This window comes from Centropristis striata, chromosome 13 (genome assembly GCF_030273125.1).
Source record: "Centropristis striata isolate RG_2023a ecotype Rhode Island chromosome 13, C.striata_1.0, whole genome shotgun sequence".
NCBI lineage: Eukaryota > Metazoa > Chordata > Actinopteri > Perciformes > Serranidae > Centropristis > Centropristis striata.
This window is the reverse complement of record NC_081529.1, coordinates 13,588,415-13,732,593: the sequence shown is the minus strand read 5'-3', so window position 1 is coordinate 13,732,593 and position 144,179 is coordinate 13,588,415. Positions and strand designations below refer to the sequence as shown.

The 144,179-nt window shown below is 39.1% G+C and overlaps 8 protein-coding genes across 10 annotated transcripts; 6 read left to right on the top strand and 2 right to left on the bottom strand.

Annotated features, from left to right (window-relative positions):
* Nucleotides 1–1,128: 1,128 nt before the first annotated feature.
* Nucleotides 1,129–13,166, top strand: rras (RAS related). The gene is made up of 6 exons (XM_059347757.1): nucleotides 1,129–1,955; nucleotides 6,747–6,834; nucleotides 8,830–8,932; nucleotides 9,641–9,749; nucleotides 10,106–10,224; nucleotides 10,506–13,166. The coding sequence occupies exons 1-6, from the start codon at nucleotides 1,869–1,871 to the stop codon at nucleotides 10,591–10,593; spliced, it is 594 nt and encodes a 197-aa protein (XP_059203740.1). The 5' UTR covers nucleotides 1,129–1,868; the 3' UTR covers nucleotides 10,594–13,166.
* A 3,421-nt stretch (nucleotides 13,167–16,587) lies between these two features.
* On the top strand, nucleotides 16,588–25,049 carry prrg2 (proline rich Gla (G-carboxyglutamic acid) 2). Its single transcript, XM_059348079.1, has 7 exons — nucleotides 16,588–16,814; nucleotides 16,907–17,003; nucleotides 17,083–17,255; nucleotides 17,874–17,907; nucleotides 18,890–19,022; nucleotides 20,913–21,056; nucleotides 25,007–25,049. Exons 2-7 carry the CDS (start codon nucleotides 16,919–16,921, stop codon nucleotides 25,047–25,049), a joined length of 612 nt encoding a protein of 203 aa, XP_059204062.1. The 5' UTR covers nucleotides 16,588–16,814; nucleotides 16,907–16,918.
* A 13,342-nt stretch (nucleotides 25,050–38,391) lies between these two features.
* Nucleotides 38,392–45,421, bottom strand: LOC131983135 (uncharacterized). 2 transcript variants are annotated; one of them, XM_059347755.1, is made up of 5 exons: nucleotides 45,285–45,421; nucleotides 41,832–41,975; nucleotides 41,583–41,696; nucleotides 40,087–40,229; nucleotides 38,392–39,278 (listed from the first exon to the last, which is right to left on the bottom strand). In XM_059347755.1, the coding sequence occupies exons 3-5, from the start codon at nucleotides 41,624–41,626 to the stop codon at nucleotides 38,806–38,808; spliced, it is 660 nt and encodes a 219-aa protein (XP_059203738.1). In that variant the 5' UTR covers nucleotides 41,627–41,696; nucleotides 41,832–41,975; nucleotides 45,285–45,421; the 3' UTR covers nucleotides 38,392–38,805. The 2 variants fall into 2 exon arrangements, with proteins under 2 accessions (XP_059203738.1, XP_059203739.1); XM_059347756.1 differs by lacking the exons at nucleotides 40,087–40,229; nucleotides 41,583–41,696; nucleotides 41,832–41,975; nucleotides 45,285–45,421 and adding an exon at nucleotides 39,442–39,690.
* prr12b (proline rich 12b) lies at nucleotides 44,171–79,419 on the top strand. Of its 2 annotated transcripts, XM_059347710.1 has the most exons (16): nucleotides 44,171–44,379; nucleotides 53,952–54,109; nucleotides 57,485–57,646; nucleotides 59,350–63,887; nucleotides 64,608–64,808; nucleotides 66,635–66,709; nucleotides 69,186–70,011; nucleotides 71,286–71,890; nucleotides 71,980–72,096; nucleotides 72,939–73,072; nucleotides 73,350–74,380; nucleotides 74,495–74,614; nucleotides 75,634–75,731; nucleotides 75,944–76,075; nucleotides 76,725–76,820; nucleotides 78,479–79,419. In XM_059347710.1, exons 1-16 carry the CDS (start codon nucleotides 44,297–44,299, stop codon nucleotides 78,611–78,613), a joined length of 8,511 nt encoding a protein of 2,836 aa, XP_059203693.1. In that variant the 5' UTR covers nucleotides 44,171–44,296; the 3' UTR covers nucleotides 78,614–79,419. The 2 variants fall into 2 exon arrangements, with proteins under 2 accessions (XP_059203693.1, XP_059203694.1); XM_059347711.1 differs by lacking the exon at nucleotides 66,635–66,709.
* A 2,407-nt stretch (nucleotides 79,420–81,826) lies between these two features.
* Nucleotides 81,827–97,678, top strand: si:ch211-195b15.7 (synembryn-A). The gene is made up of 14 exons (XM_059348439.1): nucleotides 81,827–81,857; nucleotides 82,256–82,347; nucleotides 84,107–84,154; nucleotides 85,601–85,618; nucleotides 86,975–87,058; nucleotides 88,101–88,633; nucleotides 89,366–89,501; nucleotides 90,100–90,285; nucleotides 90,369–90,463; nucleotides 90,931–91,081; nucleotides 91,915–92,010; nucleotides 92,560–92,704; nucleotides 94,395–94,677; nucleotides 96,352–97,678. The coding sequence occupies exons 2-14, from the start codon at nucleotides 82,258–82,260 to the stop codon at nucleotides 96,479–96,481; spliced, it is 1,995 nt and encodes a 664-aa protein (XP_059204422.1). The 5' UTR covers nucleotides 81,827–81,857; nucleotides 82,256–82,257; the 3' UTR covers nucleotides 96,482–97,678.
* A 3,477-nt stretch (nucleotides 97,679–101,155) lies between these two features.
* On the top strand, nucleotides 101,156–106,284 carry unc119.2 (unc-119 lipid binding chaperone B homolog 2). Its single transcript, XM_059348078.1, has 5 exons — nucleotides 101,156–101,405; nucleotides 102,515–102,628; nucleotides 104,506–104,596; nucleotides 104,980–105,152; nucleotides 106,130–106,284. Exons 1-5 carry the CDS (start codon nucleotides 101,156–101,158, stop codon nucleotides 106,282–106,284), a joined length of 783 nt encoding a protein of 260 aa, XP_059204061.1.
* A 2,090-nt stretch (nucleotides 106,285–108,374) lies between these two features.
* On the top strand, nucleotides 108,375–122,795 carry tspan4b (tetraspanin 4b). Its single transcript, XM_059348688.1, has 8 exons — nucleotides 108,375–108,696; nucleotides 111,103–111,172; nucleotides 112,328–112,519; nucleotides 112,627–112,701; nucleotides 113,966–114,061; nucleotides 114,620–114,733; nucleotides 119,151–119,234; nucleotides 119,895–122,795. Exons 2-8 carry the CDS (start codon nucleotides 111,104–111,106, stop codon nucleotides 119,961–119,963), a joined length of 699 nt encoding a protein of 232 aa, XP_059204671.1. The 5' UTR covers nucleotides 108,375–108,696; nucleotide 111,103; the 3' UTR covers nucleotides 119,964–122,795.
* Nucleotides 122,796–124,007: 1,212 nt separating this feature from the next.
* On the bottom strand, nucleotides 124,008–136,481 carry bcl2l12 (BCL2 like 12). Its single transcript, XM_059348372.1, has 8 exons — nucleotides 136,347–136,481; nucleotides 132,360–132,537; nucleotides 130,877–131,078; nucleotides 128,715–128,943; nucleotides 128,333–128,440; nucleotides 127,201–127,277; nucleotides 126,269–126,532; nucleotides 124,008–125,608 (listed from the first exon to the last, which is right to left on the bottom strand). The coding sequence occupies exons 2-8, from the start codon at nucleotides 132,533–132,535 to the stop codon at nucleotides 125,567–125,569; spliced, it is 1,098 nt and encodes a 365-aa protein (XP_059204355.1). The 5' UTR covers nucleotides 132,536–132,537; nucleotides 136,347–136,481; the 3' UTR covers nucleotides 124,008–125,566.
* Between the last annotated feature and the right edge of the window lie 7,698 nt (nucleotides 136,482–144,179).

The window sequence follows — 144,179 nt, the reverse complement described above, 5'->3', positions numbered from 1 at the left end:
TGACAGTTGGATAAGATTCAGATAAAATATGGGATATAAGCTTTACAGGAACATTTTCTTTCTTGCAACCATCATGTTTTGCCCAAACAATGTATATATTTTGGGCATTTTATATACAAATGGCTTGGAATATAGATCATATAGCTAATAGGAGAAAATCTCCAGAGGTTTGGGCTAATCCCCGAATATTTACAACGTCTGGCTCTGCCCCTGCTGACAGTGACCCAACAACAGCTTAATGTGGCCACGAGGTCACGGACAAATTGCATATAAAATGAAAGGAAAATGTTGATGGGAAAATTTTGTAATACGTTCTATGAAGACAACAGTGTGTTATATTAATGTTCTTCTTAACACACACACACACACACACACACACACACACACCAGTGGTGGAATGTAACAAATATTGTACTTTTTACTCCACTACATTTAGCTGACAGCTTTAACATGAAGAAATATAGCCCATCAATTTAAAATTATTTATAAATTAAACCACATATCATTGTATTAAGTAGTTAAATGAACCCTACCTTGACATCATTAATAAATGCATCAATATGAATAATCTAATAATATATATGGAATATATAAAACAATCTGAGTGGGTCCATTCTGCATAGGGAATACTTTTACTTTTGATACTTTAAGTACATTTTGATGCTGATGCTTTTGTACTTTTACTTACTTTTACTAATTTCAAAGTGTGGTATTAGTACTTTTACTTACTTTTTTAGTATCTGAATACTTCTTCCATCACTGACACACACACACACACACACACACACACACACACAAAGGAGTATTGACATTGATAAAAATCCAAATTTTTATTAAATTTGCGTTCTGTAATCTAATAGTTATAGTCCTTTATGACTATTCATTGTAGGCAAGTGTAGGGTAGCAACTTCCTGGCATGTGTCCAGATAGAAAGGTGAGGTGTTGCCTTACAGCTTAGATTTCCAAAGCATTCACATGTGTATTCAAATAAAAATGGCGTGGTGCTCCAGGGGGATTGAAGATCATAGATAACATGAAACAGTTAACCCATTTTAAGTTTAACCATGAATACGTTCTTGTTGCAGCTAAAACAAGAGCCTCTAAGACAATGTATAAACTATTATTATAGATAATTATAATGACGGTGAAATTGTATCGGACCTCGTGCAGCTTTTCGGCTACATCCTGCGCGGGCCACTAGGTTGAAATGATGTCACGGATCCTGCAGATGACCAAATAAGGAAGCTGACACATGAAAGTGGAATTTGTTCTTCTGGCCAGTTTTTTTTTCTTTCAGTTTTAAATAAGAAGAAAAGCTGAAGTCCGTGGATGTAGTGCTCTGTCATGTCTTTTGTGACACAGCGAGACATCGACTTGTGTGTGAAAATGAATGTGTGATATGCTTCAGCCTGTTGAGGAAAGAGAAAAAAGAGGAAGCAGTTCCGCCCTCAGAATCTGCCTGGAGGCCTAGGAGAAAAGAGCAGAGAGAAGAAAAGGAGCAGGCGAGCGTCACAGCCCTCTTCAACCCGAAAAAAAGTAGCCTAAAGCAAAAACACGGTGCTGTTGGAGCTTTTTATTTGTTACTTTGGCGGATGGACAGAGGGACTCCCGCGGGACCTTGGTCGCCAGGTCCTGTTGTTGTGTGTTTGAAAACCTCGCTGCAGAAAATGAGCCTCAAGTGAAGAAGTTTCAGTTTGAAGCTCCATCGATAAAAGTCGTCCATGCTGGTGTCTTAACGCGTTAACAGGCGGATCTACTCGGCGAACTTTACTTTTGGATTCTGTCGTGGCTCTAGCTGCAGCTGGTGGACTGCGGGACTCGGGCCCTGAGAGGATTTTTATCAGGACAAATTCCAGTTCAAAACCAGTATGAGCGGAGAAGAGGAAAGATTTAAACTGGTGGTGGTGGGAGGAGGAGGGGTGGGGAAGAGCGCCCTGACCATCCAGTTCATCCAGGTATTCACTCTGCACAACATCTGGACCTACTTTATTACACACAACAGGTTAGAGAGGCTACATATATCACCTGGCATTACACATTATATTGTTGAGAAAAGGTATACACGGTTATAAATGGTTTACAAGTTGTAACAGTAGATCAGCTACTGGCTATTAATGAGCAAAAAAGTTGCCATGAAATCTCTCTGGCTGGTGAGTCATTAATAGTTAAGCCATTACTCACAGGTTTCTCCCTTTTCTTATGTTCCAAAGTTAATAAATCTTATTGTAAGAATGTTAATTTTGTGACAACAAGAACAATCAAGTTATAGGAAACGTGAATAAGTTATTATTAATAAATTATGCCATATTCTCTATAGCTCTTTCTTTCCCAGAGGGTAAGTGATCAAACCCTGTGTGAGGAGGCTTTTCATAACCAAACTACCCATTACTGATTATTACTTTTTACTGATCAGTGAGGGTTTTATAAAGCAGTTGGATGCAACCAGTGATGGAATGTAACCAAGTACTTTACTCAAGTACTGTACTTTAGCACATTTTTGAGGTACTTGTACTTTACTTGAGTATTTCCATTTTCTGTAACTTTATACTTCTACTCCACTACATTTTGAGGCAAATATTCTACTTTTTACTCCACTACATTCAGCTGCCAGCTTTAGTTACTTTTCTGGTCAACATTTAACATGAAAAACATGTGATCAATACAAAATGATTATGCATTTTTATTAATTAAAGCACATAACAGCATGAAGTAGTTAAAATGAACCCTACCTGTACAACAGTAAAATGCTGCTCACAAAAATGCATCAATACAAAATAGTATATTTGAATTATTTATAACAATCTGAGTGGGTCTATTCTGCATAATGAGTACTTTTACTTTAAGTACATTTTGATGCTGATACTTTTGTACTTTTACTACAGTAAGGTTTGAATGCATTACGTTTACCTAATTTTACTTAGTGGAGTAATTTCACAGTATAGTATTAGTTATTTTACTTAAGTAAGAGATCTGAATACCTTTTTATAACACGGTATACAACTTATAAACCTTTTATATAAAGTAATCACATAGGCCTATAGGCATACCTTTAATCTCAGCACATTAATGTGTTAGATGTTTAAATGATGCAGTCCGAGCTGCTGGGTTTACATTTCCATCCGAAACATGACAATCAGCTTGCTTACAGTAGGTCAAAGCGCCCAAGTTGTCATAGACTGATACTTGACTGTTAAAAGATATCATCCAGTTTTCCTTCATGTCTGACTGTGAATAGCTGTTCACATTGCGTAAACTCCACAAACATGAAAGAACAAGACACTGGTCTTATTTCCAGCTGTAAGCAATACAAGTCAAAGCACCAGAGATATAAAGTAGTAATGGGAATTCTGGCTTTTTTAATGAGCAGATTTCTTGACTCTTTTGGCTCCCAAATGGCTCTTATTTAATTTCTACTCACGGCTTTTATGATTCAGCAAAATTTGGCCATTTAAAAAAAACAAAAAACCTATTGCTATGTGTGCTCATGTACAACTGTGACCTTCAGCGGCCCAGTATAAAGTGACTTCCTGGTCACTGCCTAAGTTCATCATCTGGAATACAGTATAGTAATTGGTGTCATTCTGGTCATATTGATGATCAAAAAGTGGGATATGTTAAGAATATCTATCTTAGTTGTAGCACAAAAATAGCAAACGAGCCTACAAATGAAACAGGATGGTTACTTGATAAATTAAACATGACATGATATTATGAACTTAGGTTTAATTGGTGACTCTAAATTGACCTTAGGATTGAATGAGATCGTGAGCAGTTGTCTGTCTCTGTGTGTCAGCTCTGCGATATTCTGGCGACCCTGCCTCTCGCCCAATGTCAGCTGGGATCAGCTCCAAAGTTTGAATAAGTGGCAACCAGCGTTTCATAAATACAAAAGTATCAGAATGTGATCATTTGCTCATTCTTTTTTGGCATATATTTATGCAGTGCATTAAATGTGAACAGAGATAAAATATTTATGTTTCACATAATCAACTTAATGGATTTGGTAAATACAGTATATGGATATTCTGAATTTGATGCCAGCAACACATTTAAAAAAGTTGGTACAGGGTCAACAAAAGCCTGGAAAAGTTGGAAAACACAAAAAAACACTGGATTGTATCATTCCACATGTGATTGGGTATGGAAGGGGAATCCTCAAAAGGCTCAGTTGTTGGTACAAGCAAGAATGGGCCAATCTAACTCCTGGCAAATAATCCTAGAGTTTAAAACCATGTTTCACAACGCACAATTACAAGGAATTTAGGGATTTCACCATCACAACATCATTAAATGATTCAGAGTATCCAGATGCATCTCTGCAAGACTTCTCTGGGCATCTTCTCTGAGATTGACTGATGCAAAGTGGCAAGGTGTGCTGTCGTGTAGTCTAGGCGACCATCACCATTGTCACCAGTGCAAAGTTCAATAGCCAGCATCTGTGATGGTATGGGGTGTGTTAGTGCCCATGGCATCATGGGTAACACATCTGTGAAGGGTCCATTAATGCTGCCATCCACAATGCCAAGCCACATTCTGCATGTGTTACAGCAGCATGGCTTCAAAGGAAAAAAGTGCCTGTCTGCAGTCCAGACCTGTCTCCCAACTAAAGTGTGTGGTGCATTATACAACAATGGAGACACTAAATCGTCTATCAAGCAAGAATGGGAAAGAATTTTTACTTCAAAGTCAGTTCCTGAACGCTGACTGAGTGCTAAAAGAAAAAGTGATTTAACAGTTAGGAACTGTCCCCATGTTTTCGTAACATATTGCAAGCATTAAATTCAGAATGAGTGGGTGTTTACAATTAACTGTAAAGTTGATCAGTTTGACCATTACATCTTAGAATATACAGCTTTGTAAAGCTTTCATTTAAATATATATGCCAAAAAATGATTAGCAACTGATCCCATTTTGTTTCATTTATGTTTAAGAGAGAGTTCCAATTTTTCTAACAGGGTTGTAACAAATACACTATATGATTATCCTATTGTTCTGTCTTTTATAAATTAATAAATCCCTCTGTGCTATTTTTACATAATTACATCAACATTGCACTTGCTCAAGTTGCCTAGCTATCCAGCTAACCATGATTGGTCAGTTAAAAGACTTTTTAAATATTTAATTACGTTTTGGTAATTGGTTATTAATCTCATCTACTTTATGTTGCTACTGGCCACTTTTTGGCTGACCACAGCGATCAGCCCTACACAGTGATTTTGCTTACAAAAAGACAAATCAAAGTTATTCTGGTTCTCTCGGCAGCCCTTCCTGGCGCTCAGTGGCTGGGACAGAGGCACTATATGTGGCCCATGTTTTCAAAAATTGGGTTTTTTAAATCTTTGCGCAAGGTGTACTTCATAAATGGGTGAACAGCTTGAGTGGCCATGGTAGTCCAGAGGGCACCTCAAGCTTTTTTTTGAAAACTATACAACACTGTAATACCACACTGTGGGGCGAAATTCTCAAAGGCTGGTTTACGGTCGCTGATAGCACCATGAATCATTTGCAACCGCTATCAGACTCATTTCACAAAGGATATTGCACTAATGATATTGTAGCACAAACCAAGCAATAAAGTTTTGCAACTGACTGTACTTTTCCCCCTGGCTCTAGAGTCTAACGTGTCAGTTGTTGAGTTGAAGTCGATTCAGGTCGGGCTCGTCCGGTTCTTTTATAGACGGCGCTCGGCTTATTTACCCTCAGGAGTAACGATGAGTGAGTCTTCAGAGATAAGGGAGATGCTGTGTGTATTTACACACAACAGCCTAACTTGATTGATTATTTAAATCTCCAGAGTAAGACCTGCTGTTATGTCAGGATCTAATGTTAATTAATATGCTTACACACACACACACACACACACACACACACACACAAACAGTCTGTTTTCATACAGTGGACGTATGTGAGAAATTCATTCATTTACCTTATTCTCATTTCTTTCTTTCTTGTTTTCTCTCACGTATTCTCAAAAATTAGCTGAGAGGAGCATCTTGTCACTGAAATCCCTCATGTATATGCTGAGATAGCACAAACTCCCTGAAGACGTAAATAATTGTACTGTAACTGCGTGTGGCAAGTAGTGCTGGTCCTTTTGAATCAGATTGTTTTTGCAAAGAGTCTCATTCTGCATAGAAAGGGGGCCATTTAGCTCCAAATGTATGCACATTAAATATTTGCCTTTACACCTTTTTGCGGGTGCTTTGAGAATTCGACAGTTTCTTTAGGTCGTATAAGCTGCTAGTGTTTCTTTAGTGAATTCGGCCCTATGAACCTGAAAAGTCGCCCGTAATTACAGCTGTCAGATAAATGTAGCGGAGTAAAAGTACAATATTTTGCTGTGAGATGTAATGAAGTAAAAGTATAAAATGGGAAGCCTCAAGAAAAGTACAATTTGCTCAAAATAACTCTTAATTGCACATCCACTTCTCGATTAATAAGTGAGTAAGTAAGTAAGTAAGTTAGTAAGTTAGTAAGTAAGTAAGTAAGTAAAAGTACTTAGTTGTCTCCTCTCTGGTTACAGGAACATTTTAAGAAACAAATGTTACACAAAATTTGTAGCACTGCTGAATGCATGTAGTCATATTTAACCATTAGCAGTAACAAAAGGCCATATGTCAATAGACTTTTAGGATGGAGCCAGATATGTGCTGGGAGAATTATAAGAGAAGCCACTGTATTTAAGAGATATAGTCTATTGTTGACAGTATAAATAGTTTGTTATTAACACTGTATGTGTCCCACAGTCCTACTTTGTGTCGGACTACGACCCCACCATCGAAGACTCCTACACCAAGATCTGTACTGTGGATGGAAAGGAGACCCGGCTGGACAGTAAGCATTTGAATTCATACTTTCACAATGTTTGTCAGAGTGTCTGAAAGGCTTTGTTTGAAAGCAGAGGGTGTGTTGCACTGTAATGTGATATGACACAGGCAGTGTGTTTGCTCTTTGGATGTTTCATTCCCTTGTTAGGACTTGTACTTGGCCAGTGTTGCTGCTCAGAGCCAGGCTGGTGTGTTGGGTCACACTGCTGTTTCACCACACAGTAATATGTGAATCATCAGATGTATACAGATGAACTCTGCAGAGCTGCTGTTTGTCTGCTGGCTTTGTCTGGCTGCTCATTATGTTTCAGTTGGCTTCTGGTATTGCTGATTGCAGCTTTCTTGAGATCCAAACAACTTTGATCAACAGTGGGATGCTGAGCAATACACCTGCCATGAAATTGTTGTGTTCCTTCCATTCATTTACCAACAGTTAGCTAATTGGGACCAGGCTTTTTTCAGGAGCAAAAGCAAAAGAGCAAAAATTCACTCTGAATGTGAGTCTTGAAGTTGATACCCATACCCATACCCCATACTGGGGACAATGCATCATACTGATTCATAGACGTTTCATGTAACATCCGGCAAGCCCAGATTGTTCTGACACTGTTGGGAATACATAACATAGTTGACAGTCAGTTGCTTCATTCATCCTCCTCTTCAGCTAGTACTGTTTGGAGTTTTGTTGTATGGATTTTTTGACATTGCCAACTGGCCAGCAGGCAACCTCTGGAATGCCTCATCATCAACATTACCAACCATCAACTTACACTAGCTCTAAACACAACTATCCCTAAGCCTAGTTTCTACCAAAACTGCACCTTCAGCTTTGTATGGTAAAAGTAAGTAGAGGTGTGAATCACCAGAGGCCCCTAGATACGTGAGTCCAACCGTGAGACCCAATACTTGAGTCCTGATATGATATTATTGTGATTTTAAGCATTTTGGTGAGTATTGCGATACAATATATTGCGATGTGTCCACAAAATTAAATTCAATCAAGAATTGTTTAGTCAAATAAGAAAAAATTCTCAGTCTGTTCATCTCACTTCAGTCTTTTTATTTCTCCACAATGAGAGTCAAACCCACACACTGACCAACAAAGTATTCAGTCAAACTGAACTGAACTGATATCAAACATGTATGGACAACAACTGCAGTATTTTTTTTTTTTTGAAAAATATTTTTATTGCATTTTTCAGAACACAAAACACACAGAACTGCTCAGACATGACAAAAAAGAGGAGTAAAAAAAACAAAACAATGTGGGTACAGCATATAGAAAAATGTTATGGACAAAATAACAAATGACAGTGGGCACATTTTCAGACCAGTCCCTTCCCTATTAATCTCCTGCAGCAAGACACAACAGTATCCAGATGACAATAAATACAGAGCATACAAACACAACAAGGCCATAAGGTGCTTATTAGAAAGTGAGCACTTAGAACAAAGTTATGAAACAGGCTAGGCTGATTTGGGAAATCCACAAAGCAAGGAGGATGACAGTGTGGGCAACTGCAGCATTTTATCAAAGTTTCCTTACCTTCAAGCTTCACTGCTCTATAAAGCTATGATTCGGCTGTGTCCGTGAAATAACGTTGCGACGGAGTCACATACCAGGTTCCAGTGTCTTTAGCATGTAGCTAAAACCATTGCAACATTACAGCGTTATTTCGACAACTTTCAGACAACTTGCCTATAGATTCCTTAGATGTTCTAGTTTCATATGATGCCAGTATCTCCAGTATATTCCTAAAAGTGAGCCCGCTACGACAGAATAAAAAAGGCGAAAATACTGCCACTAAATAAAATGACACTAAATATTGATACTTGGTGGCCATGAATCGATACAATATCGGCACGCAAAATATCGCGATACTTGACTGTATTGATTATTTCCCCCACCTCTAAAGGTTAGTCCCATCAGTAAATGGAATGCCTTTGAATACAGTATGACAGTAAATGTGTGTGTCGTTGTCCCTGTCTGTGTGTATTTCAGTCTTGGATACAGCAGGTCAGGAGGAGTTTGGGGCGATGAGGGAGCAGTACATGCGCTCAGGAGAAGGCTTCTTATTGGTGTTTGCACTCAACGACCGGAGCAGGTAATGGAAAGTGTGTGTGTGTGTGTGAGGAGCTATAACCTTGAGATGAGTGCTTCTAGCATAAGTACCACATCATGTGATGCTGTCACTCACAGTGGCAGTCTGTCTACCTGCTAAAGAGATACAGCAGTGAGCTGTCGCTGGTGGTGAGACTGATGTGAGGGCTCACTGTCCAGCTATTAATTAGATTGATACAGGGGGTGGACCCAATATCATGGATTGTACACATTTCATGCAAACCAAACCACGCATTTTGATGAATTTCATACACACTCAACAAAACATATATGAGACAATATCGTAAATTTCACAAAACATTAAATGAGGGGTGGTTCAATCAGATGACATTCAATTCATTACAAAAAAAAGACAAATGAGTATCCATAAAAAATAAATGTCACTCAACAAAGAGATTTTAATGTAGTGTATTTGTGATGATGATGATGCTTTGGTTTTGAATTTCTTAAAAATACATGTTTTTGAATTTTAAGTAGGAGTGTTGAGATAGCTCTTCTCACAGTGTTTACAGTTGTAACTTTTGTAATTACTGTGCATGTGTAAATACCGTATACCCAGACACTATTACCTGAAAGAAGCCAGTGATAATGGAACTGATCATTATCTGTCACTGAAACTGCTGCCTTTAAAGAGGAATCCATAAATAATCTTACTGTGATTGCTAATTCTTTCCCCTCTGTCTCATGACAGCTACCACGAGGTCCAGAAATTCCACACTCAGATCTTAAGAGTAAAGGACCGTGACGACTTCCCCATGGTGCTGGTTGGAAATAAGGCTGACCTGGAACAGCAGAGAGTGGTAAGAAACACGCTCATGCATCTTTATGGGGACAACCATGGAGTGTCTTACCATTTGGACATAGCTTAGATCAGCTTTCAATGTGATTGATCACATCATTCTATTACATGCTTAGAAAGTTGTATTGGTCTCACTGACACTGTTCTCTATTTGTTGGACAACTATCCTTTATATTTGGAGTGAAAGCTTTTATCTCATAACTGGGCTAATCTCCTCACAGTTCTGTAATGTACAGGTGGATCGTCATTACTGAAGTGAATAGAGAGTATAACAACAGCACAACTGTACAGGATCTAAAGGATGAGTGGAGGATCTTACTGGAGGCTGGGCTTAGATATTGTTTGCTTCGTCTGCAGATCTCCAGGGAGGATGCTCAGGCGTTCGCTAGAGAGAACAGGATCCACTACATGGAGGCTTCAGCCAAGAATCGCTACAATGTGGATGAAGTCTTCTTGGAGCTGGTGCAAATAATTAGGTACAGTCCTTATTTTTATGACTTCATTTTTGGAATAATAGATAATGTGTTCAAAGGCTTCTCAAGTGTACAGAAGTTTGTAATGATCACAGGCAGGACTTTACATCAATGGAAAGTTATCAAAGCAACATGATCATCAGGTAAACGGTAGAAATAACCTGCATTAATCAATGTCTTGGTGATCAACAGTCAAATGAGGACACTGCACCAAATGTGACCAGAAGCAAAACTGTTTGATGATTAATTTCTCTGTTTCTGTTTCTGTTCCTCTTCATCCACAGACGGTTTCAGGAGATGGAGTGTCCTCCACCTCCAGCTCATCACACAGGGAAACAGAAGAGTCGTGGCTGTCCCTGCGTCCTTCTCTAAGCACTGTTACTATGGACACCAAAGCCTCAACCCTCTACAGCTTGTCCAAAAAGGAGTGTGTGTGTGTGTGTGTGTGTGTGTGTGTGCGTTTGTGTGTGTGTGAGATAGAGAGATAGAGAGAGAGAAAGTGCATCGTTTTCTTCCAAATGGTTTCATTTGCACTTTTGCCAAAAGTAACTTTAGTCAATTAGTTTGAATTAGTATCATCTTTTATTTTAATCATGGATGTATAAAGACAACTGGATACAGCAGGGGCCTGTTCATTTCTATGAAAGTTGCTCAGTGGTCCATGAAGCCAAAAAAGTTTGACTTTCGTGTATACAATTACGCAGATCTTCAATGGCTCTTCTGCAATCTATGATCCCCATAGAGCTCACTAGTCATTTCCACCAGCTGAGCTGGCTACTCATAGTTTGGTAACTTCAATGGGGACAAAATGATTTAATCGTAAAACTCTTAGAGACTTTCCAAATGTTTTAAAACCAATCATTTTGTAGGGTTGTGACAGTCTTTTTGGGCTCCATGGCATCATGTGGCAGACATGGAAGTTGTATTTCCACCATTTTGGCCAAAAGCCATGTGCTTTTCTTGAGGCTTGATTTTTTTAAGAAAGGATATAAAAGGGAGAGGTGTCACTAGCAGCTGAGTTAGTTTGGTGCAGAAACAGGAAGTCAGTCCTGTGGCCGGTGCACAGCTGACATGGAGTAATAATGATGTTACTGTATATAGTTAGTGTTCACAAATATAAATATCATCACACAATCTTGTGTTATAAAAATGACCAAACTGCTGTTAGAAAGGACGGCACTTCCTGCAGGTACTAATGTCAGTTTTGACATCATAACCACATAGCTGTACGTATTAGACTGTGTTAGGGAAATTATACAAGTAATTATTTCCAAGTCTTAAGTGTACAAAAATGGACATTTCAATGTATGACTTAAAATTGTTAATGAAATGTGGCAGCCCAAATAGGAGCCAAACATCCATGTACTGCCATCTCCCATGCCTTCCTGAAGGGGGCAGCAGAGCCTCACTGCAGAATTACAAAAGGAAAGGGAGGAAATGTAGCAGCAGTTCCAGGCTATAGTCATGTCTCTATCTGCTGTTTTTGTCTTTCCTCCCCATCTCCTCTCTGAAATAGCCATAACAAGACAGAATTCTGAAAACATTCATAAACACCAGATGCTAGTTCAGTTGCCTGATCGGACTTCACATTATCCAGATGCAGACTATTTCAGTATGGGAACTCCTGGTCCCTTGGCGATGCCTGCCTCTGCTTGCTGGATGAGGGAGAGTCTAATCCAAGGTTACATGCACTACACTCTTGCAGTGCAGCATTGGACAGTACAGTATCATGACAGCAGAATTTATTTCCGTGTTTGCACATTTCAACATTTCGACTGTTGGGTTGAAACACAATCTGGGTGTTAATCATTTTACTGATAGGTGGACTACATTCTGGTACTAATTTTTCTCCATTAATTTGCTTTATATATCTACATCACCACTGTCTTAAAATGTGTATGTATAATAATGTTTTTTTTTTACACAGAAATCAAGTGATTAATGCCCTTTTAACACCAAGAGATCAAGCCGGGTGAACCAGGGTTGACTGTGTGTTTGAAAGGTTTAACCTATGTTGATCGACCCAGGTCAAGAGGTGGGTTGGACGCGGATTGATTTCAATGTGAATAGCACACAACCAGGGTTACTAACAACTGGGGCGAGACAAAGTATTTGTCATTGGTTGCAACTGGGGGTGCACAGTCCTAGCCCATATTGTAAACAAATGGTGTGAAAGCAGCAGGAATGTCTGCTTTGGACTGACACAAATTCCTCAGTTGCATTTATACTTTTCCACTTGGATAATTGCAATTATTTGCGTGAAGGGAGCTGCAAAACTTTTTAGGTGTGTTTGTCCTCAAGATAGGGCAAATAGTGCAATATATGGTGAACCAGTCTTTTTCCTGCCTGTATTTGGTCAAATTTGGACTTTGAACTAGTCTTAACTCTTCAGAAGTGCTACCTTTGAGAGACCGACCCCCCCTGACTGTGCTGTAGCCACAACCCACCAGTAGAGGTCACTATTGCAGCAACAGGGATGAGCAGCCAGCAGTCCTGCCCAGCTTCCAAACACAGAAATGGCCAAGTGTTTTTTGGAGAGCACATTCAGGCGATTTAGCCTGTTGTGTGTTCCTTGCGCCCTGATGTGTGTTCTTGTATTGTTCGTGAGACAATCAACAACCACAGACATGTGTCCAACTCACATCTTCAAGGACCCTCCTCACTGATTTTTATTTGCAAAGAAAGATTAACTAACGATTATGCAAGACAAGAAAAGGCTTTATTAAGTTAAGAAAATAAATCTTTCACAGTGTAGCCAAATATTCACTTTCATATATATGATTTTTAATGCTTTGGGCAGTTTGGTTTTTTACTTTTCTTTTTCATTTTAATAAGAATTCATATGTATATGTACCTTACAACATGCAATTCACATTGTCAGTTTTGTATTGAAATAAATGTCAAATCTCTTTTATACATTATTAAAACATTTATCCGAACATTTATTTCTGTTGTGATTTGTGTGACTTCAAATGGACACAGTTTTGTGTAGTTATTTAGGTCTTCAGGGGAGACGTAATTCCTATTATTTGGATTTTGTTGTGTCAGATATTACTTTATTAATATGATTACATGTTTTACATTCAATCCACTCATGTTAGTTTAGTCATATGAAATGAATGTACTGTACTGCTGTACTCTGGTTGTTTGGAGCAAAAGATGGAACTAGTGCAAGTTCTAGTGAACATGTATCATTTGATATGATCAGGATCTTATTCACATACTGTATAAAACTCATGACACTACCCTTGCACTATCTTTTCCCACATGTGATATCACATAAGTCATACAATAAATCAGAATAATAATTATTAATGAAAATTCAACAACTAATAAATACGTTAGTGCTCAAGTAAAAAAAAAAAACACAGTATCAGTTTGCAGTCATGTAATTATCAAACTTTTATTTAATAAAAAAAAAGCACCATATGAGCTAGGGGTGTAATTCACATGTTTAATCATGATACGATATTTGTTAGATTCTTAAGGTACTTGCTGATATCACCAAGTTTGCCACAATACAATTAGAATGTAATTCCATCCAGGGCTCTGTGATGAATGTCACACAATAAACATACATTCATGTCAACTCTCAAAAAGTAAAATATGATTTGACAATTTCAGATCATCCAGACCTTTAAATGAAAACAACTGATTCTCATTCATAAAAATAATAAGTAAAAAGTGTCCTTTTCAAAATAAAGGCATATCCTAAAGATGAATATGTATTGATATTTTCACCTTGCATCAATGATATTGGATTGTTGATCAATTAATTGATATATTGATCCAGATCGATGTATTGTTACACCCCTAATATGATCACAACATCAACCAAAATAAGTTAAAAAGTTTGACAAGGTCCCCTTTAACAAGAAAGGGCTCTAAGAATAGGTAACCTTCAAGTATTTTAATGGTACAAATTTTGAAATTAATTAAATTGATTAATATGCAGTCAAAGGAATTAAATTACTTTATTACTTAAGTTGGCAGGGGTAGACAGTAACAAAGTACATCTTCATGATTTCTGTGCTTAAGTACATTTTTCAATGTTCTTTACTTGAGTATGTTTTTAGAAACTTACTTTTGACTCCACTAAATGTGGATGGTTTCCGTTACTTGTTACATTCAAAAGGGGACCCCCTTTTGAGAATACAGAGCAGAATACAGACACAGGAGGCACAGAGAGAGGTTGAACATAACCTCTTATACATGAGTGTTTTTTTGTTATTCTGCTCCTGAAAAATGCATTTTGTATAACTATTTTGTCCATGGTATCTCATTCATAATTTTAAAAAACTTCCTACATTTTCATCAGTTTCTCTCCATTTCTGGCAGGTATATTGCTCTTAAGCTGTTTTTGGGACCTCTGTCTTTGCATACTACTATTGTGTTTTTTCACCAATTCTACTCAACCATGACTCAGCACTTTTCCTATGACCTCAGGTTTATCTCACCCCTTTAAGCCACCATAGCAGTGTAGCATCAGCTCTTCAGTGAACTAAAAAAAATCCACATTCTGGATACAAAATTATTAGTATTCAATTTTTCATTACATTCATATTAACATCTTAACTTTTCAAACTATTCCAACTTCAAATTCGTCTGCCACATTCCCGCCAGCAGGGCAGTGTAGCGTCAGCTATTCAGCATCCAGCGTTCACACTTCAGTTCCTTCAGAAATTGCATTATCTAGTTGTAACTTGCAGTTGGTGGCAGGTGGGCGGAGACTCTGAAAGAGGGGGGCAACTGAGTTGGTGATACAAGTCAGGCGGAGTCTGGCAGGGGAAAGGAGAATAGGACTTAAGCTGAGGCAGAGATGAGTGGGGTGCAGACAGGCAGGAGATGGAAGGTGATCCTGAGTACAACAAGGAAAGGGGTATTAGCAGTTAGGCAACATGAGGAGTTTTAAAAAAAATGCTGACAAAGCAGCTGAGTATCTACCATTATAGTTGGTACAACAATCTTGCAAAGAGTTAGTGAAGATCAGGGGTGAGAGGCAGGTGAGTCAGCAGAGAGGAGTTGATGCTTATCACAACTGAGTGGAGCATGAACCAGAGAGCGGGAAGGAGGCCACGCCTCCACCCATACATACAAACACAAAAACACACAAACAGGGAAAGACAGACAGAACACTGGGAAACTGAAGCTTACCATAACAACGTGTTACTTGGAAGCATGGCTTGGAAGCAACTAATGATTTTTCTTGTCTTTTCTAAAGTGTGACAGGTAGGGATGGGTGCCAAAACTCTGTATGACATAACCAGTTCTTTGATCCCTGACTCAGTGAACAACAGAGCAGAGAGGCTGCAGTGGAGACGGTGAAGTATGAATAAACCCTGTCCCTAGTCCGAAACACTGCCATGCTGTTTTATTGGGGGTGTTAATTAAAAAAAAAAATCGAACATTGTGGCAACAACACAGCAATAGGTTGACATCAATAAGTAAACGTATCTTTGAATACCTGAGTTAAAGTACTGGCGGAGAGTACTTGCTTTAAAACATGATTGAGTAAAATTTGAATGACTGCAAGATGGACTATGATGACAAAGATGAGCAACATAATGAAGATTGCAAGACATGTTCATCTCTGGTCCAAGCTTCATTGTGTGAACTCAGTTGCAAGCTTGAAAATTAGTCAATAGACGTGTTTCCATTAGGTACTTTTCACCCTAGTGAGCCGCTATGGGTGTAGCTTGGGAGAGACGATCCGCCCAACTTCACTGGTTAGCGGCTCAGAAAGTACCTGCCTCAGTTAGGTACTTTCTAAGCTGCTACTGAGCGGCAATTTCGCGGATGCGTGATTCATTTGCAGACTGGTTCAAACTGGGCGCTGAGGGGTTAACATCTTCTATTCTGCTGACTGCAGCTGGGAGAAACTGCTTTGGGAGGCCTGGGCCGCTTGTGATTGCTTTGGGACGGTGCCTGCTATTCGTTAAGGAGAGTAGGAACGAGTCTCCAAAAGTCTCCAATAACACCAGAAAAAGTTGCTAGATTTGTTGCTTGTTTTTTTTTTAAAAAGAGTCACTAGAGGGGTCTTAATAGTCGCTAATTATAGCAACAGTCGCTAAGTTGGCAACGCTGCTTGGTGCGTCGGTCTGTTGTCACATTAGAACTCCGTTGGTTAGCCGCTACAAAAGTACCTGTATGGGAACAGAGGCCGAAGGGAACTAACTAGTGGGCGGAGCCAAAACCCTTGTGAGAATGTACTCAGTGGAAACATGCCTAATATCTCTTGGAAAACAATTTGAATACACAATGCCTCCCTCTCTCTCTCTCTCTCTCTGTCTGTGTCTCAGTGTGTAGTGAGCAGTAGTGAGATAGGCAAGCAGACAGACAGGTTTGTGGAGGTCCCTCCCTCCAGCAGGTATGCTGTTAAACAGGTTTATGATCTGCCATTGCTTTTGGGAAAACAGCACTACCTTTTGTGGCCTGACAGTTTGGAACACAAAACTCAGCATAGAGCAGTTTAGTTTGAAGTAAAAATTGGGGGCTCCATGTTTTTGATAATCTACAAGAATAAGTGCAGTTTTTCTTCTGGAAAGCTTTGACAGACTAAGCCAGACCAAGCAGGAGGTAACAGCGTTTGACAGGTGAGTGTCAGAAGCTTATCCTGTACTTACTCAGGCCTCTGGCCACAAGTGTCGGATTCATTTCCATAGAGGCTTGTTCTTTTTCTGTTTAGCTTTTTGCTTCGATGGCAGCCTTGTCAGCTGTGTGGATTCCCGTGCTGTTTCTGTTGCAGCTGGCCTACTGCTCAGTCATTTACAGACATGGTCCAGGTAAACCACACCTCTTCTCACTTAAAGATGGTCAGTTCATATGTATATTCTATGAGTGTACAAGACATGTGACCTGCAGGAGATCCAGTGTTGGTGGACGAGCAGTCAGCGAACTCCTTCCTATCCCGCTCACTGCTCTATAACAGCTGGGACTTTGAGGTGGTGGTGCGCGACAATCTGGAGAGGGAATGTAAGGAAGAGATGTGCAGCTATGAGGAGGCCAGAGAGGTGTTTGAGGACGATGCTCAGACGGTAATGCTGCTGCGAGTGACTGACACTACTGCTAACTCACTTTGATATACAATACAGCCTTTTATTTATTGTAACTAAATGGAAATTGAGAGACCTGACAATGTTGCTGCGGTTGGTGACGTTATTCTTGAGATAAGGGAAAAAAAAAGATTTTGATTTTACAAAAAAATATTTGGACAATATCCAAAATATATTAGTCAAGTCAAGTCAAGGTTTACTTATAGAGCACATTTAAAAACAACCTTAGTTGACCAAAGTGCTGTACAGTTATTAAAATACAATAAAAAAAATGTAAATGATCTTATCAGAAATATTTTCACTCATTAGTTTTCCAAGTTCTCCTCATAATGCACACAGGTCATGAAATCAATAAAGTAACATTTTTAAAGCCTCTTTTAAAGTCTCTGAGAAGGGTTATTTGCAGTTTTTGAGGGTTTTCCTAGAATTTTTACCTAAACATGCTATAGATAACATTTTTTTGAAAACCAAACAAACACTTAGGGCATGTTTACATTGGCTGAAATGTTCTGGTGGCTGCTTATTGTCCTGGTAGATGTTCATTTTAATTCTAATTTTATGAAGCTCCTTCACTAAATTGTCTTTTGCTTCCATTTTTAGGCTGCTTTTTGGACCGACTATGTCAACAGTCAAGGTAATGCTTTAAAAGATGAAAATGGTCCATTATTGTAGACTACAGGCCTCACATTGGGCTCATTTAGCAGAATTTTGTGTTAAACAGAAAACTCTGCTGCTAATACTGACTGTCTTGCACTATTACAACTTCTAACTTATACATAACTTTGCTGCTACTTCTTACATTTACACTGTGGACTCTTATTCTCTTATTGTTTATTTTTAAATGTCTTCATCTACTGTGCACTTCATTTATTGTCAATTTTACTGTTAAGATATGTTTGTCTTTATTTGTTGTGCCTGTGCACTTTACTGCTTACTTTAGTGTTTCTTTCTTGTCTTGTCTTCACCGTGGGGATAGCTAGAAACGTAATTTAGAATCCTTGCATGTCTGGTACATGTGAAGAATTGACAATCAAGCTGACTTTGACTTTTTTCTACAGCCTACAGCTCCAAATCTCTGAATGCCCCCTTGAATGTCAACAGAGGACATTCTGTAATTTTCTATTTGGGGGTGCTATTGAATACAACACAATCTGGGCATTCAGATTACCTCAATTCAATTCAAATTCAATTCAATATAGTTCAATTCAATTCAATTCAATTCCATTTAATTTTCTATTTGGGGGTGCTATTGAATACAACACAATCTGGGCATTAAGATGACCTAAATTAAATAAAATAAAATAAAATTAAATATAGTTCAATTAAATTCAATTCAAAGTTTATTGTCATATACACAATAGAAACACGTTTTCTTGCACAATAAAAATCTTACTTTGCTATCTGTCTGATGCCGGAGGAGACAGAAGTAAGAGAAATAGAATTTAAAAAAGGGATATTAATAGAACAATATGTGTGGTCCTTTCCAAGTAGGGTATAGTTCATAAGCAAATGCTAATAATCATTGCTGTAGTGACTAATTATCGACTAGATGACTGACTCATAAGAAAACTGTTTAAGAAGCAAAGGTTTGACAATATTGATATTTGTCTTTGAAGAACATGCACCCAAAGTGGACGTGTCCGGGCTGGTGGCAGGGATCATGGCTATCCTAGTGACTGCTGTTATCGCCACTGTGCTGGGAATCTACTGCTACAAGAACAAGAACAAAGGTGGACGCAGGTCAGGCCAGTAAGTTCTCATAATGTGAACATTTACAGAGAATTGTTTTTTGCTGAGATATAGAATACAATGGCAAGTTTGGTCCATCAAGCCTCCCATCAAGGGCTTGTAACAATGTGTTAGATGAAGGTTACTTGTCCTACAGAGGCCCATGAAAGCTTTGGCAGTATCTTTAAGATAACTAAGACAATAGTCAGTGGACAAGACGCCAAAGCAATTATCCTTAAGAGAAAAACTCCATGAAAAGAAATGAAAAGAAATGACCTAGTTATTCCTTGTAAGACCTTGTAAAGACAGCAAACAATAATAATTTCCTATCACACTATAACCTTTTTAATGAAAACTCATTAAAACGACGATGCACAACCAACAGCAGTGGTTGAATGTAACAAAGTACATTTATTCAAGTATTGTACTTAAGTACAATTTAAGGTACTTGTACTTACCTTGAGTATTTCCACATTTGTAACTTTATACTTCTACTCCACTACATTTTGTGGCAAATATTGAACTTTTTACTTCACTACATTTAGCTGACAGCTTTAGTTACTTTACAGGTTGAGATTTAACATGAAAAACATGATCAATTTAAAGTAAATAGACTTTTTTTTTTCTTTTTAAACCTCATAACAGAATAGTTAGTTGTTAAAATTAATCCTATCTAACATATTTGTAATATATAAAACAATCTGAGTGGGTCCATTCAAATCAAATCAAATCAAAATTACTTTATTCATCCCTGAGGGGAAATTCAGTCAGTCTGGTAACTCTGGAAGAATGAGACAGCTTGATGTCTGTAGGAGCGAAAGATCTTTTGTATCTCTCCGTCCTGCAACGGAGAGAGAGGAGCCGTCCACTGCTGTTTTTTGGTCCATAAAGGTTTTGTGTACCGGATGATCCGGGTATTTCAAGATGGAACATCTTGACAGTGCATCTCTTATAATGGATAACGAGTACTTTTACTTTTGATGCTTTGTACATCAAAGTACATTTTGATTCTGATACTTTTGTACTTTTAACTCAGTAAGTTTTGAATGCAGGGCTTTTAATGGTAGTGGAGTCATTTCACAGTGCAGTATTAGTACTTTTACTTAAGTAAGGGATCTGAATACTTTTTCCACCACTGACCAACAGTGACCTGACCGAGTAATGTTGGCTTGCTGGTATGGTCTATAGTCCTTTCAGAGCCTCATGAATCCTGATGTCTGACCCTGACCTTTTCTCTAACCATTTGACAAAAAAATTCTGCTTGTACATAACAGAAATCAAAATATGTAGGAAATTACACATATTTCCATCCATCCATTTTCAGCTGCTTATCCGGGGCCAGGTCGCAGGGACAGCAGGCTAAATAGTTGCAATTAAATTTATGTTGCACACTTTAGACTTGAATAGTTGTGTAAAGGTTTCAGGTTTGTAGATTGGAAGCCCAAGAATAAACACAACCGTAGAAAAAAGACGTTATGCAGCGCTGGACTCAGACTGACATCACTCTGCAGGATCCCAGTCAGAATGAACCCTGATCTCTGTAATTATTCACATTTTCATCCTCTACAGAAGTTGGATTTTCACGCAACCGAGTTCTATTGGCCAGTTACCAATGACGTGGAAAGACCAACAACTGTCCAAGTCTCGTTAGATGATTGTGATACACAAAGTGTGTGTGTTGTTCTTACAGGCGCGTATCTATGAGCTGCAAAGCCTTAACATGATAACATACTGTGAGAATACAAACCAAACAGCACTGTGTCAGGTCTGTCTGTGGGAAAGACGAAAGCTACATTGAAGAAAAAAACATTGGCTATCTGCCTTTTTATAATTATTCAAATATAACACTTGCAACTAAACGGATTTGTTGAATTGTACTGAGTTTAGTTTCTATGTGGTGTTCTCGTCCAGAGTCCCAGTGAGGCTGGCAGCAGATGGGCGTCCAGCCGCAGAAATGGTGCCCCTGGCAGGGATCCCAGCCCCAGCCCTACCCAGCTATAATGAGGCTCTGATCCGCAGTGGGCAACACGATGCCCCCCCACCACCTTATTCAGGGTAAGTGGCTGCTAATGGACATTACATTGATCCAGGCTAATGTCTATAGTGGTATATTAAAATATACATTTTATAACAATTAAATAAATGAAATTAATGAAATGGCAGACCAGTGGTGGAATGTAACTAAGTTTATTTACTTAAGTACTGTACGTAACTACAATTTTGAGGTACTTGTACTTAACTTGAGTATTTACATTTTATGTAACTTTATACTTATATTTCACTACATCTTAGGGCAAATATTGTATTTTTTACTCCACTACATTTAGCTGACAGCTTTAGTTACGCTTCACATGAAAATCATGATACATTTCAAGTGATTAGATGTTGTTGTTTTTAAAAAAACGAAACGTCATAACAGTATATTAAGTAGTAAAAATGAGTCCTATCTTGAGGAAATTAAAATGCTGCTTACATAAATGCATCAATACAAATAATCTAATAATATATTTAGAATATATAAAACAATCTGAGTGGTGCCATTTCTGCATAACAAGTACTTTACTTTTGATACTTTAAGTAAATTTTGATGCTGATACTTTTGAATTTTTACTTCAGTAAGTTTTGAACGCAGGACTTTTACTTGTAGTGGAGTAATTTCACAGTGATCTCATACTTAAGTACTAAATCTGAATACTTTTTCCACCACTGTGTTAGACACACTTGGACATTACGAAGTCAGGTGGGGAAGGTTGTCTCAGTACTCTGGGGTTTGGTTAACACCATGGTTCACTATATGGTTTAATCAATGAATTGAAATGGTAAAAAACGTATGTACGGGATTAGAGCATTATGATAAGCACATATGAACTCAATTTCCATGCTCAATTATGTCCAATAAGTTGTTGCTGCAATTTTTATTTTTAAATATTTGTTACACACATTTGTCCTAAATTTTGTCAATTTTTATTACTCGAGAATCAATAAAGATAGTCAAAACCCATCCAAAATAGCAAATCAAAACACCAATACCTTGAAGAACACCACAGACAAATCCATGTGGAAATTGCTCAATGAACGTGGGAATGCCATCCATCCTCTGAATGCCTTAGGCCTCTAGTTTTGGGTTGTAAAGTTTCATGACGCAACAGGTCCTTTTATACAGTGAGGTCATGTTTCAAGAAATGCTCTCAGTGCAATGAAATAGGAAAAAACATCCATCACACTTGAATAGAATTGGGCTCAAATACAATAGGCGAAAATATTACATTTAAATGCATGAGAAAAATGTGTTTTTGCTTTAAACTGCATGTTATCAACATAAAGCATAATGTATGTAAAGAGGAGACTTGTGGTAGCCATAGAGCCCATTTATATTCATATATCTTGAGATAAGAGGTCAGAGAGCTGCTTTGAATCTTCATACCAGTTTTTTTCTCCTTTCTAGAAAAGATCCCCACACCTCTTGTTAGTTAGCCAAGATAGCTGACATACAGTATATCCTACTCTTAGTTGTGTAAAGTAGATCTTGATTTGTATTGCCATGCAGGAAAATTTAGAGTCAAGTAGTACTGATGCCTAACGTTGCAGTAATTTCTCCGTTATTATTTTTACTCTAGCACTGGATATAGTGTATATTTATATAGAATTGCTTTAAATTTTATTTGATTATTGTGTATAACCCCTCTTCTGTTTACCTTTGACTACACAAAACTACAAACCTATGGCTTCAGACTCTGACTCAAAATTAAGTTAGGTGACCTCTTATTGGTGTAATTGGGTGTCATTACTGCTGGCATGAATATAAATCTTACTATATTTACACTCATTAGCTTAGCCAGCAGCTTTAAAATGATTCAATTTAATGGGTTAAACCATTTAGAAAGCGACAACTATTGAATGTCTCTCAGTCCTGGTAGAGATCCCTCCTCAGTTGCTCTCTCTGAGGTTTCTTCTATTTCCTTATGCTTTCCTCTGAGGCAAATTTTTGATTTTGAGTAATAATGATAAAATTGAATGAAAATGAATGCCAAAGCCTCATGGTGATTTAAAAAAATATTTACAAATCAAATTACATACACATTTGCATATTCCTTTAAGTACTCTCAAATCTCAGTATACACACTTAGAGATTATTTAACAGATTAACAAATCTGATTACACACACACACACACACACACACACACACACACACACACACACACACACACACAGATTGCGATACAGTTACACAACTCACCATCAGTGGTGGAAAGTATCTAAGTACATTTACTCAAGTAGCCAAATATTGTACTTTTTACTCCACTACATTTAGCTGCCAGCTTTAGCCACCTTACAGGTCGAGATTTAACATAAAATATATGATCAATTTAAAGAGATTAGACTTTTTTTTTTTAATTAAATCTTGTAAGAGTATATTAAGTAATTAAATGAGCCCTGTCTTTACAAAATTGATACACTGCTTACATAAAAACATTAATACAAATAATGTAATATATTTAGAATATATAAAACAATCTGAGTGGGTCCATTCTGCATAAAGAGTACTTTTACTTTTGATACTTTAAGTACATTTTGATGCTGATACTTTTTTAAAAACTTTTACTTCAGTACGTTTTGAATGCAGGACTTTTACTTGTAGTAGTGTAATTTCACAATGTTGTATTAATTCTTCCACCACTGCTCACCATACACATTTACAAATACTTCTGCTGCAACAATTTCCCCATAGTTGGACTTAATGGATTATGCTGCTGTGTATATAAGAACGCTCACAAAGATTTTTCCTCTCTTTGACCACAGGGGTGCTCCATCAGAACCTGCAGATCCTGCAGACAACGAATGAGAAGGCAGAGACTCTTCATTGTGGTTGATGGGTACTGGTGGTTTCAGTGAACCTTTGGATATTGCATGTTTTTTTTTATACTGTATTTATAAGCAGTGAAATGTGGTCCAGGGGCTGCAGATGCAGATGAACGATAACTCCTACAATTCCAATGTTAATCAAAAGTCTATTTTTCTGTTGGGTTGAGTGTGTGTATAAATTTTAGTTAGGAATCTGATAAAATGCTCTCACTTGCACTTGTGCCTGATTGTTCTTCAGGTAATATTCCGGCAATTAGGCCGTCAAAAAATACTGTTAATAATGGAAAATAACCATCTCATAACAGTACAGTAATGTTCCATTATAAGAATTGTTACTTTAATTTCATATGGGATCTTATGTACAGTTTTTGATGTTTGATGTTTAATGAAGAAATAATTCACCTATTAAATGTATGAAAGAACACCTGTTAATTTTAAATAATATCAAATGCATTTACATGGGCGCCTAAAGCAGGGGGGCCAAGGGGCCGTTGGACCCCCACTCTTCAAGTTAACTAACATCACGAGTAACTTTTAAAGAGTAAAAGTACTTTGGAACAAAAAAAAACTTTGGAACAAAAAACAACAAACTTAACAAACTGTCCAGCTGGCGGTATGATGAGAAATGTGGGCTGTAACTTCAATAAACAAAAGGGCAGCATTTCAGGCATTGGGAAAAGGTGGAGACAATCAGGGGCCGCCACAGAAGTGGGAAAACTCATGGGGGCCAGAAGTGAAGACACCTGAAACAAGGCAAAATAAGAATGGCATACCACCGAAATGATTGAAACTACAATGCGATGTTGGCGAGATCGAAATAAGTGCAAAGTCACGCTTCTGACTGGGCAGGCGGCTAATCAAAGTTCGGTAAAATGCCACCTGGGATCAGATCTCAAGTGTGTGTGGTATGTGCTGACAAATGGTGTTTGACCCTTAAAGTCAGATGATTGGAGGGAGTGACCGATGCTGTGGCAACACTGTTCATCTGCATCTATTTCATCCTTTAAATAAAGATAAATATTTGTGGAATGATGATACATTTGGGGCTACGTGGTGATGTAGTAGTTAGAGGGTCACAGTTCAAATCCGGCTTGCGATTGTGTTTGCATGTTCTCCCTGTGTCAGTGTGGGTTCTCTCCAGGTCAGAGCCGGCCCGTGGCATAGGCCGTATAGGCAAATGCTAAGGGCGCCGTCCATCCGGGGGGCGCCACGCCAGCGCCACAAATGAGAAAGGAAAAAAAAGTGTAACTTTCACTATTTTTTTATAACTAGTTGGTACTATTATTTCTCAATACAAAAATAATCCTACGTTAATTTAAATGCAAAGCAAATCTTATTTAATAGAAATAATATAATATGTTTGTAATGTTACAAACTTGGCCCCCCCCCCCCCCCCTTCCCTACATGCTCATTAGCACGTGCCCTCCATGATTGTTTTTGGACGTCACCACATCTAAAAATCAACAGATGTGAAAACGGCCCAAACTGTCCTGTGCCCAGAGAAGAAAAAAAGACAAGAAGAGGAGGAGAAACGAGACAAAGACAGAGGTAACGTTACATTAAATAATTTGTCTGTTACAGAATGTGATAGTAACCTGGCTTTTTAACATTAAGCTACATGATTCGCTAATTGCTAATCAATAAATAGCTAGCGTTAACTGTTTTAACGTCAGTTAATAGTGTGGAGGGGGCTAAGTTGTTATGGAAAATAAAAATGTAGGTATTTACAGTACTCCCACCTTACATTCCTCTGGGACATTTGTAATTATTAGATCTTTTAAGCAGGTGTTTACATTTCTTTACATTTTTATTGCCTTCTGGTTAGCTAACGTTTACCCACTTTCCCACCCCTTTATATATTATAGTTGTAAGCCTAGTTGTTAAAGTGCACATCATTAATGTTAATAAAGCAATATCACATGAGAGGGAATGCTGTTTTGAATATCAGCACTGCTGTGATTCGGTCAAAGATAACCATAACATAACATTCTCATATGATATATTATACTGCTACTTTGCATTCTGATATTCAGCATTTCACTGTAATGATGACAATAAATTGAATCTAATCTCATTTGCATATCATTCAACATCATTCAATATCTGGTTTTTCATTTATATTATATGATATTATTTCATTTTATTCCTGGAATCATATGTTTTTATTATTAGACTGTAATACTCAATGGTCTCACATACTCCTCTCTTCAGATGCCTTGCTGAAGTTTCTGAATCCCCTCTGGGCCATCTACCACATCTACTGCTGCTGCCTCCACCTCAGCAACACAACCCACCAGTGATGCAGCAGCATCAAGTGGTCCTCCCGTTGCCTCCACCTCAGCAGTAGGATCTCTTTTTGTAATATAGTTGTTAAAGTCATTACTGTTTTTTTAATATCTTGTTTTGTGCAGTGCCTTATTCATGTGGAATTTCTATTTTGTTTTATGCAACTTGTTGACACGTTTTATTTGTATTTGTTTTTTGTGTGTTTAGTTAGATCTTGTACTTTATGTAGGCTATTTATGAATGTACTGTATGTAAAAATGATTGTATTTCATATATTCATTTTTAATTTTTTGTATTTATTTATTTATAATTTTGTATCTGTTAACTATTCTGATTGTGAATTTGCTTTCTTTAAGTAAAAAAAAAAAGGTCAAAGACAAAGCTCTTCGGTTTCTTGTGAGTATATACACTACACTGGCGATGCAAGAGGGGTGCCACCTAAAATCTTGCCTAGGGCGCCAGATTGGTTAGGGCCGGGCCTGCTCCAGGTCCTTTGGCTTCCTCCCATTGCCCGTAGGAGTGAATGAGAGCGCGAATGGTCGTCTGTATTATGTGTCTGCGCTGTGAGTCTGGAGACCTTTAACTGTATTTTTTTAATGTAAAAAAGAAATCTTCAAAAAAATTTAAATGTTTTGGTTATTCAGTTACAACTTGTTCATGTTATATTACATCAGACATATGATTCACAGTATAGTTTGATAATTTTATTGTTATTTTCAATTTTTTTAAATACAGGAAAAATATGTCAAATAAACGGAAAAAATTTAGAATTACAGATTTTTTTTTTTTTCTCTTTTAATGTATCCAGTTCAATCTGTTCTGTATAAATACAGCAGGCAAAGCAATTAAATCTATCAATCAATATATACAATTGTTGATTTCTTCCCATAAAGGTGATTTGAAGCTCACAAACCCTGATGTATCAATTAACATGTGGTTAATAAGTTCAAAACACATGTATAGGAATCAGATTAACTTAATGTGATGTGGTCAGTTTAGATTGCACGATAGACTGTATAAGTGCCGCTCATGTCTGGAACGATATCTTATAATAGCAATATGAAAATAAAACACTCTGTGCTGGGGCCCCAATTTTGTGTGCTTGCTTGCAAAAGCACACTAACTACTATTCAACAGGACTATTTTTATTTTGTGTGCTTGCTTGCAAAAGCACACTAATTGTTATTCTGTGGGCTTATTCTTATTCTTATGTTTCTTCCGTGGTGTTTTTTCGGTCGACAACTCCTCCCAGAGTTTTGGTCGCACATACACAAAAAAGGTATCAAATCGACCGGCCCAAAAAAAAAAAGCCAGGGAATAAAAATGGGTCTTAAGACCACACTTAAAGCATTCCACCGTGGGGGCTGTTGGGACATGAAGGGGGAGGGCATTCCAAAGACTGGGGCTCACCACAGTGAAAGCCCTGTCCCCCCTGGTTTTAAGTCTTGCTCTAGGCACCACGGGCTGGAGCTGGCCCTCGGACCTCAATTTGAGCGCTGGAGTATAGATTTGTATGAGGTCCTTGATGTACTATGGGGTCAGTCCATTCAAAGCTTAAAAAAACAAACAACAAAATCTTGAGATCAATACGAAAATTAACAGGGAGCCAGTGCAAAGACGCGAGGATTGGGATATTTACTTACAAATATCGGTCACTTTGTTGGCGATGGAAGTCAGATATCACAGAAGGCAAAGAAGCCTCTTTCATAGTGCCGTCCTGCAAATGTCCCGCTATATTGCCGGAAAGATCTGTCCCAGCTTTTCGCCTTAGGGCGCTCATAGTGATCCCAGAAAGGCTTAAATATTCGTGCCCTCTCATAGTGCAGTCCAGCGTCGTGGAACGAGGTGATCCATGTTTTGAAGCTGCCATCCGCTGTGCCATTTTGGAACTCCTTCAGATGAAATCATCTAGCAAGTCTACATACCAGGATGTCTCTGAGAACTCCTTCCTGGAATGTTTAATGAGATTTCAATATCAGGATATCTTCGGAAAAATACAAGACCTATAAAACAGTGCTTTGGTATATAGGTGTTAATTGGTGTTAATTAACTCAGCTCTGCTAATAATACAAATTAAGAAAAGCAGGGAAATTGCAGCTTCAGAAAGACCCTGGGATTTTATGGGCTCTTTCCTATAGAGTTCCGGAGGAAATGTGTACTCTGTTGTATTTATGGACTATTACACCCATTCGGTTGAGCTTTACAGAAGAGAGGGTGTCCAAGTCACTCACCAACAAAATTATAACCTGATGGGGAGTACCAGACTACATCCTGTTACCCTTAAATTCCACTGCATGCATAATGGCAGCAGATCCGTCGGCGGAGCACATACGCATTCATTATAATCAATGTGTGAGGTTCCACTGTAACCATATGAACCAGTAACTCTGCCGCTGAGACCATGTGAACCGGTGACTCTGTCGCTGAGACCATGTGAACCGGTGACTCTGTCGCTGAGACCATGTGAACCGGTGACTCTGTCACTGAGACCATGTGAACCAGTAACTCTGCAGCAGAAACCATATGAACCAGTAACTCTGCCGCTGAGAGACCATGTGAACCAGTAACTTTGTCGCTGAGACCATGTGAACCAGTAACTCTGCCTCTGAGACCATGCGAACCAGTAACTCTGCCGCTGAGACCATGCAAACCGGCGACAGCCACTGAGACCATGTGAACCGGTGACTGCTACTGAGACCATGCGAACCTGCGACTGGTACTGAGACCATGCGAACCGGCGACTGCCACCAAGACCATGCGAACCAGCGACTCTGTCGCTGAGAGACCATGCGAACCGGCGACTGCCACCGAGACCATGCGAACCGGCGACTGCCACCGAGACCATGCGAACCGGCGACTGCCACCGAGACCATGCGAACCGGCGACTCTGTCGCTGAGAGACCATGTGAACCGGTTACTCTGTCGCTGAGACCATGTGAACCAGTAACTCTGCCGCTGAGACCATGTGAACCAGTAACTCTGCCGCTGGGACCATGTGAACCAGTGACTGGTACTGAGACCATGCGAACCAGTGACTGTCGCTGAGACCATGTGAACCAGTAACTCTGCCACTGAGACCATGCAAACGGACGACTGCCACTGAGACCATGCGAACCGGCGACTGCCACTGAGACCATGCGAACCTGCGACTGCCACTGAGACCATGCGAACCTGTGTGGTGCTACTGAGACCATGCGAACCTGCGTGGTGCTACTGAGACCATGCGAACCTGCGTGGTGCTACTGAGACCATGCGAACCGGCGACTGCCACGGAGACCTCGCGAACCTGCGACTGCCTCCGAGACCATGTGAACCGGCGACTCTGTCGCTGAGAGACCATGTGAACCAATGACTCTGCCGCTGAGACCATGTGAACCAGTAATTTCTGCCGCTGAGACCATGCGAACCAGTAACTCTGCCGCTGAGACCATGCAAACCGGCGACTGCCACTGAGACCATGCAAACAGACGACTGCCACTGAGACCATGCGAACCTGCGACTGCCACTGAGACCATGCGAACCTGCAACTGCCACTGAGACCATGCGAACCTGCGACTACTACTGAGACCATGCTAACCTGCGACTGCCACCGAGACCATGTGAACCGGCGACTCTGTCGCTGAGAGACCATGTGAACCGGCGACTCTGTCGCTGAGAGACCATGTGAACCGGCGACTCTGTCGCTGAGAGACCATGTGAACCGGCGACTCTGTCGCTGAGAGACCATGTGAACCGGCGACTCTGTCGCTGAGAGACCATGTGAACCAGTAACTCTGCCGCTGAGACCATGTGAACCAGTAACTCTGCCGCTGAGACCATGTGAAGCAGTAACTTTGTCGCTGAGACCATGCGACCGGCGACTGCCACTGAGACCATGCAAACGGACGACTGCCACTGAGACCATGCGAACCTGCGACTGCCACTGAGACCATGCGAACCTGCGACTGCCACTGAGACCATGCGAACCTGCGACTGCCACTGAGACCATGCGAACCTGCGACTGCCACTGAGACCATGCGAACCTGCGACTACTACTGAGACCATGCTAACCTGCGACTGCCACCGAGACCATGCGAACCGGCGACTGCCACTGAGACCATGCGAACCGGTGACTGCCACTGAGACCATGCGAACCTGTGACTGCTACTGAGACCATGCGAACCGGCGACTGCTAGTGAGACCATGCGAACCGGCGACTCTGTCGCTGAGAGACCATGTGAACCGGCGACTCTGTCGCTGAGACCATGTGAACCAGTAACTCTGCCGCTGAGACCATGCGAACCAGTAACTCTGCTGCTGAGATCATGCGAACCGCCGACTGCTACTAAGACCAAGGCGAACCGGCGACTGCCACTGAGACCATGCGAACCGGCGACTGCTAGTGAGACCATGCGAACCGGCGACTGCTAGTGAGACCATGCGAACCGGCGACTCTGTCGCTGAGAGACCATGTGAACCGGTGACTCTGTCGCTGAGACCATGTGAACCAGTAACTCTGCCGCTGAGACCATGTGAACCAGTAATTTCTGCCGCTGAGACCATGCGAACCAGTAACTCTGCCGCTGAGACCATGCGAACCGGCGACTGCCACTGAGACCATGCGAACCTGCGACTGCCACTGAGACCATGCGAACCTGCGACTGCCACTGAGACCATGCGAACCTGCGACTACTACTGAGACCATGCGAACCGGCGACTCTGTCGCTGAGACCATGTGAACCGGTGACTGCTACTGAGACCATGCAAACCTGCGACTGCCACTGAGACCATGCGAACCTGCGACTGCTACTAAGACCATGCAAACCGGCGACTGCTACCGAGACCATGTGAACCGGTGACTCTGTTGCTGAGACCATGTGAAACAGTAACTCTGCCGCTGAGACCATGTGAACCAGTAACTTTGTCGCTGAGACCATGTGAACCGCTCACTCTGCCTCTGAGACCATGCAAACCAGTAACTCTGCCGCTGAGACCATGCGAACCCGTGACTGCCACTGAGACCATGCAAACCGGCGACTGCCACGGAGACCTCGCGAACCTGCGACTGCCACCGAGACCATGTGAACCGGCGACTCTGTCGCTGAGACCATGTGAACCGGTGACTGCTACTGAGACCATGCGAACCTGCGACTGCTACTAAGACCATGCAAACCGGCGACTGCTACCGAGACCATGTGAACCGATGACTCTGTCGCTGAGACCATGTGAACCAGTAACTCTGCCGCTGAGACCATGGGAACCAGTAACTTTGTCGCTGAGACCATGTGAACCACTAACTCTGCCTCTGAGACCATGCGAACCACTAACTCTGCCGCTGAGACCATGCGAACCGGAGACTGCCACTGAGACCATGCAAACCGGCGACTACCACTGAGACCATGCGAACCGGCGACTGCTACTGAGACAATGCGAATCGGCGACTGCCACCGAGACCATGCGAACCGGCGACTGCCACCGAGACCATGCGAACCGGCGACTCTGTCGCTGAGAGACCATGTGAACCGGTGACTCTGTCGCTGAGACCATGTGAACCGGTGACTGCTACTGAGACCATGCGAACCTGCGACTGCCACTGAGACCATGCGAACCTGCGACTGCCACCGAGACCATGCGAACCGGCGACTCTGTCGCTGAGAGACCATGTGAACCGGTGACTCTGTCGCTGAGACCATGTGAACCAGTAACTCTGCCGCTGAGACCATGTGAACCAGTAACTCTGCCGCTGGGACCATGTGAACCGGTGACTGCTACTGAGACCATGCGAACCGGCGACTGCCACTGAGACCATGCGAACCTGCGACTGCTACTGAGACCATGCGAACCGGCGACTGCCACCGAGACCATGCGAACCGGCAACTCTGTCGCTGAGAGACCATGTGAACCGGTGACTGCTACTGAGACCATGCGAACCTGCGACTGCCACTGAGACCATGCGAACCTGCGACTGCCACCGAGACCATGCGAACCGGCGACTCTGTCGCTGAGAGACCATGTGAACCGGTGACTCTGTCGCTGAGACCATGTGAACCAGTAACTCTGCCGCTGAGACCATGTGAACCAGTAACTCTGCCGCTGGGACCATGTGAACCGGTGACTGCTACTGAGACCATGCGAACCGGCGACTGCCACTGAGACCATGCGAACCTGCGACTGCCACTGAGACCATGCGAACCGGCGACTGCCACCGAGACCATGCGAACCGGCGACTCTGTCGCTGAGAGACCATGTGAACCGGTGACTGTGTCGCTGAGAACGTGTGAACCAGTAATCCTGCCGCTGAGACCGTGTGAACCAGTTACTCTGCCGCTGAGACCATATGAACCAGTAACTTTGTCGCTGAGACCATGTGAACCAGTAACTCTGCCTCTGAGACCATGCGAACCAGTAACTCTGCCGCTGAGACCATGCGAACTGGCGACTGCCACTGAGACCATGCAAACCGGAGACTGCCACTGAGACCATGTGAACCGGTGACTGCTACTGAGACCATGCGAACCTGCGACTGCCACTGAGACCATGCGAACCTGCGTGGTGCTACTGAAACCATGCAAACCGGCGACTGCCACCGAGACCATGCGAACCGGCGACTCTGTCGCTGAGACCATGTGAACCAGTAACTCTGCCGCTGAGACCATGTGAACCAGTAACTTTGTCGCTGAGACCATGTGAACCGCTAACTCTGCCTCTGAGACCATGCAAACCAGTAACTCTGCCGCTGAGACCATGCGAACCCGCGACTGCCACTGAGACCATGCAAACCGGCGACTGCCACGGAGACCTCGCGAACCTGCGACTGCCACCGAGACCATGTGAACCGGCGACTCTGTCGCTGAGAGACCATGTGAACCAGTAACTCTGCCGCTGAGACCATGTGAACCAGTAACTTTGTCGCTGAGACCATGTGAACCAGTTACTCTGCCTCTGAGACCATGCAAACCTGTAACTCTGCCGCTAAGACCACGCGAACCGGCGACTGCCACTGAGACCACGCGAACCGGTGACTGCCACTGAGACCATGCAAACCTGCGACTGCCACCGAGACCATGCGAACCAGTAACTCTGCCGCTGAGACCATGCGAACCGGCGACTGCTACTGAGACCATGCGAACCGGCGACTCTGTCGCTGAGAGACCATGTGAACCGGCGACTCTGTCGCTGAGAGACCATGTGAACCCGTGACTCTGTCGCGGAGACCATGTGAACCAGTAACTCTGCCGCTGAGACCATGTGAACCAGTAACTTTGTCGCTGAGACCATGTGAACCAGTAACTCTGCCGCTGAGACCATGCAAACCGGGGACTGCCACTGAGACCATGCAAACCGGCGACTGCCACTGAGACCACGCGAACTGGCGAGTGCCACTGAGACCACGCGAATCGGCGACTGCCACTGAGACCATGCAAACCGGCGACTGCTACTGAGACCATGCGAGACGAGGAAGACCACTTTTTCGTTTTAGACTTATCTTTTCTTTTCTCTTAAAAATACTATATAGTATCAATTTCTTTAAATGAGATTAGAATTTAAAGTAAAAAAATAAATATTTCACCTGAAATTAATATATTATTAATGTGGGCTTATTAAGGATGTTTAACCCATCATTTCAGGACTGTCAATAATTTTTTATTTTATCCAATGAGACTTGAAGTTTATTATTGTGTTTGTGGTAATCTACATTTGAATGTCATTATAGTCATGTTTTAGAAGATAAAACTAATGTTAATTGCAAAATGAATGTCATTGAAAATAACGTTAATGTCATCGAAAGGCCTTGAAAATCTAACATTGCTTTTTTTGTTTGTTTGATGTGCTTCTCTCTCTAATAATTTCAGTGTTTCGCAACATTACAAAAGCATTTTTTTTAAATTGCTTACCTGAAAAGGTGAAGACAAACAACTGAATGCTGAAGGTCAACGAAGAACTGGATACTCCAGTCTCTCAGGTGAAGTAGTGTTTATCTAGAACAGGATGACAACCGTGAACATTGCAGCGATGTAACAATAATGTGTTATTAATGTTTTAAATAACTGAATTAATGTATCACTTATTCATAAAAATCAGTATATGAATATAACCATTTGAATTAAATACAAACACAGCACCTCTAGATACATAGCAACATTTTCAGCATATGTGCCCCTCTATAATATAAATTTTAAATTTCTTCATACATTTTTACGTGTTTTATACATTTTTATAGCACCCATGGTCCTCAGGGGTCAAAAAGGACCTCATGACATTAGACTGGTTTTAGGAAATGTAGAAAAAAATATTACCAACTTTTTTTTCACCTTTTAAGGTAACTCATGACCAAAAAAATGTATATTTCATTTTGATATTTTCATTCAAATATACAAATATCAAAACATAAGTTTCACTAAAAGTTTACATGACCTACTCTGTGCATTCCCATCAAGAATTATTTTTTTCCACTATTACCATTGAAAAAAGTATTCAGGTTTTTTTAAACTTTTGTCTCTCTTGAAATGAGGCCTAATTTCGAATATTTGACTAAAATTGACCAATAATAAAGAAAAAAATATGAAAATTATATATCAATCAATCAATTTTTGGGACATGAGTTGCCTTAAATGATAAAATTATTATTTTTTTTTAAACTTGGTAATATTTTTTTTCTACATGTCCTAAAAACAGTCTTGTGTCATGGGATCCTTTTTGACCCCTGAGGACCATGGGTATATAGTTGACGGGAGGACCACACAAGGGTTAAAAAAATAATAATACATAATTTATTAAAGTAGTTTATGTTAACAACAGTCTTTGACAAACACTCACCAGTAAATAAATGGTCAAACTGTAAATCTGTGAGGTGAAAAACAGGATTTAACCTTGCAAAGAAGATGAATATGAATGGATAGGTTGATAATTCTATTGACACCACAGCTCGGTAACACCATGGTAATAGTTAGGTAATAATCTGATAATAGTGGCGAATACTTTCAAAAGCTTTCAGTGTAATAGTACCCAAATGCACCCTATACTAGATTTAAGCCATTAATGGCTATGACTCTGGTATTACAAACACACCTTATTACATAATAACCTCTATTATCAAAATAGTACTGCAGTATTACTATCGGAAGAAAACAGGATTAAAGCCTACAACAGCACCACTTGAGGACACACACACACACACACACACACACACATACATGAATTAATCCAAAACTGTTTAAGCCTACATTTTCAACTTCCGATAAATCTCTCTCTCACTCACACACACACACACACACACACACACACACACACACACACACACAGAGTACATCAATATTAGTCACAGGAGCACATACTTCAGGTACCAGTTGACATGACAAATTGGAAAAAAGAAATGGTAATAGTTTGGGTAATAGTACCTACCAGTTCATCATTACAGTAAATTTTTACAGCCCTGACTCCATGGTTAAATGTATATCCCCATGATTATCTTTTCTTTTTAACCTCTCATTACCAAGTGACATGAGTTTCAGTTTAATATTATCCAAATACACTGAATGTTCAAATTTAGCCATTGATGTGTATGACATTTGTATTACTATTACGCCTGGATTCCACTGGATGCGTAACGACTGCAGATCCGTCGTCGGAGCCGTTACGCACCCATTATAATCAATGTGTGAGATTCCACCGACTGCAGATCCGCTGCGTAATGAGTCCGACAACGCAGGGCCATCCGACAGCCATCGCAACACTTGCGTCCTCGGGACTCTGCTGCGCGCAACAGCTCCGACACAGACAGATCCGGTGGGTGTTGACGGACTGCGTAGATACGCAGCCGTTGCGGACAGACCCCTGTCGGAGTCGTTACGCATCCAGTGGAATCCAGGCCGACGCAGATCGTTCCGGACAGGAAGTCTTGCACAGACACAAAATAAAACACCGGTATATTTTCAAAATAAAATACCTCGGGTTTGCTAACGAGGTCGGCCGGCTCGTTAACAAGCCGGCCGACCTCGTTAGCGCTCGTTAAGACGGAGTCGCTGGATTTGTCTCCAGTCATTAATGAGGAGATGTTGATTATCCTCCAGTTATATCAATTGATTAGGCGTGAATTCGCGAGATCTCGTGCGTCCTCGGGACTCTGCTGTCCGCAACAGCTCCGACACAGACGGATCCGGTTGGTGTTGACGGACTGCGTAGATACGCAGCCGTTGCGGACAGACCCCTGCCGGAGTCGTTACGCATCCAGTGGAATCCACCGAATACCAAAACATCCTCACAAAAAATAGGACTATTATCAAGAAGCTACCATCAAAATCCACATACAATTAGCTAGCCTACATATCACAGTTAAAAAAATTAGTCAGGCCAACATTGTACACAAACCCTACATTAAGATGGCATTTAGAAAACATTAATCAAGGAAAATAGCATAAGCTAGCATTTTTTTAAGCATTATTATATTATTATTAGCATAATGACACCTTTCCAGATAGACACAAGACAAAACACAGCAATCATAAACTGTTATGGCCTGCATTATCAACTAACAATGCATTATAGGCTGTCTAAACCATCAAACCATGCAATGCACTCTTAGATAGTGTTTGCTAACACCAGACACATCTACTGTTATAACAACTGTTAGCATCATGGTAACTGTAACATGGAGTAACTGTGAAGATATTCTGCCTCGACGGACCATTTATAAATTGCTTCTACATGATGCTAAAGCTAGCTCGCTAGAGAGCGCTAGCTCAGACCTAAGACCAGTAGCCGCGAATAAATTAGCAAAATAAAATGACAAACATCGTCCAAATGAAACTCAAATAACTTGCAACTACATTTCACAAAGACATATTTTCGACAGTAGTTTAAAAGTTCAAATATGAAAATGCTAACATTATAAGGCACAATTGTAACGGTAGTATGCTAGCGAAATATAAAAACATGTCTTCTTACCTCAGACGAAAAGCCAGAGAGGCCGAGTCCGGCCAGCGGACTATGGCGTCTTATTTGAGTCAAAAGTCACGCAAGCGATCACACATCTGCACGCGCATTTATTTCGTGTCACGCGCGCAGATTTCAACTGCCGCGCGCACTTGTTTGGTCTTCGCGCACATATTCAGCAACCGAGTGAAGCAGATTCTCCTCCGTGCTCGCTCGCGGTGGAGCTCTGCTCGCGCGGGGCCAGGACTTTTGACACATTGGGGGCGGGGCCAAGGCTGATCCCGGGCCTCTTATGATTGGTCATTTTCCAGCCCGCCACGTGGGTGCCTTTTCAGTTTACTGCTGACAGCTGGTAGCGGCGGCATCATCTAAACAACAACAACGGTTGTTGTCATGACGTTCACGACCACAACTCTACGCTTCATCACTGGTAATAAAGGCCTGATCCAAGCACGGGCCGGATCAAAACATTAAAAACATTTGTGGGCTGTCTGAGAGGACTGACGTAAATTAAGACGACCGCCATCCTCTGCTTCAGAGAGACAGCCTGCACCGCTGGACTGCAGGTCTCTGCTCCGTGTCACGGCAAACCCATTTAGAAACAAGAAACAGCTTTTTTTAACCTTTTTATTATATCAGACATGATATAAACACTAGATGGCTCACGCTCGCTGTCAGCCAATGGGGTCCGACGTCCGTACACGGCGGCCATCTTACCACAGGCAGCTCGCCCACTCATAACATCCGAGTCTACGTGAATGTAGCATTTAAATAACCATAAATTGATTCATTTTAAACCGATTTTGAAACGGTTTGGTCATAGACTGTATATAAATGTTGGTTTGTTATAAACCTCAGAGTTGTAGTTATGTCCCTGCATACTCAAGAATAATTTTAACCATGGATTTTCATAGATAAACATAAAGGTGAATATAAAGGAGCAATATCTATAGGCGTCCACACACAAGGTAGTTATATTAAATCATTTATATATAAAACATTTAATCATTCCATGTATATTAGTAATATTTCTATGATAATGATAACTACAATAACACAACATTAACATATGTATTTCTTTTCAATATAAATATCTCTCATGTTGCCTTTCTGTATATCCATTCTGAGATATGTATACACACATACACACACACACATATATATATATATATATATATATATATATATATACATACATATACATACATACACATATATATATACATACACATATATACATATATATATATACATACACATATATATACATACACATTAATATACACACACACACACACACACATATATATATATATATGTATATATATATATAAATTCAACTCTGTGCACATTCGTTCTGATTCCTTTTTCTTTGAGCTCACGCCAACCCTGGCAAATAATTGTAAAGTTGTTGGTATCCCTGTTGGTGGTAGAGTAAAAAACAATAAACCCATCCAAGTACAGTTGCAACTAAAGTGTGATTCTCTAAGAACATAGGGGGTCTGCAAGTTTTGCTTATCTGGGGGTATGTGTACCCATCGGGGTACGCAGTGCTACTACTGGGGGTATATGACAGAAAGTGAGAATTGGAAAAACTGGACAGTTTCGAGTAAATGTGCTTAAGATGCTGTAATTTCAGGTATTTCACTCCTTTTTCATTGATGATATTCTCCCTAAGCTGGGTTATTGTTTATTCAAAGCATGTGGTGGACAAATCCACACATCTAACAGAAAAAGGCTTTGTTAGATGTGTGGTCCTTTGAGAAGGACTGTTTTAGTGAGCTTCTGTCTCACATTGTCAATCTGTAAGCTAGGCGTTGCTACTTTAGCAATGTGGTGCAGCCTTAACTTAAAAAACAGGGACACAACCAATGTCAGCAGTGTATGATGGTGGGAGTCAATGCCATATTGGGTATCTCTTATGTGCTCCCCAAGCAAAAACACATCGTCTGACCCGCTCCTCTTGCGCACAATGTAGAGGACCTCTTGTGGTTTGATGGGCTGTGATCGTCTGCCTGCTGATGCCTGGCGAATGACCCACTCTGCTGCTCTGACGACCCTCACTGTGCCTTCAGATGGAATCACAAGACCTCCATTGTTTTTCAAAGTCAGCAGGTGGTAGCTGCTGTCCTTACTGGCAGACGCAGCGTCCGTCACCAGGCTGGCACGGCAGACATTGCAGGACAGCTTCTTCAAAGTTCTTCGAACAACAAATCCTGAAATTACGGGTAGACCAATTAATAATATAATAATAATTAATAAGCATAGGGAAATTAGGGCTACATTTCTTTTTTGGGACAATCATCCGATTAACCAGCCCTGTTTTTCCCCAGAATTGGCATCAGTTCTAGGCAAAATCCACTATCGATCGACCTCTACCTGCAATGTACATGAGAGCGTTGTCGACAAGACCACCAAATCGATTGGGAAGGTAGCTGTGGTCGTGCACAATGGCAGGAATGTCTGCAAACGGGGATGGGAGATCTTCTCCTTCTGCAGAAGACAAATCTGCAGCTGACAGGCTGGTAGATGTGTCAATCTGGTAGGACTGGGCAGCAGAGGACATTGCTAGAGCTGGTAGAGGCTCTGTGTCATCCTGTGCCGTTACATTGCCTTTGCTGCTTGGTTTAACAACCCCACACCAGGCCATCAGCTTTCGGAAGATGTACTTCAACTGGCTGGCATTAAAATGGCATTTTAATGGCATTTAAAAAAAAAAAAAAAAATCACACACACACACAAGATATACGAATATATTACACAGATATTCAGTATATCTTTCTAAAAAAAATAGACTAATTAGAATTAGACACCCCTGAATGATCCTTTTCCACATAAATTGAGGTGAATAAAAATATCTTACAGTTCGGACTGTATCACAAATACTCAAAATGGTTTCTGAGACACTTCCAGATACTGTGTATATGTCTTCAGAAACATATGGAGAGACAAACTGAAAAGAATATGAGCATTTGCTGACACTTCGTGTCACTTAGTGTTGCAGTTGGTAAATATAAACCCTACCAGATGCTCTGATGGAGTTGAAGAGAAGCTCCAAGTGGTCCTGGCTGAACCTGTAGGTCAGGACATATCGCTGTCCTTCAAGCAGCACAGGAACCATCAACATCGTGTCAATATTGATGACGAAGTCCAGGATTGAGAGGAACCTTCAAAAGCAAATATTATTTTACTATGATGATCCTGCTAAAACAGGACACAAGAAAGCAGGGATGCAAACACATACGGTATCGGGTAAAAATAGTGAAAGCTTGCAAAGAAGCAATTCTCAGTTAGGTGCCAGGGCACACGTAAATCCACATTTCACACAATTCACTTCATTGCCGCATTTTGGGGGATAAAAAGGGGGCCTTAACCTAAAGATGACTAGTTTGCATCCCTGATCTTAAAAGTAAAATCAGTCTGAGGTTTAGGATCCTTAAAATTACTTTTAGGACACTAGACCTGCTTGAACCAATTCAAAACAGAACATGCAATACATACCATTTTGACACCTGCAGGGGGGGACTGAACACAAGAGAATTGGAACAGAGACAAATTTGCAGACAGCAAACACATTAGAGCAAGATGTATCACATATAGATATATCATATGAATATAGATAATACGTACCATCTTATGAACTAAATGCAGACAGGAAAGAGCATCTTATGAACTCGATGCTAACAGGACAGCGCATCTTATGAACTAAATGCAGACAGGAAAGAGCATCTTATGAACTCGATGCTAACAGGACAGCGCATCTTATGAACTTGATGCAGACAGGAGGACAGAGCATCTGAACTTGACACAGAATATATTACAGAATTGATTGTGATGATAAACAAAAGAACAGCGCATTTTATTGAATTTAGGGATGCACTGATGCACTGAACCGGTAGAGTTGAGCTTTTGGTAATCATTAAAAAGTCTCATTCAGATCATTTGATTATTATCAAGAATTTGGACTGGGTATTGGCAACTACTCAAAAATTGAGTAGGGAAAATGGTATCAGTTCATCACGAACAGAACCTTTACTATTTTAAAACACCTCTTTGTTCTGTAAAGGGGTGTGCCATCTTCGGTCTTCAAAGACAGCATGTACCCCCTGGCTTGACAAGAACTTCTTAGTGCTTGTCCAATTCCTAGAACCAAGGGGGGCTTTGAACCCTTTGGCTCTGGGATTGCGGCTATTCAGGATATCAAACAGCCTGTCCGTTATCTATAAAACAAATATCTAAATTAACTTGCTTTGCTTTTAAAAATTAAATTGCTGCACTGCTTTACACCTGTAAATCTGAGATGTGACAATAAGGGTGCTTCCAAGGTAAGTATGAGGTAAGGTAAGTATTAACAGTGTTCTCCAAATGAAAACTTAAATTCTGAAATATCTCAGCTGTGATGACATGACTAAATGGGAATGTCACCAGGATTGAATGGGTTAAAGCAAATCATTTTGTTAAGAACAGTAGAATATTGGAAAAGGATTTTGGTCAATGATGCAAACCCCTAGCTATATTACCTCAAGGAACTCTGTAGTGGCCTCACAGTCTTTGAACTGTGCATCGCCCATCTCCCGCAAGGTGTGGAGCGCCACTGCCACAGAGTTGCTCAAAGTCTTAGCTGCCAGGGAGACCTTGATTGAGTTCATAACGAGACAGTTCAAATGAAGAGCACATTAGCATGAAAAGATTTAAACATCATCACCAAGGATAAAAACACAAAGCTCATTTCTATTGCAGCCTAACTAAAAAGCATCATACAAACATACCTTCATCTTCTGATTTGAAAAGTTCACATGCTTGTCTGTGACTCTATTGGCAGCGTGTAGTCCAACTTTCTTTTGCACGTTGTTCAGATCAACGATGTACTGCCAATTGATGCTGCCAATAATGCTGGTGATTGGGCTGTATGCCTGCAGAATCAGAATCAGAATCTTTTTTCACTGCAAGCACACGTTAAATGTAAAGCATCATATTCTCCAAAACTATGTAAATACAAGCAATTAAATTGTATAAAAAGCAGAATAGAGTAAACCAGAGCAAATAGGCAATAATCATGTACCTGCAACATATTGCAAGTCAACTTCAGCATGTGGCAAGCGGCCATCATAACAAACACCTTGTCATGGGTGACTGGATGAGGGAAATGTGTCTTTAAGGGCTCACAGGGGTTTCCTTTTAGATCACATCCAAGTTGGGTGCACATACTGATGTTGGATGCGTGACCATTCATTGTCATGCACACCACCCTTATCCCACGATGATGGAGCTCTTCCAGTGCATGCTCTACCAAGACTTTTTGTGTTTCTGGTGGGAGGGTCTTGGTCAAATAATAGGCAATTGGAGCCTTCCAATAACCCTGAAGCCCAACCACCATAAACACAAGGGCCTCAGAGGCAATGTCAGTCTCATTAAAACAATCCCTCATTTCCACAAATCCAGACATTGTTTGTGTCTGAGGATCATATTGCACATGTTTTTTGATGGCCATGGCATCCAGCATCAGGGTGACACATCCATACTTGACTTCATCTTCCAGACGCCGTCTTCCCAGCATGTCCAACATCATCTTGCTGAGACCAGGTTTGGCGTCAAGAGAGCTCAGCCACCTTAGTCTAATTAAGAAGTAGCCACTTAGCCATTTAACCGCTAATCCAACCTCTGGGGGTCAGCCCAAAAACTTGCTTGGGGGGTTTACACTTTTTTTGCTCATCATAATCCTAACTTTTTTCTTATATTTTTCAATATTCATATTGTTTTCAGGTTACTAAGTATGTTTTTTAACCTACCAGCCAGCAGAAGGACTCACTGGATTATGTCTGGTCAGGCAAGTAGCAACAGCAGACATTGTGATGCAAAAATTACAGGAATTTCTGTTGTAATATCTTACATATTATGAATTGTGGTACATTTTATTAACCTAAAAGTATTATTATTATTATTGTCTACCAGTTCTGCTGACATGGCAGAGAGATACTTCTTTACCCAGAAGAGAAACGGACAGTATGATAATAAACAAAAAATTAACTTGCAGTGGTTTCTGTGATTTGAAATGAAATACTTAAAAAAACAACCTAATCCTTAAAAATGCAGAAACAGCCAACATACACAGAGCAACCTATAAGGTCTTATAGCCCCACCTAGTGGAAAAGTCATGCCACTGTTTATAAGGGAAGTCATAACACAATCTCAGAATGGACACTACTGACAGACAGTATGATCTACATATTGGCTAGCCACTATGTTTGATCGGTGTCCACTACGGATGTGATGATTTAAAGCTGGTACAGCTGAGGATGTGGTTAGGGTTAGCTTTGTGGTTGCAATCTACATCAAACTGGCATGAGAGAGAGCAGAGCAACAAAAGACTATCAATCCATAGAGAATATTGGTTCTTCAGGAAAACCCAAACATGCTTTATGTAAGAAATTACATAAGAATGAATCCTACTCCAATCTTGTCATGCATCCGTTTCAACTTGTCAAGCCAGTAGATAGACTACATGTGCATACACTTGTCAGTAAAGCAGATGTCAGCACATCATGCTTTACATGTTGCAACTGGTGTGTTTGTTGTTTATCACAGCAGTTTATTATTATTTAACAGTGGGCAACAGAAGCTGAGCTCTTTCACCAGACTCAGTTTAACTGTCTTGCACAATACTACACCACACTGCGCTGCTGTGCATGACAAATTGTGTGTGTCTGTGTATGTGTATGTGTGAGTGTGTGTGTGTGAGAGAGAGGGAGAGAGAGAGAGAGAGAGAGAGAGCGAGGGAGGGAGGGAAGGAAAGGATGAACGCCAGCCCAGTCATTCCTCTTAAAAATGGCGTCTTGTGGACAAAATGAGCGAAAGTAGCTTTACTATGGTGTGAATGAGCAGCAGCAGAGCAGCTGTCGGCGCTGGATCAATGTGAATGTAGCTTCGCTTATTAAAGGTGCTACAGAACGTGGAGCATCTGTTCTACGGCCCATCAGCTTAACACAGGAGACAATAGACAGTGAAATATATGGGGAGAGGAAAGGAGGGAGGAGGTGCTCCTGGCTGCTGCGACCCCCCCACCTCCCCCGCCGCTGCCGCCGCCGCCGCTCTCGCTCCTTCTCCTCCCTCCATTCCTCCCAGTCTACAGGCTCGTCAAGCGAAGAAATAAACAGAAGCGAGCGCAGAGAAAAGAAGACATTCCTCCCTCCCCTCCCCCTCACTATCTGTCCATCTTCATCCAGTCCTTTCATTCATGGAGAGGAATTATCCCGCTGCAGGCTTCGGTGATCTAGGGGCTGGGACGGGATGGAGTTACGACAGATCGGGCAAAGCAAGGTAAGCTTCGGTGGCCAAAGCATGGGCACCCATATGTTCTTGTGGGTGCATCAGCGTGATAAACTGGCTCTAACAATGCCATGGGCACAGCGCTGTGCGTGCACCTCTGCATTCAGCCAGGCTGCATGGTGCTGCTACATAGCCACTAGTCTCAGGTACAGCCAGCCGTATTGTCATTTGGGGGAGGGGAGGGGTATGGGGGCTGTCTCCAAAATGTAAGGAATGCGATGGAAGGTTAATAGTGATACGGGGACGAGGGGAGAAACGTAGGGGGATGGGTTGCTGGAAGCCGAGTCTGTTAGTTTAAAAAAAAAGAAAAGAAAGATCACATCTAGGTTCCAGCACTGCATTGTCTCCGCTGCAGCTTTGTCTTCCTTTTCACTCAACAAATGTATGACAGAACACTCCCAGGTTGGTTGGCAAGGTTGATTGGTACAGTATTAATTGGCTATAGCCTATTAATCAAAGCAGTCCGATGCATGGGCTAAAGCTACTGCCTGATGTATAAGCGAAAAGGGGAACAAGCCCCACATTCCGGTATTCTAGAAAAAAACTTGTGTGCAAATGAAATAATCTCTGTTATATATTGATTGTATGTGAAGGGCTTTATTCAGAAACTAAAACAAATCTACCGCAATACCGTAGCTGATCAGCAGCTGTGTGAATGTATTCATATAAATGTGTCAAATGTGACTGAATCTACAGATGAACTTGTCAAGGGGTGACCCTGCCTTATTAGTAAACACCACTTTACAACAATGTCACGTGACCTGACAAACGTGCCCGTCGACACTAATTAAAGTTACGGTTTGTAGCTTAACACCGGTGTAAAGTAAACATTAGTCATATGTTCACAACAAACAATGGTAGCTTCTTTAGCACAGTCGGGCTGTATTTTGAGTTACCTTGCACATTATCCAGCATCTGACAGTGTATGCAGCTGCAACCAGTTCCCTTGTTTTCCTGTGTAACTGGCTTCACCGTGATAAGCTAAGTGTCCACAGAAAGGTAGGCTAAACGCTGTCTTACGTGCCAGAAAACTCCAAAAATGTTAACCGTGTGGTGTATCCACGCTGGCACTGTTACTAAGTGTTACTAAATGACTAGGTGACAGATGAAGCGGGCTTCCCTGTCACGTCAGTATTGTGTGTTGGAATGAGGCGCGGCAGCGAGCCATGCTAAAGTCAGCTAGCTCCTCTTAGTTTTGGTCTCCACGTTAGCGGTCGCCTTGACAACCCCATCGGTCTTCCGTCAAATGTAAGAGGATTCAATCTAATGGAGGTGACTCCTCTGTTCTCTCCCAACGTACTGCATTATTCAGACATGTAATATAAAAAGTGGCAATCCTTAAGATTTCACACCTGGTTTCACTCTATGGTTTCACTTGTATTGCAGTGCTTTGCAACAGCTTGGGTCCATGTTTACTTCCTATCAGCTGATGTCATGACAACTACATACAGTGTAATGAACAGTGGTGGAAAAAGTATTCAGATCTTAAGTAAAATTATATTCTAAATATATTATTATATTATTTGTATTGATACTTTTATGCAAGCTGTGTTTTAATTTGGTAAAGGCAGGGCTTATTTAATTACTTATACTGTTATACGATTTCATTTAAAAAAGTCTAATCACATTAAATTGATCATATTTTTTAAAATCTCGACCTGTAAAGTCACTAAAGCTGGCAGGGTAATGCTGTGGAGTAAAAAGTAAAATATTAAATTGATCATATTTTTTAAAATCTCGACCTGTAAAGTCACTAAAGCTGGCAGCTTAATGTTGTGGAGTAAAAAGTAAAATATTTGCCTAAAAATGTAGTGGAGTAGACATAAAATGGAAATACTCAAGTAAAGTACAAGTACCTCAAAATTGTACTTGACTAAATGTACTTAGTTACTTTCCACCAATGTTAAAGAATTACACTTAAATAAAAAAATGTATATATATTTTTGACGTTTATATATATTTATGAAATGTAGCAACAGACACAAAGTTTGTAATAATTTAGATATAAATATTGCAGTACATTCATCACTGTCACCTTCTATAGGCTCATTCACTGTTGTGTTACTTATTTATTCAAATGCCAATCTTCAAGTTTAGAATAATGTACGAAAAAAATAAATTAATCTCCAAAGGAAGGAGGCACAAATATTAATTGAGTTGTGTGAACAACACTTTCCTCTCTTGTAGAAACATATGCTTTGTTAAAATGTACAGTAATTGAATTATTTTCGTAAATATACTTTATTGCAAGAGTTAATAGAAATGTACATTTGTTAATACACTGTGTACTTCATACCTGTAGCATTCCTGCAAATGTATATGCTTGTGTAAGTGAGTAAAATGTACACATTTGAATAAATCATTAGGTAAATAAGGAGATACAATCATAAGGAAAATCATAATAATAACGTTCAAAAAGAGAGAACAAAAAGGGAAAGAAAGAAATAGAGCACATTAGTGTAATGGTGTACATGCATATGTACACATACATAATCAGGGTTATCACATATATACCTACATATATCTACGTATACATCTGCATATACCTGCACACATACATTAAAAAAAGATAAATACATATTTAACTTAGAAGGGCAAAAACATACATTTCAGGGCTGTTTATTATAATAGTATTTAATTGAGATTCTTATGTTTAATCCATTTATTCTACAGCTTTTCTTGATTTGTCATTCTATAAGCTATTCTTTCCATTCCTAAAATCATATTTAATTTTAACTTCCAGCTGTTAAATTAAGGCGGCATAGGTTTTAACCAGTTCCTTGTAATCTGTTTTATAACTGCAGTTCTTAGTATCCTGTATAAGTCTCTATGTATTTACAATGGGAGTTCAGATGGCGAGATACCTTAAATGATACATTTTGGCACATTTGATCACTTTGCTGTGGCCTAAGGTGTGATCTGACGCTGTAGTTAAAACTGGCATATTATAACTTTTCAATTTTACACATAGAGCCATTATAAAACAGGTTAACATACATAGAATATCATGAAGTCATGTATCATTATAAAGCTTAGACTATAATCTATCTACCAGTCACATTTTCATGACACTGAACATAATTTAACCTCTGACCTCCAACACTGCGATAGGGCGAATTTTGAAAGCCTCTCTTTTAACTAACTTCATATTGATCTGATATGGCGAGAGAAAATTTCATCATAAAGTGCATAAAGAGAGCTTTATAATAATGTATATCATGTAAAACAACAATAACAATATTTCATATCAGAATAAACATGCTTGTGTGCAGTTTGTTTCTGATAGAATGAGAACTTTGCATTGGATTCTGTTATTGTGGCACTTGTATTAGGTTAGGGCAGTTAATATTTGATGTATTTCGGTTGCTGTTTTGCTTATTCCTTTCCACAGAACAGAATCTTATTAGAAAAAAACTAACTAAAACAGAGTGATTGTATCAGATAATGTTGTAGCTGCTTTGTCAAGACTGTGCTGTTTTCTTTTTGCTCCTGATGTTGTTATTTTTGCCTCTTTATTCCCCATCAAAACTAGTCTTTAGATTTAGATAGTTAAATGGTAAATGGGGTGCACTTATATAGTATAGTAAAAGGTGACATTCGGCTATAGGGAGATACATTTACAAGTCTACAATAGAGTAGACAAGTTTTCTGTCAATATAAGTTTTCTGGCCTTTTACTAATCATGCCGACAGAACTACATTTTTTGATTATCCAGACTTAACAAGATTATTAGAAAGGTCTGAGTGTGCATCTCTGCCAACAAGCAATACGAATACTTTGTTATGAGGTCTGAGCTGATGAAAGTAAAGATAATGGGCCTCATTCACCAATATCTTCTCAAATTTAGTCTTAAATTTTTTCTTAGGGGGGTTCCTAAGAAAGCCTAGGTCAAATTTATGAAGGTTTCTTGCGATTTGGTAACAGCAGTGGATATGAAAACACAGACACAAACAGCAGCATGTTCTCCAGGTAGCTCACCTGGCAGAGTTTATGCCCCATATACTGAGGCGGAGTTCTTACTTCATAGGCCTGGGATAAATTCCAACCTGCGACACACTGATGCATGTCATGCACACCCTTTTCTGTCTATCTTTAGCTGTACTTTAGCTGTACAAAATAAATTAATAAACAGGCCTACTTTGGGCCTAGAAATAGTGTGATCTATCACTAATTATTGGATTGCACGGTTCTAAAATAACATAATTAATATGAATTGAAGTGTTAGTGTAGTATTTTTTTTAGTTTTAAAGACCACATTGCATTCTAAATAAATACATTCAAATATAAAAATGACACAATTTTCTAGTCGCTTTGCGACCACTCAAAGCACTTTACTTCCACATGTAGGCTGCCATGGTCAGGGATCGAACCACCAACCCTCCAATCACATCCCTCCATATATAACTAACTTGCTATTTAGTGTGTGTAAATTTTGTTCTTAAAGAAGGACAAATCCCAACTAAACAACATTGGTTAATGTCAGAATCTCTGTGAAAACTGCGTTGGTGAGTTTTAAGAAAAGACATTTTTTTAAGAATAGGCAGTGACAGGCAAGTTTAAGGTCAACGGTAGCAATAAACTGACAGCTGATTGTAAATAAGGCCCATGTAGTATTTAACAGTTGAGGTAATACACTCACCAGCCATTCTATTAGCTAGCAAGGTCTACCTTATAAAGTAGCAGGTGGTCTTCTGCTGCTGTAGCCCGTTTGCTTCAAGGTTTTTTTTACTTGCTGTGCATTTAGAGAGGCTCTTCTGCAGACCTTGGTCATAACGAGTGGTTATTTGAGTTACCCAGGCTAGTTGCCTTCATCATCTGGAACCAGTCTGACCATTCTCCTCTGAACTCTTGCTTTGAACTTGTGATATAAATAAACTTTCTATGATATTCTCATTTATTGAGTTGAAGCTTGGTACAAAATGTACTTACAATGTAGATCTCTGCACCAAATACTGACATCATTCGCTGTTCCCCTTGTACTGGGAGAGTACCAAGTCTGAAACAGGAGCTAAATCTGGTTACTAAGAACTACAATCCTTCCTAATTCTGGTGGTGTGGACTCAATAAAGAGGGGATTCTTAGAGCTAAGTTTTTGAACCATGAAAACGTGCAGCAAGCAGTGGAAAATGCATCCATGTATGTTCACTACTGGTCCCTTATAATTGTTGACCCCTGAACGAACATGTCTTTTAATGAATTAGCTGATTGCACCAAGAGCGTTTTCTTCATAAGTCTGTGTACTTCCTGCAACCCTGTCCTGTAACATGTCAATTTCCGCCTCCCTTGGGCAAATCTGTGACAAAACAAAAACAAACTTCTAAAATTATTATTCAAAGTTGTTCTTTATTGTCCTGTCTCTTTCCCCTTCATTTTATTCCAGTAACATGTAACACACTGTAAAGCCAAGTTAAATGGTGCTGATAGTAAATATAAATTCTCTGACTAAGTACATACATATGAAAATCATGTTGATTATGCTCTCATTAATCGCAGATCCACCTGAAGCAGAAAAGCAAACAAACTGATGTCAATATTACATAGGCATTTTTAATGTGGATTTGTGATATCTGAAGATTCAGCATTTTGTTTATGTTTGTTTGATTATGTTTGATGTGTTCTGCTCGAGATTGCTAATTACTTTCTCAGGTTAAAAGAACCAAAAAACCTTTTTCTGTCATCACAATAGGTCAGTTTCTAATAACAAAGCACAAAGTTCTGTCTTGAGGTCGGTCCATTAAAAATATGAAGGAGCTTGAGTTTTAACAAAACTTTAACTTATTATATTGACACAGGTAAACCTTTGTGTTATCAGTCATCAATTTAGAATGACCCTAATTGCTTCCATTGGCTTTCGGTGACTTTGGGTAACATTTAAATTGGAATCAGTGTGACTATAGATAAAGCAATGCCTCAATTATTCAAAATAGTGTCATGCAACCCTAAAGAATAACTCATTACCACCATTAGTTTGAGAGTGCTTCCATTCAGCCTCAGTTATTACAATTTGTTTCATCATCAAATCGTATTCTGGCCATATATTGACTTGACTCAGTTCTACATATGTATGGTAACTAAACATACATGAAACAAATGCAGCACTTGTTAAAACCATTTTCAGTGCCATTTGAAGCTACTGTATCTCCCTCCAACGTCCCTTCTGCTTTTACATTACATGTAAACTTCATTGTGAAGGCCAAAAATTACTTTTTATTTCAGATAACTTGGAAACACATCAACTACTGCAGTTGGACAAGATATGGCTTAGGCATGTCCGAATATGGATATCCATCAGTGGTGGAATAAAGTACATTTACTCAAGTAATTTACTTAAGTACAATTTGGAGGTACCTCCATTTTATGCAACTTTATACTTCTACTTCACTACATTTTGAGGCAAATACTGTACTTTTTACTCCACGACATTAGCTGACAGCTTTAGTTACATTTCAGGTTGAGATGTAACATGAAGAAATATATCAATTTAAAGTGATTATACATGTTTAAACCACATAACAGTTTATTAAGTAGTTAAATGAGCCCGACCTTGACATCATTAATAAATGCTTTAATATTAATATTAATAAACTAATATTATATTTGGAATTTAATAAACAATCTGAGACTGGTACTTTTACTTAAGTAAAATATGAATGCAGGCTTTACTTGTAGTGGAGTAATTTCACAGTGTGGTATTAGTACTTTTACTTAAGTAAGGGATCTGAATACTTCTTCCACCACTGATGTCCATACAGGGTTTATCTTGCTAAAAGAGAAAAAAAAACAGCACTTTGCATAGCAGTACATGGAATACTTTTGTTGCTTTTGGTTTCACTTTAGTTTTGCAGTTAGCACTTTTTTTCTTTTTTCAGCATATCTTCAGCATTAGTCAAAAACTTGTAACCCTTTACATTTTTACTTCTAAATTGAAATATCTTTGAACAGTTATATTTATTTAAATCCTCACACTAAAGTTTTGAATTCCTTAAGGTATTGCATTAGCACAACTTCATAATTTCATACACCTTTACCAATTATTTGGTCATCATTTTGTCTGCTGTTTCCTACATACAAATACCCACATTGATATAATCAATGGACTTGAAAACTATGGAAAAAGTAGATACATGCTGTGCAGATGGTAGGCAGGTGCCTATTCATTTTGCTGAGGAGGATACGATGAAGACATTTAATTGCCATTCTAAAAGCTAAAGGTATGGGGAAACAACCAAGGGTCAATTATATTTCAGACCAGCAGTGGAAAGTCAGTCATGTTTTTCTATTAGAAATCATACATAGCCATCTATTCCCAGCAAAACACTTAAGACGCTGGGCAAGACGGGATCCACTTCAATAACAAATATTTGGGGTGTATTGAATTTTTTAACTGTATTAAACTATATGAATTGTCAAACCAACTCCATACCAGTTGATCCATCACAACTAGTCAGACAACACATGGATGGAAACCCTGAAGAAAAAAACAATCCTGTTTTGTCTATTCTCTTTGTGTTATCAGTGCAACATGTCCTGCCTTAGTAGCCGCAGTTATTGCCAAAAATGTTTCAGGCATATGTCCTTCGCTGATGGAAGAATATCACCTTTTCTCTGATATCATGTTGCCTTGATACTACAATTAGCCACCAGGTATGAGGCCTTCAGAAATGGAATCCATATTTTAGAAAGCTGTCGTTTTGTCTTTACCTTTTCCCTCTTCATTGTTTTACTAACCCTGGTAAAATATCTACTTAGTGTGGCCTATTGGGCTGGGAACCACTTTAAAGTGTTGGGGTCACCCAAATATAGACACAATATTAATCTTGAAGAGAATTTGTGATATACTTGATGTAAGAAACAAACTCAAGAATGGAGGAACAGATTTTTGTTCTGAATGTACCTTCTGTAGTGTAACAGGGAGATAATGGGGACCAGATGCTAAAGTTTTGGTCAACCATTAAGGTACATGGTAGTATCTGGTAGTCTGGAATCTGGGTGAAATTGTCAGAGAGCGGTTTCTGGGGTGGGTTTTAACTCAATTGGCAACATTCATAGGTGGGAAGTAGAGGTGGGTAAAAAATCGATACTAAGCATAGTATGTTTTGCGTGGCTATGTTTTATCGATTCATGGCCGGCAAGTATCGATACCTAGCGTTCTAAAGGCTTGCCGGCCGGCAATCAGTATTTTCGCAGTTTTTTGGACTTTTTTTTTCTGGGGACTGAGGAAAGTTTAAGAAAATTCTGCAGTTGTTGTCGTCCATACATGTTTGATTTCAGTTCAGTTTGACTGAATACTTTGTTGGTCAGCCTGTGGGTTTGACTCTCATTGTGGAGAAATAAAAAGACTGATGTGAGATGAATAGACATAGAATTTTCTCTAAATCGCAATATATTGTATCGCAATACTCACCATATCACAAAATGCTTAAAATTGATAATATTGTATCGTGACTCAAGTATCTGGATAAAATCGTATTGTGGGGCCTCTGGGGGAGGCTACGTTTATGTCATGTGGGATAAAAGGTTGAGATAGAGAATAATCTCATGTGTACAAGACAGTTGAATGACAGCAGAAGTAGCCATGTTAAGGTTAAAAATACAGTACGTTGACAACCCTGTCCATTAAAGACCCCACTAGTCTTGCTTATACGTAGATGATTTTTGATCTTCACTGTGCAAAACAATTTACTAGATGTGCTGCCAAGTGTCACATTCATGCGGAAGGAGCAAAGTTTCTCTGTGCTCACTTTGAACCTGAGTTTAAGTGGAAGGGCAAGCAGGATTTTGTGACATCACAGCTAGCTTGGAGGTGATCATGGGCCAGTATGCACCTTACTCAATTGTGATGTGGAAACTTGAAGCCTTCATGCCACATACATTGTGACTTGAACTTTTAAGTAAAGTTGGAGCCACCCTGTGTGTCCACCAGATACATTTTCAAAATGAAAACACTTTCACATATTCATAGATTATGGTAGAATGAATAGATGTCATTTGAGTAATTAAACTGCGGGAAAAAACATATTGCACACAAATTACTATTCAAATGTCATAAAACATGTCTGAAAGGGATCTTTAAATGAGTGTTCATTAACCCTGAGTAACAGACTTTGGCTGACTTGAAGCATCCATGTTTGTTTGCACATATAACTCCCATATATAATTATGACTTGGACGCTGATGTTGAAAACTGGTAATTAGAGCAGCTTCCATAAGGGATGAACTCACTCTTTGCAGCAACAGATCTGTGCGCTGTAGTTGTGTTGTGTGGACACAATAATTACATTTTTTTGTTTTTGATTATAGTGACAACATGTGTTTTAATTCTACTAGCTGGTACAGAATCAGAAATTCCCAGGATTTCTGAAAAGATGAAAAAATGCACATGCTAGTGGAAAAGATGATACATATAGTGAATCTTACAGTGTGGACAGACGTGGTATGAGTTTGGATTCTCTCAACAGGTAAAAGGACTACTAACAGTGTGACTTGTCTAATATAAGACAGCAGACTTGTTGTAAATAAGGGCTTGTATAAAAGTCAAGCCTAATAATAAGAATCTTCCTCAGCCTCGTGTATGGGAGCTCCAGGTCATCCCATCCAGACTCAGAGCTGCTCCACCGGCAAACCTATGGCACCCCTCATCCCCTCCAGGGCTATGCCACCAACCACCACCCAGGAAGCTCCAGACAGGGTGGAGGCTGGGGTGCTGCTGGACGCACGCTTGGTAAGGATTCTCTCTATGGTATATCTGCAGAAATACACATCTAAAAATACTGTGTTTCTTTCTATGTATAGTGTATTTCTGTGTTTGGGCAGCAAGATTAGATTTAATTCAAGAATATTTACCTTCAGTTGTGTTTAAATCCATATTCTTAGCGTGACATTGGTAGTTATTAGTTTGTCAGTCTTGTTTCCTGTCTATAAATAATAATAATAATAATAATAATAATAATAATAATACATTTTATTTGTAAAGCACTTTCCATAAAGTAATCTTAAAGTGCTACAGAAACCAGAAACAAAATAAATAAATAAAAGACTAAGAGAAAAATCAGACACATTAAAATCAGCAGTAGATAAAAAAGACACAGGTAATAAAGTACATTCAAGAAAACAGCTAAAGGAGGAGATTAAGGTGCAGAGACGATAATAAGAACGTCTAGGAACAACCTAAAAATGCCTGCCTGAACAAAAAAAGTTTTAAGCCCTTTTTTTAAACTATCAATAGTATGGCAGACTTGGGACCTATCCATGGCTTACCTAAAACAATTTCACTCCCAACTCATCACATATGTACGCTTAATCAAGAGCCCTTGCTATCACTTTCTCGGGATCTTACAGGATATCACTTTAGCATCAGTACTGGATGTGGAGGGTAGTTCGACAGATTTCAACAAATGGTTAACATTGTGAATTCACAGAAAGCTTATAATACTTTGTTAAGATTAGGGAGAGAATTTGGTTTGGGTAAAAAGAAAAAAAGGAATGTATACGTATATATTGTTTCAAGTGCATAGGGAGAAACTGCAAGGCTCAATGTATCTGTTGCATGTCTCAGTTGGATGTTCAGATTTAAATCCACATCTCTTATCAGCAATAATTATGACCCACACTGAGGGTCAGTGGCCAATTATCAAACGGCTGAAAGGGAATTCACCTTTAATATCAATGTCTTGAGGATCTCATGAAGGCTAGTGCTCTAACCCACTCAAGCAGCATTAAAAAGGTTTTTACGTCAGTGTCACCTGACGCCATTGGGCCAAAAAGACCTTCCCTATTCCAATAGACTTAGACACATAGACCCCATAGAGGTTGTTTTTTTTTTGTTGTAGGTTTTTAACAAATAAACCATATTTATCTGTCACAGTAGTGGTATATCTAACACAACCACAGTCCAAGTTTGCTGGATAAAAACACATTCAGTTAACTTCATTTGTCGTGACAGCATAAAAACAAGAAATCCTTCAGCAAATCTAACAGCAGCAAATCATTTAATAGGACATTCATTAAAGCTCAATTCACACTCGATTTCTTAAACTACTAACGAGTGTATGTTTATTCTGACTTAGTTCCAATGCAGCACTATTGGCAGTCTGGATGGGGGCGTTCTGTGCCTGGCTCAGTGGCTGGACACAGTAGCTGGCTGGGTTATCTGGTTGGTGGCGGAGGAACACAGTGGGTTGGGAAGGAAGGAGGGAAAATTCGTAGTTTCCTACTTCTTCAGAAGAAAGGAGCACGGTCTTTTTTTATAGCTGCTGTCTGTGGTTGCACAAGCTGAAGTGGCCACAAGCAAAAGCACGGAGGCCGGGTTTTTCTGGCTTTTATATCCTTGGTGACATCATGGTTAACTGTGGGAGTTCCGGCCAATGGGAGCCAGGGATTTGGATTTCCAGCAAAATTGTCACCTAGGTGTGAACAGCTGACATGTCCTAGCAACAAGTTCTTCAACATAAACGGCAGAAGAGGTCGTGTGTCTGTCCCACAAATTACGGCACGTAGATACGTATCAAAATCAAAATCAAATCAAATCAAAATTACTTTATTTATCCCCGAGGGGAAATTCAGTTAGTCTGGTAACTCTGGAAGAATGAGACAGCCTGATGGCTGTAGGAGTGAAGGATCTTTTATATCTCTCCATCCTGCAACGGAGAGAGAGGAGCCACGGCAGCGGCTCGTGGTACAACGGCGCGTTCTAAAAATACCACACACGTACGGTCCGTGGTTGTAAAAAAAAGGCTGCAGTTTATGTTGTAAAACCACTGACCTAGGTTAAGGGCAAAAAAAATCCTGGGAAGGTGTTATGAAAGACAGTTTAAACAGTAAATAAATGTACATAAATGCTGGAAGTGAAGTAGTTTCAATGGTCATGTGACTATCGCAAGTTACAAAAATAACGTAAGTTACGTTCCAAAACGTGATTCACGTAACTTAAGTTAAAAATGGTTTGCTTTTGTTTTCACACGATTGTGAACCCCGCCCTCCTGGGTGAAAGTCCGCCGCTTGTTTTTGTGAAAGAGTAGAGCACTCTTTTTTACCCAGAAACAGCAGGTATATTCACTTCCCAAATACACCAGACTCCGTTGACTAAATCAGTAATTTTACCTTGTCATAAAACACATCATAATAAAAAGGGCTGACACAGTGTTTGTGAAGGCTGACACCAGTTATCATCCATGTTTGTGATGAAGATCAAGCATCTCCAAGGTCTCCAGCTTACCAGACAGCCTGAGCCGCTGAACACAAAGTCCCCTCAAGTTCTTGACCAAACATACTTACACATTTCTTCATACTCAAATAATTTTTTCGGCCACTCAAACATGATCTATAACAATAAAACAAAGGTGTACAGCTGTTGGACCTTCATTTCTTTTTCCACCTCTCATCAATTGCTTGATATTTTTGCAATTCTAATAATATTCATTCATCAATATGCTTGATGAGTTATTGCAAAAAATATCATATTACTTGGTTCACCTGTTTTCCTGCTCTTTTCTTGCTTTATATACCAAGACGACCAATGTGTCTAATTTCTTTTCTAATGGATACCTGTCCCTACAATTCCATTTTTAAGTGAACCATACATATAAGCTTGCAATGATTTAAATTGATAAGTAATAAGAATTAAGATTAAGTTATCCAACCAAAGCAACCGTAGCACTGTGTTACATCTTATGCAGTGTTTCCTTCTGCTGTTTGGTCATATATTGTATGACCAAATGTTGCGCCAAACGGTCTGTTACAGTTGACTATAAATGACGAGAAGGTTGGTTATTTATTAATCTTTCAACCACTTTGATTACTTATTTCATATATTTTAAACAGCTTTATCATTCACAGTGTTGCATGATAATGTCATTGTTTGGATAATGCAGAGACGCAATATGTACTGTAAATGCATGGCTTCTCATTGTTAAATCTTTGTGCAACACAGTTATCTACATTGTAATTGTGACTCTGTTATATGTCACAAAAATGAGTACAAGAAAAACTAGCAAAAAAGTTTGAAAGAAAGAAGTATTATTAAACAGTAAATGTGATGGTGGTATGATGTATTATATGATTCATGTGAATTAATCGAGTTTTTTTTTTTTTTTGCCAGGCCTGTCAGGGCTGTTTGACACCGGCCTCCACCATGCCAGCCCCTCGGGTCCTGACCCCTCTGTCATGAATCTGATTTCAGCTCTGGAGTCACGGGGTCCACAGCCGCCACCCTCTGCTTCCTCACTCCTCTCTCAGTTTCGCACTCCCTCTTGGCAGACTGGTGAGTGCCAGCCTGTTAGGGTCAAGTTCACATTTGTCATCAGTTGTTATAGGTATTAAAAAAAGGGTTGAATCGATTGAAATATAAAATAGTATTTTCTCGCATGATAGTCCATAGTTATGCACCAATTAATCTGACATTTTTTTATTATTATTTTAATTTACAATTATTTAATATTTTTTACAACATGATAGAGGACAAATATGCTTGCTTTATTGTATGTTAATTAATGTAATTAATTATTGTATTAATTAATAATTAATGTATTGTTGGAAATAAGTTAGAAACAGCATAGAGGGCTGTGGTAACTAATAATGTAATAACTGCATTATGTAATAAATGTGCATAATGTAACAATTTTAATGTAATTGAATTTAATGTAATTTAAAACCATGAACGCATAACATAATTACAGTTTAGTGCATAATATAATAAATTATTATATTTATAATATATATAATATAATAAATTATGATATTCTAAGAAAAGTATTACATTATAAACTAAACAAACCAACAACCATTTGAATATTGAAATACATTCAGCACATATTGTAATAACAATAAAGCACCTTCAAGCATAGGAACCCGTATAATTTACATGACACAGTGGAATCCATAATGTAAAGCAACTGGATTAGACAACTGATCACTGGATATCTTTTCACACACCCCATGAGACTTCTATAACTGATTGATGAAATTGTTTCTCTGCTGTAAGAAGACAAGGAGAGTACTTTTTAAAAATAGACATTGTGCTGAATTTAGTTTATAATTGAATAACTTTCTCATAATGTAATAACTTATGACATTGTTTACAAAACTATTACATTGTGCACTCATTTTATTACATTATGTGGTGATTATAATGCAATGAGCTTTTTTTATTTTTTTATTTAAATAGTTGGATTGATGTAAATTACATTATACACAGTTATTAGATTATAAGTTGCTACAAGGGTTACGCACATGTTCATAGAACTGGAGTTACATCCAGTATCTAATATTTCCCACTCCTGGTCAGAATAATGTGCTGTCACCACGAGGGTTGCTCTTCTGTTTACTGGTTTAATAGAAGGGAAGCAACTGAAGCGAAGGAACTGACATTTTTTATTATAAAATGTGAACAACTCCAGGTCAATCAGACTCAATGCACAAACCCCAAGATACCTGTGATTGCTGAGTAAACTCTTGGGTGATTGCAACTGTTGTAGTAGTCGGATGCGACCCAAATTATTCTGCGCAAAGCCTCATCCTCCACAATGTTGATTGGCTGCACCACAAGCTAGATGATCTGGGGCTAACGGGACTAGATGTATTCGAGTGGTAACTCAGTTCACATCAACAGTAACTGTTATTAATGTTGGTCTTGTGGACAGACCCATCCGCAGGGCTTTGTAGCTAAGCCTGATGTTCAAAATGCCATCATCATACCATTACTTCTATTCACTTCTTGTGTGTTCTTATAACCCGTTTCACAACCTGTGTTAATTTGTCAAAATAATTAGTGGCAGTAAAGTGTTAAAATATATTAGCATTCACACATTATTATCACGTTAAAATTGAAAGCCCTAATTTAAATACCATTATTTCTTAATAATGAATGGTAATTTAATTGTAAAAGAAAATGTTGCTAATCTGATGTTAAATCTGAATACTGACTTGCATTTACCAACACTGTCCATGTGATGTTGTGTCCTGTAGCAATGCATACACCGGCCCCAGCGGAGCTCTTTATTTCAGGGGCACTACCTGGTTCCAGCTCCTTCCCCTCCTCCTCAGCCCTTTCTGCATACCAGCATCCTGGCTCCTTCTCTGGACGATCTTTCACTCCCTCATTATCCCTGCAGGACACGCCTACATTTAGCCCAACTTCCAACAGTTTGCTTTCCCCCCATGATCCACTGCTGCACATCAAAACACCCTCCCAGGCCAGCTTGGGCTTCGATCGCTTGCTGTCTTCCCAGAGTGCCAGTTACCGGGGCTCACAGGAGCCCACGGCCCCTCCTCAGTCCCAAGCCCCTCCCACCTCCTCCAGTTGCCACCTGCCCCCTCCCCAGTTCAACCTGTTGTCCTCCCAGCTCCACAACCAGTCCTCCCAGCTCTATAATGCCTCCATGTTCTCTTCCACACCAGCCCTGCTGCCTACGGCACCCCCTCTACCACAGCCTCCTCCAGAGAGGGCAGTTTCCCGCCAGGACAGTGTTATTAAGCATTACCAACGCTCCTCCCCTGCCCAGTCCGCAACACTGCCACCACAGCAATATATAAGCTGTGGTGGGTCATCAAGCTACCAGCAGATAGCCAGCCACCACCGGCATGCTGGATTGTCCTGCAGTCCCCTTGGGGAACAGAGTCCATCCTCTGACCCCAAGCCCTCACCACGGTTGGAATCCAAGACATATCGACCTATCATCCAAACCCCTTACACATCCTCTTCCTCCAGTTCCTCAGCCCCTCATGTTGCATCCTCATCCAGCACTAAGGGAACCAAGAGTTCCAGCTCCAGTAGTGGCTACTCCTCTTCAGGCTCAGCATCATCCTCTTCTCGTACCCCACACACTCCACCATCAGCCTCCTCCACTTCCTCTTCATCCTCTTCTAGCTCCAAGACAAGCACTGGCTCCTTGTCTGCTTCTTCTTGTCAGCAGCCCCCACCTCAGTCAGCACAGGTGCCACCTCCTCTACCAGTGGTGTCATCCAACCTTGTTCAGCAACCAGCACCTAAGCAATGCCTTTCCACCTATGGCTCTCCACCTGTGGCAAAATCGAGCGCAGGTCTACCAGACCAGACCCCTCCCCAGCAACATGCTCAGTCCTACTCTCCCAACCAGCCTCCATCCACACACATGGCCCAGTCTTATGGAGGCTTTAACTCACCACATGCCCAGGACCTGAGCACTGCAGCAGGGGGTACTGTAGGGAAGGCTTTCACTGGTACTGGCTCAGGAGGTCGCTCGTTTTCTGCAGAAATAGTCTTTGGGGACTCAAGCTATGGCTCAACTTCTCTCAGAAGAGCAGGCAGTCCTTCCTTAGGGTATGGGAGTGCTGGAGGATCAACAGTAAGTGGACCTGTATCAGGAGCTGCCGCACTTGGTACTGGAGTTGGATCTACAGAATCAGGGAGTGGGGCTAGTAGTGTTGGTAATGGAGGCAGCAGCTCTTACCACCTGCCTGAGTCTAGTCCCTCGCCCTCCATTAATTCTACTATCAGTCGCCCTGGATTGCACTCTCCTGCTTCAGCTCGTGCTGCACAGTCCCCTGTAGGCTCAGGGGCCACTAAATACCTGTCCTCCATCCTCTCACCTGCTTATATGTCCTCACCACAAGGTTTCCCTGATACACGACAAGTGCAGAGCCAGTCCTACCACACAACACCACCCAAGCCAAAAACAGAGACCAACATACTGGGAGTTGAGCGATCCCAAGATGAGGAAGAGGATGATGACGATTTCCTCATCCACCACTTACTACATGCCCAGAGCTCAACTCCTCATCTTTCCCAGCATCGGCCAACTCCTCAGCAACTACCCCAGCCCCTCCAACAAGCTAGGGATGTGGAAGGCAAAGGCTATGACATTGACAAGATCTCAGAAGAGCGCTACCACCTTCAGAGTGTCATTCGTACCAATAGTATTGCTAACAGTTCTGATCCTGGAACGGCAATTGATGATGGAGCAAATGGCTTAAACAGTCAGTTGGAAATATCACAGAAGAAACAGCAACAGGCCAAATCAGAGTTGATCATATCAAAGTCCACTGCTGGAGGGGTAGGAGGGGTCACTGACTCTCTTTCCCACTCCCATACTACCCACTCCCATCAACAACAACATGACTCCTTGGGCTCTGTGGTCCATTACGGAAGAGGGGACTCCTACACACAGCACTCCCACCACACCTCACATGTGTCCTCACACTCTCAGCAACATTCTCAGCATCCCCAAATCTCCCAGCACTCTCGGCACACTCAACACACACAACACTCTCAACATGCTCAGCATAGTCATCCTCATTCCCACTCTCACAGCCATCCTCACATGGAGCTGAAGAAGCCTTCAGATGCAAATGACAACGCCTACTTGTGTAACACACCAGATGTGCAGCAAGCTCGACAAAGCCAGGTCCCCCTCTCGATGATGGATTCCCCGCCAGACCCTCCCCAGCAAACTCACATGCTGCAGTCTGTCCTTTCTCATACCACCCGCACTAAGATTGACCCTCAGCAAGTCCCTCCACAGCAACAGCAACATCCTTTGAACCAGCAGGCTATGATGGGTTCAGCCGGAGGAGCAGGGCCTGCCGGGGTGGAATCCCAGCCACAGAACCAGTCCTCGCAGTTGCAACTCCAGCTCCAGACCCAGCGTTTAGATCCCCACTACAGCCTTGGAGCCCAGTCCAGAGATCAAACCCGAGCCAATCAGAACTCAGTGTCTTCCCTAGACATGCTAGACCAATCTCTTTCCCGAACAAACAGCAGAGTTAGTGGAGGAGCTCTGGACAGAACAGGAGTTGGGATGACTGGAGGGGAAGGAGGTGGTGGAGACAGACATAGACAGCAGCATAGACTTCCACCACACCACCATCCCCAACAAACCTCCTCAGATCTCCATGACTTCCTCTCTGAACCAGATTTGGGCTTGTCCACCCCCTCACACCTGCACCACCTCAGCCAGCCTCAGACCCATGCCCACCCCCATGCCCACCATCAACAGCAAGCACACACTCACCATCAGCTGGCACACTCTCAGTTAGGTCACACACACTCCCACCAGATGGCAGCAAGTATGGGAACTCCCCAACAACAGCAGCAGCCGCAACAAAGAGAGCCTGAAACTCTGTCACATTCCCAGTTAGACCAACTCAAACAGCACCAGTTTGACACAGTGAGCCCAGTGAGTAAAGTAGGACAAAATCAAGTTCAGCAGCGGTTTACCCCTCTAACATCCATCTGCTTTCCAGACTCTCTCTTACATGATGAAGACCGCTCTTTCTTTCCTGAGATGGAGGAAATGTTTTGTTCAACTGATTACAAGTCAAGCTGTGCCGAGCATTCTGGGGCAGGACAGGGTGCTCAAGAAAGCCTTTCCCAAGGCCACGGGCAGGGGCAAGAGGGTATGGAGGCCTTAAAAACAGGAGGTGCTGGGGAGGGCTATGATATGGGCAGTCATCACAGCGATCAAGGCTATGGACAGTATTGCCACAACCTACCAGGAACAGGAAACAGCAATCTACACTTAGACCTTGACTCTATGAAGACCCATGAGCTTCCCTCCACTGTGAATACTGACCAGCTTGGCCTCATCCAATCGCAAACACCCACTATGGGGATGAGTTCGGCAGTTCAAGGGGATGGCTCAGTCAACAAGATGATGGGAGCTGTAGGGGTGGGTGGAAATTCAGGTACTGCTGGTCTGACCTCACCTATATTCTGTTCTTCCCGACCCAAAAAACTGCTGAAGACCAGTTCATTTCACTTGCTCAAACAGCGGCGTGAGCCACAAATTCAAACGAAGAAAAGCTATGCGCAAGAGTATGAATTTGAGGATGATGAGGATAAAGCGGATGTTCCAGCTGATATCCGCCTCAACAGTCGGCGACTTCCTGACCTGCTCCCTGACTTGGTGTCTAGTTGTAGGAAGGCGGCTGGGGCATCAGGAGTAAGCGGGCTCAGTCCACTGATGGGTGACATGGACTTCTGCCACCCCTCCAGCTACTCTTCCCTTGGACACCCTCCACAGCTCCTCCCTCATGATGGCCCTAAAAAAAGAGGCAGGAAACCAACTAAACCAAAACGTGAAGGCCCTCCTCGCCCACGAGGTAGACCACGCATACGTCCTCTTCCAGAGCCTCCCTACTGCAGGGGGCTGATGGGGTCAGTGCCCGGAGAAACTAAGAGGGGTCGTGGGCGGGGTCGAGGGCGAGGCAGGAGGGAGGAAGCGCTTGTTGAAATGCATCAAGATATGAACAAAGCACAAAGCCTCCCATATCATCAGCAGCAGCAGCCGACTCGACAGCAACAGTTCAGCCAACAGCATCCACATGAACATCACCAACAGCAGGCAGACCACCTCCAAGCACCACAACAGCAGCATCACCTGCATCATCAGCAGCAGCAGCAGCAGCAGCATGTCCCCTGTACTCTCCAACAGCCACATCATCAACAGCAGCAACATCAACAACAGCATCATCATCAACAGCAACCATCCCAGCAGCCACAGCAAGATCCAATCAGACCTATCAAGGTACCAGTGACATGAACAAATAATCTGTGTCTGTGCTTAATAAGAATGATAGTCACTCCTAAAATGTAAATCTAAGTTTGGAGTAGGATACTAATAAACTTCCTGACTGCACTGAGTAGAATAATATAATTTTAATGATGAATTAACTCACTGCATATGATACAGAAATGCAATATTTACCTATGGTGTGTGTGTATGTAATTTATCTGGTCAACTTGACTCTTTGAATGTTTTTGTTTAAGTTTTGCTCAATTTTTAACCTAAATATTGGCTAAATATTAGCTTATATAGGCCCTATTTATATTATATTAAGGTAAATATGAATTTCCTCTTTGTGTCATTTTTCATACACAAAAAAAGACACACAAAACAAAATTAAGGAAAAATAAGGTATATAAATGAATGGACCTCAGCCTGACTTGAACCTAGACTATTTTTGTGTTACCTTTTGGATGTGTAGAAGAACACAGGATCTTAATTAACTTTAGATCACGACTGGCGTGTCTGACTCTGGAGATTTAAATAATCAATGAAATTACGCTGTTGCCCTTCCTGCGTAGATACACAGAGCATCTCTCTTAAATGTCTTATGACGCACGTACAGTTACTGCGTTAAGAATTACTGGCTTATGTTGTAGAAATCTAGGTAACTTGTGTTTTTCTGGCTCTGACAAATGTTTTTCATCCAACCCTTACTCTTCCATCCAACCTGTCCCTCAGATCAAACTGCCCGTTCCTGCCATGCCTCCATCAGAATCCTTGTTGAGGACAGACTCCATGAACAACACTGAGCCAATCCTGTCAGATGGATTAGTGGGGTCGGCACCAACTCTGGGCCTGAGTCCTGGACCCAGAACTGCTATGGACATCAGCAGAAATGAGTTGAACCAGACTCAAGAAGAGATGCAGAAGTCTGTAGAGGTAAGGAGCACTCATGGGAAACTTAAAGAGAACATAATAATGTGACTTCTGACTGGTCATTAGTTGCATGGGCAAAGCTCCTTTCTCTCTGATAAATGCTGAACTTGTATTTGTTGAAAACAAACCTATAATTTCAATACCAAGTTTCCCAATGGTTTGATTGAATGGTAAATACCATATATATGGATTCAATGTAGACCTTTACATGCAGATTTGAATATGAACTGGCACTGTGCAATGTGTGACCAAAACTGAGACTTTTCTCATCAGCCCTGTCAAATTATACATGACAGCTTGAGGGGGAGTGTCTTTTTCACAGGGGAAAGCATAATAACAAAAACATTGCAAAGAAATATTATTAGGATTTCAAGTCTTAAACATAATTGTATGAACTGTGGACCTCATACTAACCTCAAATGGGCTTAGACCCTTTTTATTATAAGTAATCGATAGTTTACATATATGCCAATTTATTGCGTATGAACAGCTTTAACAAGATTTTTTTTTAACTTGTTCAATGATCCCCAGAAAATATGTTTGAAAGAAAGTACCAGGACATAAAAAAGATTTGTATTGTTTTTGTATAATAAGATTTTTTTTCCAGAAATCTACCAGGGTAACAATATGTATGGATTGCTGTTCTATCAACATTTTATTAAATGTTTTGTCTCTCTTCATGAAAACTAGATATGAATTAATGAAATTCAGAACTATCGATACCCATGATCTATCCTTGTAATCATGTAGTATCATATAGGCTGCTTACATATTACTGTTTGTTGAGGTCTGTCACTTACTTCTTGATGTCAGGGTGTGTGGGAGAAAGAGCTGTAGATATGAAGAAAGGCTGCAGAGAACCTGTGCATGACAGCTTCAACTGTATTTCATGTTCGAGGGAAATTAAATCTAGTTGCCTCAGCAACAGTAAGATATACTATATCTGCAGTCAGTATTTTGACTGTGAAGTCACATCTTAGATTTTCCAAATCAAGTCAAACCGATATACAGTACAGTTAGTATTTGAACAGCTGTGTCCTTATTGTGGTGGCTCTGTATTCAAGCAGTTTGGGTTTTAGATTAAACAGGGACTGAGGTTCAATTACTGACTCAGCTGTTAGGATGTTGGGATGGTGTTCACAATTGAACGACTCAGCTCTTTACAAGACCTAGTCCCGCAAATTTAGAACAATGCAATGGAGCAGTGACCCTTAATATGCAGTGCAGCCCAGAAATCAAGGAGGTTTTATAGGCCAAATGTTTAAATGTTCTTGACTGGCAAAGTCAGTCACAAGATGTAATTTTAACTGAGCATGTGTTAAGAAGCCTCAAGGCAAAATGCAGTAGAGACATGTCTGTGGGCTGTGGGATGTGGACTTCAGCCAGCCACTGTCTGCAAAGGATTTGCAACTACACATTGAATATGATTATTTTATTTATTTAATTAAGTTATTCTTAGTATCAGGTTCAACTGTCCCCTTTAGAATACGATATGAAAAGGAGCAATACAAATGATGGGACAACAACATAGATATTCACAATTAAATAATATAGAGACACAAACTTAATCAACTATTCTGCTCCCGAACCCCTTTTTAATGTTTTCTTAAAAATCTTCCTCTTACATATAATCTCTCTCTATCTGTCTGAGAGATAATGTGTCTGATTTTATGCCAACCCGCATCACAAAATCTGTGTATATCTTGAAGGGGATCCCATCACATTGCTGTTCATGTAAAGAAAAAGTGAACTATATACAGAACAAGCTCTGTAAAGAGTAACATTTGCTAAACAGATTTTTGAAGCAGTTTCTGTGATTGTTAACACAGATGACGTGGAAGAAAGAAATTGATGATCCGTTGAATCCTGAAGCCTGGGCTGCTATGCAGAAGCTCTCCAGTTCAGTAAGTTGCTTCACAACCTCTACAAAAATGAGCTAAGCCACGAGATTCATATATAATTCATATCTCATCCATTCAAACTCAAACCTCTGGTAGAGAGAGCCACACATTCTCTACCTTCTTCACACCTTAGGAGCCTGAAGGCACTAATGCCAATACCCGTGTAAAAATGTAGCATTCTGGCCAGGTATTTGTTCAAACTTAATGTAAAAAAAATTGAGGCAGTCTCCAGTGGAACACAAACACAATATTTAAAATTTCAGTCATTTTTGTGATTTGAGGTTGGGAGAGAAGAAGGTTATACTTGACTGACAGCCAGTTCTTTCTGACTGACAAAAGAGAGAGGAGAGAGATGGCTGTTACCAGGGCAGCTGTTGCCACGGTTACTACATTTTTCAGTGCAGAACCCTTGCTGCCACCTACTGTCTGTTCAGCTTTACTACCCAAAGCTTAGTATCCTGTACTAAGTGCCTGCAATTATTGTACTGCTTAAACTGAAATGTTAAATCACACTTTTATTCCTACACACAAATCTAAGATTCAATATACTCCTAAAATTGTCAAACCCTATGGCAGCAATCATCAACTATTAGCCAAATGAATTCAGAAATATGTGAGGAGGAAAAAATGCATTCTGGTATTTCACACATTTACAGTTATGTTTCAGTAATCACAGTTTTTAACCATCATTCCTCAGTGTACTTCCTCCTTGGCAGAAGTCTGAGAGCATTTTCTAGTTATGTATCTAGTTATCATAATTAATTTCCAGTATTTATTAGGAGTCTGTTGAAAATTATGTAGGCAAAAAGTGGCATGACTTTAGTAAGAAAGTGTAAATATCAAACACTGAAAGGCTAACTAGGCATAAGTACATTACATTCTTTAAATGAAAGTCTGGCGCCCACAGTATCTGTCAAGTCTGGCCCTTGGACAAATGTAATTGATTACCCCTGCTCTATGGTGATAGTACAATATAGCATTGGCCATGGTGATAATATGTTAGCTTAATCAATATGCATTCCTCAGTTGACAAACAATAAGAATAAAGCTTACATTGCTTTTTCAATCACTTTCATGCACCTTCAGTGTGATCTGTCCTTATAATTTTACTGATGTGCTGATGATGAATTTTCATATCATTAATACATTAGGTCACAATGACATTCAGGAGGTGAAAATCTCATTCATATCCTGAATAATTGTTGTAACCATCCAAGTTAGACTGACTACAAGCAATGAGAATATTAAAATATGGTATATGTACCTGTAGATGCCACAAGTGTATATGAAACCCAAACATAAAAATGTTTTATCAGAAATTTCATAGAAAAGTACTACATTACCCACAACCCTAAGGTGTAATAGTGATGTCTCTGATTGGTGGAGCTTGCTCTTACCATGGAAATGTTTACAGCACTGAGCAACCGTAAGCCATGATTTATTTTTCTGGCATGCAACATTTTATTAGAAAAGAGGACAAATAGTGTCCAAGATGAAGCGCCCTTTACTCTTGTTAGCTTAGAAATCTTGAAATGGTTTATGTGAAAAGTAGTTCTTTCACTCTTAAAACATGTACAATATTTGACCTTTTACTCTTTACTGTTTTGCAATCTTTTATTTCTTCCAAACATTATGACAACGTTTATTGCTCATTTTCCTATTGACTCAAATACAAACTGACAGTCGCCCACTTGTCAGGTCAGGAGGTTGCTGCTTGTTCACTACCTGGTCATTATAAAACAATAGACAGGCACAGAGACTAGCTAAACAGCCAAATATCTTTGCTAGGAGTTGGTGAAAACAAAAAACAGCGCTTAAAGAAGAGGGGATATTGGACTTAATCATCATTTATTCATTCATTAATTCGTGCTTTGTGTCTGCTGGATGTGAACATTGGGAAATGATTGCTGGTAACAGCTTGGTCTGCTGCCACCTAGCAGTAAAAAAATAAACTATTAACACACTTTAACCCTCCTGTTATGTTGTGGGCCAAATTGACCCATTTCAAAGTTTTAAAAAAATAGTTAAAAGTATTTTTTCATAAAAACACAAATCTAAAAATGTAAAATAAAATGTAAGAAAAAATCAAAACCATTGTACTTTATACATAGGCCTTTCAAATGTACATTATAAAAAGTTTTAACATGATTTTTTTTTATGAAAAAAGACTGAATTATCCTAATTGAACCATGATCTGTGACAGGTAAAGAATGCCATTGCACTAAATATTAATTGAAATGGTTAGGAATGGAGTTTTTGATGAAATATTAACAATGTTTATTGGGATTTTTTAGTTTCTGTCACTTTAGGACAATCAAACAAGTTGACCCACAAACATAAAATGAACATAAGAGAAGGGTTAAAGACATCTTGAGAAGTCAACATGAGATGGAGAATGTTGGAAAATGTTTTTTTGTGTGTGAAATCATCATAAAGCACTCACCGGTGTTGGTGTTATGTTCTTTTGCTTTTTTTGCAGGCCGATGACAAGGCTTTTGACTTCAAACCTGGCTTTATGGCCTCTTTTTTAGACTTCCTGAAGACAGGCAAAAAACAGTCAGGTCTTGAACTGGGAAATGATGGAGGTGATCAGGAACCCCTACACCCCTGTTCCTCTCTGAAGGGAGGGATCAGGCCTCTATCCCCACCTCCTCCTCCCCTACCACAAACTCCTCCACAGCAGCAACAAGGAACATACAGCGAGGGAGGGGAGGCCGACGGGGCAGACCTGGCTCTCAGCAGCTGCTCCAGTCCTTGCAAGCCACTTGATGAGGAGCTTAAAAGGAACCTGGAGACGCTGCCCTCCTTCTCCTCTGACGAAGAGGATTCCGTCAGTAAAAACCAGGACCTACAGAAGAGCATCTCATCTGCCATCTCTGCCCTCTACGACACCCCGCACTCATTAGCTGCTGCTATGGCTTCTGTCATGGTCAAGGCCCCGTCCAGCATGTCTCCGCCTACCCCACAGGAGCCCCCACAGCTCAGTCCCCCTCTCCCTGCCATGCCTCCTCTCATCCCCAGTATGGAGAATGGAAAAGAGGAGGCGCTGTCGTACACACAGGATCACATACAGGACAAGGAAGAGCAAGAAATGCTCTCCCCACCATCAAAAAGAGAAACAGAACAGGAGAGTGAGGCTAAGCAAGAAGGAGAAGAGGAGAAGGAGGAGCGTGGGGAGAATGAAGATAATGGAGAAATAATGACAAATCCACAGAATGTTGAGCAGGAAGCCTTCGAAGAGCAGGAGGAGATGGAAGAGGAAAGGATGTCAGAAATGAAGATTTTGGAGGTTCCTAAGGTTGAAGGTATTGTATGTGTTGTTATATTATTTCTTCAAAGATCATTATTGACATTAAAAATAGTGGCGTGATCTTTACTAAAGGTCCACTCCCCAGCTTCTGAGGTTACGACTGCCTCTCATGGCCTTCATCAGTTAATAAGTCGTCATGGAGTTGGTTCCCCTGTTATAACGTGATCTATGGAACTTCAGTAATGTAAAAACAATTAAGCAAACCTCTCAGCCTGTCTCTGTTTACATGTGGTCTCAGGCTAAGATGCCAGTGCCAGAATATATGTGATAGCAGGGGTCACAAAATCAATCAAAGCTGCATTTTATTACTTTGACCTTTAACAATTTGATCACACGATAACATCTGCACCAATGTGATGACAGATTAGCCAACAGCTTTATTCACTGATGAGGGCCATGTGAAAGGTGATTGGAGCCCAGTGGTGGAAAAAGTATTCAGATCCCTTACTTAAGTTAAAGTACTGATAGCACACTATGAAATTACTCCACTACACGTAAAAGTCCTGCATTCAAAACTTACTGCAGTAAAAGTACAAAAGTTTCAGCATCAAAACTTACTGCAACTGTACTTAAAGTATCAAAAGTAAAAGTACTCGTTATGCAGATCACTCAGATTGTTTCATATGTTTTAAATATATTATTTAGATATTTATTATTATTGATGCACTTATGTAAGTGGCGGTTTAATTTTGTAAAGGTAATCACTTGTAATCACTTAATATACTGCTCTAAGATTTCATTTAAAAAAGGCTAATCACTTTAAATTGATCAAATTTTGATGTGAAATCTTGACCTGTTAAGTAACTAAAGCTGGCAGTTAAATGTAGTGGAGTAAAAAGTACAATATTTACCTAAAATTTAGTGGAGTAGAAGTAAAAAGTCCCATAAAATGGAAATACTTTAGTAAAGTACAAGTACCTCAAACTTGCACCTAAGTACAGTACTTGAGTTAATGTACTTAGTTACATTTCACCACTGTTGGTACCTGATTTGATATTATTTAAATTAGATTTGGGTGCCTGGTGGATGTGATATCCTGAGCTTGTTACTGCCTCCTGGTTAAGGTCCTGGTTAACAGGTGAAAGGAAGCAGCTGGTGATGCGACTGCAGATTGAATGAAAATGGTTGAAAAAAACAAAGACTATTGTTTTGAGTCCCAATATCCCGTTTCACACGAAAAACTCACCGAACTAGGGATGAAAATGAAATCTCAAAATCTCAAAATCTGCCACTTACTTTCTAATTTCTTCCCCCCTCCCTGTTGTTCAGATTCTCCATTAGGTCCTGTGCCTGCTCCTGCACTTCCATCCCCATCACCGTCCATCTCCCCCTCCCCACCCACCTACTCTTCACCCTCGCCCCTCCCTCCCCTGTGTCTCTCCTTACCCTCCCAGCTGCCGATCCAGCAGGATGAGGAGGAGACAAATCCAGCTTATCCTCCCTCTGAGAAGCAGCAGTCCTCCTACCCGCCGGCTCCAACCGCAGGTACCTCCCCACCCCCCTCCACCTCCCCTCCTGCTATCCCGTCCTCACCGCTTTCCAACCTGCCTCTCGGCCAGTCCATTCCCCCTCCATCCACCACACCTCCCCCATCATCCTCTGACCAGGACCTGGAACCCGAAGCTGAGCAGCCTTCGCCCGCATCACCCACCTCTTCCTCACCCTCTTCATCATCCTCTCCACCACCGTCACCTCCGACCCCGGAAGAGGCCCCGGCATCCCAGCGTCTTACCTCCCTCCACCTGGCGAAGAAGCAGGCTGACGCAGCCATCGCTGGGGAGAGCGAAGAGGAGGACAGTGAGAGCGGAGGAGAGGGAATCTTCCGCGAACGGGACGAGTTTGTGGTTCGAACAGAGGACATCGGAACGCTTAAGGTGATTCTCCCCACAGCTCCCAGGAAGTATTTATGGTGAAGAAATCACTTCACATTAACGGCATACACTGTGTTTGTCTGTGTCGACAGATGGCCTTGCAGACAGGTCGGGAGCCCCCGCCCATCTGGAGGGTGCAGAAAGCCCTGCTCCAGAAATTCAGCCCAGAGATCAAAGATGGTCAAAGACAGTTTTGTGCCACAAGTAATGTGAGTACTCCAACAGACATATCTTTAACTCAGGACCACAGGTTCTTTAAACAATCAGAGAGCAGCACCAGTACAAAACAAGGGTGAACACAGCTGTGATGTTTTAATAGACACCTCTGAATTAAGACTTGACATGTGACATAGTTACTTGAAACAAATTAAACTGATGATTATTTCATTAATCAATAGGTTCCCAGGTAAAGGCCATTTAAATCATCACCTCTCAGAATTCAAACAATTCATTCTCACTGTAGTCTGGGAAAAATGAAACATAGCCAGTTTGACCGATCCTCATTTTTATCATGTGTCAAGTCCAGTGGTGGTATGAAACTAAGTACATTTACTTAAAATTACGTAATTTTTTTTAGGTACTTGTACTTTACTTGAGTATTTCTATTTTATGTGACTTTATATTTATATATTTTCTTTTTCATTACATTTAGCTGACAGCTTTACTTACTTTTGACATGAAAATCATGATACATTTAAAGTGATAAGATGTTTTTTTAATTAAACCCGATAACAGTATATTAAGTAGTTAAAATAAGCCCTACCTTGAGAAAATTAAAATGCAAATTAAAAACAATCTGAGTGGGTTTATTCTGCATAACAAGTACTTTTACTTGTGATACTTTAAGTACATTTTGATGGTGATACTTTTACTTCAGTAAGTTTTGAATGCAGGACTTACTTGTAGTGGAGTAATTTCACAATGTGGTATTAGTACTTTTACTTGAGTAAGGGATCTGAATACTTTTTCCACCACTGGTAAAGTCATTATATTGTTTTCACATAGAGCAATACTGTTTACTAAACTGGATGTAAAATGTCTCTTCCCTCAGTATCTGGGTTACTTTGGAGATGCCAAAATGCGCTACCAGCGTTTGTATGTGAAGTTCTTGGAGAACGTCAACAAAAAAGATTATGTCAGAGTGTGCTCTAGAAAACCGTGGCATCGAGCCGGTCTCAGCCTGAGGTAAGGGAAATTTTGTCAAATGTTTCTGATTGTCAGAGATAGGGGCATAAAAATGAACTAATGTAAACTGAAAAGTTTATATTATAGTACAATAAAAGTAGTTAATAGTACATTAAAACAACAAATCTGAACCAAATTCTGTGAGACATTTGTCAAAAATTGATATAGCTGTCAAAAACGGACTTTGGGTTCATTTCAAATAACTAAGTAGCTTCCCATGGCTTCAGACAATACATGGGAGATACATTTACTCTTTTTTTATCTTCCTGATTGACAGACGCCAGTCACTACCTAAACAGCTGCCTACCATCCACAATCAAACCCCACCTCGAGTGGAGAGAGATGACAAGGACAGACAGAAAGAGAGAGAGCTGAAGGAGCAGAGGGAAAGAGAAAAAGAACAAAGAGAGAGGGAGCACAGGGAGAAAGTAGAAAGGGAACAAAAAGAGAGGGAGCGGAGAGAGAAAGAGGAGAGAGAACAAAAAGAGAAGGAGCAACAGGAGAGAGAGCAGAAAGAGAGGCACTGGAAAGAAATAGAGAACATGGAGAGGGAAAAAGAGGACAGAGAGCAGAAAGAGAGGGGGCTTAGAGAGAATGAGGAAGAATTGGAGAGAGAGAGTGAAAGAAGGGAGAAGGAGACGAAGGAAAGGGAGAAAAGAGATAAAGAGCAAAAAGAGTGGGAGAGAAGGGAATATGAGAGGGAGAGAAAAAAGAGAGAACTGAAAGAGAGGGATAGAAGAAACAGGGAGCCGAGAGAAAAGGAGAAACAAGAGAGGGAGAGGAAAGAAAAACAGCTGAGGGAGTGGAAAGAGAGGGAGCAAAAAGAAAAGGAGATACAGGAGAAAGAGCAGAAAGAAAAGGGGAAAAAAGAGAGGGAGCAAAGTGAAAGGGAGAGGCAGGAGAGAGAGCAAAAAGAGAGAGAAAAGAGAGAAAGGGAGTGGAGAGAAAAGGAGAAACAGGAGGGGGAGCGGAGAGAGAAGGAGAGGGAGCTGAAGGACAGAGAGTTGGAGAAAGAAAGGGAACCAAAAGAAAAGGAGGGAAGAGAGAGAGAAAAAGAGAAGGAGAAACAGAGGAATCAGGAGAAGGAGAAAAGGGAGAGAGAGGAGCGAGAGAAGAGGGATAGCACGGTGGAGTTTGCAAGGTTAAAGGAGGAGAAGAGAGGAGGAGAGAAGAAGATAGAGCGCCGGCCCAGAGCCAAGACTTCGAAGGACAAGGCAGAGCCCCCTCCCAAAAAGAGGAAGAAGTGGCTGAAGGAGGTGCCGTCCTCCTCCTCCGAGTCCGACTCCTCCATACCCAGTGATGACGAAGGTCAGCTGTTCTGTGTGTTTGTGTGAGTGTATGGTACACACATGTTTGTTCATCACATATTGATTCATCCCCCTGCGTTCAGGCCCTCAGTGCCTCTTCTTCTTTGTGTTTCAGGACCTGTACGGGGCGGAGTTAACAGCCGAGCGATGAGGGAGATTTTCAGGAGCTATGTGGAGATGCTAGTCAGTACGGCACTCGACCCCGACATGATCCAAGCACTGGAGGACACTGATGGTGAGTGTTCAGATTGCTCAGACAGACAGTGTGACTGAGTTGAGAAAAAGAAGTGGCCTATAGTACCAGGTTGGATGCAGGTTGGTTGTTTTTCAAGGACCTTACTAGTGTTTTTGCAAAGCTTTTGTAAATTTTTGCTATGCTGTTAAGTCTTAGGGCTAAGGGGTGGTGTTAGCACTCTTGCCTCACAGCAAGAGGGTCTCCGGTTTGACTCCGGCCTGCAGCTCTTCTGTGTGGAGTTTGCATGTTCTCCCTGTGTCAGCGTGGGTTCTCTCCTGGTCCTCCGGCTCCCACAGTCCAAAAACATGCACTTAGGTTTAATTGGAGACTCTAAATTGCCCGTATCGGGATCGGCCCCAGGATCCTGCGACACAAGTGCAGATAAGCCGTTAAGGATAATGAATGAATCAATGTTTAGTCTTATGTTGCTGAATATATTTAGTCAACAACATGATAAATTGAGCCACACGGTGGTGTTGTGGTTAGCACTCTTACCTAACAGCAAGAGGGTCGCCGGTTCGACTCCTGTGGCTCTTCTGTGTGGAGTTTGCATGTTCTCCCTGTCTCACCAGGTCCTCCGGTTTCCTCCCACAGCCCAAAAACATGCACTTAGGTTTAATTGGTGACTCTAAATTACCTGTAGGAGTGAATCAGAGCGTGGTTGTCTGTCTCTGTGTGTCGTCTGACAACTTGTCCAGGGTGTACCCCTCCTCTCGCCCAATGTCAGCTGGGATCAGCTCCAGCCCCCCACGAACCGGTTGAGGATAATGAATGAATGAACATGATGACTTCTCTCTGATCTAAACTTCAACCTCGAGGTTGACCATTCTGATCTGCTCCAGGATGAGGGACTCAATTTCACTGAGCATTCCTGATTCTTGAGCCACTTTTTGGTGTTTTTGAAATTTTAAAATATATTCAATTGAAAACTTAACAAAGACAGTACATTTCATTACCAAACTTTTAAGTGAATGCATTGTTATTTATTTAATGAGTGTTTTCCTACTTTAACTTTTCAGATGAGTTGTACCTCCCACCCATGAGGAAAATTGATAGCCTGCTTAGTGAACAGAAGAAGAGGTTGTTAAGAAGAGTCACCATGAGTGTTCAGCACCAGGTAAACCTCTAATCCCGCTAGTGTGTTTTACGGGCATTACTCAGATCACATCTGGTAGAAGTTGCTGTCTGTTGATGATGATTTACAATAAATACCTTGGTGTAGGGGTTTAAAACAAACACAGAGTGAATATTTTGAATGAGTTTCTTTGCACCAATGTTAAACGTGAGCTGTACTCATGCATTTGACTGCAATTTGTTTCCCCTCTCTAGGAGGCGTTACATATATTCCCCAAAATGATGGCAGACCCGCTGGAATCTGGAGCTGTCAAAGTTCACCTCGGTGGGGAGGGATACAACCGCAAAACCCTCAACCGTGTCAAGAGGAGTATTCCTAAACAACAGGTTAGAAAGAGCCCCATCCCACTGAGGAGGAGTAAAAGAATATCACGATATTTCAGGGTATTTTTTTGCAATAACGATATTCTTGACAATATGACAAAAAACTGAAAAATCTGATTTGATTTATTTTTTAAATTATTTTCAAGTCTGTATAAGTAAAAATTTTAAAAAAATATAAAAATCAACCATAAATCTAAAATTTTGTTTAAAGTCTAAATCTTCAAGGCAAAATGGAAGTGTTAGAACATAATAAAAATAATACTGCAAATGTCAGTGGTGGAATGTAACAAAGTACATTTACTCAAGTACTGTACTTACATACAATTCTTTAGGTACTTATTTCCATTTCTGTTACTTTATACTTCTACTTCACTACATTTAGCTGCCAGCTTTAGTTACTTTTCACATCAAGATTCAACATACCCGATTAAACATTTTTATGAATGAAACCACATAAAAGTATATTCAGTAGTTAAAATGAGCAGTTATCTTGATGACAGTAAAATGCTGCAACAATGTAAGTGGGGTCTTTCCGCATAATGAGTACTTTTACTCTTGTTACTTTAAGCACATTTTGTTGCTGCTACTTTTGTACTTCAGTAACTTCGGTACTAGAAAATGCTGAAAAAAAATAAATCTTCTTTCACAACAGGATCTGAAGCTCTCAATTGAAACTTGCCGGATCTACAGTCTGTATCATTCCCTTCACCACTACAAATATCACACCTTCCTGCACTGCAAGAAGGAGGTAAGGATGGCTGCCTTTATATTTCTCTTTTTTACATTGCATTTTGAAAATTCACATGAGAAAAAGCTTGATGGAAACACCAAAAAATCAATAAAACTTTGGAAAATGTACGTAATAGTTTTTACGCTCGCGTGAGGTGGTCTTTGTCTTTTTTGAAAAGTATTTAATGCACCAACCACGAGATGAAAACAATTTTCCAAACAAATTCTGACGTAGCAAAGATTTAACTCATGACTGATCAACTGTTTTCGCTCTGCAGGAAAACCCAAAAGAACAATTATAAGTTGGCCAATTTAATGTCATTCCTGAAGACATATTTTCTATAGTGGGTGGCAAGTTGTACGATTAGCAGCCTGTTTTTTTACTATTTTTTTCTCTCTTGCTCAATCTCTTCTTCTACCTTTTACTGACGGATTAGCCTACAGCAACGCATTACACTGCCATCTTCTGTCCAAAGTATGTTTATGCAACTGTGTTTATTCGATCTCAACCAGTTCATGGAAACGTCCCTAATTCGCATTTTCTTGAATGCTAAATTTTGCTTCAAAATTCAATTGGACTTTAATGGAAACACGGCTTTGTCTTTGCCCCTCACCCACTCACACAAATATTCCTCTTAAGATATAAGCTTGTTGTTACAGCTAGGGCTGGACGATAGGGCAAAAAAATTATCAAGATATATTTTTTCATATTGTCCGATCTTGATTATTATCACAATTTTTTATATTGTTTTTAAACTGCCAGTTTTAAAGCATCTGTACTGAAAAAGCTTTCCACATAATCACTTGGATGGTACTTCTTCAAACAGATTTGTTGTTGTTAGAAAGCTCACACTTGTTTAATGACCTAAATTCCATTCAGTAAAAACTTGTTTCTTGTTAAGTTTTCATATGTCCCACGCTTTTGAACACACCATAGCCGTTCCAACACAATTGAATGCACCAAACCTGTGTGTGAATTGCCGTGCTGTGAATGTTAGTTTTTCTTAATACAGCGGCAGATCTTTGCTCTTTCCCAACATTCACCTGTATCTCCCTGGTTTGTTGCTCCAAGTCATGGCTGACATCTATTTCAGCTCAGCATTTAGCTCCATGTTTGGTCTTTCTGTTTACTTCTCCGGCAAACTTACAAACAGTAGTGGAGCAGGAAAAGGTCGATTATGATTGGCTGTCACGCAAGTTTCCGACATGTTTGATCAAGTAAATATGCTCACAGCTGATCACCGTAATCAACCTGAAATTTATCGCGATCATATAATCGCCCAGGCCTATATCAGCCTGGATAATCTAGGTGTATACCTGGATAATAAATTGGACTGGTCCCTTAACACAGACGCTCTCTACAAAAAGGGTCAGAGCCGCCTCTTTTTCTTAAGGAGATGCAAGGTGGTTGGACAGACTGGTCAAAAGAGCTGGTTCTGTGGTTGGAGCTAGGTTGGACACACCGGAGGAGGTGGTGGAGAGATGCACTGTCGAGTTTGAGTCCATCTTGAAATATGCGGATCACCTGCTACACAAAACCTTTATGGACCAAAAAAACAGCAGTGGATGGCTCGTTCTTCCAGAGCTAACAGACTAACTGAATTTCCCCTCGGGGATAAGTAAAGTAATTTTGATTTGATTTGATGTTTTTTAACTGACTTGTTGTTTGCTGAGCAGACGGACAGCATCGAGCAGGCAGCGGAGGACCCAGGCCAGGAGGAGGTGGTGCAGCAGTGCATGGCTAACCAGGGCTGGCTGGAGAGTCTCTTTAACTCCTTCATGGAACTGCTGAGCCTCAGTGCCAAGGCCTGAAAAAGCGTCTCAAACTCACACATCCACCTGCAGTGTGACGGAGATGAAGGCATTTAGAATCTGTGATACAAAAACTACAGAAGCTGTGCGGATGCTGGAACAGTCGCTGTTGGTTTGTTTGTTGAAGGTTAAACTTTTAAAAGTGTTTGTTTTATTATTGAGTCCATTTTAAAGTACCTCTTTATTTCAAAGATGGAGAGTAGTGAACAATGTGAGTGTGATGGATAAAGTTTAAAAAAAAAAATGGACCACAAGATTTGGTCAGCACTACACAGGAGATCTTTGTTAAGACCTTCAGAATATTAATTAACAGACACACACAAGCTGTCTTTAAGTATGTATTAACAAAAATGGTTTGTATAATTTATACAAGGACATTTCCAAAAATTACCATCCTTAGATGGGATTGTTTGCTGTTATTATTTTTGAAAAATGTTTGCAAGGGATATAGCTAAAGTCCCCCACCTGTAAGTCTTTGCTTCTATCAGATTGACAGGTAAAACTACGGTCGAGTGAGACAGAAGTGAGGTTTAAAAGGACTATATGATAGTCTCTTGTACACTATATGATAGTCTCTTGTATATGCCTCAGTTAGAGAGCAGTCGATTGAGGGAAAATGTATTTAAAACGAAGCTGTGTTCTTTCTGTTTGTTCTTCAAAAGACAATTAGAGAGAGAGAGGATTTAATGCCTGTAAAGACAATGAATGAAAAAATAAGCACGACTTTCTTTAAGGAAGTGTGAGATGAAATGATCCAAAAGCATAAGTGTCAGTGTTTAATGTTAGTCATTTTTATCTGTTTGTTGTTGATTGATATTTCCTATTATTTCGCCTCTCAGAGGATGTTCTTACAGAGCAATTTTGTTGTTCAGAAGTGTAAATATTGTACAGCTACTTCATTCTCTAGTTTCCAGTTGCTCTTCTGTACATGAAATTCCTGTATTTGACATAATGAAATAAAACAGTTCAAATGACAAAAGTGATGATGAATAAACCAGCTTGTGCTCAAGTCTGTTTTTACTAAAGTATGAGTGGTGCATGAGCTGAAACAGAGACACTGCACCAAAGATCCACAGGGGGGCAGGTTCATAAAGACCAATCACTGTAAATATCTTGTTTTTGCTTACAATGCAAACGGTGTTATTGCTTGCAGCTGTTATATTTGCTACAGTTAAACAAAAAAAGCTGCTAGAAATTAAAAAGTTTAACTAACCCTCCTGTTGACTTAACCAGTTAGTGTTCAAAGCCCCTTTTTTAGAATTGGGGGTTGTGGGCAGTGGATGTTTAGGGGGAGATAGCAGGTCAAAAATAAATGCCACATAAAAGTGGTGGACGTCATCTGAAAGCTGTAAACCTGAAGACCAATTTGAGATGCAGCACTGTGTGCAAAGCTGTTCTGGTCAAAAAGATTTAATTAAAATGACTTAATTAATTAATACACCATTTAATGAAAACTATTAAGATGTATAAGGGGTCATAACATTAATATGTTGCTATCTGAAGTCCATTTCCAGCTCCGCTATGTCCCATAAGTTGTTGCAGCAATTTTTGGGTTGATACCATTTGTTACACTCATTTGGTGCTAAATAATGCAATTTTATTCGTACAGAGAATGGATAAAAAATGGTCAAAAAACCCGTCCAGAATATAACATTAATATGCCAAGATCTTTGGAACAACATAGAAAAATCCATGCTGTGATTTGGGTTCAAAAACGTTGGTCATTTTGGAGATTTCTGTATTTTTTCTGTAATTGGATGACACACACTTCTGTTATTCAAACTGCCGAGAAATCCTTTATTGCCAATATACCTAGAGCTGATTTTTCCCATGACTGTAATTGGATGACACACACTTCTGTTATTCAAACTGCCGAGAAATCCTTTATTGCCAATATACCTAGAGCTGATTTTCCCATGACGGTAAAGTTAATATTTCACTTTCCACTTTTCTTTCTTTTTACAACAGCTGTATGATGATCTTGTTTGATCCAGCTCTTATAATAATAATTTACAGATTAAACCCTTATTATTTTGCCCCCTTGTATTGAGAATTGGGGTTTGTGGCTGGCGGATGTTAAGGGGGAATCAGCATGCCAACAGTAGATGCCACATAGTGGTTTACATCATCTGAAAACTGGTGATGCTCACCACTGTGTGTCAGGTTGTCCTTGTCATACATCTCTAATAAAAAAAGACTTAAATTATCGAATAATCCAACCTATTGAGGTGTATTAAAATTCAGAAGATTAAGGCTTTCTGAAGTCCATTCTCATGCTCAATTATGTCCTAAAATTTGTTTCAGCAATTTTTGTGTTGATACCATTTGTTACACACATGCGGTGCAGAATGAGGCTGAATCAGGTGGTCAAAAACCCCTCCAGAATATTACATCAATACACCAAGATCTTTGGAACAACACAAAAAGAAATCCATGCTGTGATTTGGTTTCAAAAACTTTAGACATTTTGGAGATTTCTCTATGTTTGGGGAATTGGATGGCGAGCACTGCTTATTGCCAGTATCCCTAGGAGAGCTATACATCTTCTGAATGCTCTAGGTCTCTAGTTTGTGATTGTATGTTTCATGGGGCTGTGATTATCCTAGAGGTCACAGCAGCTCATTTTTTGCAGTGAGAAGAAAGACTTTTAACACACCCAATGTGCTTCATAGTATATCTGTAAACGGTCATGCTTGAAGACTTGCATAATATTATCACATCCTGGGCACATGAACAATCTTCCAAGTTAACAGAGAATAGTAGAAATGCTTAATACATTACATTAATAAATTATATTGGTGATTCTGACCCTATATCCCTTGGTATCCCCCCTCTTTAAAGGTGAAAGGTCAGGAGGTTACCACACTTTTTGTCCATATATGAATATTTACAGCCAATTTTATGGACATTCTGGAACATGTAGCCTATATCATGTAGGTATATCTCTTTACAAATTTGACATGTTAGCTTGAGGTCGTCAACATGATCTGCTCAGTAAATTTTATTTGCTTGCAGCACAATGGGTTTTCATGAGATTTGAGCCTGGAGTACACGCTGCACCTTTAGCAGTAGCTAAAGGTGCAGCGTGCAGGTAGTAGAGTAGGTGGCCAGAGTAAATCCAGGGCTTAGAGAGTGTCGGGGGGAGGGAAGGTGTAGAACAAGCCATGATTACACACTCATTGTTTTGTTTATCAGAGGACAGAAGGGGAAAGTTGTCAGAGGCTGTTTGTGTCCACTTCATCAGGTGAGTGCAGAACTCATGTAAATACTGTCATTCATTCATTTCTGTGGTTTTCCATCATGTGTGTGTTTTAGAAATCAACGAAGTAACAAATGGAGATTTTTGTATTGATTTATTAATTTAAAGTCTGTTGTGATAAGTGGACAGAAGTACAACTGACTTTCTGCCAAATTACTTCTGATGATATTGTTTTTTTATGAATAAAACATATATTTTTAATTATGTTTTATCCAATATTTGATGAGAAATATTTGAATACAGTTCATTGGGTTTTTATGACACTCATCTTTACATGCAGAGATATGGGAATAGGTACTGTAATTAGTAGAATATTTGGTCAGGATGAAATGATGATGGTTCATTGTTTCTGAGCACAGAAATATTTTTTTCTTGGTGTGCAGGCATGGTGTCAGACATGGAGAGGATCATTGAGAGCGTCCTCCAAGGCGACCAGGACTCTGTCCAGCTCCTACTGGACAGCTACAACACCCAGGTCAGTGATTGTTGCTATGACTACTGACATATTATGTTCTGTTACCATGGAAACAGTCCGCTCAATTGATAATATAACACCTTCCCACTGACTAATATAATAATCAATTTTTGACCATACATGTGGTGGAAAGAACATCATAAAAATGGTTTGAAGTATTATAAATGGTTTGAAGTATTATAAAAATAATGAGGATCAACATTAGTTGTTTATTTGCACTGATGTAGGCTTCTGTCTGCATATTCCCCTGCTAAAAATGGTGAGTGATTTCTGTTACTCTCTCTCTCTTGTCTGCTGTTCCACCATCACCACACATGGGATAATTAAGCCTGAAAGTTTTTCTGCCAGAAATCTTGTGATTTTAACCCAAACCTATTACACTCGACCACAAGAGACTGTACTTAAAAGCACACTCCCACTTCATGTAAGCAACATCCTTTAATGGAAGCAGGGTTAGGTACACATATTGGCAACTGTTTCCAGATCAGCAGGTGGAATCCAAATCTAAAAATAGGTCAAAACCAGTGGTGGAAAGTAACTAAGTACATTCACTTTTACATTTACTCAATTACATTTACATTTACATTTACTCAATTACTGGACTTAACTTACTTTTTTAATTAAACGTCATAACAGCATATTAAGTAATTAAAGTGAGCCATCTTGATAAAATTAAAATGCTGCTTACATAAATGCATCAATAATAATAATAATAATCCAATAATATATTTAGAATAAATAAAACAATCTGAGTGGGTCCTTGTATAACAAGTACTTTTACTTTTGATAATTTAAGTACATTTTGTTACTAATACTTTTGTACTTTTACTTCCGTAAGTTTTCAATGCAGGACTTTAATTTGTAGTGGAGTAATTTCACAGTGCGGTGTGGGGAAACACAAAATAAAAGCACAGGGAAATACAGGGAATGTGACAAAACCATGATTTCCCCCCAAAAAAAATTTCACCAAGAAGACTAACTTCTCCCAACTGTCAAACAATCTTTATTGGCATGAATGTTACGTTACATACACACAATACTTATTTCACTAAATCAAATGTAAATAAAGGGATAACTTTTATATAATGTGTTTTTCTTGAAATTGAAAAAAAATATTATGTCTCTCACTGTTAAAATAAACCTACCATTAATATTATAGAACGTTAATTTATTTGTCAGTGGGAAAATTAAGCAAAAACCACAAAATCGGCAAGGGATTAAATAATTATTTCCCTCATTGAAAATCCATAAAAATATATTGTATATACATTTACCCAAACAGAGCAAAGGCTGATACATGTTTTGCAGCCAAGAGAGTTTATTTTTACTACTGATTTACAGAAGTTTAACCTCATTTTTGTGGTTGAAGGTTTTTTTTCGACATATGATTTAAATATTCATTTTTTTTATTTCAGAGTACATGTGAGGAAGCCTCACCCTCTAGTCTTTTTAATCTCTGGTATTTCTTTTTTATTGTTCCTTGCATATTTTTTGGAGCACCCCGCTGGGACCCCTCGCTGTACTCTCCAGTCCCCCACCCTGCCCACTATCACTCTCTTATTCTCTCTGTCACTGCATGTGTTCCAATGCAAAGCAGCTTTTAAATGTGTTAGAGAGTCCACAGTGTAGAGATGACAAAATTAAGTACTCAAAAAAGTCAATTATACATGCATCATGCAAACTAAATCCACATGATTCTGGTGTTGTCTATTGTATTTTAACTTAATTTCCCTTACCCTCTGTTCTTCTGTTTGTGCAGTATGCAGAATGCTTCTTTTTCAATAATGAGGTACAGGAGAGAAAAAAGGTCAGTAAACAATAACACTTGACTTTCACTCACTTTGTCTCTCATATGTTACTTCCAGTGGTGGAAGAAGTATTCAGATCCCTTACTTCAGTAAAAGTACTAATACCACACTGTGAAATTACTCCAAGTAAAAGTCCTGCATTCGAAACTTACTGAAGTAAAAGTACAAAAATATCAGCATCAAAATGTACTTAAAGTATCAAAAGAAAAACTTGTTATGCAGAATGAACCCACTCAGATTGTTTTATATATTCTAAATATATTATTGCATTATTTGTATTCATGTATTTATGTAAGCAGTGTTTTAATTTTGTAAAGACACGGCTCATTTTAACTACTTGGTATACTGTTATGAGGTATCATTTAAAAAAAAGATCTTATCACTTTAAATTTATCATGTTTTTCATGTTAAATCTTGACCCATAAAGTAACTAGTAACTAAAATTGGCAGCTAAATGTTGCAAAAAGTACAATATTTGCCTCAAAATGTAGTGGAGTAGAAGTATAAAGTTACATAAAATGAAAATATTCAAATAAAGTACAAGTACCTCAAAATTGTATTTAAGTACAGACTTGAGTAAATGTACTTAGTTACATTCCACCACTGGTTTCCACTGATCCTGATGCTATCACACTGCAGCTTTCCAGCTTTGATTTGAACCACCTGTTTAGTCTTGAACTATTTTTATGGCAGGTAATTTGATGGCAAGATTTTCTTTCCTTACTTTTATATAGGCCATCTGCATCCCATAATATATCTGTTTCAAGTTTAGAAAAGTTTAACTCCACACATGAGCAGATTTTAAAGATAAGTTTTAAATGAATGACAGCAGCTGGTATGCAATGTTCATTACACCACACAATATGAATATTTTGACCCAGTGATGGATCAATATTTATTTGTCCCACTTTGTATTGTCTGTACAAACACAGTCCACGAGAGAAAAAACAAAACAAAAGAAAACAAATGCATTGCACTGTCCTGAAGCAAGTGGGACCACATGCCCACACACTTGCTAATATATGTACAGTTTATATTACACAGGTCATATTTTATATTTCAAGTAAAAACAAAAACAAATGAACAATAGTTACAAACTTTTCATAGATAGACAAGCACCATTCATTCATGATCCTTAACTGCTTATCTGCAAATCTCTACACAATATACATCTATATGGTCTCTAAGGGGTCAAAAGATGGCCAATCTATCACACCAAGTAGATGTGATAACTGTTATCTGGTCATCCTGGATAAAAATGGATGACAATTAGATTCTGAGCTGTCTGATCAGACTGGTAAAATATGACACGAATGATTTTTAACATCATGCTTCTAGTTCTCTCCACTCCTTCCCCCCAACTAAAGCTGCATGTCTCTCTAATGCTTGGATTTTTGTTTTTTCACATGCATGTCTGTCACTGTTCATGGGCACACTGACCACAGCAACGACAATTAGAGGAGGTAAATGAATCAAGATAAACAGAGTGTGTGTGTGTGTTTGAGGGAGAGAGAGAGAGAGAGAGAGAGAATGAGCTCACTATGACTTTCATCTGTATTACAGTAATCTGTTAAAGTGCTTATAATGCCTTGAGATTGTGTAACCAGGCCTGGCTGAATGTTCCCAAGCTGCTTGTAGTCTTCATGACTCAGCATCTTAACCCTGTTAACCTTCACCTTGCAGATATCTGTAAGCTATGCTAACTAGTAGGGGTGGATACAGCATAGTATCGCGATATTTTGCGCGACAATATTATATCGATTCATGACTGCCAAGTATCGATATTTATTTTTCGGAGCCTGTAGCTGGCTCACTTTTAGGAATATACTGGAGATTATGATATACATATGAAACTAGAAGATTTAAGGAATCTATAGGCACCAGCGTTAGGATAAGATGTTGGGAAGTTGTCGAAATAAAGACGCAAAGTTAGGCTTTTATTTATGTTAATAATGCAGAGCAGTGAAGCTTAAAGTTGAGAAAAAGTTTGAGAAAATGCTGCAGTTGTTGTCGTCCATACATGTTTGATATCAGTTCAGTTCAGTTTGACTGAATACTTTATTGGTCAGTCTGTGGGTTTGACTCTCATTGTGGAGAAATAAAAAGACTGAAGTGAGATGAACAGAATTTTCACTTACTTGACAAAACAATTCTTGATCAAATTTAATTTTGTGGACACAAAATGCAGTTAAACAATTAAATTACAATATATTGTATCGCAATACTCCCCATAAAATGCTTAAAATCGCAATAATATCATATTGTGACTCAAGTATCGGAATAAAATCATATCGTTGGGTCTCTGGGGATTCCCACTTCTACTACTAGTCCTGTGAAGGAAACCTGTGTTCTTTTTATATGGCAATCAATATTGTTAAGTCATTTGGTTACCCTTTGAAATGACTTATGGTCAATAAGTGCATAAATTGGTTGAAATGAATGAATAAATAATAAACAAATGTATTATGTAGTTATATCATTGGTTTATTAATGATGTGACATAGAGGAGACATTGCTTAGCAAAGGCTTTGTTCAAAATCGCTAACTGTATGCCAGCTAATTAATGCCAGGTATTTCATTTTAATAGTGTAAGTATCAATTTTCTCTGATGCTGAAGATGTGATCACAGCACAGATAAGATACAGGGTCATCCCATAACAATTACATCGTGAAAGGGATAGAAATGTGCAAATCAATACTTTCGGGCTCTATAGTTGTAGGAACATCAATACTCAAATTATAAAATGTGTTTCTGTGTATGTTGCAGCTAACATTTGTTTTTCAGTGACCAGTGTTAAATTCTCCTCTTGGTTAATCAGTTTAGGGAGAACAAAGTGAGGGACTATGCTCCCAATTCTGATTCTGACTCGGATGACGATGAGCCCGACCTTCTTCTTCGACAGGTAGGCCAGCGATTATATATTTGTTTGTGTGTGTGTGTGTATGTATGTGCACATTAGAGGTGGGAGAAATAATCAGTACACCATAGTATTGCGATATTTAGCGTGGCAATATTATATCGATTCACGGCGGCCAAGTATCGATATTTAACGTTTATTTAGCATCAGTATTTTCGCCGTTTTTGGTCTTTTTCTGGAGGCTGTTACGGGCTTACTTTTAGGAATATACTGGAGATACTGGTATCATATGAAACTAGAAGATCTAAGTAATATATAGGAACCATGTCAGGGTATCGTGTCGGAAAGTTGTCGTAGTAACGCTGCAGAGTTATGATGGTTTTAGCTACATGCTAAAGACACTGGAACCAGGTATGTGACTCCGTGTCGACGTTATTTCACGGACACAGCCGAATCGTAGCTTTACAGAGCAGTGAAGCTTAAAGTCGAGGAAAGTTTGATAAAATGCTGCAGTTGTTGTCGTCCATACATGTTTGATATCAGTTCAGTTCAGTTTGACTGAATACTTTGTTGGTCAGTCTGTGGGTTTGACTCTCATTGTGGAGAAATAAAAAGACTGAAGTGAGATGAATAGATTGAGAATTTTCTCTTATTTGACAAAACAATTCTTGATTGAATTTCATTTTGTGGACACAAAATGCAGTTAAACAGTTAAATCACAATATATTGTATCACAATACTCACCATATCGCAAAATGCTTAAAATCACAATAATATCGTATCATGACTCAAGTATCGGCATAAAATCGTATCATGGGGCCTCTGCTGATTCACACCTCTACTGTTAACATGCATCACAAAGCTCAATACTGGTTGTGACACATCATGAGGTGTTTGCAGGAGTAGATAAATAGATAGATAGCTACTAAAAAGGCATTTTGTAGCAGCAACCAAAATGTCATACCTTCTTATGTGCTCCTGTTGTCTAATTGCCAGTTTAACCACATGTCTGGGCTTATTGTTTAGCCCTTAATTTAAGTTTTCTCCTTGAAATGATCTCTTCTCAACCCCCATCTCCTTTCTCCAGCGTCTGGCCACAGCCCTGCTGTGCTTCATCAGCAGCCGGCTGCAGCCAGCAGTGTTACGGGTTTGCCTGCACACACTGCGTATCCTGTCCCGGGACCGGCAAGCCCTAGGGCCCATGGTCACTGATAGCGCCCTTTTCACCCTGGCACACCTGGGAGGAATCAGTTTACAACAGGCGTGCCCACAGCAGGAGGAGGAGTCAGCAGACAGAACACACAGCCAGAGCTACAGAAGAGCAGCGAGTACTGAAGAGGATGCTAAACCACGATCTGTTAACCCTGTGAATTTGGATTCTACTCATGTGGCAGTAGAGGGCTCTGCCACCATAAATGGCTCAGTTCATCACTGCCATAAGTGGAGAGGTGACGGAGGTCATGTGGTGCTCGCCCGTGGGAAGAAAGACACACGGGAAGAGAACAGTGAAGAGGAAGAGAAGGAGGAGGATGAGGAGGTGTGTAGGAAGGAGGCCATGAAAGTCTTGTGTAATGTCATCTACAACAGTCCCAGGGCACAGGAGAGGGCCAGCGCACTAAGGTGACACTTCTGACAATTAAAGTTCAGCTATTATTCTGGTTTCATTTTGAATACAGCTCCGGTTGGGAAAAATCTGGTGCTGTGATGCTAAAAAACCTCCTATCAAAACTTCTATCACTCTTGATCAATGTAAAAAACAAACAAGCAAAAAAAAAAACTCAGGTAGCTAAACTGGCATCAGATTATATCAGCCACAGTTAATTCTTTGTTTAATAACAGTTCAAAAAGTTCAAATCAAATCTTTGACTGTTTGCCTGAGTACTTAGGCCTGTTTGCAGAGAGCCCATTAACCAAAGATTGTCTCAGAGACAAAAGAAACATTTCTCTCTGTTTTTCGTTTTCGTGTTTCATTTTGAAACTGTGCACAGCATGAAGTAAAAGTGGCAATTCTAATTTCACTTAGTCACTTTCCACTACTGCAAAGAGCTACGATGCAAATACTTGTATGACTTGTTTAATGCCTAAGTACATTTACTTGATTACTGGACTTAAGTACAATTTTGAGGTACTTGTACTTTACTTAAGTATTTCTATTTCTTTCTTACTTTTACTTAAGTAAAGGACCTGAATACTTTTTCCATCATCCGCTCTTTGACATCACATGAACACCAACATTTAACAGATCCCTATTATTGCACGTCTTCCAATTACTGATTCAGTTATATTAAAACAATATCAGGTGTTCTTTATAACTAAAAAGTGACTTTTCTTCTCCTTCCTGTTTCTGTGTAGTCTTCTGCAAGGCCTGTGGGTGAGTCTGAAGCAGGGGACCTGGAGCAGGGCGCCCTCCAGTGCCCAGTTTTACAAGCTGAGACTGCTCTTCTTACTGACTGCTCTGAGGCCTGAGCTCAGGCTTCAGCTACAGCAGGTAAAATGATTTTATATCTATGGAAGACCAAAGTGGATGCAATTATATTTTGCATTCTTTTTTGTGTGACAACATAATCATAATTTAGTAATCTTGAAAAACCAAATCAATAATCATTGTGACTCAAGTATAGGGATAAAATCGTATCGTGGGTCCTCTGGGGATTCCCACCTCTATTTATTATACACGGTCGCTCAAAAAGTTGGAATAATTTAGTTTTCAGACAAAATCCTCTGTTAATTGTGGTTTCATCATTGTGATATGTTTGGAAGAAACTGATTAATAAAGTTTTGAGAACATATACACTTTATCCATCAAGAATAAATCACATAGAGGTAAAAAAAAACAAAAAAAACAACAACAACTTTATGGGTGACCGTGTATCAATAATTGTATTATTACTTGTTTGTGTTACTGGGACAAAAGCATACTAACCACTAATATTAACATCATAGTCACTACCATCAACTATTCCTATAAAATCTCACTCACCAAATGTGGTCCGCCGCGAGGTTTTGACCATGTCTTGTTTTCTCAGTCTCACAGATCAGTGTTTTCCAGCTTCCTCAGTGTTCTGTGTTTTATTTTCCCCCGTCAGGAACGAGGGGTGTCAGTGCTGACCAAAGCCCTCGAGCAGTGCCTGGCTATAAGGTGGGGTGAGGGGTACGAGGTGCTTTCTGACAGCACGACTCCGATGTCCAAGGAGATGTCCCAGGACGTGGTTGAGATCCTTAAGACCCTCTTCAACATCGCTCACAAGTTACACAGGCAGGAACCAGATGAGGTGAGGCTCATTGAAAACTGCTGATCTACTGGGAATTTCACACACAACCATCTCTAGGCTTTACAGAACAGTATGTTTTTCAGGAGGATGCTGCACTGTATCGCCACCTAGTGGCTGTGCTGCGCCACTGCCTGCTGCTGTCGTGTGATGGAGAAGACACGTTGGAGGAAGTCCAAGGGTCAGACTGCCGTTTTCTATCTTTAAACATAAGTCCATTTATTTGGCAAATTCTTAAGTGGAAAATGCATGGATGACATTATCTACTGAAGAATTTGACGAATAAATAGTTCATCATGTTTATGTAAGAGATGGAACTGCAATTAAAGAGCCTACAAAGGGGCGTTCCCGGTGGCACACCTGGTAGAGCGCGTACCACAAAGGCCCAGTCCTCGTATGCGGGCGGCCCGGGTTCGAATCCGGCTCGGAGCCCTTTCCCGCATGTCTCCCCCTCTGTCTCCCCCTTTCACTCTCAATATATCTCTCTCTCTCTCTCTCTCAATAAAGCTACAAAATGCCCAAAAAAAAAATCTAAAAAAAAAAAAAAAAGAGCCTACAAAACAGATAAGGGAGTCAAAGCTGACACTTCCCTACATCAGGTAGGAACATTTATAATGTTTTTTACATCAATGTTTTTTCTTTCAATAGACATACAGTAAACATCCTGTCAGCACTGCCACTGACATGTCTGGATGTCCTGCTATCAGTTCGTGTGGACGAGGCGTCCCACAAGTGGGAAGGAGTCAACATGGACTGTGTCCACACATTGCTGCTGTTTATGGACAGACGCCTGAACAGGGCAAGTGTGAGCCTTTAAGTAAATAGATGTATAAAATGTGAGTGCACATAGTGAAAACGTCAACGAAATAGCTTACAATACACCCTTAACCCCCTTGTTATGTTCGTTTCTCAGGAACAGCAATAATGTTTGTGGGTCAATTTGACCCGGGGCATGTTTAATTATCCAAAAGTGTCAGAAATCAAAATATCCTAATAAACATTGTTAATATTTCATTAAAAACTCCATTACGAACCATTTCAATCAATATTTAGTGCAATGGTGTTCTTTACCTCTCACAGATCATGGTTCAATGAGGATAATTCACACGATTTTTTAAAAACAATACATGTTAAAACTTTTTAATATACATTGGAAAGACCTACATATAAAGTACATAGGTTTTACATGACATTGATTTTTACATTTTTTTATTTAATTTTTTTTATTTTTATGAAAAAATACTTTGTGCTGCATTGTTGGATATGTATGAATGCAGCCGAAATGCCTGCTTCATCCCTTCAGCTGCTGCTGTGTGTGTGTGTGTGTGGCTCACCCCTGCCCTCAGTCAAACCAAGAGGGTGCCTTGCGCAATGGTATTAAGTGCAGACAAAGCGCATGAACTAAAAAATTATCTAATATGCTAACATGTGATTTCATCTTAAACTTCTATGATGCTCACTTTATTGAGAACATGTAAGATATTCACACCAATTTTTTTGCACCCATCAACAGAGATGCTACCACTTAATTTCGGATAAAGCACTGATGTTTATAAGTGTCATGACTTGGTATGTGGTTATTTCGGGTCCAGTTCACTCCTGCTGACCTGGCTTTAATGTACTGTTTTACAGGGTCAGCGGCTGAAGGAGAAACTGACACCTGTACTGAATCTGCTGACTGAGAGTTCTCGGGTACACAGGGAGACACGTCACTACTTACGGCACAAGGTAGCTTCTTTTTTATTATTTAATTTACTTTGTTAAAGCGCACCAAGTATTCTGAGCATCACTATTGCAGCTATAGCATCAGAAAATCATGATTTCATTCTGCACTAAATGCTGATGATGTTAGTCAAAATCCCAAAACACTTTGCCTAAAACTTGTATAACAAGAAGTCTTTTTTGTAAGCCCAGGTGAAAACCAAGTAACTTGATTTAAGTCCACCTGAATGTGGTGGTCTGACAGTTCCAGTTAATAAACTGTGGGATCAAAATGCAATTTGGGAGATAGGTATGCCAGATCATAATTCATGAGCAGAGTATGCATGGTTGTGTATCAGGTTAATTATTTATATTATCCTCACAACATGTCAGGGGGGCATGTTGTTGTGCTTAACTTATATTACTATGCATGAAAACTTGGAAGTGCAATCAATCAATATATATCTAAATGGAAATGACTGAAAGCATGAAAACATCATTAGGACTAGAGGCTGGTTCCTTCAGAATTGGAGACAACACCAATGACCTTTCTTCTAACCCCAACTCTTGGTCCAGATCTTACCTCCACTGAGGGACGTTGCCATCCGACCGGAGCAGGACAACACACTGAGAGGCCAGCTGGTCCGCCTGATGACACATGTTGACACAGATGTAAAGCACTGTGCTGCTGAGCTGCTCTTTGTACTCTGCAAAGAGAATGGTAAAGTTTGCTACAGACTAAATTACTTCCATGGCTGTATTTTTTTTAAAACACTTGTTTCAATGCCTTGTCAGAGCATTGTAGATTTCTGCAAAACACACATAACTTTACCTGCAATGGGTTCCTTTTAAAAGTAATATGAAGTTAAAAGTCGCATAGGTCTTATGCTGAGTGGGAGCAATGGGAAGATGGATGGCTAATAATGTTAAAAACAGCAATTATCACATGCTAAAAAACAGCGATGTTCACATGTTTACAACGTGTTGGGGCTGTCACATTTTTGCAGTGTGTTTAAAGCAGAGGCTGGCATGTGTCACAATTACCCCTTTTCGAACAAGGCAGTTCCAGAGCCAGTTCAGAGCCAGCGCCTAATCTTGAACCAGTTCCTTGCTTTTCGACACCCAAAGAACCGGCTCTCTGCAGGAAAACTGGTTCAACAGCAGCACCAACTCTTTGCTGGTCTCAAACCATGAACCACTTACGTCGGGGGCTGGGGGCGGGATTATCGTAACCAAGAAGACCAACTAAGGGCGCTTTCACAACCCAAAGTTTAGTCCGTTTTAATCAAACTCTGGTGCGGTCAAACCCTTGTTAGGTTCGTTTGGTTGCTTGTGAATGATCCAATCGTACTCCGGTTCACACCAAAACAACCAGTCCGAGACCACTTGTGGAGAAGGTCTCGGTCCATTTGCAAACGGACCCTAGTGCAGTTTGATTCCACTGTGAGCGTAATCCCACCCAATTACAGGAAATGAACCAAAACGCATTGGATTGTGGACTACCTGCGCGGTGAGATGTACACAGATAATAGCATAAAGATGAAATTTGTGTCCTTCAGCTTCACTCTGTAGGCTACCACTGAGCAAAGCTAATTTGTCAGTGCAGAATTATCAACATGTTGCTCAAAATGACTTGATATTTACCTTTGCGGTAGAACAGATCATGGTAGGAGCATCAAGGCTCTCTTATTATGCAGGTGTCTGATCGCAGCACGTTGGAAATAATGGATCAACGCATTATTGATGACTCAGAGCCTCAACAGGAGCTCGTTCTGAGCGTTTCTCTCCAGATTAGTTTGGTCAGAACACCAGAACAGATTACAGTCAGTAGATTCAAACGTACTTGGTTTGCGCTCGGATCAGTTGCTTTGTTTACATTTTTCATAGCAAACTTTTCAACCAATAAGAAGTAATAGTTTGAGTAGATTTCTTTTGGATGCCAATGTAGACTCACAAAACCAGGAGCAACTTTTGGAAAGAGACGATGTAATCTGATATTGTTGTTATTATAGTTGCTGAGAGAGCGGAGACGTACAAGTGACATAATGACGTGACTCTGGAGCCTGTGGAAAAGCAAACAGGTTCTGAGACAGTTCACAAGTTGAACCAACTGCGAACCAGCACCAACACCAGCAAAAGAACTAGGTTTGCGTTGGTTGAAAAGGGGTAAATGAGAACCGCATTCATACTTACTCTGATCCTCTGATTCCTACATTTCAAATGTTCAAATGTAGAGATTTTTGCATATCTGTGGTTTCCAGAAACATACAATACCAACATTTATTCTGGCGACCAGGTTACAATGGAGTTACCATCACACTAAGAACTACGCACCAACAAACCCATTGAACAACTAAGCACATCTTCGTAAGTAAAGAAAAGTAAAGTTTGTATCTTTTGTCCCTTTACAGTCCGTCGCTTTGTCAAATATACGGGATACGGCAATGCTGCCGGGCTGCTGGCGGCTCGGGGACTGCTGACTGGCAGGAGGAACTCAAGCGCCGGCCAGCGTGCTTCCCAATACTCCAGTGATTCAGACTCCGACACAGAGGAGTACCGGGAGGCCAAAGCCAGGATTAACCTGGTGACAGGCCGGGTGGAGGCAGAACAGCCTGACCCAATGGAGGGTATGACTGAAGAAGAGAAGGAGGAGGAGGCCCGTCGCCTCATCGGCATGATCAACAGACTGTCACGGTAAGTGTGCAAATTAGGGATGGGAACAATTAATTGATGATCGATTAATGGTCGTTAAGAATTTGGTAGATCGCATGGAATTTTTAATTGATCATTTTCAGCCAATGAGCTGAGAATTAAGTTGGATAAAGCTACAATTTGAAAACCGAAAGTTGCAATAACAATTATAAAACACACAGAAATACAAGAGAATTAATTTGAGCAAAACTTATTTAAACACAAAACAAATTTAAATATGCAAGATTACTGTGAAAACAAACCTCAGGCCCAGGCCTGGAATTTCGTCATTTTAGGGGCAAGGCCATTTGGCCTTCCCATTCACATTTTTTTTAAGGGCACAAAGGCCACATGACAGGGCACAAAGGCCGTTTGGTTAAATTATGCTGGTTTTACCTTTCAGAGTAATACCTTAACATTCTCATTCACCAAGAAACATTAATTATGTATTAAAACATTTGTTTTAATTAAAAAAACATTGACATTGTAAAACATTGCATTAGAGAGAATGTGAGTGAGAGAGAGAGGCTGAAACAGTGTGCAAAGCCTGGCCATAGAAGTGAGAAGGTACAGACAAATACTGCTAGAGAAAGACAACAGCCACCACTGTGACCTAAACACAGAAGTATCAGAGATACACGTTCTCCTGACACAGTGCATATATTAGAAAGAACATTTTTGGAAAATTACAAATGAACCTGTTTTGAAAAGATGGCAAATGAATCTCCTGCCTGAGTTCATCTAAGAGTATAGAAAGAGATATGCCTCCTCCCTCCCATAAAAAAGGAACCTGCTGAGGTGAAATTTACATCAGCTAAATGTCGACCCCTTGTCCCTGAGGTAGGGAAGACGTTAGCACTATCCCAACTAGCTAGTTATCGCTAGTTTTCATGACGCAAAAATGTAACGTTAACGAGTCGACTTTAAATAGGCTAATACAATGGTAATTACCTATCAATAGTACTTTCTATAAAAACGTAAATGTTAAGTCCTGTCAAATACTACCACATACTTCAGTTACAACATATCAAAAGCTTGTCCCGCTAGCTTACCTGTGCTGGGCATCAACACATGGCTCATTTGAATATTCAATGAGCCATGTGTTGATGCACATGTCTCGAGGACTGAGAGTGGGTCGGGGTTTGACCACTAGGATGGCTGTATAATTCCATAAGCCCACCACGCGTCACTAGCATTGTGTTTATACTGGAGCTTTGACAGGGGCGCAAAGGCCACCTTGGCCCTAAATTGAACATTTTTTAACAAGGCATCAAGGCCAAAGTGCGGGGCAACAACGGCCATGGCCTTCCTGGCAGTCGTGAAATTCCCACCCTGCTCAGGCCTCTTCCGGGGCTACAGCATAAAACAAGAAGAACTCCTTGACGTTATCTCTACCTACAGTTTAATCTCACTTGAGTTAGTTTTACTATCAGGAAGTCTCTTTTCGTTCTTTCAAAATAAAAGCACCCATTCCATTATCAAAACAGGCTTTTGTATATTTTATATTTTGCCCATGTATGCATGTTTTTATAAATACTGGAGTATAAATAAAAACTTAGGCAGGTTTCTTCCAAATGTCCATCCCTAGTGCAAATATACTATTATACTGTAATGTAATACCGTTTTTGGAGACTCAAAGAAAAAGTCATTAACTGTCCCTTCCTGTCTCGAACCCAGAGACCAGATCATTCAGCCAATGGCTCTGACAGCAGAGGGGAGGCTGGCTCCACTCTGGGGCCAGATGAGGGCCGACACACTGGAAGAAGAAGAGGAAGATTCAGAAGAGGATTTGGATCAGATAGAATAGACACATGATACATGTACAATGGTACTAACTAACACGTAGGGACTATACAACTTGCTGTAGTGCAATTAATTTCCTGCTATACTCACACATCTGTTAATGCAGATGCTACAGCATATGGCTGCAAGTATAACCATCATTCACAGAATAACACTGTTTTAAATGGACAGGTTAGTATGAATAGTCACGCTACACATAAAATTTAAAAAACTTTGAGCTGTGAACTAAACCCTGACCTATTAGAGATCAGCCAGTGTCTGCTGTCTACTGTAAAATACAGAAAAATAAATATTTAAGATCAGGCAAACCTATGTGACCAGTGGTGGAATGTAACTAAGTACATTTACTCAAGTACCGTACTTAAGTACAATTTTGAGGTACTTGTACTTTACCTGAGTATTTCCATTTTATGTAACTTTATACTTCTACTTCACTACATTTTAAGGGCAAATATTGTACTTTTTACTCCACTACATTTAGCTGACAGCTGTAGTTACTTTTCAGGTCGAGATTAAACATAAAACATGATAAATTTAAAGTGATTAGACATGTTTATGAATTTAACCACAAAAAATATATTAAATAGTTAAAATGAGCCCTACATTGACAGTAAAAACATTCCAGTCCATTCTGCATAACAAGTACTTTTACTTTTGATACTTTAAGTACATTTTCATGCTGATACTTTTGTACTTTTTCTTCAGTAAGTTGTGAATGCAGGACTTTTACTTGTAGTGGAGTAATTTCACAGTGTGTTATTAGTGCTTTTACTGAAGTAAGGGACCTGAATATTTTTTCCACCACTGTATGTGAAAATACATATAACCTTATGAAATTTTCACCCGTTTAAAACATAAACTGTATTTAAAGTTGGACTCCCCAAAAGTGAAGCCAAAAATGCTTGAGTGCCCCTTGTGGCCAGCATTGTGTACAAAGGCTGAGTCCCTGCTGCAGTGGCTGTGAGTTTAATTCAGTTTTTATACATATTAAATACATTTTCCCAAAAGATGGTTTCTATCATTTTAGGTTTTTCTGAACAGGCTGTCGATGTTCAAGTGTTCCTTTTTCTTGCTTTTAATAGTTTGTGAGATTTTATTTTATAAAGAGGCTTGTTCAGATTGGGTCAGGTGGTTATTTGAGTGGAACTTAATACCGATGTATTAAAAAAAGAACATTTAAACAGTATTAAGCCTGTGAGAAAAATTTTATTTTCAGCAAGACAGCAAGAAGTCCAAAGCTTGTTGGGTTTTTTTCTCATGCAACAAATAAAATTTTGAATTTAACAAAATCAGCATTGTAACTTATTCTATTCTACAGATTTTTTTTTCTCCATAGGGCCAAATATTGAAAACATTATTTAGCATAGAAGAGGCAGGAAAGATGGCCGAACAATGCTCCATGAAAAAAATAAGAAGTCATATTACTGATTCTTCAAGGCACAGGGAGTGTGGACAATAGGGGTGTTTCCATTACAGTCCAACACCCGGACTGAGGTGAGTCTCACTTGCCGAAACGGCCCTAATTTGAATACGAGCCGTCCTGAGTGGTCTCTTGAACGATCTTTTTTTTGTCGAAGAGCAGGGCCATTTTTCTCCCCTGAAAAAGCCTGGTTGCTGATTAGATAGAACGTTAAGCAGGATGTGACGTAGTACTCGAAGCCACAACAACACAGGCCATTTGTAAAAGCCAGCAAAGCAGTGTTGCCAACTTAGTAACTTTGTCGCTATATTTAGCGACTTTTCAGACCCACTTAGCGACTATTTTTCAAAAAAGCGACTAGCGACAAATCTAGCGACTTTTTCTGGTATCATTGGGCCGGCAGCTCGTTAAGAAGAGTAAGAACGAGTCGAAGCGCACAGTCCTCCTGCAGCAGTCTCTCCCAGCTGCAGTGACAGAGACAGAGCTGGAGGGAATGTTAACCCCTTAGCGTCCAGTCTGCAAATTGCTAATAGACTAACAGCTAGCTCTGTAGCAGTACAGTGTGCATGTGCTGCTGCTGCAGGAGGTGTTCACCTAGCAATCTCTGTTTGTTTACAACAAGCACCGGACACTCTGTGCACAGCTAGCGATGCAGGTTAATAATTAAGGATCACAATGTTTATGATCAGCTGCTAACGTTGTGCACAGTTAGCGATTGCGGCCACAGTTGCGTCTCCCGTGTTTAATCCGTCGCGTCACGAATCACAGTCAAAGCTGTCGCTAAGCGATTACGCGTTGATCGAAAACCAGACAATGTAGTCTGCTGTTATTGTTGTTATCATACTTGCTGAGAGAGCTGAGACGTATACAGATGTATAAAGTGACATAATGATGTGACTCTGGACCCTGTGGAAAAGCAAACAGGTTCAGAGAAAGTTCATAAGTTGAACCAGCACCAACAACAACACCAGCAAAAGAACTAGGTTCACGTTGGTTGAAAAGAGGTAAATGAGAACCGAATTCATACTTACTCTGATTCTATGATTTCTACATTTCAAATGTTCAAATGTAGAGATTTTTTGTGTGCTCTCCAGAAACATACGATGCCTCATTTATTCTGGCAACCAGGTTATAATGGATAAGCATCATGAAACCCATTGAACAAATAAGCACGACTTTGGAAGTAAAGAGCAGGGAAGTTTGTATCTCATGCCCCTCACAGTAAAAAAAAAAAATTCATATTAGTGTCATATTATTGATTCTCCAAGGGACAGGGACAGGGACAGTCTTGAGCCAGGACTTACAGGAGAAACCATCTGAGGCTTACTTTAATTTGTAGGGGAATTGGCAGAAAAAGAGGAAGAGTTAACAAATTGAAATAAAACTTGTGAACAGATAAACTGAACTAAATGAAATCTGATAATCAACTTCAATAAATTCACATTTACCTTTTAAAGTGGGAGTTCACTCTTCATATTGCCCTAAATGGTAAATGGACCTGCACTTATATAGTGCTTTTCTAGTCGCTTTGCGACCACTCAAAGCGATTTACACTACAGACTGTGCTCATTCACCTGTTAGAGGCTACCCTAAATGGTGCCACCTGCCACCATTGGGAATTCATTCACACATCGATGAACGCAGCAACAGGAGCAATTTGGGGTTCAGTATCTTGCTCAAGGATACTTCAACATGTAGGCTGCCATGGTCAGGGATCGAACCACCAACCCTCCGATCGGTGGGCAACCCGCTCTACCAACTGAGCCACAGCCGCCCTACCACCTCCTCTTCTCTCCTCTCCTCTCATCTCTGTGAAAAACCTCCAAAGAGCACAGGAAATAACAGTTAATGTCTAATGAGAATAATGGTTATTAATTAATGGTTAATTAATTATCCATCTGTATCATTCAAGTAAGATATTTACCTTTTACATGAGCTTAGTTTTGCCCTTGTTGTTTGGGACAACATCCCTTGTTGTTTCCAGCTTTTCAATATTTCATCTTGTCACTCATGAAGAGGTAAGGGAAGTTTAATTCATTGAGCTGTGGATTAACGGTTAGTGGTGTTGTTTTACTGAGACATGGCGCCCCTCCCCTGTCAATCACACATGGGAGCAGATCAGTGGCGGTTCTACACAGGGGTCTACAGGGGCCACTTCCCCTGCGAAGAAGCCCTTAGCCCCTGCTGTGGCCCTGTGTCAAATTTATAATCAAAAGACTGATTTATAACGATGACCGACGGAACAATTCTTTGTCCAAACAATATCTAATTGTACACAAAAGGAACCCAGAATGTGTACATTGTGTAACAGTTTAATTGTGCAATAAAAGCTTTTGTATATAAAAAAGAGATCATTCTCACTGTACTGCGCTTTCAAAATACAAAAAGTAATTGTGCACAAAAATGAGAAATGTCATTGTCGTACAAAAATTATTGTTATTGTTGGTAAGTCTCATTCTCAAGTCTCGCAGTTTTTTAATGTGCCCTCTGACAAAAATCGACATGTTATAGTATGACTTTTCTTTGACATCCCATAATATGGTGTTTTTCTGTCATTTCTGACCATCTTATGCTCTAACATGTATCAACAGACTATAATTGGGACATTTATAGCATTTTTAGGCATTTTCAAAATATGACCATTTTTGGCAAAAATCAACATACATGACTTTTTTTTTGAGAGGGTCATTTTAGACATCCCATAATATGGAGTTTTCCAATGATTTTTGGACAAACTATACTACCACATGCATCAACAGACTGTAATCGACCCATTTCTAGCATTTTAGGCATTTTAAATGTTGACAATTTTTGACAAAAATCAACATACTATAGTATGACTATTTTTGAGACGGTCATTATTGGACATCCCATAAGGTGTTTTTCCTGTAATTTCTGGTCATATTATGCTCTAATTATAATTGATTATTTTTGATTGGTTATAATTGTCTCTTCTCCAGATTTTTGGTGCCTGAACAGATATGAGTATGTTGAGGATCTGTCTCTGCTTTCTGACTCAAAACATGTCCAAAGTATGTGCAGTTCTTTGACCAATAGGTGATGTCACAGCCTGTGTCCAGATTTAATTAGGCAGTGACTCAGGTTGCCAAATCCAGACTGACATAATCAGTTTAGACACAACCAACCTGAGCGTAAGAGCTTATGAGTGGATTGTGCAGCTGCTGGTCACCACACTTTGCAAACAGACACTTTAAAAATTGAGGCTGACTTTCACTGAAAGAAACTGTTTCACACCAGATGGAGAGGCAGGAATTGACCACAACTGAAAATGGCAGCGAGGAGTGTGAAACAGAGAATGGGGGTCAGGAGGAGGGAGGGTGGATGGATGACGAGATGGTGGTCGATGGAGACATGGAGGATTGGAATGGATTTATTTCAGGAGGAATCGTGTCGGGACAGGCAGAGCAAGGGGAGGCAGTCGCTGAATGGAGACCTGGTGAACCCGTAACCCCACAGCATGTTTTAAAGCTCAACAGTTACACTAAGGGTAAGTCTGTTAATGTTCCTCAGAACAGATTTACAACTGTCCCTGTTTATACTGTATGTGGGTTTATGTTGCATTGGTTTATTTTTTTTTTATGTAAATATACTCTGGACAGAAGTATCAGAATACAGTCTGGGTTTATATGCTATTCTGCTGAGAAATTTGTTTAACCCTCCGGGATCACTTCAGTTTATTACCCTTGAAAAAAAATGCTATATAAACTAACATTTGTTTTGCATTTGTTTTTATCACGGTCTTGGATATGTCAAAGATTAAAAACAAAATTGATTTTGTTGCATTTTTAGTTTTTATGTAGTGTCAGATTTAAAATGTACTACCCTTTAAGGCCATTAAAGCCAAAAATGTCCACTTCCAAAAGAATGCTATAAAAACATTACAGATTAATATTTTTTTCCAATTCTTCCTGCATAAACCTCGTAAACTACTTTCGCCCTGCTAAAAACTACCAAATGTTTAAACATTTTTGTCATTTTAACCCTTTAAAGGACAGTTTGATTACACCATGTCACTGATGTTTTTATTATTAATTATTTTCCGTATAATAAATACTTTTGGCTGGGGCATTAGTTTTTATCACAGCCATGGCTATGTCAAATATTAGCAACAAAATTGATTTTGATGCATGTTTAGTTTTTTGTGTAGTGTCAGATTTAAAATTATATTTTTTAATAGAGAAAGTCTTAGATCTTAGATTTCAACTCTTGAAAAATTGGAGCAAGTGAAGGGTTTATATTTTTATACACTGTAAACCTTGGTTGTAATTTTACAGTGAAATCTGAATAGTATTCTACTGTATTGTTGTCATACAGTGTCATGCTGTATATTGCAATGCAATACAAATGTCATTAAAGCACCTTAATACCTGATATTTCATTACTTCATACTGAAACAAGCCAACATGTCATGGTAATAAAATTAAGAACTAAATCAATCTTTTTTTGTGTTATCTCTCATTTCTGTAAATAATGGGATACTGACACATTGGGGCATTCCCGTTATTTTCACCTTTTCTTCATCTGATTCTAAGCTATATAACATGTAAAACACTGCTGAAGAGAATTATCAACTGTTGTTGGATGGATGTGTGGCAGAGTACCTGTGTTCACCAGAAGACAACATCTACAATGTAAACTTCTCTCGCTTCAAGATCAGGGACCTGTGCAGCGGAGCGGTCATCCTAGACATAAAGAAACACAGTCCAACAGGTACTTTTTCATCTCTATGTTTTTACATCTGTAGAGATGCTGAATGTTCTCAGAAGAATCTCACTCAATCTCAGTCTTGATAGTAATCCAAAGAGGCTGCACTTGACACCAAATGTATAGAAAGGGGCGTCCCGGTGGCTCCCACTGGTAGAACGTTACCATTAAGGCCAAGTCCTTTCTGTGGCGGAGCCGGGTTCGAGTCCGGCCTGTGCTCCCTTTGCCGCATGTCCTCCCCTCTGTCACCCCCTTTCTATCTGTCACTTTCAATAAAAAAGCATGAAAAACACCCAAAAAATAATATTAAAAAAAAAAAAAAAATGTATAGAATGTTTAAAGTAAAAAGGGTTAATCACAACTCGCCATTGTGTGTGTATTGTGTAAAATTCCTGGGGATGATGCTAGACAAAAGGCCAAAGATCATTTATCAAACAAGCTTACGACAGAAAGTGAGCGTAAAGTGGCCATACGATCATTTCTACGCAAGGCTCGGCATTTATCAATTTGGACGAGAGCGGAGGGTACGATCAGATCTCACTTATGGTCTCAGGTCACATACGCAAATTTGAGTCAGCGTGAAGTCGACAAGTCTAAGTCGGAGAATTGATCTTAGACTATAGTATCGATGCCTGGAGCTGATAAAACTCTGTGGTGTTTAGTTTTTCAATGGTGACAAACCAAAGCATGTTTAGGCTACATCATTTATCATTGAAAATAAATAAACTGTGAAATTCTTTAAACAGAATATTAACCAAGGCAGTTAAATGTTGTTGTCTTCTGCTATTTTATGTTTAACGTTTTCCGACTCGGACACTGGTGTTTCCTCCACCAGCGTTGGTGCCCGAATAGAAAATATAATAGTAAAACGTCTATTTCTCTGCTCTGTGTTGTTATTAGTAACGGTGCACTTTGCTAATAAAGGTGACTTAAAAAAATACAATTTAAAAAAAAATCCTCTTTTTGGCCGTATTGCGTCCTTCGGTGTCATAAACTCTCGGGGCAAGGCATCTGAATCAAGTATATATGTAATAATAATATAATATTAATTTTTATTTAGAGATATTTGGGTGTGATATTTAAATGACGCTTGTTTCCAGCTGCACACTTATGCTGTGATTGGAGAGATATCATCATTTGATGAATCACACATGAACCCTGTCCTATGACAATATATAGGCTCAGATCTGTGCTGGTTTATACGTTCGTTTGATAAATGAGGGCCACTGTGATTCAGACTCTAAGGACAATGAGCATGATGAGCATCCAGTAAAACATTTAGCGTGGTGTATTCAAGATACATTGCCATGGGCCAGATTGGTCAAAAAAAAGTTTTACTGGATCTTTAATTTGAGCAAACTAAGAAATCATACTCTGGTGACCATAAATATTCATATTAAATTTGATGGAAGTACAACTGAGACTTGTGAAGTTGGACAGATGTCACAGTGTAACTCAGCTGGTTGCTCAAAGGAGTATGTCAATACATTACTCCTTAGAGCAGGGTAGTTTTGCTTTACACATTATTCTTGAAAAGATGTTGGAGCCAATTATTAGTAGTACTGAAATGTTTACTGATATGGAAATTATAGGTTTATATAAATGCTAAGAGAACTTTGATTTCTTAGCCAGTGTTGAGGGTCTGTTCCTATGAATGTTCCCATTATTAATAATCTCTGAATTATTTCAAATGGATGGATTCCTGTAATTTTTTTAATAATGTGCCAAAGTGTTTTGTATAACATTAAGTATAGTCGCAGCCAAAAGGAGCACTGTAGAGATGTGGTAACTGCTAAATGTTGCTGAACTACACAGAGTAAATGAATGCTCAACATTTGATTAAAGTTTTTCCTTAAATTTTCTCTTTTTCATTTTCTCGTCAGAAATTCAAGATGTCATTGATCTTGATACAAACCGATTTATCCAGTATCACTTCTCCCCTGTCTTCCTGAGCCTCAGAGAGATCGGAGCTACGTAAGTCCAGGGTATTTTATTCTGTTAGAAAAACTGCTGGTTTAAAAGCAGTATTCATTTGATATAGATTTACCTAGGTATACGAAAGAGAGCTCTGTGATGGTTTAAACTAAATTTACTTTGGATTGAAACAGAGTAATTAGGTTGGCAACAACAAAATTATGAATAAAATGTATTTACTTTACTTTATTCCATCACAATTCTTATTTCTTCTTGTTAATTTTAAATGGCTTTAGTCTTTTTAACTCCAACACTGGACACTCATACCTAAATGAGAAATGTGGTTCTGACTTTGTGGTGATGTGTCTTTAAATGTTATAACTGTGGGACCATGTATGAACTTAGTACAATCACATTGAGCTGATCAGCTGTCTGTCCCTCAGGTTGGAGTTCACAGTGGGCAGCAAGGCACTGAACCGCTTCCGTCTGATCGAAAGACATTTTTTCAGAAACCTCCTGCTCAAAACCTTTGACTTTGAGATCGGCTTCTGCATCCCACACAGCAGAAACACCTGTGAGCACATCTACTGCCTACCTGACCTGGAGCCTGAGACAGGTACTATTCAATGACTTCTACACCATAAACCATTTCCACAATAATGCAGGTGAAATATGACAATGTTGCTTGTATGTCAAAGAAGGTTCTGTCCTTAATAGGAAATGCTATTGGGGTATTAATTACCAACCTTATGAACATTTTCTTTATCCTAACCCCTTGATGTAAAAAAAAAATATTGTTTTATCCCCCACCCTAAATTTCAAAAGGTTTTTCTTTAAAAAAAAAAAGAAAAAAATTATAAAAGGTCTGGAAGGACATCTGCTCTTTCTCCCTGAGATATTCTGGGGCTAACAGGGGCAGGTCATGAACAGAGAAAGACTCAGTATAATTAACGTCAGTGGTGGAATGCAACTAAGTACATTTACTCAAGTACTGTACTTAAGTACAATTTTGATTAAGTTGTACTTTATTTGTGTATTTCCATTTTATGTAACTTCATACTTCTACTCCACTACATTTTGAGGCAAATATTGTATTTTTTACTCCACTACATTTAGCTGACAGCTTTAGTTACCTTTCCGTTCAAGATTTAACATAAAAAAGACATTTTATTTATTTTTTAAATGAAACTTCATAACAGTAGATTGAGTAGTTAAAAGGAGCTATTCTGGGTCCATTCTGCATAACGAGTAATTTTACTTTTGATACATTAAGTACATTTTGATGCTGACACATTTGTACTTTTACTTCAGTAAGTTTTGAATGCAGGACTTTTACTTGAAGTGGAGTAATTTCACTGTGTGGTATTAGTACTTTTACTCCAGTAAGGGATCTGAATACTTTTTACACCACTCTGACAATATAATTTGATATTTTGATGGAACAGTAATCACCAATACAAATCACCATCAAATACTTTCGAAATTTATGTTGTTGTGATTCAAAAGTGCCTTTGTTCATCTGCAATTTTGTTGAAACAGTCAAATCACAATGTTTAACTCCTGCTCAACTTGTTTCTCTTTTACTCTGCCCAGTTGAGGAAATAATTTCCAATCCATTCGAGACGCGCTCCGACAGCTTTTACTTTGTCAACAACAAGCTGATCATGCATCACAAAGCGGAGTACTCCTTCAGCCCGCAGAGAGGAAGTGGCACATCCAGGGAAAGTGTCTTTGAATGGGATCAGTAATGCCTCAGATACTGTTCATTAAATGGTGCTTCAGATTGTACAACTATTATTTTATATGATGTTTTTTCTAAAACCAAAAACAAAATAATTGAATAAGTTTACTATTGAGTAATGCTCCTACCCACCAGTGTATGAGCTCTGAATCTGAAGGCATTGTATCAAGGCAATCATATGTACAAAATAATACTTTTGACCTTAAACTCTACATGTAACAGTGGTTGAATGTAACTAAGTATATTTACTCAAGTACTGTACTTAAGTACAATTTTGATGAAGTTGTACTTTACTCGTATTTTCATTTTATGTAACTTTTTAGTTCTACTCCACAACATTTTGAGGTAAATAGTGTACTTTTTACTCCAATACTTTTAGCTGACAGCTTTAGTTACTTTTCAGGTTGAGATTTAACATGGAAAAAACTTTAAGTACATTTTGATGCTGATACTTTTGTACTTTTACTTCAGTAAGTTTTGAATGCAGGACTTTAAATTGTAGTGGAGTAACTTCACAGTGTGGTATTAGTACTTTTACTTAAGTAAGGGATCTGAATAATTCTTTCACCACTTACATGTAATGTATATCTGTGTATCTCTGCAAAACAGAGATGTACTATAAATGTGTTAGGACTAATTTATCTTGTATGTGTCTTGTTTATTTATTTATTTATTTTTTCAACTTTAAGAGAGTAGCAACACAGAGAGAGAGGCGGGGGTGGGGGGTGGGTGGAAATCAGCTCAGTCTTTTTAAGTGGTTTGGATTCGTGTTATCATTTTTTGCTAAATGGGAGAAACGTGTCTGTGTGACAACCTGTTCGTTTTTAAGGCACAGGTTGGACAAGTGCACTGTGGTCTACTGCACCAGAGATCTACTTGATGTCAGTGGGCCTCCACCAACTTAAATTGCATAACCAATAAAAAACATGTGTGCCCCATGTGCAGGGTTTTTGACCAGTTTCAAGCAGGCGGCTAACAGTTGTTGGGTTGTAGTTGTTTTTTTACTTTTTGAACTCCTTTACAGCCATCTAACAGCAAAAGAGTCACCAGAATACTGTGGGTGGCAGGCCATTTACTCAAGCAATGTAAGTACAATTTTGAGGTACTTGTACTTTACTTGAGTATTTCCATTTTATATAACTTTATACTTCTCCTCGACTACATTTTTAGGCAAATATTGTACTTTTTCACTCCACTACATTTAGCTGACAGCATTACTTACTTTACAGGTTGAGATTTATCATAGAAACATTTTTTTTAAATTAAATCTTATAACAGTATATTAAGTAATTAAATGAGTCCCTGTCTTTACAAAATTAAAACTCTGCTGACATAAAAGCATCAATTGTAAAACAAATAATAAAAAACAAATCATGTTATAATATATTTTGAATATATAAAAACATTATATATAAAACATTTTATTTATTTTTTAAATCAAACTTCATAACAGTAGATTGAGTAGTTCAAATGAGCCATTCTGGTCCTATTCTGCATAATGAATACTTTTACTTTTGATACTTTAAGTACATTTTGATGCTGTTACTTTTGTACTTAAGTAAATTTTGAATGCAGGACTTTTACTTGTAGTGGAGTAATCTGACAGTGTTGTATTAGTACTTTTACATAAGTAAGGGATCTGAATACCTTTAACTTGCAGTGATAACATAACTTTGACAAGAGTTAAAGCAGATGAAAAGCTATGTTCACTGTGAAGCTTGGAATCTCTGCAAGTACATGTTATAATTAAAGGAAGAAAAAGTAGTAGCTAAGGCTGAAAAATTAAAAGCTTTGAAACTAACCCTAGGCTTTGGAAATGGTGAGCAGTAATGTGAAGAAAGTCAACCATTTGGTCAGGAAACAAAGGCTGCTTGTAGTGAGAATGTGCATGTATAGCAGTGTTATAGAACATTAGTGAGACAGAGGAGACTGGAGAGTGAATATAGATTTCAAAAGTGGGATAAATGAGACAGGCTGTGGGCTGGAGGAGGGACAAGTAGCAAGGGGGGAAAAAGGAAAAGGGGAGGAACACAGAGAGGGGCGGGCAACAACACACACATCTGGAAAAAATTGAGCAGGGTAAGAGAGAGGGAGAGAGCGAACGCTAGAGAGACAGTTCTGGTAACAAAAGGAAGCAAAAAGAAGACTAAAAACCTTCAACATGGAAATTTGCATGCATTTAACATAGATGACAAGTTAACTGGAGAAAGGGAGAAGACAATTTCTGCCTGTGAAGAACAATACAGAGGTTAAATAAACAATCCAGAGTAAGAGAAAAAAGGTTTTTAAAACACCTGGACTGATGCAAAGGATAGCTGTAAAGGAAAACTAAGTAAAGATCAAAACCAGGGGGTGAAGGAGCCAGGAAGTACGACAAAGGCTGACAAAGAAAAAAGAAGGAACTGAAACTCATCGTCAGGTAAAGTCTTTTTGAAATACAGTTGTGAATACACAGATCCTAAATCTGAACACCATAAACACTTATATTAAGTAGCATGTTCAAAACTCAACATGTGAATACATATTCTATCCTGACAGTCCCTTTACATGTTGATATTTAGTTCACATGTGTAAAAATGGAACTATATTTTCAGTGTGCAGAACATCTGTAGATCTCATTAGTGCGGTCAAAGGGCAGTAATAATAATAATCATCTGATCTGCACATGAAACATCACATTTCCCCCCAGAAGTTGTCCTCGTAAGACCTGTTTACATGATGCGTAAGGGTAATTAATGACTGTTTGAATTTTTCTGATTGGGCAGGTCAGAGTAGCTGGTAGAAACATGCACTGACATGAAAAGGACAAAAGACAAAGCTTTCCCCCCTTTTCTAAGTTTTATACAGGCAATACAATATTCATACAATAATTCTGCATGTTTTTTATAAGATCTGTTCCTGGAGCTCCCCCTGTGAGTCACAGGTTTGCTGTGGTCATGCATGGGAAATGCCTTCAGCAGTATAATTAGGTCTACTGAGGAGAGGAGGGAGCTTCCTTCCTGTCAGCAGTTTGACTTCCTGTGTGGGGTCAGTAGCCAGTGTGAGGACCACTTAGTCAGGGACAAATCACACTTCCACTGTAAAATTCTAAACTAAACACACGTTTATAAAGTGTTTCTTTTAAAAAGTGACTGAAGGGTAGTGTCTCAAATTAGCATCAGCAACTATGAAGTAATCATTGAAAATGACGCAAAACAGCTCTTCAAAAATGATACGTCTACATGTTTTTGAAGTCTACCTTAAAACAATAGTAACATGAACACACAGCTGTTTATATATAGTGGGTGTGAGGGAACCACTTCCTAAAAGATGATCCCAATGGGAGAAATGAGGCATTAAAAGTCCACCATCTTCATCCTGTGCAAAAAGGAGAGGAAACTGAAGCAGTCATTGTTGTGTCAAGGCCACAAAGTACAACATGTGACTAGTGGAACAAACTGTCTCACTGTGCCAGGGCACTGCAGGGGACACTGTTGCCAATTTAGAGACTTTTTCAGGCTATCAGGGCAAAGGCAGGAGTGTTACACATACTCATGTTGCAAAACTGAGATGCACTGACTCCTCCGAGTCCACTGGGCTCTGGTGAATAGTCTCAGTGTGGGTGAACTGGGCAGGAAGGAAGACACAGCTAGCAGTTGCGAGCGAACCCACGTCTGCCATTGGTAGCCTGATGGTGGCCCAGTTCCTGGTTCCCTCGCTCTCTTTTTTTGAAGGAGGGTCTTCGCAAGATCCAAAATGGTTTACTATAGCACTATAGCACTACTCTTCTGCCTTATGAACAGTAGAGGAAAAGTATTCAGATCCCTTACTCAAGTAAAAGTACTAATACCACACTGTGAAATTACTCCACGACAAGTAAAAGTCCTGCATTCAAAACTTACTGAAGTAAAAGTACAAAAGTATCAGCATCAAAATGTTCTTAATGTATCAAAAGTAAAAGTACTTGTTAAGGATTAATGTAAATGTTAACGTTATAAAACATGAGGAGCAGGTTAATACTGATTGGTGAGCTTGGCTGGATGATAGGGAGACAGCATGCACGTGTAAAATAGCTGGCACAACAGATCCTGGGTCAGCACTGCAAAAAACGCAGCTTTGGCGATCCCATGATCGCATTGTCTGAAATTTCGATTTCAATTGAAAAACTATAATCATTCAGCCCTAGAACAGATCCAAATTATGCACTGATGGCATAAATTACTTGCACATAAATTACATGCACACACACACTCACACACACACACACACACACACACACACACACACACACACACACACACACATTTTTTAATAATTTAATAATAATAATAATAATAATTTTTTAATTTACCCCTTCTGCCTCCCATCTATTGGAATAACTAGCATTACAGTATCTTATAGATTCTTACAGTCCTGTGTTTAACACTTATTGTATAAAGTACCAATAAAAAACATTGGAATCATTGGATCAGATTTTATGGCCTGGTAGTGGCCCATACCACCCCAGGCCACTACCTGGCCCCTGAAAGAACAGCAGGTGTTGCATTTGTCCAAACTGTTGCAGCTGTAGAAAGACACATTTGTGATTTGGGGCTGTGTAAATGAAAAATGGATTGACTTGAAAAGCTGTAGAATAACACATTTTACATGTCCTTGTAACTTGCTCTCCCCTTACACACCAACCAATAACAGACCACAACAAAGAGACTGTACATTCATTCCTCAGCTTGTTATTTAACCATAGTAACCCACGTAAAAGCACAGAAACACAGAAGCCAGTCTCAGTTAGTGATGACATTGTTTAAACATACTTCTATGCTCTTCTGTTTCCTTCTTTCCTTTACAGGATGTCGGTGTCTCGGAGGTGTTTGTGCTGTGTCAAATATTTAATGTTTGTCTTTAACCTCATCTTCTGGGTTAGTATTTGGTCAGTTGTCTTATTATTTTTTAATGTCCCACAAAAACATAAAATTCATAATTTCCCTGGGTCTCTTCTTTTTCCAAAGAAAAGAGCTGTGGAGAGTTAATTAAGCCCACTGCATGCTTCTGAACTGATTTAACGCTGTCACTCACAATTTGGGATTTTCCGCTAACTCTCTATTAGAAACATTTTTTTGGGCTCTACACTTGCCAGAAAAAATCTTGGCATTGTACAATTCTGCAAACCCCAGATAACGCTGAGTCTCTGTATTTTGTAAACATGGGACAATCGCTGTTTCAAATACACTTTGGTTAAGGATAGGCAATAGTGAAAATAACAGGATAAGCCAAAAAAGCATTTCTTCCGGACAAAACTTACAACAATCCATCTCTCAGTATAAAGTTCTGGGTCGGTTGGTTTGTCCTTTACTGAAGAGGATTGGAGCCTGGTAGGAGAAAAAATAATGAGAGGAGGATTTTTTTTTTCATGATGCAGTTTGAGAAAAAAGTCAAAATGACGCGGATAAAGTCAAGATGTTGAGAATAAAGTTGAAATATGATTTTGAGAAAGAAGTTGAAATGACGAGTATAAAGTAAACTTTTTGTTTTCGATAAAGTTGGAAACATTATCACAGATTTGTGTCAATAAGTCATCAGAGTAACATTGTTTTATATCAGAATAGTTAGGTAGGGACTGCAAGTTACAACCTGATTTTCATAAATGTCAAAAACAGAACAATAACCACAAAATTTAAGGGTGTGGTAGTTCTAAAATCCCCTGACACATAAATGAGCTATTCTTGGAGGTAGCTACCATAACTATTGCTTTGGGGAAAATTTGCTTTTTATGTAATTTATGTGACTTTTTTAGACATATATTGTATTGTATTATATATTATTTACATTTACATTTTACATTTTTCAACATTGTATTTCATTATTATTCTCGACATTTCGATTTTTTTCTCCTACCTAACCCTAATCCTCTTCAGTAGTCCTTCCACAGGACAAAAAACATTGATTACTGTGACCTATCTGTGGTTTGCACAATTGTACAAGGCTTAAAATTTTTGCTGATGTCTCAGTTGTTTTTGGACATTGCATTATGATGCTAATATTGACACTGACTTGATATTATGTTTCCTAAAAAGCTTGGAGGATGCGGCTTGTTTGGCATTGGAGTCTGGCTGTCCTTCACGCAGGCAGAGTTCTCCTCTCTCCCCCTCTCCTTTCCGTCCCTGTCAGCCGCCAATCTGCTGCTAGTTGCCGGTGGCATCACCATGGTCACTGGCTTCCTTGGTTGTCTCGGAGCCCTTAAAGAGCAGCGCTGCCTTTTGTTTATGGTGAGAAGTCAGTTACAGATATTTTTTGTCTTTGTTCATGCATGTAGCTTGTATACCATATAGCCGATTATAATGTCAGCCTTCAAATGCTTTTCTCTGTTCTACAGTTCTTTGTGATCCTTTTGCTCCTGGTCCTGACAGAGGTGACTCTAACGTTGGTTATACACATCTTCCATGACAAGGTGAGCTTGTATGTAATAATATACACTATAATTAGACAGTCAAACAGGCAACAGTTTGTAACAGCTCACAGCAAGAGGGCTCTAGCTGGCCTGGGCTCTCTGTGTGGAGAGTGCACATGTCTTACCCTTGTTAAACTGGGTTTTTCTGGGTTCTCTGACTGACACAGTCCAAAGACATGCAGGTTAGGCTGCTGGTTGACTCTAAATTTCCAACAAAAAGGTGTGAATGGTTTTCTGCCACCTGGGATCAGCCATGGCCCCCCGTAGGCGTGTTTCCACTGAGTACTTTTTGAGTACTTTTTGGAAAGCGGCTGAGTGTTTTGGCTCCACCCACTAGTTAGTTTCCCTAGGCCTCTGTTCCCATACAGGTACTTTTGTGGCGGCTAACCATCGATGTTTGTTTCTGACGTTAATAGTTCTGCGACAGCGTTGTGTCAATTTTGTCAGTGACGTGACGCTGACAACAGGCCTACACGGCAAGTGCAAACAGTCAAACTTTCTTTTTCCTTTGTCCATCATCTTCTCTTCTTTGGTTTCTTGTTCTCGATTCTTTCGTCTCAGTCTTCTCTACTTATTTCTTTAAAAAATGGTGCTGTTATGTTGTGGTTGTGTCAAGTTCACATCCCGCCTCAACATTATCCAATCAGTGTCGACTAGTTAGTACCAGCTCAGAAAAGTACCTAGGCAGGTACTTTTAGAGCCGCTACCTGAGCCGCTAACCGGTGAAGTTGGGCAGATCTTGGGCGGATCCTCTCTCCCAAGCCACACCCTTAGAGGCTCACTAGAGGGAAAAGTACCCAATGGAAATGCACCTCATGACAGATAAGCGGTTACAGACAGTTGGTGGAGCATAAGCAATGAATTGTGTTGGATCATCAATTTTTGATAATAACTTAAGACAATTTAAGACATTAATGATGCAAAATCAACTGTATTATAGCACTGTAAATAAAATATTTTGAAAACTGTATATTTGACAAAATAAGCAATCTTAATCAACAAATCATCTTTGGTTTGGGGAAATGGTGTATGAACTTTTTTTATTATCTTATATTTTACAGAGGAAAACAATAAATTGAATAATAACGAAATCATTGATAGATTAACTGAAATAAGGCCTCAGCACCAGTCTATTTAGTTTGTATGTTAATATGCATGATCATTTGAATGAATAATTGTGTGTGTGTGTGTGTGTGTGTGTGTGCGCCTGCGTGCGTGCATGCATGCATGCATGTGTGTGTTTCTTTCTTTCTCTTTTTGTTAGCTGGATTCCAAAGCACAGGGTGAATTAAAGGATGGCATGAAGATTTATCAATCAGAACCTGGACTGAAAAAATCCTGGGACAATGTCCAGAAAATGGTGAGCACTGTTAGCAAACAACACAAGAATTATTTTATATTAATCCTCATCTCATTTAATTTACCTGCTGAATTGTTTGGCCACTTTGGGATAGTAAAAAAATCCCTTATCAATAATATTGTATACAGGTGCATCTCAATAAATTAGAATATCATAGAAACGTTTATTTATGTCAGTAATTAAATTAAAAAAGTGTAAATAACACATTATATAGATCCATTACACACATAATGAATCATTTCATGTCTTAATTTATTTGATTTCTTCTAATTATAATGATTATGGCTTACATTCAATGAAGACCAAAAATTCAGCATCTCAAAAAAATATTAATATATATTACAAAAGACCAATTTTTAAAAGTATATTTAATATGGAAATGTGGGCCTCTTAAAAGTATGTCCATTTATATGCACTTAATACTTGGTTGGGGCTATTTGACTTGACCTACTGGAAATTGACTTTTCTATCATATTCTAATGTATTGAGATGCACCTGTATATGAGGCATGTGGTTGGTATCACTCTGATCTTCGTATCTTACTGACTCTTCTTGCAGTTCAAATGTTGTGGAGTAACTAATAAAACAGACTGGTATGATGTACTGAACGGGACGCTGCCTTCATCCTGCTGCTCTGTCGGGATGGACCAGTGTGTGGACGGATGGAGTGAGGTTGGTTTGTTGCTCGGCTATAAGTGGAACTTTTGGTATAAAAAGAGTCTAGAGGGGTAAAACTTCAACGAACAAGTTATTTCTATTTTCTAAGATTCTCTCAAATGAAAAATCTGAATTTGTTCCAGATGCATGAATGTGACTTAATGTCTAGTGTGTCAGAAAAAAATATGCCACAGATATTTGTGGCAGTCACTCACCACACACTGCATGCAGTATATGTAGCAAAGTTGCTCCAGCTCCGTTGGAGATTGATATTACTGTAATGACGGTTTCACTTATATTAATATATTTAGTTCTTCTTACTGGTTGGGATGTAGTGTTCACTGTGGGACATCGTCAAGAATGCACAAGTAAATTCTTCAAAGGATATTTATTCTTCCAGACAGTGAGGGAGTGTGAATGTGTGTGTGTGTGTGTGTGTGTGTGTGTTTTAATTAATACCAAACAAAATTATCCTCCTCCCATGCTTTACAGTAAACTCTGATTAACAACAAGGCATTTTAAAGCCAAAGCACATTGTCAAATGTTCACTGAATCACCCGCCTCGTTAAAGCCAACATAATGTTACTTCGAAAGTGTTATTACACTCTTATGTGAGTAAATAACCTTCAAACCATGCCAAATATACAATTACGGTGATAAATGCAAGGTATAGTTGACATGTGGCTAGTGTAGTTATGGTATACAACTTAGTTCACAATAAATCTATGAAACTCACAAATACGCGTTAATAACCAAAAATATGCTTTCCTCAGAACAGGAGGTAGGGCTCTGATTGGCCGATTCTAGCAGCCAGTATTTAAAGTGTGCACGCTACTAAATAAATCTTAAAATGTAGAAACAGAGAATAACCCCAACTGCTTTTCACAATAATTATTTACAACTAGAAAATTTCCTCAGGGGAAATTCTGAAAGTGCCACGGGGGCTACTGCCGGTGTGTGTCCACTATGATGAGATGGCGAATGTTCCGGGACAGAGGTGGACAGACTGGAATTTCTGGCCTCAAACAGAAAGCATTTTTGTCAAGGAAACAAATTGAGAAAAAAGTCTAGAAATATCTAGAAAAGCTTTAGAAAAATTTAGAGAAGGATCTAGAACAACCTAGAAGGTAGATTTCTCTAGATCCTTTTAATTTTTCGAAATCTTTTCTAGATTTTTCTTAATCCTTCTCTAGAGTTTTCGAAAGCATTTCTAGATATTTCTAGATCTTTTTATGGATTTTCTAGTTATTTGTTTTCTAGATCATATTCTAGATTTAATAAAAAATCTTTTTCTGGATTTTTTCCCCTAGTTTTTACAAGAGCATTTCTAGATCATTTTCTAGATTTTTCTAGATCCTTTTAATTTTTTGAAATCTTTCTAGATATTTCTAGATTATTTTGTAGATTTTTCTTGATCTTTCTCTAGATTTTTCTAAAACATTTCTAGATTCTAGAAAAAAAAAAGAAAATCAAGAAAAAGATCTAGAAATATCTAGAAATGCTTTCAAAAATCTAGAGAAGGATCAAGAAAAATCTAGAAAATAATCAAGAAAAATCTAGAAAAGCTCTAGGAAAAACTAGGAAACAAATTGAAAAAAAGGCTAAAAATATCTAGAAAAGCTTTAGAAAAATTTAGAGAAGGATCTAGAAAACTCTAGAAAGTGATATTTGAAAAAAAAACTAGAGATCTAGAGCTTTTCTAGATTTTTCTTGATTATTTTCTAGATTTTTATTAATCCTCTAGATTTTTCAAAAGCATTTCTAGATATTTCTAGATCTTTTTCTGGATTTTCTAGATATTTGATATAGATCATATTCTAGATTTTTAAAAATCTTTTTCTGGATTTTTTTCTAGTTTTTACAAGAGCATTTTTAGATCATTTTCTAGATTATTCTAGATCCTTTTAATTTTTGGAAATCTTTTCTAGATGTTTCTAGAGTTTTCTTGATCCTTCTCTAGATTTTTCTAAAGCATTTCTAGATTTTAGAAAAATAATCTAGAAAATCTAGAAATATCTAGAAATACTTTAGAAAAATCTAGAGAAGGATAAAAAAAAATCTAAAAAATAATCAATCTAGAATCTAGAAAAGCTCTCAGAAGAACTAGGAAAAAAAATCTAGAACAAAGTCTATGAATATCATATTGTTTTTAGAAAAATTAAAAGGATCTAGCAAAATCTAGAAGATGACCTAGAAAAAATCTAGAAAATCCAGGAAAAGATCTAGAAATATCTAGAATAAAAAATATATAGAAGGATATTAGATAATTTTTACTTGTTTTGGAATGTCTTGACAAGCCAAATTTTATTGTTCCATTGGCAGATAATTTTGCTATTTTAAGCAAAATACATATATTTTTTAATTAATTTAAACAAAACACAACATAAATCACCAATTGACAAACACAGTAAAAAAAAAAAGAAAAGAAAAATAACAACAACAATAAAATCACAAAAACAACCTAAATAAGTAAATAAATACATAAATAAAACAATAATAAATAAGAACTTTAACACATTAAATAACATTAAAACTAAACTAGTCACAAACAAACATCAAACATGACTAGAAAATTTCCTCTGGGGAAATTCTGAAGGGCCAGGGGGGCTACTGCTGGTGTGTGTACACTATGATGAGATTCTTCAGAGATTTCAAACTATGCCCTTTAACCTCAAAATGTGTGTGTGTGTTTGTTTGTGTGTGTGTTTGTGTGTGTGTGTGTGTGTGTGTGTGTGTGTATAGCGAAAATCGCATAAAGTTACCTGTGTGTGTTTGAAGCATATGTATGCATGTGTGAGGAGTGTCCGCGCTTACACGCATATGTGTGTGTGTGTATCTGTAACTGTAATCACATCAAAGATCAAAGGCAATCACATCAAAGCAATCAGCAGAATTAACTGATACCACCTGTTCCGGCTCAGTGACAGCAGAGGTAGACAGACTGGAATTTACAGCTATTGCTGTATGGGACCAGTGCTCGGTGCGATTGCCCCGAGGCCCTAATTAACCCTTAAGCCCTCCTCATATTTACTACCTTCTGGTGACCTTTGTGGCAAAAATGTCCACACACACAAAAACTGCTATTAAATCACCATACATCAATATTTTTTCTGCTTTTTTTTCTTCCATAAATCTCTTAAACAACTTCAGACTTGTTCAAAACCACCAGTCAATCATATTCAGATTTTTAACTCTTTTTATGCCAGTTTATATATTTGAATTATTCCGTAATTTCTTACAAAAAGAAACACACAAAAATGTATTACTTTCCATAAAATAAATAGCAGGAGGATGGGGCTTGGGTGGCGATTAGATTAGATTGTCAAAGACTAGCAACAAAATTGATTTAATTGCATTCGGTTTTTTATATGTATTCTCAGATACTCCCTCTGGTGTCCATGCACACAAAAACTGCTATTAAATCACCATGCATCAATATTTTTTTCTGCTTCCCCTCCCCCCCATAAATCTTTTTAAACAAGGTCCAAGTCTCTGCAAGTTGATTCTCATACAAAACTGAAGTGTATTTAGTTAAAAAAGAAAGAAAGAGAAAAATGTTAACCATGTAATTTGTGGTTAATGTATTGAATATGCAGAAGCCCTGCCATGGCTATTAAGTCAGAGCACTATAATAGGGAAATAAAACAAGGGAACATTTTGGAAAATGGTGTTGAAAAGTTAAGGTACAGTTCTTTACACACAGCTGTTAAAAATCGAGTAGAATGAAGCATTCCTAACATTCTTCATTCGTGTAAGAATCAAATACCCTCACCCATCTGGAAGACATTCAGATTCAGTCTGAGAGAATGAGGCTGTTTAAAAAACATCTTGTATGCAGCATTTAGGCCAAACGCCTCAGTAACTGTTTTAGCTCTAACTGTCAACCATAGTTTTAAAACACACACACACACACACACACAAAGGCATGCACGCACGCACGCACGCACGCACGCACGCACGCACACACACACACACACACACACACACATGATATTATGGTTTTCCCTCTGATGTCCTCTGGCTGTTGCTCCTGCCTCTACTCTCTACCTCAAAAGTGTACTTAAGTACAGTAATATAATAAATGTCTTTAGTTACTTTCCAAAAGCAAGGAAACATAAAGCACAAAAAGTGACCTTTCCACAACAACTTCATCACTTTGTATGAGGATGCGTTATTTTTGTAAACGCATCTGTGGGTTGTATATGAGGGTAGGAACTTGTGACATTTGAGGTTGTTGGTTTTGGATTCTACGTTCCTTGATCTCAGCAATTCACTTTATTTAAACTGAAATGTAATCCTGAAGAAATATGACAAAGTTGCAATACTAAACTGCAATATTTATCTATTATTCTATTATTATCTATTCTTCTTCTTCTCCATGTGAGTTTCCTCCCTCCCTCACACTCACACTGTCTCTGTTTGTCCTCTGCAGCCATGTTATCAGAAGGCCAGACAGTGGCTGCTAGATAACATCCCCTCAGTGCTGGTGTTTGGAGTGTGTATTGGTGTTGTGCAGGTAATTACATTTGACATTTATTTATTGTTTATTTATAATCAGTGACTGCTTCTACATTTCTTGGACTCATAAAGCCTCAAACCCAGCAGATTATGAAGAAACACATTGTAAAAGGAATATTTAGGACACTCAAAATGTAGTAGAGTAGAAGTGTAAAGTTACATAAATTGGAAATACTTAAGTAAAGTACAAGTACCTCAAAATTCTACTTTAATACAGTACTTGAGTAAATGTGACCAGCCGACGTACAGGCAAGTGCAAGGCACCTCCACCTTCCAGTAGGCCCGATTGAGACGGTCGACAGGTTGCTATAGCAATGTTTATTGCTAGGCACCGCTTTAGTAAGAAATTCAGGAGGACATGTTGCTGAATAAGGAGTGAGTCCAACTGCACAAGGTGGAGGAGTGGATGTCTCCCTATACCAAGATCTACATTATACACAGGCAGTGGTGGAAGAAGCATTCAGATCCCTTACTTAAGTAAAAGTACTAATACCACACTGTGAAATGACTCCACTAAAGTTAATTTTGGATGAGGAAATGCTTCACTTTTATTATAGTTATGTTTTTAAAGTTGCTGTTAACAATAAAGTCTGAAGTCTAAATTCCAGATTTTATCATTTTAAATATCTGTCTCATCATGATTTTATTCTCCTGTCAGATCTTGGCCCTGGTGTTCTCCATGCTGATGTATTGTCAGATTCTGTATGCTGAGAAGAACTTGGACTGACTCCAGGCCAGCTGATCACAAGCCCCCTGATGGGAAGTCTTCTCACAAACTCCTCTGGGATCTCACTAAACCTGCCCAACCTGACCCCAATTTTTTAAAACCTTCAATCCAGATTGTGGTGCTCGGACCTTAAACGGGGTGCCTTTCCAATGTCCACATGACTTTGGGTTCCAAATTCGGCTCCAGGTTCCCCATAAAACACTAAAAAACACACAAATAAACAACCAATTAGAACTATCAGTGGGTGCAATGACACTAGCAGATTGGACAAAGGTAGTAAACTCTTGTAAGTGTTGCTCCTGGAGAGTAAGCTGAGGAGAGTCCAAGAAAAAATTACACACGTTTGTATTTTAGAATACTTTGTATCGAGAGATTTTAGTATTTTCTTTACATGTAAGAAATAATAGTGTGAAATGTTTTATAAATTCATATTTCTGTGTCACCAAATGACAACAGATGCATTGTATTAATCACTTTACTCACTGATTGATTCTTTACTTTATAACCTGCTGGCTCTGTTTGTTAATTATTTCAAGCCTTGTATATTGTTCCTATACTATATGAGCATGTGGAACATACAGTGGGATTACAGCTGTTTTTAATCTATCTTTTGTAATCATCACAGCTCTATTTTTTTCAAATGTTGTGATGCCAATTCTCTGTCTATCTCTATTGTCCTTATTTACCATGGGTTTATCCAAATGTGTCTTTTTATTGGAGCATATGCTGTATAATTTTGTGTTATAACAAAAACAGTAAGATTATATGCTATTAGTACATTATTACTGAGACTGTTTAAATCTTCTGGTAACATCCAGTGGTGGAAGAAGTATTCAGATCCTTTACTTTAGTAAAAGTACTAATACCACACTGTTAAATTACTCCACTACAAGTAAAAGTCCTGCATTCAAAACTTACTGAAGTAAAAGTACAAAAGTATCAGCATCAAAATGTACCTGTAGTATAAAAAGTAAAAGTCCTAATCAAGCAGAATGAACCCACTCAGATTGTTTTATATATTGTAAATATATTATTAGATTATTTGTATGTATGCATTTATGCAAGCAGCATTTAAATTTTGTAAAGATAAGACATATTATAACTACTTAATATACTGTTATGAGGTTTAATTTAAAAAATGTCTAATCACTTTAAATTAATCATGTTTTCATGTTAAATCTCAACCTGTAAAGTAACTAGATCTGTCAGCTAAATATAGTGGAGTACAAAATACAATATTTGCCTCAAAATGTAGTGAAGTAGAAGTATGAAGTTACATATCGTCATCCTGTTAAAATAATCGCCTAACTCATTTTTTCAAGTTTTGCAGGAAACACAAAAAACTTCACCAAAAGTGTAACATATGACATTTACTGACCATTTCACTCAAAAAGGATATAACAAACGATGGCTATTGGTATATTAACAACACTGTGTGTAAATGATGTAACTTAAGAGAAATACATTACTTAGGCAATTTTTTGAACATGCCTTTGTGACTTAAGCAAGATATGGTAACACTTTATTTTGAAGGTGCCTACATAAGAGTCACACAAGCCTGTCAGAAACATGACATGACAAGAATCATGAGTATTAATGTTACTTCAAAGTTTCATTAATGTTCACGACACATCCCATGTCATGTTTATGACACGCTCATGTCACTCTTATGTAGACACCTTAGAGTAAATTGTTACCAACATTAGTGTCAACAATAAAACACTGAAAAACTAAACTGATAACTAAACAATCTCCCTCTAGCTCTTCTTTGCTGGGTTCTTATCAGACTAAAAAAACCCTCATAATAAGACTAAACAACATTGCAATATTCATAGCCTAGCCTTTATTAATAAGAAGTCAATATATATTATAGCTAAAAATGTCATCACTTACTGTTTGGGGGCATGCTCTGTAGCATGGAAATGAGTTGTGCCAAGGTAGGCTCCATCTTGGAAAACTAATAAAATTGCCTAAGTCACATTTTATTTTGACTTAGGCATAATAAATCCGCCTAAGATACACACTTGACATAGGCCATTATCTGAAAGGGGTAAAATCACATGATCTGATCAACTGAGGATGTAGGCGATTTTACCATAGGTGGCCGGCGTCATGAGGAGACGATTTAGGCAAAAAAACAAAACAATTTTGACAAAAAGTTACTTAGGCGATTATTTCAACAGTGTGACGATATGTGGAAATACTCAAGAAAAGTACAAGTACCTCAAAATTGTACTTAAGTACAGTACTTGAGTAAATGTACTTAGTTACTTTCCACCATTGGTAATGTCCCTCTTAATTCTGACAACTCAGTGTGTCTTAACTAGTGAAACCAAAGGAAGTTTTCACAGTTAGAGGAAAAAAGTTTGCCTGAAGGTAGTATTGAATTGGTAAAGTTAAACTGCTATGTGCAACATAAGTAACAGCATACACTCAGTTAGTTAAGGGGATATAATTACCACTATGTCTTACTAACAGGTCACAGCACATGTTGAAACAGCAGGCCTCACCTGAACCCTGGTGGGCTCCACTTGCTCCTCTCTTAATCTATGTCTCTATCTCTGAAGTGTCTTATAATAATCAGAGCCCATCTACCAAAATTAGCTTCTCTATTCATTTCAGGTGATCAATAGAGCATGCAGTTATTGCAGGATTATTATGCATCTTTTTTTAACTTTAACAAACTGTAGGAAATGTTCACAACATCCAAAAGTAATTTCAAGATGCTTATAAAAAAAAAGAACTTTAAAAGTTCTTTGAAATCACCAATCATACATGTTTCGACTTTAAGGGTATTATATGTGTAAATAAAAAGAAATATCTGTCTGTAAATGCTCTGTGTACAGTATCATGCTTGCAGGGTTGGGGAGTAATGGAATATAAGTAGCTGATTTATATACATAAAGTGTTTTCTGTCACCAATACAGTGCAACTTTAAGTAAGTAAGTAAAGTTTATTTATAGAGCACTTTTCATAGATAAAATCACAAAGTGCTTTACAACAGGGATAAAATGCAGTACAATATAGAGTTGATAGAAAAAACACACAATAGCACAAGAACATGTACTTTCACATATGGCCAGGAAACATCAACATCAGGGGAAAGCTTGCCTAAAGAGATACTTTCTGGTATTTTGGATACAGTTACTGTCTTTAAAAACAGACTACTGAAAATTATTACTTTTTACTTCATACTTTATAGAGGAGGGGGAAAATTGATACAGCATAGTATAGCAATATTTTGCGTGGCAATATTATATCGATTCATGTCACCAAGTATTGATATTTGGCGTTTATTTAGCCTGTTTTTTTTTGCCGTTTTTGTTCTTTCCCGGAGGCTGTAGCAGGCTCACTTTTAGAAATATACTAGAGATACTGGTATCATATGAAACTAGAAGATCTAAGGAACCTATAGGCACCATGTCTATCCCATTGGACCCAGGTGCAATAATGGCCATAATCTAGATCCTATAATCCTGAGAACCAAATAAAATACTCACTCACACTTTTACAAAGTAATTGGTCATCTCATTATAATATTATATAGTGCAGTGAATCAGTAAAAAAAATGTAAAAATAAATTTTTTGTCAGATGGTGGATGCTAGAGCAAATGTGGTACAGATGATTTTTAAATGTAATTACTCACTTCTATATATGTTATTATTATATGTATGCACTTTATTGTGCATGTTTACAGACACCTCCATTCAATTTTAAGCTTTTCCAATTTGAGTATTAAAGGTACAGATCACCCGTGGGTACATGGACATTGTTAATTATTGTGACAGGCCTATTGATGAGTTGATACTTTCTTTTCTTTCTCCAATGTCAGAGTGAAAAGGAAAATTAAGTCATTACTTGATGACACAGGGAGTTTCAGTTGTTAGCAGCGTGCTTGATAAAACAAATGCTTATCACAACACATCCCTGCTGGCCCTCCCACAAGGTAAATACACAGTTCTTTATGCTAACAAAGTCCTCTCAGAGAGCAATATTAAAATATATATAAAACAACATAATATGACATGAAAGCATAATTTATAAATATTTTTATTTTGGATGATACAAAATTTGTTCAGACTGTTTGACTTTCATATAATATATTCAAACATGAATGATGTAAACAATAACAAACAACAAAACCTTACATTTAGTTGGTGTTTACAGTTCATCTGTGTACCAAAATACCCGTCAGCAATTCTGACAGTGATAGAATATAATTTAATCAAATGTTTAATTAATTAACATGGTAGTGTTGGTGTATGGGAATCTGCTGTCAGATCATGTTTCTGTCACTGAGCTCATCAAACCTTGTTGAGCATTATGGCCTTTCAGTAAAGCTGCTCAATAACAGGTGAAAAGAAGCAGACTGGTAGAAGCTAGTTCCCAACCTGTGACAGCTGGCGATGGGTTTTTCCCTAGGATGGCAAAGGCATAACCCACCCTACTTTGCCTCTGGTTGGCTTACAATGGTATTTTTAGGTTAATTGTGAACGGTTCTTTGGTTTTCCACTGCTGGTCTTGAACCGCGAACCGCTACATCAGGGGCTGGGGGCGGGGCTATATGACCAACAAGACCAACTCGGTTAGCGGGCAAGTAAATGTTAGCGTGCTAGCGTTAGCTTGCAACAAAGTCCAACATTGAACATCTTATGTTCAGTGTTCAGGGCAAAGACATATACAGACGTTAGCAGTGACGTAGTGACGTAGCTCTAGAGCCTGTGGACAAACAAACAGGTTCAGAGCTGGTTTGCAGGTTGAACCAACTGCGAACCACAAAAGCACTGGCTCTGAACCGGCCAGGAACCGGCTCTGGTCGAAAAAGGGTAATAAATGGTTCAAGGGCCGGTTCTGGCCAATCATGGACTACAGTGCATAGAGAACTGGCATGTCCAAATTATGAGAAGGGTGAAATGCAGGAATTATAAGTGAAATGTGTTTTGCTAGAGGGGCCTGAAAGAAGACAAACTGAAAGATGTGGGCTACATGGTGGTGTAGTGGTTATCATTTCACCGCACAGCAAGAGGAATCCAGCTCTTGTGTGTGGAGTTTGCATGTTCTCCTCGTGTCTGTGTGGGTTCTCTCTGGGTCCTCCGGCATCCTCCCAAACACATGCTGCTAAGGTCTAATTGATGACTCTAAATAGGAGTGAATGAGACTGAGTGTACCCCGCCTCTCTCCCAATGTCAGCTGGGATCGGCTCCTGCCCACCACGACCCGAGTGCGGATAGGCGGTTAAGGATAATGAATGAATGAATGATCCAAATGTAACCCTAACCCACTACCAAAACTCAAAAGATGATAAAACCTGCTATCGCTCAAAACTGCCTGACTGGTCTTTTAATAAAATAATTTATACTGGCCAATACAAGAAATAGCTTTTTGTTCTGAACAAGTAAAAACAATAACCCCTGGTTAAAGTCGCAGATACCAGATTAACATAAATCAAAGATGCTTCTGGAATCTTCTCACAGTCCAGATGAGACATATCCATGTAGGGGAACAGAGTGGGGTCCATCCTTCTCTCTTCCCTTTGTCCTCCAGAGCTCAGTGTTCACCAGTGGTTAGCTGGAATAAAACGACACCTCGGAGCTCCAAGAAGTCAGTCGTACTCTGCAGGCTCTTCCAAATGTACCACATTCTCCTAAAGATGATATAAAAGATGGCGTGATAAGTATAAACAAAGAAAAATAAAGCTCAAAATATATTTCATCATTCCCTTAACCCTACCCACACCAACTCTCCTATTCAACTCCTTCCAGATAAAAAGATCAAAATAGGAACACAAATTGAGAGTAAAAGTAGAATAAAAGTAATACAATATGCATAATGTGTCATATGTTAGTGTATTCTTATGATAAAAATCAATGAAGAACATCTTTAATATGGATAGAACTTATCTCACAATTGATCTGTATATACAGTCATGGAAAAAATGATTAGACCACCTTGTTTCTTCAATGTATTGTTCATTTTAATGCCTGGTACAACTAAAGGTACATTTGTACCTTTAATTTAATGATAACAACAAAAATAAATCATAAGAGTTTAATTTAAGAGCTGATATTTAGCCATTTTCCATGGTTTTCTTGATGGAAAATGGCTAGATATCAGCTCTTAGATGAAATTCTTATGAGCTATTTTCGTTGTTATCATTAAATTTGTCCAAACAAATGTACCTTTAGTTGTACCAGACATTAAAATGAACAAGAAACAAGGGTGGTCTAATATTATTTTCCATGACTGTATAAGGTAATATATACTCTACAAATGAGAGCTAGAAATGTATTGTTTAATCACTCACCCATCCTCCATGACTCTTGACCCAGGGTGCAAAGGTCTCCATGTAGCACTCTGCGTAGCCTTGCATGCGCTGTGTTCCTGTGGCTGTTACTATCCGCCGTGTTACCTCCATGCTGACAGCCATGCGTTGCAGCGTTGGACTGGCTGTAGGCGGCAGGGCCGGTGCCCCGGAGACCTCAGTGCTGCTGAAAGTGTCTAGGAGCTTCGCAAAAGATGCGTAGGAGAGACGAGACAGGCTGGAGCGTAGAAAGGGGTCGGACTGAATCTGTAAAAAGAGCCATATTTTGTAATATTCTGAAGTTTGTGCCACTTAAAAAATCATATTGATGACTGACTGATTGTTCTTGGTGACTACTGCTGTGTTTCTATGGTTATTTAGGTACATTTTATTATTATAGTACCTGGCAAAGCCAAACCATCTACATCCATAAAGCTCAAGCTGAATGCAGTTTACAGATTTTATTTCACAGAATTTGTGGGTCCAACATTTCTGTAATGCAAAATCTACTATAAAAACAAGCAAAATAAGTGTCCATAAAACATACCAAACATTAATATTAGAGAGAGATTAATATTAGGATTTCCTTTATTAGTCCCACAACGGGGAAATTTCCAGAGTCAAAGCAGCAAAGTGGATCGCAAAAAACAATAAATAGTAAACAGCAGTATAAACTAGATATATAAGAAAGGTATTAACAAATAAACAAGTAAAAAATAATAAAGTATTAACAATGTACAATATAAACAAGTAGAAATATAAAAAAGTATTAACAATTAAAACAAAAAATAAAATAAACACTTTTATACATTATATAAAACATTATATGCATGTAGACATCAGCAGTTGGATATCACAAAAAGAGCTGCCAATATTAGACGAATGAATGATGCAATAATGCAGCTTTCCACACGGCATGATAAGCCATTACCCACCTTAGTGTTCATAGAGTCTCCTTCCAAAGAGAGCACCTGAGCAAGCTGCTGCACCACTGCTTCCTTCTCACACACTGCTAAAAAAACACACAGAGCAAGTCAATGAAAGTGGATCCTAAAGCTTCTAGTGTGTGTCTATACTTTCATCTACTTTCAGACTAAAAACAATGGATACACATACTGCTGAGAAGATGGAATACAAACCAGTGAGTGTATTCTGGCCTCAGTGCTGATTAAACACTGCCTCCTCCTGGTTTATAGCGAAATGCCTTTAAGTGGCCATGTGCTGTGAAGTGGCCATTTGTTTAAAGCTTCAGTAGTACAAGTAACATGGGCAGTGGTGGAAAAAGTATTCAGATCTCTTACTTGAGTAAAAGTACTAGTACTAAAATGTGAAATTACTCCACTACAAGTAAAAGTCCTGCATTCAAAACTTACTGCAGTAAAAGGACAAAAGTATCAGCATCGAAAGTACTTAAAGTATCAAAAGTAAAAGTACTCGTTATGCAGAATGGACCCACTCAGATTGTTTTTATATATCCTATATATATTATTGGAGTATTTGTATTGATGCATTTATGTAAGCAGTGTTTAATTTTGTAAAGAGAGGGCTCATTTTAACTACTTAATATACTGTTTTGAGGTTTAATTAAAAAAAATGTCAAATCACTTTAAATTTATCATGTTTTTTATGTAAAATATCAACCCGAAAAGGAACTAAAGCTGTCAGCTAAATGTAGTGGAGTAAAAAGTACAATATTTGCCTCAAAATGTAGTGAAGTAGAAGGATAAAGTTACATAGAATATAAATACTCAAGTAAAGTACAAGTATCTCAAAATTGTACTTAAGTACAGTACTTGAGTAAATGTACTTTGTTACATTCCACCACTGCACATGTGTATCCACATCCGTACACTGTGTCATCAACTTGACAAACTATATAATAATCTGTACCAATCTTTTGAAAGGTGACATAAGGTCATCTTGTCAAAATGATGATGTTTTATTATGCTTTAATATACTACCCTGCAGGGATTTCATTAACTAAAGGAGAAACATATCCTACAGTATAAAGCAGCCGTGGACAACATTTACTATAAGAATCATTCATATGTGTGTGTGTGTGATTACCTGCTGAGGCCTGAGTTGTTTTCATAGTGGGTCTTTTTATGCTGGCGGACTTCTGGGCAATCTGTTCCAGCCGTTCTGCTACTTCATTATAGAACTCAGGAGGGTGGTCTGCATCAACATGAACCACAATACCGTCAATATCTCAGATGAAAACCATAACTCTGCATTAAGTATTTAAGTTTTACCAATCTATGGTCACATGACACACCACAACATAGGCTACAACCACATGCGATCAGTAACATTTTAGGTCTGGTCTGGAGACAAAAATTATTTTAGCATGCTGATTCAAAGCAATGAAAAGTTCAACATTTACATTTAAACTAAGCAAGTAAGTGACTTAGAGTTAAACTTGGTTTTATAGTGTGATTACGCAGCTTACTTGGAGAGACGAGGGCCGGGCTAGGATCTGCTTCTTTGTCAATTAACAATGTGGAAGGCCTCTGAGGATAAGTTCCGCTCGGATCTTTCTCCTTCTCTTTCTCTTTCTCTATCTTTAATCTGAAGAACTTGGAGATCCTTCTTTTAATCTTCTTTTTGTTCAGCTTCTTCTGCTGTTTCTTCTCACTGTCACTTTCTTCTGAAGTAGAGGACGGGGATATGACATCCTCCTGTGGAAACAGGAGCAAGCAGGTTAATTAAAGTTTCCACAATTCTTCAAAAACTCTGTGAATGTTGCAGTTTTCCGAAAAACTGACGGGAAAAACAGACAGTCTTGAACTTCTATGGCGTTATAGTTATACGGTCTTATATCCTATACAATGACGAAATCAGCTACAAATAATAGTCTTCTCCCATTTTTGAACCATTGCCCCCAACCCCAAAATATGTATAAACAACAACAATAAATCAGGATAAAACCTTTAGGAAAAGTCAGCAAATTTCAACTTAAAAAAAGATAATTTAGAAATCAGTCAAGTCTTTGTGATGATGCAAAACTGCCTGACAGAACAAAAAACCTATAGTAGGTGATTTTGCCATTCTTAAAGCCTACTGTAGGGGCTTATAATGTGTGTACAGAGGGTGTGCCGTGAGACAAGTCCAGGTGTGCCCTGAAATATTGTGATAACCATACACTATTAATGTAGTATGACTCACAGCAGTATTGCCAAATTGAGAACCAGCTACTGTTAGCAGGAGATCATCATGTCCTCATACCTAAATGTAATAATTGCTATTTTAAACAAGTGGTTAATGCTGTCAAGCGGTCGCAGGTTGATTAGCTTTAGGCACAAAAAGAGTTAAATGTAGATGCTGTGGCTAAGCTGGTTAAAGCATCTGTCTTGTATGCAGTGTCTGTGCACCTGCTGAAACAACCCATAATGACCCTTATGAGCCTTTGGTCACAACGACCCATATCGTATATATATCGCGAAGCATTCCGAAAATAATGCACACGCAATCATGCATACACGTGCAGTTGTAAAAAAAAAAAAAAAGCCTGCAGTTTCATTGAATTTAGGCTACAAAACCACTGACCTAGGCTTAGATCAAAACATTTCCTGGTAAGGCTTTATAAAAGGTTTTATAAAGGCTTCATAAAAGTTTAAACAGTAAATACATTTATGAAAATGCTGGAAGTGAAGTAGTTACAAGGTCAACGTGACTACCATTCTTCAATTCTACAATGTCATTTAGCTGCTTTCATCCAAAGCAACGATAAAATTGAGAGTTAGAACAACACAAGCAAAGATGTAGTTAGGAAACAACACAAGAGTAAGTGCCATGGGTCAAGTTTGAGTCCACTAAGATACAAGTGTTTGTAGGCAGAGCGGTTGGTCAGTACAAACTTATTTTTTTCCTATAGATCTCGTCTATGTCGATTAAGTGTGAAGTGATTTCTTAAAAAAATCACTCACAATGACTTAACTGATGCCAGTAACATTAAGATACATTGATATAAGAAACTGTTCGATGTGATTTGATTTCAGGTTTTCCACACAAAATGTTCTGACTTCTGGAAGTAACATAGTTAAGTTGGCAAACCGTGAGGCAGGGGAGTTCAGTGATGCTTACACCACAAGAACCCCGTTCTCCTGGGTGAAAGTCCAGGGTCTGCATGCCCCCCAGCTGGTTACTGTTCCCCACTGGCTGACTACTCCAGTGGAAAGGCCTGATTATTGGAGTGTGATACATCAAAGAAAAAATAAGCATTCATAGAGTGATAACACTGCAACAGAGTCCTGTCAGGCGTCACAACCAAATCCCTGAGCAGCATTTTGATGTGCCTTGGTCACAAATGTTTTAAAACCACTGAGCTAAAGGAAAGGACATGGGATAACTTAAATCAAAAAGTCACCTAAATGATAAAGGTCCCTAGCACATTTATGGTTACCAGACCATAAATTTACCCTTACCAGGAGCAGCACCTCCCCTGGGATCACTTTGCCCTGGCGAGATCCTACGAGGAGATTAAATAATATTTATCTGGCTTTTACAATCAAGCCTTAACTCATTCACAAAACCACTGGTTTACCAAGAAACACAGGACACCTGGTCAGAAGTTGACAATTATCTCACTATATAAAAAGAACACAATCTTACGTCTGTCAGGTCTCTGAGGTACTGTGGTTTTGCTTCACTGTCCCTGTCCAACGAGCCCTTAGGGTCTTTGACACGACGTGCACTGTTATATCGAGGCAGCTGCTTAATGAAGTCCTTGAATCCAGTCTTTTTCTCATCTGCTGAGTGGACTTCTTCAGCTTGAGAGTCCAATCCATCCTTTGCTTTTTGCTGTGGCTTGGAGCTGGCAACGAGAGGATGAGAGTAAGGTGAACATCAGGGCGGGTTTAGGAGAGGTATCACACAAGTCAACACAATTTATGTTCAGACTGCTATAAAAAATATCCTTGATGGAACTCACGTTCTGATATAGCTTTATTTTTCTTACCATATTAGCACAAAATTAATTGTAAAAAAAAAAAAATCAAATTAACATAAGAATAAAAATACATCCATAGTCCCCATATCATAGTATTAGTATTTCTACCTCAACTGGAATGAAATGTTATGATTGAAATGTTTTATCAGCACTACCTAACTCAGGGTCAACCTGTTTGACCACATAGGTGATTTAACATATTCTAATATGCCTCTTCTGTAACCAGGAACTCTGACTTTACCATAGCCCTTGAAATATTTAGTTTGACTGATTGCAAAATCTCCAAACAATGAGTCACCATCACACTACGTGATATTGAGTGGTGGAATGTAACTAAGTATATTTACTCAAGTACTGTACTTAAGTACACTTTTGAGGTACTTGTACTTGACTTTAGTATTTCCACATATTTAACTTTATACTTCTATTTCACTATATTTTAAGGCAAATATTGTACTTTGTACCCCTTATATTTAGCTGACAGCTGAAGTTACTTTACAAGTTCACATTAACATAAAAACACAATACAGTTTAAGTGCATATTTCCTTTTAATTAAACCACATAACAGTATATTAAGTAGTCAAAATAAGCCCTATCTTTAGGAAATTAAAACACTGCTTGTATAAATGCATCAATAATATTAATCTAATAATATATTTAGAATATATAAAACAATCTGAGTGGGTTCGTTCTGCATAATGAGTACTTTTACTTTTGATACTTTAAGTACATTTTGATGCTGATACTTTTCTACTTTTACTTCAGTAAGTTTTGAATGCAGGAATTTTACTTGTAGAGGAGTAATTCTGCAGTGTGGTTTTAGTACTTTTACTTAAGTAAGAGATCTAAATACGTCTTCCACCACTGGTGATATCTAATTGATACTAATTGCACCAGAAACAAGACTATTATGTGCACAGCATCAGGTGTCTTTGTTTTAATGCAGCCTAATTCATCATATAGTGAGCAATACACATGGTAGAATACAAGACTGATGATAGAAAATAAAATGTTGCTGAGATCCGATATTATATTTGATAATTTTTCAGTGAGAGGTAAAAGAAGTGTCTTGTTGAGTACAGTGAACCAGAAAAACAAGCCCAAAATCAATCCAGTGCAGAAGCCCAGAGCGGTGAGTTACATACCTGTACTTGTTGTGATCTCTGTATGCCCCTCCAACTGTGCCGGGCCTGTCTTTTGAGGGGACCGAAAGGGTCCGATGAAGAAAAGCTTTAAGGACTAGATGAGTCTCAGTCTTGATCTCCAACAGTGAGATTGAAGCCACGGAGGAGACAGACGAAAGGCGTGCAGACTCCGACATCTCTAACGAGACAAAAAAACAGAAAAACTGTTAACAAGATATAATTTTCTTATTCTGTTATTTAAGTGAGAACCATCCTCAAAATACACAGAGTATAATGGATCTGCTGTACTAGAAATTTAGTTTAGCAGCAAGAACAGAACAAGTGATGTTTTGTGTCCCAATTGTATACATTATTTAGTATCTACTATGTGCTTTTTCACTAGTATGCTGCTTTTTTCAGTTAAAATACAAGAAATCTACATATTTATATATACACAATGGCTATCTGCCTTCTTATAATTATTCAAATATAACATATTCAAAAAGCACTTTGTTTCGTCAGACGTATTAATGCCCATAGATTGCATGAACAAATCGTTTCAAACAGTTATAAAGTTGTTGTGGTCTCAGTCAGGATGTTGCAGTTCTGAACCCAAACAGAGATGAAGAGATGAATAGATGAACAACAGAGAACATACAGCAATCAGAAGTCAATCCAATACTGATGAAATCTAAACAAAAGGATGGAAATCGAGCAACTAGCACAGATGACCTGACAAGTGAAACTGGGAAAACACAGAAACTAAACACACAAGGAACTAATTAACTACCAGCCACATGCTGACGCAGCTGGCAACAACACAACTGGACCAACCTGTCCAGCAGCATTCCATTCTGTTGTAGATCTCGTTAAATGTGTCAGTGCCAGTGATGCCACACATACTTTATAAAGATCAACAACAACACTTTTAGATATGTTGTAGATATGATTGTTCTGGCTTTTAAACATATTCAGCTGCACTGAACAAGTTATCTCATTTAAAGGAAATATAGGGTGTATTCGACAACCGGGACAGCATGTGGCTGGTGTTGTCTCATCATGTCCCCAAACTCATACGACCTACCCCCTGATACGACCCAGATGAGCGTTTCCCAAATCAGGAACCCATCCGGTGGCAGTAGATTAATACATCCTCATACCTAAATGTAATGGGTGCAGTCAGTTTGGTTAGGTTCAAGCACCAAAACTGATAGATCAAAAGATCCAGTAACAGATAGTGCACGTTCTGTAGTCACAGATCCTTGTCTCAGAGTTGCAAACAAACTTTGTTAACCTTTGAATTATAATGGATTGAGAATGAATTGAAGAAACCAAACCTAAGCAAAGGTCTAGTCTGTAGGGACTCAGTTTGAAATCATCAGGCTTTACTATTTGAAATAATGGCAAAATGTTGTATAAAAGATAATCAATACCTTCTACAACATAAAAGCTGTTAAAACTTGAACTCTGTGCTCTGAATTGAGTATATATATTAGAGTGTGGACATTTGTTTCTAGCCACCACGATTATCAACAGCCGATTGTTCTGTGATTGGAGAGATTTGATGAATCACACGTGAACCCTGTCGTAAGACGATATGCTCAGATTTGCGCTGGTTTCTACGTTCATTTGATAAATGAGGGCAAGTATGAGAATGTTTACTAAATGAAGTCAGAAGTAGGCCTATATTCCTATTGACTTACAGACCAACAGACTTCTTTTGGCAACCAGTGGAGTCGCCCCCTGCTGGCCATTCGGAAAGAATGCAGGTTTAAGGCATCCTGCATTGGTCTCACTGTTCAGCCTTGAACTCACATCAACTCATTTGTTCAGCTTGGTCCTTGTCTCCTGATATCCCAGCAGGCTTTGCACATCAAACTAGTCACATTCAATATATAATGAATAGGATTGTTGACTATTTTCTGCCTCGTCAGCATCCCCTGCGGACCCAATTCAACCTTTACTAGATAATGTTTGTGTCTCTTTTAATAGAGCTAGGCTAGGTCGGTTAATAAAGGGCTTTAAGGGTTTCATTTTTTCAGGACAATATGGTTTCTGTATTTGTTCAATTTAGCTGTTTACTACAGGAATGTATTTGGTCACCAAGATTTTGGTGATGTTAATACATTTTTCCATCTATTTCAAAATGATTTATGAAGGAAATGAAACAAGATGTGTCAACCATTTCTTCCTCACAAAACAAAAATCGAAACAATGCATTTATGCAATATCTTTATCATGCTTAAAAGAAATCTTGTTGTATTTGGCTGGTGTTGCATTATTTTTTTTTACTGTGTTATTATAAGTGGTGGAAAAAGTATTCAGATCTCTTACTCAAGTAAAAGTAGTGAAAGTCCTGCATTCAAAACTTACTTAAGTAAAAGTACAAAAGTATCAGCATCAAAATGGACTTAAAGTATCCAAAGTAAAAGTACTTGTTATGCAGAATGGACCAACTCAGATTGTTAAATTTGTTATAAATATATTATTAGATTATTTAGATTATTTAGTGCATTTATCCAAGCAGCATTTTAATTTTGTAAAGATAGGGCTCATTTTAACTACTTAACATACTGTTATGAGGTTTGATTTAAAATGTCTCATGACTTTAAATTGATGTAATACTTTATTTACTCAAGTGACAACACTTGAGTAAATGTACTTAGATACTTTCCACCACTTTCCCCCTCAGTTTGGTACTTCTTCTTGTTGTAGTCTCATTTTGCTTTTGCTTTTTCTGTTTATATTTGCACGTTGACAATTGTAAATAAAGATTGTGAATAAAAAAAAAAAAAGTCTGGTCGCTTGCAGTGGGCTCGACCTGAGCCTATAGGTCGGGAACGACTCCGTGCCGGTCGGCATGTCGGCCGGTGTTGTGTCCTTACTGGTTTCCACACTAACTGGTTCCCGTACTGGTGTGTGTAGCTGTTTCCTGTCTCAGTTACCAGATTCGTCACATATTTAATAAACTTTTAACTAGCGATTTCCAGGTCGCATCTCCATCTACTGTGGATAATATTGTTGCATAAGTGAACACTACATCACAGCCACCTATAAATAAAAAGAAAGCATAGATTATTATGTTTGCAAGATCGACTAGAGCTGGATTTGAATTCACTACGACACAATTTAATTATTAATGAACCATCACCTCTACAGTCATGGAAAAAAATATTAGACCTCCCTTGTTTTCTTCAGTTTCTTGTTCATTTTAATGTCTGGTACAGCTAAAGGTACAATTGTTTGCACAAATATAATAATAACAACAGAAGTAGCTCATAAAAGTTAAATTGAAGCTGATATCTAGACATTTTCCATGTTTGTATTGATCATAACCAAAATCATTATCAATAAAACCATGTTAAATGTCTAGATATCAGCTCTTAAATTATACTCTTATCAGCTATTTTTGTTGTTATCATTATATTTGTCAAAACAAATGTACCTTTAGTTGTGCCAGGCATTAAATGAACAAGAAACTGAAGAAAACAACGGTGGTCTAATCGTTTTTTCATGACTGTATATGTTTATTACATATGTGACAAATCTGCTAAATGAGGCCGAAAACAGCTGCACACACCAGTACGGGCACCAGTTAGTTCGGAAACCAGTAAGTACACAACACCGGGAACGACTCCGTGCCGGTCGGCATGTCGGCCGGGACAGGACGGGAGGAAAACCCCACTCGTCCTCTTAAACACCAGGAAATGTGAACACGACTGCGCTCTTATCCCCTCTTAAAGCTCAACACAACCTGTAAATGTAACAGCAACACGCCTTTACAACAGAACTGTAGGTCTACACGGTACAACCATAGGCTATAATAAGTTTGACTGTACTGAAAATGTAAACAAAAGCTACAATGAATCACCGGGGAGACTATGTAGGACCAAAGTTTTCAACCTTCGCGGAGTGGTTTATTGACTTAACAAAGACATTTCAGTAACTTTTATGAGATATAAATAAAGCACAGGCGGAGGTAAACTTCAATGAAACTTGTTTTCGTACCTGAATGTGTGTTTCGGCGCGATTCGGCCTGGGTTTCGCTCTCTTCTCTCCCGTTTGTGTAGGCAGCTACACGGCTGCGTGGTATCCCTGCGGGGAGGAGCGAGGAGTCTGTCCTGGGACTTTTGGCAGAATGACATCATTCATCATGAAACCATCGATTCTTCTCACTGTGAAATTACTCCACTACAAGTCAAAACATTCTAACCTACTGAAGTAAAACTAAAAAAGGTATCGGGATCAAAATGAACGTATCAAGTATTGGAGTATCAAAAGTAAAAGTACTCGCTATGCAGAATGGACCCACTCAGATTGTTTTATATACTCTTAATATATTATTGCATTATTTGTATTGTCTTTGATAAAGACGGAGCTCATTTTAACTACCTAATATACTGTTATCATTTAAAAAAGTGTCACATGTCAAATCACTTTAAATGTATCATGTTTTATGTTAAATCTCGATCCGAAAAGTAACTAAAGCTGTCAGCTAAATTATAATTTATAAGCAGTGTTTAAACTTTCTAAAGTTAGGGCTAATTTAAACTACTAAATATACTGTTATGTGGTTAATTTCAAACAAAATATGCATAACCACTTTAAGTTGATCATGTTTTTTATGTTAATTCTCCTGAAAAGTAGCTAAAGCTGGCAGCTAAATGTAGTGGAGTAAAAAGTACAATATTTGCCTCAAAATGTAGTGAAGTAGAAGTATAAAGTTAGAAATAGGCTACTCAAGTAAAATACAAGTACCTCAAAATTGTACTTAAGTACAGTACTTGAGTAAATGTACTTCCACCACTGGTATTGAGAGACAATAAAATAATTTATTCCAGGAGTAACTATGAGCTATATTCTACAAGAGGAAATCCATAGACTGTTATAATTAGAATCATTCAGCATTCACAGTACATGAAGCTAAATTTAGGTCTAATGCGTTTCGCTTAATTCAGTTCAATTTAATCAAGTTCATAATAAAAAGATTGCCAAAGCATAAAACACAACACACACACAATAAAAGCCTATTAATCAATAGTGCATAATAACAATAATATGAATGTCAACATATTATTATCTCTCCTTTGGCACATTAACACAGTGGTGGAAAAAGTATTTAGATCCCTTACTTAAGTAAAAGTGTGAAAGTTTGAAATTACTCCACTACAAGTAAAAGTCCTGCATTCAAAACGGACAGGAGTTAAAGTACAAAAGTATCAGCGTCAAAATGTGCTTAAAGTGTAACAGTTCGTTATGCAGAAGGACCCACTCAGATTGTTTTATATTTTACAAAAATACTATTGGATTATTAGGGACCCAGCACCGAGGTGCGAGGACCCTATTGTAATTGGTCCGTTTATTATTCATACCAAAAGTAAATCGCTAATTTGGAGCCTTTATCATATTCAAAAACTCTTGCAATTGTTGGAATATACATAAATCTCCCGTGAAATTTGGACCTGTCCGCCATCTTGATTTGAAAATCGCACAATTCATCGTTTTTACCATAGACTGTATAAAATTTATAAAGTTTTTACTCATTTCCAACTCGCATACCTTAACGAACTCCTCCTACAGATTTCACCCAATTTACTTCAAACTTGGTCAGTAGCATCACAAGGCCTTTGGGATCAAAAGTTGTATAAATCTTTACAGACGGTCACACTATGTGGGCGTGGCATGGCGCCAAAATATGGCGTCTCGCCATAAAACATCAGATCCTTATAATTTTCCCATTCTTTGTCTGATCTGGTCCAAACTTCTCATGCTTCATCAGAGTCCAGCATTTAACACTTCTAAATAACAATATTTCATAAAGCCCCGCCCCTTATGCTTAATCCACGCCCCCTTTCATAAAATGACCAAGAAGGACAAACTCCTCCTTCAGATTTCATCCCATTGACTTCAAACTTGGTCAGTACCATCACAAGGCCTTGGGAAACACAACTTATCAACACCTTTACTGACCCTCGCATTATGTCTCGCCATCTAACACCAGACTGGATAACTTGACCATACATTGTCCAATCTGTCCCAAATTTCTCACAAGTGATGAGGGGCCAGCCCTGAACACACCCACATGTCAATGTGGACACACAGTCATAGCGCCCCCCGCTGGCTACAGGAACATAACATGTTTTACACCTAGCCCGAGCACAGTGGTAGGAGACACGCCATTTGGTATGCATGGGACTGAGCCCACAGCGCCGTGCCCGACGTGGCCTCCCCTGACATGGCCTCCCCCGACGGCTCCCACACGGTCCCATTCAGTCCTGCTTGCAGGCCTAGTTAGGGACCGAGCACTAACGGTGCGAGGACCCTATTGTAATTGGTCCGTCTATTAATATTATTTTTCTTCAGAAAAAGTAATCGCCTTTTTGGGGGCTTTATCATATTCAAAACCTCCTCATTTTTGGAATATACATACATCTCCGCTGAAATTTACATATTCTAGTGGTCCCGGGAATGGGCGTGGCAAAATGACTCAACAGCGCCCCCTTGAGAGTCAAGAAAATTAAGCCCCTCGCACAGGAGTGTCGTACAGACACGAAATTTGGTACATACATGTATCATAGGAAGACGCACTAAAACGTCTCAAGAACCCATAGCCTAAAACGTACAGGAAGTTGGCCATCTTGGATCAAAAATGGCATTTCCTGCTGTTTTTTGCCATTTCCACGTCACATACTTTAACGAACTCCTTCTACAGATTTTCCCCGATTGACTTCAAACTTTGTCAGTACAATCACAAGGCCTTTGGGATTAAAAATTATTGAAAGCTTTACCGCATGTCACACTATGTGGGCGTGGCATGGCGGCAAAATATGGCGTCTCGCCCAGGCGGCAATCTCCGTGCCTGAGCATGGAGGCCAACCAGGAAGTGCATTAAGCCTGCAATTCACCGAAAATTCCAGTAGGGGGTGCTAAGTTTGGCTGCAAAAAAATCTGCCCATTCATTTCAGTGCAAAATTTGAAAACTTCTCACTTGATTTATTACCTCAGAAAAAATTTTCAGGACAACAATATAGTCTCAATCGCTAGTAAAAAATCATCTTCAAGACAATTTGATGTCAATAGTTCTAATAATGGCCCCATTTAGAAGAAAATAGAATGTAAAGAATCGTATGATTTGGGGCGTGGCTACAGGTCACTGACAAGGCGAGCCGTCACCAGGAGAGAAGCAGAGCAATGCGTATCCACGGCAACGTGTCAATAAAGTTATATATAACGTTATATAGATAGAAAAGAGGACGTTTACCCATTTGGTCTCATAACTTTGACCCTTTCACACTGTATTTTTACTAAATGACAGTTTATTTGAACGTTTTGTTCAGTAAAAATGTCTTGTTCAGTGTTTGGTTGGACTAACAGACACTCCAAGGAGTCACTGCTCAGTTTTCTGAGGTAAGAAAGATACATTTTGTTTTTGTTTTTTTGCTAGCCAAAACTAACATCCCAGTTAATGCTCCAATTAATGCTAACATGAATTAGCAGCAGCTTCTCTCAGTCGGGTTGCCGGTGTAGAGAGGCTGTAGTCAGTGATCAGATCCCTCACGCTCCGCCACAGTCCAATTATGGTCTGCTCCGCTTATCGGAAACAAGATGGCGACGCAAGATGGCGACGAGTATAACACTGAACTCGAGGCTTCCAACTGGCTTCCAACGGGCAGTCCACAAACCAATGGGTGACGTCACGGTGACTACGTCAATTATTTATATACAGTCTATGGTCTCGCCATAAAACACAAGATCCTTATAACTTTCCCATTCTTTGTCCCACCTGCTCCAAACTTCTCATGCTTCATCAGAGTCCAGCCCTTAACACTTCTAAATAACAATATTTCATAAAGCCCTGCCCCTTATGCTTTATCCACGCCCCCTTTTACAAAATGACCACGTTGCATACTTGAACAAACTCCTCCTACAGATTTAATCCCATTAACTTCAAACTTGCTCAGTGCAATCCCAAGGCCTTCAGGAACAAAACTTATCAAGACCTTTACTCACCGCCACACTATGTGGGCGTGACATGGCGGCAAAAGATGGCGTCTCGCCATGAAACATGGGACTGTATAACTTCACCATACATTGTCTCATCTGGCCCAAAATTCTTACACGTGATGAGGGTCCACCTCTGAACACACCCACATGTCAATATTAACACACAGTCATAGCGCCACCCGCTGGTTACAGGAAGTCACATGTTTTATACTTAGCCCTAGCAGTAGGCTTCACGTAGAAACACGAAATTTGGTACACACATGAATCATGTGGAGATGCACCAAAAAGCCTCTTGGACCCATACCTCAAACCCAACAGGAAGTCTGCCATCTGAGTTATGGTGCATTACTTTTTGAAGTCATAAGTACGATCAGAAGACAAGACAAAAAAACACAAAAATAGACAAATTAACCCATAAGAACCCATGGTGACCCGTGTAACAAACACTGTAAATCTTTTAGAATCTCCAATATTCAGCTTCACCTTAACTCATTAAATCCCTTAGAGACGTATACTCAACATCCTGGTGTGGTGGTCATGTGACTGTGACAAGAAGTGACTTCTCCAAAATGTGGCTGTTACTGGAAACAGAAATTTGAAAAAGTGGCTAATTTCAAAAAGCTTATTTTTGTGATGAGGCTAAGTTTAAACCCATTTAACAATTCTAATCTGTTAATAGGGAACTGAACTTATTAAAGTCACAATTTTGATATATGTTATGGAGATGCAAACAAAAAGGCAAATTGTTTGTTTTTATTTGTTTTTTATTCATTCCTATTTTGTTACCTAAAAACAAATCTGTAAAATAATTTATTGTTAAACATCACTATTAATGTCGCAATTTTTATATATGTTGTGGAGATCCAAAGAAAAAGGCACATTTGTGTCTCTGTAAGCAGAAAATGTGTCTAGTTTTTTTAAATTTAAAATAAGAAATATCATAAACATAAATACAATAAACGCCCAATGTAATGTCTACGTCACATCACAGATCTTTGACATTTAGTGATAGAATTTTTTTTTAAAAACATCATAAATATGTTCTATGTGGTCCACTTGTTCTCTGGTATATCCCCCATCATTTTCCTTTAAGGATAACTGGGTCTGGGTTCTTATGGGTTTAGTTTTGAATTAGCGTAGGACCATGGGAGTTGTTGTCTTCTCCACCACTGGCGTCATTGTAGTCACTATATCTGAATTGTCAGCAGAGGTGTCCTTCTCTCTTAAACAAATGAACCAGGTGATTAAAACGGGTGAAAAATCTCAATAAAGCAATTTCGCGCTAAAATTCAGTGTTTCTCATACATTGTTCGGCTGATACAGGACATCCTGGAGAGATGAAAAAAAGTGACCAAAATTGTAAAAATGTGGCTTAAAACTGGATAGAAATAGAACCCAACTGATACAGGATGTTTTTTGTTTCCCTACATGTATTCTGCCGCTGCTGGATTTTCAGCGCCGCCACAAAAATAAGTTATTTGTAATATCGTGGTGAATTGAAGACTTTCACTTGCACACAGAGTGTTGCACCAGCGACACTTTTACAACAATAACTAAACGGTTTGCGATATCGGGAAAATTCGAATGTTTTCTGAAAGCTGAGAAGTTGCTCTTTACAGACAACATGGTGTCATTACGGTAATTTCACTCGCACTTCTCCTGGAAGCCCAAAAAACAGGAACACACACACTCAGCAGTGGAGAAATAGAAACACTGGATTATTTATGAAAAAAGTTGACAAAGACGAAAACGAAGGACATTTTCATTATAATAAGGGCCCGAGCAGGCAACGACCTGCGAGGTCCCTATTGTATTTCTTTTTTTTATTATTTATTGGTGAAATGACGTAACAAACAAGGTGACATGAGAGACAAATACACTACACCATGTGGACCACAAGTAGAGACAGCAGACATACAGCGCAAACAACAACAAAGAAAAACATAAATGATAAACGATTTGCACAGAGGCATCACAGGTGTATGTGCGTGTGCGTGTATGTGGATGAGGGGCAGATGCTACGACATAAATATAAATATATATAACATGGCTCACTTATATGTATAACACAATGAAAATAAATAGGCAAACAAAGCAAGAAGCGCTAACGCGAGAAGAGAGGGAGGAGGAAAGAAAGAGAGAAAACAAATAAACAAGAATAAATAAAACGAGGCCTGCAAGCAGGACTGAACGGGACCGAGCAGAGTGGAGCCGGAGGAGGCAACGTTGGGCGCAGCGCTCTGGGCTCAGTCCCTTTGCGTCCCAAATGGCGTGTCTGTGTAAAGCATGTTACTTCCTGTAGCCAGCGGGAGGCGCTCTGACTGAGTGTCAATATTGATATGTGGGTGTGTTCAGGGCTGGACCCTCATCACGTATGAGAAATTTGGGACAGATTGGACAATGTATGGTCAAGTTATACGGTCTCGTGTGTTGTGGCGAGACGGCATAATTTGCCGCTATGCCACGCCCACATAGTGTGACGGTCAGTAAAGCTTTTGATAACTTTTGATCCCAAAGGCCTTGTGATGGTACTGACCAACTTTGAAGTCAATCAGGTTAAATCTGTAGGAGAAGTTCATTAAAATATGAAATGTGGTCATTTAATGAAAGGGGGCGTGGATATAGCATAAGGGGCGGGGCTTTATGAAATATTATGATTTAGAAGTGTTAAGGGCTGGACTCTGATGGAGCATGAGAAGTTTGGAGCAGATTGGACAAAGAATAGAGAAGTTATAACGATCTCGTGTTTTATGGCGAGATGCCATATTTTGGCGCCATGCCACGCCCACATAGTGTGACTGTCGGTAAAGATTTGAATAACTTTTGATCCCAAAGGCCTTGTGATGGTACTGACCAAGTTTGAAGGCAATGGGATTAAATCTCTGGGAGGAGTTATGTAAAGTATGCAACGTGGTCATTTGATGAAAGGGGGCGTGGATAAAGCATAAGGGGCGGGGCTTTATGAAATATTGTTGTTTACAAGTGTTAAGGGCTGGACTCTGATGAAGCATGAGAAGTTTGGAGCAGATCGGACAAAGAATGGAGAAATTATAACAATCTCGTGTTTTATGGCGAGACGCCATATTTTGGCGCCATGCCACGCCCACATAGTGTGACTGTCGGTAAAGATTTGAATAACTTTTGATCTCAAAGGCCTTGTGATGGTACTGACCAACTTTGAAGTCAATCAGGTTAAATCTGTAGGAGGAGTTCATTAAAATATGAAATGTGGTCATTTAATGAAAGTGGGAGTGGATTTAGCATAAGGGGCGGGGCTTTATGAATTATTATGATTTAGAAGTGTTAAGGGCTGGACTCTGATGAAGCATGAGAAGTTTGGAGCAGATTGGACAAAGAATAGAGAAGTTATAACGATCTCGTGTTTTATGGCGAGATGCCATATTTTGGCGCCATGCCACGCCCACATAGTGTAACTGTCGGTAAAGATTTGAATAACTTTTGATCCCAAAGGCCTTGTGATGGTACTGACCAGTTTTGAAGTCAATCAGGTAAAATCTGTAGGAGGAGTTCATTAAAATATGAAATGCTGTCATTTAATGAAAGGGGGCGTGGATATAGCATAAGGGGCGGGGCTTTATGAATTATTATGATTTAGAAGTGTTAAGGGCTGGACTCTGATGAAGCATGAGAAGTTTGGAGCAGATCGGACAAAGAATGGAGAAGTTATAATGATCTCGTGTTTTATGGCGAGACGCCATATTTTGGCGCCATGCCACGCCCACATAGTGTGACTGTCACTAAAGATTTGAATAACTTTTGATCCCAAAGGCCTTGTGATGGTAATGACCAACTTTGAAGTAAACTAGGGGTTAGGGT

Coding starts and splice junctions, on each gene's coding strand:
- rras (XM_059347757.1), top strand. CDS start 1,869: ATGAGCGGAGAAGAGGAAAGATTTAAACTGGTGGTGGTGGGAGGAGGA. Junction 8,933..9,640: donor GCACTCAACGACCGGAGCAG/GTAATGGAAAGT, acceptor GTCTCATGACAG/CTACCACGAGGTCCAGAAAT. Junction 10,225..10,505: donor GAGCTGGTGCAAATAATTAG/GTACAGTCCTTA, acceptor CTTCATCCACAG/ACGGTTTCAGGAGATGGAGT.
- prrg2 (XM_059348079.1), top strand. CDS start 16,919: ATGGCAGCCTTGTCAGCTGTGTGGATTCCCGTGCTGTTTCTGTTGCAG. Junction 17,256..17,873: donor TTGAGGACGATGCTCAGACG/GTAATGCTGCTG, acceptor TTCCATTTTTAG/GCTGCTTTTTGGACCGACTA. Junction 21,057..25,006: donor CCCCCACCACCTTATTCAGG/GTAAGTGGCTGC, acceptor GGTTCTCTCCAG/GTCAGAGCCGGCCCGTGGCA.
- LOC131983135 (XM_059347755.1), bottom strand. CDS start 41,626: ATGCACAGTTCAAAGACTGTGAGGCCACTACAGAGTTCCTTGAG. Junction 40,230..41,582: donor CCACTACAGAGTTCCTTGAG/GTAATATAGCTA, acceptor TTGCTTTTGAAG/GTTCCTCTCAATCCTGGACT. Junction 39,279..40,086: donor CAACTCCATCAGAGCATCTG/GTAGGGTTTATA, acceptor CCGTAATTTCAG/GATTTGTTGTTCGAAGAACT.
- prr12b (XM_059347710.1), top strand. CDS start 44,297: ATGGAGAGGAATTATCCCGCTGCAGGCTTCGGTGATCTAGGGGCTGGG. Junction 44,380..53,951: donor GACAGATCGGGCAAAGCAAG/GTAAGCTTCGGT, acceptor AATCTTCCTCAG/CCTCGTGTATGGGAGCTCCA. Junction 73,073..73,349: donor CGAGCCGGTCTCAGCCTGAG/GTAAGGGAAATT, acceptor CCTGATTGACAG/ACGCCAGTCACTACCTAAAC.
- si:ch211-195b15.7 (XM_059348439.1), top strand. CDS start 82,258: ATGGTGTCAGACATGGAGAGGATCATTGAGAGCGTCCTCCAAGGCGAC. Junction 87,059..88,100: donor CCGACCTTCTTCTTCGACAG/GTAGGCCAGCGA, acceptor TCCTTTCTCCAG/CGTCTGGCCACAGCCCTGCT. Junction 92,011..92,559: donor GTCACTACTTACGGCACAAG/GTAGCTTCTTTT, acceptor CTCTTGGTCCAG/ATCTTACCTCCACTGAGGGA.
- unc119.2 (XM_059348078.1), top strand. CDS start 101,156: ATGGAGAGGCAGGAATTGACCACAACTGAAAATGGCAGCGAGGAGTGT. Junction 104,597..104,979: donor CTCAGAGAGATCGGAGCTAC/GTAAGTCCAGGG, acceptor TCTGTCCCTCAG/GTTGGAGTTCACAGTGGGCA. Junction 105,153..106,129: donor TGACCTGGAGCCTGAGACAG/GTACTATTCAAT, acceptor TACTCTGCCCAG/TTGAGGAAATAATTTCCAAT.
- tspan4b (XM_059348688.1), top strand. CDS start 111,104: ATGTCGGTGTCTCGGAGGTGTTTGTGCTGTGTCAAATATTTAATGTTT. Junction 112,520..112,626: donor AGCGCTGCCTTTTGTTTATG/GTGAGAAGTCAG, acceptor TCTGTTCTACAG/TTCTTTGTGATCCTTTTGCT. Junction 119,235..119,894: donor TGTGTATTGGTGTTGTGCAG/GTAATTACATTT, acceptor TTCTCCTGTCAG/ATCTTGGCCCTGGTGTTCTC.
- bcl2l12 (XM_059348372.1), bottom strand. CDS start 132,535: ATGTCGGAGTCTGCACGCCTTTCGTCTGTCTCCTCCGTGGCTTCAATC. Junction 126,533..127,200: donor GAGACTCTATGAACACTAAG/GTGGGTAATGGC, acceptor CTCTTTTTACAG/ATTCAGTCCGACCCCTTTCT. Junction 125,609..126,268: donor TCAAGAGTCATGGAGGATGG/GTGAGTGATTAA, acceptor TATCATCTTTAG/GAGAATGTGGTACATTTGGA.